The 144,179-nt window shown below is 42.8% G+C and overlaps 1 protein-coding gene across 1 annotated transcript; it reads left to right on the forward strand.

Annotated features, from left to right (window-relative positions):
• Positions 1 to 17,759: 17,759 nt before the first annotated feature.
• LOC117368847 (hyaluronan synthase 1-like) lies at positions 17,760 to 116,904 on the forward strand. The gene is made up of 6 exons (XM_033962590.1): positions 17,760 to 17,817; positions 20,756 to 20,881; positions 79,222 to 79,928; positions 94,434 to 94,659; positions 94,884 to 95,016; positions 116,145 to 116,904. Exons 1-6 carry the CDS (start codon positions 17,760 to 17,762, stop codon positions 116,902 to 116,904), a joined length of 2,010 nt encoding a protein of 669 aa, XP_033818481.1.
• The last annotated feature ends 27,275 nt before the right edge of the window (positions 116,905 to 144,179 follow it).

Below are 144,179 nucleotides of genomic sequence, written 5' to 3' on the forward strand. Positions count from 1 at the left end.
TTATCTGCTTCCTCCTCACATCTATCTACTTTTCCATGTCTTCCCTTCCCATCACATCCATCCACTCACACTATCTCCTCCCTCTCTCTGCCTTTCCCCACCATCCATCGGGGCCATCTCCTCCCTCTTTCCGCTCCCCTATTCCCATCTATCTATAAACAGCAATTCTTCTATCTCTCTTCCCTTTTCTACCCCTCCCATCCCTGTGCACCATATCCTCCCTTTCTCTCCCCTTCCTCTCCATTCCTGTGTACCATCTCCTCCTTCTCTTTCCCTCTCCTATGGTCTGACATCTGTCTTCCCCCTTTCCCCCTCTTATGATCTGGGATCTTTATCCTCTCCTTCTCACAGTCTGGCATCTCTCTCCCCTCCTACCTTTCTCTCCTCCCCCTTGTGGTCTGGCATCTCTCTATCTTTCATTTCCTCTTCCCTTGCCTTAGACCAGAATCCATTCCTCCTCCTTCCTTTCCCTGGTATGACATCTCTCTTTTCTCCCCCCCCCTTCCCCATCCAGTGGTATGAGATCTCTCTACTTCCCTTCCCTCCCCCCCCACCTTCCCGTGATCTGTCTTCTCTATCTGCCCTTTCCTTTCCATTTCTTCCCCTGGAGGTCTGGCATCTTTCCTTCCCCTTTCTCTCCATCCCAGTGGTCCAGCATCTCTCTTACCCTCCCTGTGCTATTCTTCCCCCCGTCGCGGGATACAGTTTTTGCTCACTCTTCCCAGTAGCGCAGCTGTAACTCTTTGAGCCAACAGCACCATGAAGTAAAAATGCTGCCTTCAGCGACCTGGAAGCTTTCTCTATGCTATTGCTTCCTGCCTGTGTGGGGACAGGAAGCAGTAGCAGAGAAAAAGCTTTTGTTCGCTGAAGACAGCGTGGTTACTTTGCTTACGCTACCAGTGGTCCAAAGAGTTAGAGCAGCACCGCTGGGAATGGGAATCATGAGGGGATCTCGCTGGGTTGGGAGGGGAGGGGACTCTGGTTAGGTGCATGAGCCAAGGTCCTTGGGGGCCACCATTGGCTTGTGAGCCTTGCAATGAAGACCACTGCTGTAGGGTTACTAGATGACCGGTTTCCCAGACAAAAATAATAAAATATAAAAGCTGCCCGGACAACTGAATGAGTCCTCAAGAAGAGGACATGTCCGGGGAAACCCTTACATCTGGTAACCCTAGCCTTAAAGACACATGGCACCCTCTGGACACAAACTTTTGTAGACTGGAGGAGTAGCCTTTGGTTAGAGCAATGAGCTTGAACTGGGGAAACCAGGGTCCTGATCCTACTGACATTACCTCAGGTCTAAACTTAAATTATGAGTTTTCAGGAGACAGAAAAATATCTACACTACCTGAATGTAACTTGCCTTGTATGGGGAGGTCCTTATTTAATAATAATAATAATAATAATAACTTTATTTTTGTATACCGCCATACCCCGAAGAATTCTAGGCGGTTCACATCAATTAAATAAAGTTACAAGTGGTTCACATCGATTAAACAGAATAACAGCGGTTCAAGACCAACTTGATCAGAGTTGCCAGGGGGGAGGGGGAGGGGGAGGGGGAGGAGGTGAGGGGGGAGGTTTATATAGTTAGGAAGGGGCATTAAGGATCCTGGTCTTGGAAGAGGTGGGTTTTGAGCATTTTTCTGAAGCTGAGGTAGTTGGGGGCCTTGAGGGCCATTTGGATTAGCCATGGGTTTAGCTTGGCAGCTTGGAAGGCGAAGGTTTTGTCAAGGAATTTTTTAAAGTGGCATAGTTTTAGGGAGGGGTAGGCGAAGAGTTGAATTCTGCGGGTGTTCTTGATGATGTGATTCAGGAGGAAGTGAGGGATGATGTAGCTTGGGGATAAACCAAACACTGTTTTATAGCAAAAGCAGGCAAATTTGAATAGGACTCTGGATTCCAGTGGTAGCCAGTGGAGTTTGTGGTAAAAAGGGGAGACGTGTTCCCATTTTTTCAGACCGAATATGAGGCGGACCGCGGTGTTTTGGATCATTTTGAGTCTCCTGATGGTTTTTTTTGTGGAGCTCAAGTAGATAATATTGCAGTAGTCTAGTAAGCTGAGGATGGAGGATTGTACTAACAGGCGGAATGAGGTGTCGTCAAAGTATTTTTTTATGGTGCGGAGTTTCCAGAGCACCGAGATACTTTTTCTGACTGTGATATCAGTGTGCTTGTCAAGGGATAGATGTTTGTACTGCATATGGCTCATTAAATCTACGGCCTCCAAAATTAGGTTGGTATAATCTAGACAAGAAATGATTAATATGTGTGTCAAGGAATGTGTCCAGATTGTTTTGAATTATAAACCTGACGCCTCAGCCCCACCACTCCACCGCAATGTTAAATTCAAAGAGCGGGAGATTTATTATGGGAGCCTCATCATTGGCTGTCGGGTTTGTATCCTAAATTTATTTATTTTTATATTTTATATATTTTTTTGTAAATTTTTAGTATATTTATCAGTCATTAGACTTAGACTTTAAGAAGTTTTAAGAAAATAAATATTCTCTTTCTGAGTATCGTGATTTTAAAAGTACTTGATACTTATCTCAGCGTTAAACCCAGGGAGTCAGACCCGACATGTTTCACAGCATTTGTGTTTTATCAAGGGTCTCCCTGCAAAATATTAAAAAGAGAAAAGTAGTCACATACAGTTGTGCGCACTGCTCCCCTCCTATCTGTAATTCATTCAATGTCAGTAGTAGTTCAATTTAATAGTGTACTTACCGAGGGCGCCGCCGCCATCCGACTCCACTACTTTCATGAGAAAAGATGGCGCCGGCGTCCTCGGACCGGAATTTAAATCCTCCCTCGCTGTCATATAAAACTCCTCCTCCTCGTCCTGACATTTTGAAGGCACAACATATCACTAATTGTGATTCTGAGGGGGTGATTTACGTCATAGTATGCCCGTGCGAACTTATATACGTTGGACGCACGAGCAGAAAAATAAAAACTAGGTTAACTGAGCACAAATCTCGAATTACGAATAAGATCATGCAAGCTCCTTTGGTGGAGCACTGTTTAAGGTTTAAGCATGCAGTGACAGAGTTGAGATGGCGGGTTATTAAGAAAGTAACAGGGTGGGAAGGGCGGGGGGATCCTGTTAAGCTTAATGAATTTGAACAAAGATACATTTTTTCTTTAGATACAGTTGAACCCCACGGATTAAATATCGGTATAGAGTGGGGGACGGTATAATCTTGTGAGGACCAATTGAATGCAGGGGGAGGAGTTTTATATGACAGCGAGGGAGGATTTAAATTCCGGTCCGAGGACGCCGGCGCCATCTTTTCTCATGAAAGTAGTGGAGTCGGATGGCGGCGGCGCCCTCGGTAAGTACACTATTAAATTGAACTACTACTGACATTGAATGAATTACAGATAGGAGGGGAGCAGTGCGCACAACTGTATGTGACTACTTTTCTCTTTTTAATATTTTGCAGGGAGACCCTTGATAAAACACAAATGCTGTGAAACATGTCGGGTCTGACTCCCTGGGTTTAACGCTGAGATAAGTATCAAGTACTTTTAAAATCACGATACTCAGAAAGAGAATATTTATTTTCTTAAAACTTCTTAAAGTCTAAGTCTAATGACTGATAAATATACTAAAAATTTACAAAAAAATATATAAAATATAAAAATAAATAAATTTAGGATACAAACCCGACAGCCAATGATGAGGCTCCCATAATAAATCTCCCGCTCTTTGAATTTAACATTGCGGTGGAGTGGTGGGGCTGAGGCGTCAGGTTTATAATTCAAAACAATCTGGACACATTCCTTGACACACATGTACTGCATATGGAGCACTCCATGCATTTCCATACTTTCAATGGACGTAAAACTTGAATGTCTCAATTCATCCTCCTTTTTCTAGAACTATATGGTAACCCTATCCAATGTCATTAAATATATGTTTCTCTTTCCCCAGCATTGATAATAGCTGCTAGTCAAGGTCCTTTCTCCTTAATCATGTTCTCTGTTTTTTATTTCTTTCTCCTTGTTCTTTATTATTTTTATTTGTAAAGTGCTTTGTTTTGTCCAACCCTTGGGATGGAAGTATCTGCCTAATTCTTGAGACTCTCATTATAGCCAGCCAGCCTTTTACTTCCAGTAGTCTTAGCTGCTGTTTCCTGATTGGCCCAGCAGGGACCAATCCATGAGCATTTTTGCCTATCTCTTGGCTTGTTCCCTTAGAAATACTTCTTGGAAGAAAGTGACTTTTAAACTTACTGATAAGGCCCGATTATGGCCGTACACACTCTGTCATTTGACAAGCAGATGCATCCGGGGATAATATCTAAGAGAAAACAGACACCTATTATCTCTCAAACATGTCCACTTTATTGAATATTCTGTACCTCATTTTATATCATTTTACATGGGTAAGGGTCGTCAGCATATGACGTAAATGCAAACCATATCACATGATAAATGCAAACCATAACAGATCACATGCAACTTTAAAAGAAATAACAAAATCCTTTACTTATCTAAGACCAAAGTCTAGAGGTGCTTTGGCCAACAGAATCTTATCTAAATTTTCTTACAAATACAGCTAAGAAAACAATTAGATTCACTTTACAACAGAATAAGAAAACACATCTCTCAAATATACAATGGCCTTGTAGTATATCAGCAGGAGAAGGTAAACAATCTGGATTTACAACTTCAAACACAACTTAAGGAAAACTACATAATAGAATAGCCTTATAATATTTCGGCAAGAGAAGGCAAACGATGTCTGGATTAAACATAGTATAAGAACACACATCTTTTCAAACATAGATGTCCTTGCATTATTACAGAGAAGGAAAAACAAACAGGGCCTGGTTTTCTTACAACTCCAAAACACATTCTATGGAAAACTACAAGACGTGTCCCTTCAATCCTCTCTTACGTCATGTAAATGACATCATAAATGTACAGCATGAGCTTGGAGGGAGAGATATTCCAAATATGTCTCTCGAGGAGGGGTTTTAGGAGCTGTAATACGAATAACAGCGCATGAGCAGTCGAAAAATTACATAAGAGACAAGAATGCAGATAATAATAGAGATTATAACAATAAGAAGGTCTTTTACCCAGCCCTGCATCCAACTAAAATACTGGTCCCAAGGATGAGATAAACCAGAGTTACGTTTGAGCTCAGCAGAGAGGTCTGCTAATTTCTGAATGGCCATAGTAACTTTTCCTGTAGGACCTGTATTATCAGGAATAAATGTACAACACGATAAAGTACTGGGAAGAATTTTACAAACACTCCCCTTCTCAGCTAAAATCATATCTAGGGCCATACGATTTTGAAAAGCCATCTGAGAAGTGGGGCCTAAATGATCAGCAATACCTTGCAAGGCATCTCTAGAGTAATTCACAAAGCGTTGCTAATTATAATAAATGTAATTAATCCAATCAACATTCTTATTGATAGTAATAAGGGGAATAAGGGATTCAAACCCAGCCTTAACCTGGTCTCGGGCCTTGAATTCATCTGGGACCCTACTTGGGACCCCTATAGCATCTATATATACATGCGGATCAAAACTACCAAGGAGATCACGTCTATGTCGAGACAGAGGAGAGGAAGAAAGTGAATAGGAAGGGTGCCCTTCAGAAAGGATATGCAGAGGCATAATAACCTTAGCTAAAGCACACTGGCCTATCCACTGGCTGGTTAGCTTAACACGGAGCCTAAAGTCTCCACAGAGCCAGTAAATATCACCTAGGGTGAAAATCTGATGCTGTAACAATGGGGCATACCTATAATCCAAGACAGAACAATAACCTGGGGGAAAGTTGCCCACAAAACTACCCTGTGTCAAATTAGAAACATGACATGTGTAATTACCCTTATAGATAGTAACGGCTATGTCAAGCTTTTTCTGTCCTGGCAGCAAAGGGTATTTAGAACGCCACAGCGCACAAAGGGGATCGGTAAAATTAGAGGAGATATTGGTAAATAACCCAAAAAAGCATGGTTGGATACCAGGAGGGAGGTCCAGAGGTACGGTTCCTAGATGGGGTCTAGCTTGAGCACATATGTAACAATTACTCTTATTATGTTGATCAGCAGTGAATTTCATCCATTCTAACCAAAGGTTACGTTCTGAAAACCCTACCTCAACAGCCATAGTATCTTCAAAAGTGGGATTGGCAATAGCCATCATGTCAGTAAGTTTATTGAATGTAGGGGCCAGTGGGTTAGTTTTTTTGGGGCCCCCACAAAATGGCGGGAGAGGATGAGTGGAGGTAGATAGATCCCGTAAGAAAAACTGATGGGTCGGATAGCTAGACCCACCCTTAAACCATATGCCCATAACGTACATACCTTCATCAATAGGTCTAGGGTTGTCAATAGTAAGAGAAAGCTTAATAATTTGTTCAGGAGCCCTTCTCCTATAACAGTTTCCAATCTTACGAAGGGTCATACGAGTAAGCAGAGATTTACCATTTTGATCCACTTTTTTTAGAGCACTTTCTGGTCTATAAGCCCAGTCAGTGCCAGTATTCCACCCTACCACTCCCCAGGATGCACACTTATCTCCCCAACGTGAGTCAGTAACACATATATATATATATCTTTAGTTTTAGGAATCTCTGAGGACCAATGGCATAGCCTTGGGATATCAATTGATGAGCAGTCCATAATGACACAATACTCAAAGGAGAAGGTGGCAACATGCACACTACTGGAATTATACCAAAAGGTAGTATACTGTCTATCTTTCTGAATTCCAATTGAAGGACAGCCTTTGCGAGGGAGTAGTCCAGCTTGACGTCTTAGTCGCAAAGAGGTGCCGTTTGCAGATGAGTACATTGTTGGAGTGTCATTTACAGATGGGTATGGCAGAAAGTGTCGTGAACCCAGGACACATCATCCCTGTAGACACAGTTAGAAATGATCCATACAGGAAAGAAAACTAGCAGCAGCGCTGCCAGGAGGAGAAAGATAAAGTTGGTGGAATGCTGTGATGAGATCATCATGTTGTTCCTCTGAAGGGGGTGAAATCTGCGCAGAGACGTCTTGCTTCTGGGGTTTTAGGTTAACCCTCTTCAAGCGACTTGCGTGGATCCAAACAGGAGACTCCTCAGTGAGTACAGCGGTCCTGGTCACAGCGATCACAGTAGTGGGAGGGCCAAAGGGGAAATCCGTCTGCTTCCGATCCTTGAAAAGCTTCTGGATGATGACTTCATCACCAGGCTGGAAGGAATGGGTAGGAGTCTGTGGAGAGAAAGGAGAAGTGCAAGACACAGTTCTTTCAACATGCCCTAATGTTTCAATGAGCTTCCGAACATATTCTTCTTGTATCAAAGGAAGATCACTACTCTCAACTATAGAGGGTCTGTCTACCCATGGGGCGGGGAAAGGTCGTCCCATGAGAATCTCAAAGGGAGAGTAGCCAGTGGTGCAGTGAGGCTGCATCCTGATTTCAGCTAAAACAATAGGGAGGAATTTTTTCCAATTCACACACGTGCCAGCTGTGGCTTTCCTGATTTTGTCTTTAATAGTCCTATTCATACGTTCGACAATACCAGAACTCTGTGGGAGATATGGAAGATGAAATTTCCACTCAATACGGAGTGCGGTAGCTAAAGCTTTGCATACTCTGGCAGTGAAAGCAGGACCATTATCTGAATTGATGTGTGTGGGACATCCCCACCTAGGGATGATTTCACGAAGTAAAATGTTCACCACAGTCTGAGCAGTTTCATTTGTAGTGGGAAAAACTTCAGGCCATCGGGAAAACATGTCAACAATAACAAGAGCATAATCCTGGCGGGTCCCAGTGGCATGAGGAATATGAGTAAAATCAATCTGTAAGTGTGAAAAAGGAGAAGTGGGGTAAGTAAGATGCTGGTGTGGTGCTTTATGGGTATGTTGGGATTAGCACGGAGACAAGTTAGACATCGAGCTATATATGTCTGTATAAGGGAGCGAAGATCAAGAATGAAAAAATCACTGGCAAGGAGCTGGAGTGTCGAGCGAGCATTACGATGACCAATGCCATGATATTGAGCAATGAATAAGGGGGAACTAGCGGCTGGTATACAGTAGAGAATGACACGGTGACGGTTTACCCGCGGCCACCGCATTTAAGCCGCGGGTCACCGCCGAAAACGGGGAAGAAAACTAGCAGTCGCTGCGGTGACGGGGACAAGGCCATTCACCGACCGCGGAAACGGTGAACAGGTTTGTCCCCGCGGGCCAATGTACCCCCTTCTAGGAACCGCTATTTACCTGTGTTTCACCGTGCTCCTCATTTGTCAGATCAACCCCTCCCGACAATCGCAGCAGAAGGGTACCCAACCCCTCCTGCCGGTCCTCCCAATGGCCTCCCCTAAGATCGCCGGCAGGAGGGTACCCAACCCCTCCTGCTGGACCCCCCCCCAACGAACCCTCCCACCCCGGAACCCCCTTAGTCTTACTTTCAAAGTTGGACCGGACAGCTCCTCGCTCGTCTGGCCAGCAGGCCTGCCTCCGTCCAAATGAGGCGGGCCCGCCCCTACCCTGCCCAACCCACAGGATCCTAGGGCCTGATTGGTCTAGGCACCTAAAGCCACTCCCGCTATAGGAGGGGCCTTAGGTGCTTGGGCCAATCAGGCCCTAGGATCCTGTGGGTTAGGCAGCGATCACGGCAGGAGGGCACCCAACCCCTCCTGTAGACCCCCCCAACGGCCCTCCCGACAATCGCAGCAGAAGGGTACCCAACCCCTCCTGCCGGTCCTCCCAATGGCCTCCCCTAAGATCGCTGGCAGGAGGGTACCCAACCCCTCCTGCTGGACCCCCCCCCAACGAACCCTCCCACCCCGGAACCCCCTTAGTCTTACTTTCAAAGTTGGACCGGACAGCTCCTCGCTCGTCTGGCCAGCAGGCCTGCCTCCGTCCAAATGAGGCGGGCCCGCCCCTCCCCTCCCCTGCCTAACCCACAGGATCCTAGGGCCTGATTGGCCCAAGCACCTAAGGCCCCTCCTATAGCGGGAGTGGCTTTAGGTGCCTAGACCAATCAGGCCCTAGGATCCTGTGGGTTGGGCAGGGTAGGGGCGGGCCCGTCTCATTTGGACGGAGGCAAGCCTGCTGGCCATACGTGTGAGGAGCCGTCCGGTCCAACTTGGAAAGTAAGACTAAGGGGGTTCCGGGGTGGGAGGGTTCGTTGGGGGGGGGGATCAAGGAAATTATTATTTATTTAATTTTCTAGCCCATCCTCCCCAGGAGCCTAGAACGGGTTACAAGGATAAGTACACAGAAGTTTTCAGGATCAACAACTCACATGTTACAAGAACAATAACGAGCTTACAGGATCAGTATACACGTGTTACAGAAAATTGAGACAGGTTTCAATGACACACATTCTATGGGGAAATTGGAAAGCGTCCACGAAGGTGAGGGGAAGGGAGGGAGATGGTGCGATAAGGGGAAGAGGTTGAGTGGCGCTTTAGGTGTATTGTATGGAGAAAGAGGGATAATGCTGAATGGAAGAGGGGTGAGAGAGGGGATCATGCTGAATGGAAGGAGTGAGAGAGAGATCACGCTCTGTGTCCCTTCATGGGTTCTAATTTTGGCCATTGGGGTTCCTTGGAATAATTGTACCTAAAGGGAGGCCCTACATTCTTTGGGCTAAAGTACTTTCGGAAACCCTTTTGGCCCAAATGAGGTGTATGGGATGGGAGCTTGGGGGTTTGAAGGAGCTCAGTAAGATCTCTAGTAAAGAGGTGGGACTTTGTAAGCATTTAAAGTACATGTCGTGTTTGTTTTTGCATTGCTAGCCCCAGGGGTGGTGGAAGATTAGTGATTGAAAAACTGTATGAAAAATAACTATTTTAAATTTAGTGATCAAAATGTGTCAGTTTTGAGAATTTATATTAATTAATTTTTTCTCTGCGTGTTTTGTTTTTGTATAGTTATTAACTAATATTTAACTAAGTTTTAAAGTTTTAAAGTTTTAAAGAATGTTTCCTTTATACGTAAATAAAGAAAAGTGAATGGGATTGCAGTGGCGGTGACGGAGCGGTGAATGGGGTGGCAGTGGCGGTGACGGGGCGGTGAAGAGGATGGTGAGACGGGGACGGGGCGGTGACGGGGATGGTGAGACGGGGACGGGGCGGTGACGGGGATGGTGAGACGGGGACGGGGCGGTGACGGGGACCAATTTTTTCACCGTGTCATTCTCTAGTATACAGGGTTTCCCCTCTTTGCACCAAAGTCCGTCCGAAGGGCGGCTTTGGGCACCAGCTATTTGCCAGGCATCAAGTTCAGAGGGGGTAACAAAGGATTGAAGCTGGGAAAAAAGAGAAGAAGGGGGAAAAGCAGGAGGAGAAAGAAGAGGAAGGAGAACAGAGGAAGGAGGGTGGTCCAAAGCAGCTTGTTTAGCAATGCGGTCAGCCAAAGCATTACCTCTGGCAACTTCAGTCTGAAGGCCAGTGTGTGCATGACAATGAAGAATAGCAACTTCAGCAGGCAGGAGTAAAGCAGAGAGAAGATCCGAAACAAAGGAAGAATGAGAAATAGGCTTACCATCAGCAGCCACAAAGCCGCGACGCTGCCAGATAACACCATGGTCGTGTATAACACCAAAGGCATATTTAGAGTCGGTATAAATATTAACGCGTTTACCAGAGAAAAGGTGACAGGCGCGAGTAAGAGCAATGAGTTCAGCAGCCTGTGCCGAAGGATAGGGGAGGGAAAAGGCCTCATGGATGATATCAGGGAGTTCAACCACAGCATATCCTGTGTGGAAGGTGTTGTCACTAGGACGTGAGCAAGAACCATCAACAAAAATGGAGGAAGCATCGGGGAGAGGGGTAGAAGACAAATCAGGGCGAGGGGAAGTGTCTTGATATATCAGAGACACAGTAATGATCAGGAGGAAGTGAATCCTGTTCACCCTTAAGACCCAAAAGACCATTTAAAAGTAGAGCGGGGCCGTATGTCGGGGCAGAATATCTGATGGTGAGATTAGGATTAGAAAGGAGGATGACCTCATAACCACTAAGGCTGGGTATGAATATTGCGAAGGAGGGCTTGGACATCGTGAGAAGTATGAAGGGTAGTGGGGTGACCAAGGGTTAGAGGAGTAGCCATCTCTACCACCATAGCACATGCAGCTAGGGCCCTTAAACAGGCGGGCATGCCTTGAACTTGAACAGGGGTAACTTTAGAAAAAAAGGCAACAGGGCGTAACTTACCGCCATGATCCTGAGCCAGGACGCCCACCATAGTCTTACAATTGTCACGAGCAAAGAGATGAAACATTTGGTCATAATCAGGAAGACCCAAGCCGGGGCTAGAAACCAAAGCACATTTCAAATGTCCAAAAGCGTCCAACATTTCTTTAGTCCATCTGATAAGATCAGTCATTTCAGTACCTAGGGTCTGTCTCAAAATCTGGTCATAGAAGGAACAATCAGGGATCCATTGGCGGCAGTAACCAATCATACCAAGAAAAGTAAGCATGTCTTTTTGAGTAGCTGGGCGAGGCAAACCCAGAACAGCAGCAATGCGAGAAGTGCTAATTTTCCTCTGACCATGAGACAGGACAAAACCCAGGTATTCCACTTCAGTTTTACACCATTGTAGTTTCTTTCGTGACACCTTGTGACCACACACAGACAACCATTGTAAAAGGTGCAAACTATCAGCCTGACAGGTCTCCTGAGTTATGGAACACAAAAGAAGGTCATCTACATATTGAATGAGAACAGAACCATGGGGGGCAGTCCATGACTGTAAAGTAGCCCGCAGGACAATGGAGAAAACCACAGGGGAATCAACATAGCCTTGGGGCATTCTACACCAGGTATACTGCTGTTGCTTAAAAGTGAATGCAAAAAGGGGCTGGGTGTCCTCATCAACAGGGACAGAAAAAAAAGCATTCTTCAAATCAATGACTGAAAAAACATGAGCTGCAGGTGGAATGGAGGAGAGTAGAGAAGGGACATCCGGGACAATGGGTGCAATGGGAATCACCAAAGCATTAACAGCCCTAAGGTCTTGAACAAAACGGGGGGTGCCATCAGCTTTGACAACAGGATTGATGGGCGTATTGTAGGAAGAGATGGTGGTTTTAATAATACCAGAGGAAAGAAATGAAGCAATTAGTGAAATCATGACTTTCTCCTTTTCTTGGGAGATCGGGTACTGCTTAATGAAAACAGGAATGAGTGATTTCAAAGAAGCACGATAAGGGGTACATGAAATAGAGCCTACATCAGTGTCAGTAGAAGCCCAGACCGGAGAGTCTGGGGGAAGGGGCAAAAGTGTGTCAGGGCAAGTAGAAAGGTAAAGGGTGGACGGAGGGCGAATGGGAATAACGGAGGAAAAGACATGCAAACCTCCTGTATCATCTGTAGTGAGCTGAATGAGGAGAGGAAAAAAAAGATCTCGACCAAGAAGGCTGACAGGGCAATGGGGAATAATAAGAAAGGAGTGCTGAAAAAGAGTAAAGCCTGTATCAGGATGAGCTACAGACAGGGGTGTAGTACGACAGGATTTAGTCAAAACCCCATTAATTCCCATAGAAGGTTCAGCATTCATGCATGGGCCCCGATAGTAATCCTCACTGATGGTGCTACAAGTGGCACCCGAATCTACAAGAAAAGGCACTGGACTCCCTTGTACAATAAGAGATATCATAGGAGAATCCTTAGCAAAGGCAGAGACCAAAATGAATGCTGGGGTGTAAACCTCCGGGCCCCTTCATTGGGGAGTAGGGGGGCTGTGCCAAGAGATAGGAAAACAAGGAGAAGTGGCAGATGGTCTCACAGTAGAGGGAGGGGTAGGCACCACCGGTGGGGCGGGCTGAACTGGTAATGCGGGGGGTCTGGGATGAGGGCATTCATTAAGCCAGTGACTAAGGTCCCCACAATTAAAACATCCAGTACTTCTGGATGGATTATTACCACCTCGACCGGAGACTGGAGCCCTCCCCCTGCGAAACCCGCGACCCCTTCTTCCACGAGAAGTAGTCAGGCGCGGTCCCCAGGTGGGTAGCTGGCCCTGATGCAGGATTTCCCGAGGTTTAGAGATCTCAAAACAACCTGCTGTCTCTTTTTCCATTAATTTATTTTGAAATTCAGTACGAGAACTAGTGGGCCATTCTGAAATCATTTGTTTGACCAGAATTTGCAAGGGAGAACGGAGGTTAGAAAGGAAAGTCTGAATAAGTAGGGAATCCATATTTGCATGGGAACTGACACCCGCCTCTTGGGTCCAGGTTTCATTAAACCTCTTCCAGAAATCCACAACAGTTTCACCTGATTTCTGTTTGCAGGCTACTGCAATAGGAAGGGAAGATCGAGACTTAAAACACCTATCAAGCTCTGCCTGTAATTCATTCCACATAACAGCATTTCCTGCTTCAGTATTCAGTCTATAAGCAGTAGCTGTGACAGTAGCAGGCTCTAAAACACTAATACTAGGGACGTTAGACCAGTCCCAAGGGGAACTGTGTCCAACAATGCCATCTATAATAAGGCACATATCTTCCTGCGTATAATTTCGACCCTTGCATGCTCGTTTTAAATAGTGAAAAGTCGCACTAGCAGAGACAAGAGGCTTGGGGCAGTGCTTAATAATCTTGTTAATGTCTTCTAACTCAATGGGTTTCTTCAAAAGAGTATCCCCCACTGTGAGAAAGGGCATCTGTTCTTGCATCAGTTCCTGTACTTCTGCAACCCTTTGAGTACCGCTACGAGTGTGGAGGGGTGAAAAAGAGATTATTGGCCCCCGAACAGTGGGGCTGGTCGTGGATACAGTGGGAAATGTAATGTCTTGGGGCAAAGTGTCAGCAACCTGTCCTGATGCAACTGCACCGGACAGTACGGGAGGTGGAGGAGGAGGAGGAGGAATAAGAGTACTACCGATAAGGAGGTCAATATCATCCTTAGATAAAGAGGGATAAAGTTTAAGAGGAGCACCGGGTGAAGGAATTTGTAAATGATAAGGAGGAGGGCTAGCAGCACAGATAGATTGTTCTGCAGCATGTAATTGAGCAGGGGAAAGAATGGACAGCTTGGATGTTTTATCTTTAACAGTAGCTGACCAATAAGGAGCATATGTAAGCCAATTAATGCCTCCCCTTCTCATATATTCTTTGTCCTAGTGCGGATCCCCTAAATAATATGGCCATGCCTCATGATCCCCCAAACACAATCCCTTTATCATATCCATATGAAACGTATCATTTGCCCCATCTCGGGGAAACGGACTCGAACTATGAAGTCCTTCAGTCCAACCAGCCATATTATCTATCCAAGGATCAATAAGATAATATCCAGTGTCACATACACGGGCAACATAAGCCTTACAAGTCTCAGCTTTCTTAGGGGGGGGGGGGGGAACCTTACTACCGTTCTGACCCATTACAAAAACAATATAGCAATGCAGGAATCCCGCTTATCTTACCTTATAAGTGAGATACAGAACAGTAATATACAATATAGTTTTATACTCTATAAAATCTTATCTCTAAGCAATAGAAAAGAAAGCGATAGAAGAGAGAAAGCACATACAAAAAGTGTTAACCCCACAAACGACAGAGTGCGCAGGCGGCTCTATAAGTAATATTGTTCTTCCCAAAAGAACAATAGGAGTTTTTTTATTGTTATAAACTCCGCTATAGACTTCCCAAAAATCTATATTTAACAAATAAAGGGTGGGAACAGGGCACCTAATACCCGTGAGTATTAAAGAACAGAATTCAAAATTCAGAAATACTCACAAAATACCGGTGATATCAACGTCCCTCCCGGAGGAGCCCCCACTGATAAGGCCCGATTATGGCCGTACACACTCTGTCATTTGACAAGCAGCTGCATCCGGGGACAATATCTAAGAGAAAACAGACACCTATTATCTCTCAAACATGTCCACTTTATTGAATATTCTGTACCTCATTTTATATCATTTTACATGGGTAAGGGTCGTCAGCATATGACGTAAATGCAAACCATATCACATGATAAATGCAAACCATAACAGATCACATGCAACTTTAAAAGAAATAACAAAATCCTTTACTTATCTAAGACCAAAGTCTAGAGGTGCTTTGGCCAACAGAATCTTATCTAAATTTTCTTACAAATACAGCTAAGAAAACAATTAGATTCACTTTACAACAGAATAAGAAAACACATCTCTCAAATATACAATGGCCTTGTAGTATATCAGCAGGAGAAGGCAAACAATCTGGATTTACAACTTCAAACACAACATAAGGAAAACTACATAATAGAATAGCCTTATAATATTTCGGCAAGAGAAGGCAAACAATGTCTGGATTAAACATAGCATAAGAACACACATCTTTTCAAACATAGATGTCCTTGCATTATTACAGAGAAGGAAAAACAAACAGGGCCTGGTTTTCTTACAACTCCAAAACACATTCTATGGAAAACTACAAGACATGTCCCTTCACTTACTATGGACAATCTTAGTTCTCGACTGGTATACAAGCCTTTTTTTCTTGGGGGGGGGGGTTGTCTTTAAATTGGACTAATATAGAAGCTCATTATTTTATTCACAATAGTTTAGCTGAGCAGAGCTGCCAAATTACCCACTTTCAGAAGGAGATATGAAGACCAGTCCTGGTTTGCTAACAAACTTATCATGATGCATTATGGGATCCACAGCATGGGGATTTCAATAGGTAAAATCAGGAATGATAAATCTCACATTGCTAGGAGGTATAAGTTCCGAAAACGTCACTCTCCTGGAAGTGAGTAACTTGGGAGTTCTGCTTTAAAGAGGCTCCTGATGAACTTCTTCTTCTAGTAGTTCCTGGCAGACCCACAGGAGGTTCTTACAGGAGGCTCAGGTGGGTTCCCTTTGTCTACATCTGAAAGGAAAAAAACAATATGAGTCACTTCTTTGCTGGATGAAAATAGCCCACTTCTGTGCAATCTGAACAACACTGGAACTGCCATCTGATTTCAAGATCCAACTCCTGGTATTCCTATCCAGAGGTTATACTTCAGTGCCAGGGCCAGCTCAGCCTATGAAACAGGTAAGGCCTTGGCCCAGGGCGCTGGTGATAAAGGGCACCAAAATCTCAGTTCAGTCAACCTTCAAACTTTTAGAGCGATAGATAGCAGATTGGGATTTTGAAACCCATTATCATCGGTGCCCTAAGCCAGTATCTCACTTGGTCCAGTAGTAGTAGGAGATGAGAGAGAGCGAGGGAGATATATTGAATCACATGGGGATGGGGTGGGAAAGGAGGGAGATACCTGATTGTAGGGGTGAGGGGGTACCAATGCAAAAGTTGGCTCAGGGCACCACAGCCCCTTGAGCCAGCCCTGTTAAGTGCAATGAGACTGGGATCAAAGGAGGGATTATTGCTTCCCAAACACTGTAACATTAATATTCCCGGTAGGTGCAAGAATTGATTGACTATCTTTTTGGTGGGACATAGGGGGAAGGGTGATACATTGCCTAATGCTGGTGTTAAGGGGGTAAGGTTACCAGACATCCAGGAAATCCCAGACATTTCTTCCTTTTAGAGGACTGTCTGGACTTTCCAAAACCTGGCAGTTTGTCTGGGTTTTGAAAAGTCTCGATGAGCTCCGTCTGCATCTGGAGGGCCTCTGAGCATGAGCAGATGACCTCACATGATCGAGGCCCTCCAGACACAGCCAGAGCTCGTAGGGGAAGAAGATGAAGTTTTGAGGGGGCAGGGCTGGAGTCAGAACGGGGTAGGACTTGAGGTGGAACTGGGTGGGGCTGGATGCAGAACAAGGCAGGGATGGGAGCAGAACAGGGCGGGGCCATGCGTCCAGGTTTATGAGACTCCAAATATGGTAACCCTATGGGGGGGGGGGAAATGGGTAATGCTCTTAGGAGGGCATATCACTGTTTGTTTGGGACAGACTTGCAGCAGAAATTCATAAAAATAACAAAATAAAACTACAAAGGAGATAGGAAACTAAACAAAATGAATTTTTGTTTTGCCTGTACACCCCTAGTTTGAGCTACATGGCTCCTAAACTTCAGCATTATTCCTGCAGGTACAGAACAGGCTCCCCTTATAAATACCACACAGAAAACTTCAATATGTTTTTGAGATTTAAGAGTTTAAACGGGCCCATCCTCAGTGCATGACTCAGACATAGCATGCAATTTTAGCTATGTGTTTAGAGATTTGGTTTTAGCGGGCGTGATAAGGCCAAAATAGAAACGTGCCCTTCTGACGCATTTTGAGGGGATTATTTTGTAGACATAATATCTGCCTTTTACTTTCCTGCTGATGAGTAAATCAGTTTCCTTTTGTGATTAATGCAGCAGGTGTAGAAGCTGGTTCTTGAAAGACTGTCCACATAATCCTACAAACCTGCAAGTGGAATGTCATTTCCAGAAATAACCCTTTCTCATTCCAAGCACCACTTCACTTCCAAAAGAAACTCAGAGCCCCACTCCTTAGTCTGTCTCATTCTGACATCTGCTAAACTGTGTGTTAACAGTTTATCCCCACAGTATTATGGTAAGGAGAAGAGAGGGTGATGACAAGTGACCTAAATCAAGTCCTGGGTTTTGACTATCCTGCACCAGTGTATGAGGTACTGTATGATTTGTAGTCTTTGCAGTTTGTGAAATTAGCATTGGAAAGGGGTACATGAAACTGTACAGTTTAGGTTTTATTGATTTTCATGAAAAAAGTAGAACACAGGATATACATATGGTAACTAAAACATGTTACAATCAGCCGCACAAACAAATGTTATATACATTTTCAATTTGAAAGAGGGCATGTGACATGCGGGAATGGAGCTTCTCCAGAGTCCCCTACATCAGTGAGAAAATGCAAGGACCAGGTAAAGCATGGTAACAACCCGAACCCAAAGGGGACTCACCTTGCCCAGTTGAGGATAACTCAGTTTGCAGTGAAATCCAGTTCTGGTGTGGCTGAATCACATGTCATGACCAATATGGGCAACCAGCTATGGGCAACTGCCACGTTAGGGAGCTTGTCAATCATGTTATGTTATGTTATTAGAGATTTGTATCCCCACAAAATAGGTTTAGAACATGCCACAATAGCAATATAATAAGTACCAGAGAAGGAAACTCATACAACCTTATTAAAAATATAGGTTTCTAGTTTTTTTACAAAAAGATATATAAAAAGGATTTCTAAAGGTAATGAATTCCAAGCCTTAACTGTTCCATAGCAGACAGATTTTTCATATACAGATTTAAGTTTGATTCCTTTCATTAATAGAAAAGATAAAAAAATAAACAGTCCTGATTACCACTCTTGGTGAAGCAACCCAGCTACTGAAATAAGAAGGGAAAATCTTCTGGTAATTCCCCATGCAGAATTTTAAAGCCCAGACAACATAACTTAAACTTGGTTTGTAGTTTGACTGGGAGCCAGTGAAGGTTCACCAATAAAGGTATAACATAGTTGTATCTAGACTTCATAAATTTTGCTGAAATCCAGAATAAAGAGAATTCCAGTAATCTATTTGGGATAGCATTGTAGCTTGCACAAGTACTCAAAAGTGCTATGGAAGAAAATATGGATGATTCAGTTGCAACCATTTCAATTTATAATATGACTTTTGAGCTAACAAATTAACCTGGTTCTCAAAGCTTGACGAGGAGTCTAGTAAGACTCCTAATGCTTTTGTGACAATTTTAAAAGATGTTCCATCAGATGTCTGCAATACATCTAGAATAGATTCAGTATGCTGACCAAACCGTAACAACTTGATTTTTTTCAACATTAAAGTTGAAGCTGAACCTTCAAAGCCCATGTTTTAATTTTATTAATAGAATCTGTCAATGCTTTTGAGAAAAAATTTTGATCCAAATCAACTGATAACAACAGAAAGATTTCATCTGCGTAAGTATAGAGCCATTCACCAGAATCCCAAAAAATATTACCCAGAGAATGCATATATTTATTTAAAAGATATTTAGCCTGCACTATCCAACTATTCTATGCAAGCTACAAATTTAATCTCATATACCCCCTCCCCCTTTTACTAAACCATGATAGCAATTATTAGCACAGGGAGCCGTGCTGCTCCCGATGCTCATAGGAACTCTATAAGCGTCAGAAGCAGCGTGGAGCAATCAGCGTGTATCCCTGAGCTAATAACCACTCTCATGGTTTAGTAAAAGGGGGGGTTAGTCAAGAACACATCATCAATATAAACATACAGAACCAAAAAAAAAATAAAAATAAACTTAAAGATAGCAATTCTGACTGGATTCTGAAAGAATCTGGACTCCATAAGGTATTAAAAAGTCTCTCAAACATTTCCTAAATTGAGTAACAGAAGTAGTCTGTGTAATCTCAATTGGGAGTGAATTCCATAAAATTGCACCACCTACATAAACAATTAAATAATGAAAACATAAGAACATAAGATTTGTCGCTGCTGGGTCAGACCAGTGGTCCATCGTGTCCAGCAGTCCGCTCACGTGGCGGCCCATAGGTCAAAGACCAGTGCCCTATTTGAGTCTAGCCTTACTTGCATACGTTCTGTTCCTGTAGGAACTTATCCAACCTTGTCTTGAATCCCTGAAGGGTGCTTTCCCTTATAACAGCCTCCGGAAGAGCGTCCCGATAGTTCTGAGAGACAGAATCTCCAACAATAATTTCTCTGATGACTGTAATGTACGTGAAGGGTGATATATCCTTAGACAAGAGGCCAAGCTGACAGATATTTCATTGTTCAGTGGCTCATGAATTTAAGTAAGAACTTTAAATTTCACATACATACAACTGGAAGACAATGGAGTTCTTTCAATGCAGGAGAAATATGCGACCATTTTGGCAATCTATTCAGCATACAAGCAGCATCTTTTTGAGCTATTTGAAGGTCTCTAAACATATATTTGGGAAGACCCAAATATAAGGAATTACAATAATCAAATAAAGGAGGAATAATAGCCTGGACAAATTATATAGCAGATGGGAAACTGCTAAGAATATCCATCCTTGATAACTTTATACTGTCAGTTTTAAAAAATCCCTCAAACCAGTGCAATAAAGAACCAGTTATATCACCACCTGCTCTGGGAGACAGGTGCACATGACCAGGAGGTCTTGCCACTCCTCGTCTTCAGAGGCACCAGAGATGCATCCAAGTCACAGGCTGATGGAGATGAATACAGGAAATCATAGTGGTGATGACTTGGTGTCTCTTGAACCACTATACAACTGCCAATCATCAAATGTCAGCCCTGACCATACTCCATTTCTTCCTTGTGAGCATGCTAAGCCATTTTAGTATATACGGTAATTATAGAGTAGCATTATATGATATGAACAATAGGGTGTGCAGCCAGAAAAGTTTTTGTTGTGTCATTTCCCATGTCATTTCTGAGGACATTAATTTTATTTAGGAATTTTCTTTAATTTTGTCATAATGGGAACCATTTTGTCTACTTCTACTAATACACTCCAGGGGTTTAAAGAAGTTCCCAGGTGAGAACCAAATAAGAACCAGTAGGGAAGAGACCTTCACACCAGCTCAATTTAAAATTGACAAGTTTTATTGCACACAAAAGTATTTCAGGATTCCCCTCTGATGAATCTTAGTTTAAAGAGCTTTTCCTATAATTAAAGTGCATTTCGTAAAATTTAAAACCATTTAAACCAGTTAAAATTGATCAAGATCAGTTAAAGTGCATGTATTAAATATTTTAATTAAAAACACATTAAAATCACTTAAAATTATCTTTAACAGCCAGACTAATGGATAAAGTGGTCACATAACTTATCTCTTTTCTTTTCAGGTTCTACCCAGTGGCCTGTCACTATTAGAGGAACCTTTCAGATAAGTACCCACTTAAGTACTCTTTTCTTTCTGTCAATTGCTGATTTTCATAAATTCGAAGAGCTAGATGAACTAAACAGGATCAGTAAGACTATGTGGGTCCATTCCGATCTGATTTTTGGCTGATTTTAAAAGAGCTATTGATGCGCTAAGATTTTTGCATGCAAATGATTCACGTGGAAGTTTGTCATAATCCCTGTCTCTTCTATCCAATTAATCGCTATGAGAGTGATTCTCACACATGCGCAGAGCTAGCAGGGGAAGCCCAAACAACTGAGAGGCAGGGGAAGCCTCCTGCCACTCAGCTGTTAGAGGAAGAAACCCTTTTTTATTCTTTTTTAAATGGACAGCTGTTGTGGGTGTGTTACATACATGCAATATCTGTCTCATTAAAAAACCCCAAAACAAACACCTCCCCCTTTCGGCTGATGACAGCCCTCCCTGACATCCACCGATGAATCGGCACCGTGGACCGAAAACCTCCTGCAGCAGCAAAAACGACAGGATGGATGGTCACTACCTCCTGCTATGCCAACCCCCTCCTGCACGAGAAAAAATTGGCATGAGGGATGCCCACTACCTCCTTCCAACAGAGGTCCTACGGCATCAGGCGCCCCCCTCCCCCCGAATCTTCCCTCCCCTAGGGTTACCATACATCCAGGAAAACCCAGACATGTCCTCTTTTTAGAGGACTGTCTGGGTGCCAGAGGGACTTTCAAAACCCGGAAGTTTTTGTGCGTTTTGGAAATCCTGAACTTGGAGACCACATCTGGAAGCCTTTGCACATGCGCGGCCATTATCGTGAGGACATCATAAGCATGCGTGCATGCGTGTGAAGTCATTGTGTCGATGTCCGCACATGCGCGAATGCTTCCAAATGTGGCCTTTGAGCTCGGGGAGGTTCGCGTGGGAGCAGGGCTGAGGAGGAATGGGGCGGAACTAGAACAGGGCGGGACTGGGGTGGAACAGAGCAGGGCCAGGTTTCCTCATTGTTCAAAGAGGCCATCTAGCAATCCTACCCTACCCCCTTCCCTCCCCGCCAAAAATGCAGGATGGATGCCTACTCCCTCCTGCCATCGGATGCTCTCTCGAACCTCCTCCCACCCCCAGTATCTTTGACTGAAGAGAGCAAAAGAACATAAGAATTGCCGCTGCTGGGTCAGTCCATTGTGCCCAGCAGTCCGCTCTTGCGGCGGCCCTTAGGTCAAAGACCAGTGCCCTGATTGAGTTTAGCCTTACCTGCATACGTTCCGGTTCAGCAGGAACTTGTCTAACCTTGTCTTGAATCCCTGGAGGGTGTTTTCCCCTATAACAGCCTCCGGAAGAGCATTCCAGTTCACCACCACTCTCTGGGTGAAGAAGAACTTCCTTATGTTTGTACTGAATCTATCCCCTTTTAACTTTAGAGAGTGCCCTCTCGTTCTCTCTACCTTGGAGAGGGTGAACAACCTGTCTATATCTACTAAGTCTATTCCCTTCATTTTCTTGAATGTTTCAATCATGTCTATAATTACATACTAAAATGGCTTAGTATGTTCACAAAGGAGAACAAGGGGTGGGATATGGACAGGGTTGACATTTATACATGCCACTTGATACTCATTGTTATTAAACTGGTCAGGAACAGCTGCTGTCTAAATAGCGCTTAGCTATCAAAGCACTGATATTCAATTAGCCCAGTCATCGGCTAAGTCGCATGAAATAGCAGGTTAGCGCCAATATTCACTGGCTGACTGCCTCAGTTGAGTGACCAGATAGACCCGCATAAATAGCAGGTCAATCTTTGGCTGCTATAACTTAGCTGCCCAGTAGATGAATATTGACTTAGCCGGCTATATTTTTAGTGGCTAAAAATAGACCATGAATTCAATGCCAGTCGCTGAATACAACCTGGCATTGATTTCCGGGTTCCCTCCTGACCACAGGAGTCAGCAGGGAACCAGTTTTCCACCACTCTCTGGGTGAAGAAGAACTTCCTTACGTTCGTACAGAATCTATCCCCTTTCAACTTTAGAGAGTGCACTCTCGTTATCCCTACCTTGGAGAGGGTGAACAACCTGTTCTTATCTACTAAGTCTATTCCCTTCAGTACCTTGAATGTTTCGATCATGTCCCCTCTCAATCTCCTCTGTTCGAGGGAGAAGAGGGCCAGTTTCTCACTGTACGGCAGCTCCTCCAACCCCTTAACCATCTTAGTCGCTCTTCTCTGGGCCCTTTCGAATAGTACCGTGTCCTTCTTCATGTACGACAACCAGGAAGTCATTTTCATTTTGTTTCCTAGGATGTCCATAATGTTGCAGCCTGCAGAACTTGGCACATGAACTATTTGAATTTCCATTCTCTGTCAGGTAGATGTCTGATACTGTGGATGCACTTGTAACCAGGGTTAAAAAAAAGTATGAGTACTGGGGGTGGGGGGTGGAAATGCAGTTTATTCATGTTTGTACTATAGCTGGTAGGTGCAGGGGCTTTAGAATTGTGAGCGATATATTAACACAGGCATACATGGTAACGAGGGAAAACATTCTGGTCACTGCTGTTGCCTGTCATTTTCAGTTGGAAGGGCTTGAAGATGTGAGACAGACGTTTCACCGATGTGTGCCTCAATTTGGCTTGTTTTAGGAAATTAAGATATAATTTAGTTGGGAAAGAGATGGTAAATGGAAAGTTTGGAACTCTAATTAAAGACTAAGCTGCACAGGTTTACTGGGCTCAAGGTATGTTTGTGTTATGTACATCAGATGATGATAAAGGGGAATTGTGAAATAAAAAATATATCAGCTTTGCCAGCATAGGACCATTATAAGGATGTTTACTGACTGTGTGAGTTAAAGTGATAGAACTTCTAAAGAAGAAGCAAGCGCGTTCTGGTGTATAATGGAGCAATTGTCAGATTTGAGTGAGTGTGAATAAGCACACTGAGTTTTTTTTGTGGGGGGGGCTAGCTAGGAGAAAAGAAAAAGTATCTGTTTATTTACAAAGACTAGCTAGAATAAAATCAAAGCAATATCAAGCAGAAGTGGTGTAAAGGAAATAGGGAGACAGGGTTTTGTGTCCTTTCATTTATTTAAAGATAGGGAGGCAGATGCGAATGTTTACCTGGATCCTGAACAACATCACTGAAAGCAAAGGTGCCCAGCATCCAAGAGAGTCTTTGGAAGAGGAAAACCAGCTAAAGTCACTGTTAAAATTCTGTGAGTCATAGTGGCAGTAAATTTTCTAATTTCTATACGATGAGCGATGCTCCAAAAATTTTGCACGCAGATGAGGTCCATGGACATACCATCCAATCAGTCAGTGGAGAAAGCATCTGACACATGTGCAGAATAGCTCACAGAAAGAGACATAAATGTGCGCATGTACCAGGATAAGCTATGTTATAGGCTCTTATATCATAGGCATGCCTTATTGTAGCGCATCATAGATGCATGTCATAACCATCATTCAGGGGCAGAAAACTACCAGCAAACCATGCAAATGTGTTATTTTTACTTACATCATGCTATTGGCAGCCTCAGGCCTTCCAGTATACGATTTTAATGAACTCGCCTGAGAAGTGCTATTAACACAAGTGCTTGAGATGCAACTTTAACATGCGTTCTTTTAACACACACGTGGAGGGGCATAATAAAAAAAAAAGTCTAAGTCCCCTTTTGGCCTAAGGCCCTAAATGCTGAAAGTAGCAGCAGGGAAAATGTCCATTCTCAAAAAATACGTCCAAACTGAGGTTTTTTTGGAGAATGGCCTACCTCTACGTTCAGCAGTTTAATCGCCCAGACCACCACTACATCTAACCTTAGAACACATTATCAACCAAAAAATTGCCCAAGTCCCAAATGCCAAAAACAAGACCTTTTAGGCAAAGGAGGGGCCAGTCCTTCGCCTAAAAGCTGGATTCTGTAACCGGTGTCTGTCAAAAACACCGGTTATAGAATCCCCCTCCCCTGCAACGATCAAGGCAGGAGAGATTGGGCATCTCTCCTGTCGCGATCGCGATTCCCCCCCTAACTGCCGTGAACTGCGGCAGGAGAGATTGGGCATCTCTTCTGCCGTGATTCACGGCAGTTTGGGAGGATCGTAATCGCAGCAGGGGAGATGAGGCATCTCTCCTGCTGCGATCGTTGCGGTGGGGGGCTGATCAGGTTGCTGGGGGTACTGAGATGATTGCAACAGCCATGATCAGCTCAGCGGCCCCTATTCAGAACTTATACCTGTTTTGACTTGATCTAAGTCAAAACATATAAGTTCCGACTGGACAACCTGTCAAAGTTTTTGCTTATACTTGTTGTACGACTAAGTCTAGGTTGGCCCACCTCCTCTAAAAACGTCTCTTTTCTCTCTAAGCGTTTAGAGGCAGGGTAAAGGTCTAAGCTGGTTTTAGATACATCTAAAACCAGCTTTGATTATTGGTGCTTGGACAATCTGGCTTTTTGATCATCCAAGTACTGATTTTAGGCCACTTTCTGAATGGTTTTTTTTTATTATTATTATGAGCCACTTAGCATATAGCAAGATATATGTATATGCTTTTTGGGTGCCCCCAACCCTATAAAAGTATGATGCATTGTATTCTGTACTTTTTGTTTGAACTTCTACCTTTCATGCAATCAGCAGCCCCAGACCTGCTGGTATATGCTTTTAACTCATGCAGTACAATGGTACCAGCACCTCCAGACCTGCTGTTAATTTTGGAGTGTTAAAAGTTGGCGTTTCATTTTGTGCATCACCTAGCAATGTCTGGGCATTGACTGGAGTGCTCATTTTAATATTAATGAGCTTGTAATTCATTTCCATACTGTTCTCAGAGGCTGCTGGAGGATACGGGAGAGGCTGCACAGAGCCATTTTGTGCTTGTATGCTAAACTGGTTAGAACTGGTTTAATGATGAACAAAAGGCACGGTAAGTTGAGATTCTTGAGAGGACCTGATACAGAATTCACAAGGTGACTGAGGTGTGGAACCTGAAAGAAAAAAGAACAAAAATCCCTTTAAAGAATCTAGTATTTTATAAGGTGAATTTATCTAAGTACATTATTTATGTAGTAGCACTTATATTTGTCTGATAATGCTTTTGATGTTCTTGATGACAAGGCTGTTTGATCTTGCTATCCTGTAATTGAAAAGCATATGTTAATTTGTCACTTGCAAGTTTTGAAATTAAACTGATGGTTATTTAACATCAAATATTATATTTTTAATGTTAAATGCCCTGGTTTGGTGTTGAAATTATTTGGGGAACCATTCTCATTTATTTTAACATTTTTTAAAAGTGTAATATCTTGCTGTGCCACCAGGGGGTTTGTTTACACACTGGATTTAGATAAGCTACCACTCCTGCTCAGACTCATCTACCCCTGGTCTTGGACAAACAGCTGCTCTATCTCCCTCTTAATATTTGCCTCCTTGCTGTATTGCAGGTCCTGGCTACTGGATAGCAGATGCTACAGCCACTGACCACAAAGGAAGCAGTAAACCTGGATCCTGGACCCTTTGCCCCCATCTGTCCTCCTGGTCTGTCTTGTGGCTTTTCTCTCTGTCTTCACCTTCCCCTCCATGTGTCCTGGTCTCCTCCATCATTTTTTCTTGCAGGCCTGCCTGCTGCCCTCTGCATTCCCTTGAGTTCTGGCCCCATGACTACTGAGTTGAATCTTTCCACTGGCTAGGCATTCCTGCTGGTTGCTGTTGTAGACAGGCAAACAGAGAAAGCCTCACTTTAGAGTACCAACAGCACAAAAGAAAGGCAAGGGAGATGTCCTTCCAACCAAACGTAAGTCTTTATTATGTCAAGAACACAGTCCCAACAAAGATCCTAGTTTCAGCTGATGGGAAAACAGGAGGCAAACCAATTCCTACTCCAAGGTCTAGCTCACTAAAGAAGCTAGGAGAGCCTGGTGAATTCTCACAACAAATGTCCCCAAAACCAGGATCTTTGTTGGGACTGTGTTCTTGGCATAATAAAGACTTACGTTTAGTTGAAAGAACATCTCTCTTGCTTTTCTTTTGTGCGGTTGCTGTGGTAGGCCATCACATGTCTATAGTGTTCCCTGCCCTCTCCCTCATGTTTCTCCAGCCCATTTGTCTCTACCTCCTCCCTCTATGTTTCCCCTTCATCTGTACTTGTATTGCCATTCAGAGATCTATCTGTGTGCATACTTTGTTACTCATGAGTTTAAATTGTTCATGTCTGTATTGCTTAAGGGAAAGCGGTATCTGTTCACATTACCTTTGACATGTGATATGATGTCACAGTAGTCACAACTATCTGTATTCTTGGAAACAGTTGATATCTTGATGTATCATTTCACTGCTGTTGATAACCTATTTTCTCACAACATGACCTTGCCATGTTTGGATTAATAAACATTCTTAACATGGCCCTTCTGCCAAATGTCCTTCTTTGTTACATGTATCTAAGGTCACATGCATGATTCTGGTAGCTGCATAGCCATGGCCACTATGCTGTTTCAGTCACCTGCTCTGTAGTCTCAGGTCCAGGTCAGTGAAATGACGTGAGTGGAGAAAAATTGTCTGTCAAGAAGTTTGAAACTTCTAGGGCTCCTTTTACAAAGCTACGCTAGCGGTTTTAGCGCGTGCGCTAGACGCTAATGCCAGCATTGAGTTGTCATTAGTTCTAGCTGCGTAGCGTGGGTTTAGCGTGTGCTAAAATTCTGCATGCGCTAAAAACGCTATCGTAGCTTTGTAAAAGGAGCCCCTAGTTTTTATTAATAAAAATAGTAATTTTTATTGTACTTTTATCATTGTTAAGTATATAATATATAATAATAATGCTTCCATATATTGGAGAAATACAAATTAATATAGACATGCTAGAATACTTGTTAACAAAAGAGTAATACAAGAATAGGCATAGAAAAAATGACTTCTTAAAGATAAAATGATATCAAATGAGTCTAAGTGGAGTAACACAGGTTTGTCTAATTAAAGCAATGTGTTTAACAGTGTCCTACATGTTCAAAGAAGAATTTCCTTTCTGACCCTTAAATTGTTTATTTCTCTTAGCCTGGCACTATTCAGTGATTATTTTTTCAAAGTATCATTAATTATTTGATCCTCTTCACATTCCATTCTATGAGCTACTGAATAGCTGTTATTATTTCTGGGAGATTTCAGACCTGCAGATAGCCTACAGTACTATGTAGCACTGTTTCATAACTCAGGGGAGGGTACCCCTCCTTCGCTTGGAACATAGGTCCAGCAAATCCATATCTTCCTACTGTAGTCACAGGATCAGGACAAATATGTTTAAAAAAAAAGAAAATTGTAAACCACAATAACTTTAAACATTACCTTGAAATTAGCTTTTCAACGTTATACATCTACTCTTGCAATTATTGGCAGAGAATGTGGTGACAGCATTTAGCATAAGAGCCAGTAACATCAAGTAGGCTGATAATACATTTGGGCTGCAAACACCCAAGTGAATGGTACAGATTAAGGGGTGAAGAAATTATGTGCACGACAGAAGAGTGGGACTTGGGTAGGATTGAATGTGATGACTATTTTTTCCCCAGCTACAGCAATGAACAATTTATGAGTATGTGGAAGAATATATCCTTTAGAACTGATGGGCAGGGCCGGACTAATCACTAGGCCAACTAGGCACGTGCCTAGGGCCCGAAACTGTGAGGGGGGCCCGGTGAAGGAGGGCGACTCACCTTGCTATTTTTCAATGGCAACGCCCCCTCCCCCTGCAGTAACGGCAACGGCCCCCCCCCCCCCATGCAGTAACGGCAATGTGGCCGGATGTGTTACTGGAAGGTCCCGCGATGAGTGCTTCTGCCGGTCAAGCCCCCTCCGACGTTACTTACTTGCTCCTGTAACATATTCAGCCGTGTTGGTGTTGCCATTACTGTGGGGGGGGGGGCATTGCCGTTGCTGCGGGGGGCCCATTGCTGTTGCTGTTGATGCAGGGGAGAGGCGTTGCCATGAGGGAGAGAGAAAGGAGGATGGAAGGGTGGTGGAGGGAGAGAAAGGGAGCAGGGTGGTATGGAAGGGTTGTGAGAAGGGTGGTGGAGGAAGAGAAAGGGGGCAGGGTGGTATGGAAGGGTTGTGAAAGGAGAGAAAGGAGCTGATGGAATTGGTGTGCAGGGGAAGGGGAGAGATATAAGGGGAAGGATACTGGATGGAATTGGGTTAAAGGTAGAGAAAGGGGGCATTTGCTGATGGAAGTGGGAGAAAGGGAGAGAAGAGAATGAAATGCCCAACCATGGGGATGTGGGAGAGGGAAGGAGAGGAGAGAGATGCCAGACCATTGGAGAAGGGAAGAGAAGATGATGGATGCCACACCAATGGGGGGGAAGAAGAGATGGAAGGGAAAAGCAGACAATTTCTGGAAGAGGCACAGAAGGACAGAAGATGAAAAAAAAAAAAAAAGAAATACAAGGGGAAATAAAGAAGTAAATAAGAAAACAGATAAATGGGGTGGGACAAGGGTGGGGCATGGATGGGCTGGGGCAGGGTAGGGGCAGGGCATGGGTAGGGTAGGGGCAGGGCAGGACCAAGGGGGCCCAGCGTACTTGGGTGCTTAGGTGGCCTTAGGGTCCCTCGAAAAATTAATCCTGCCCTGCTGATGGGTACTGGTGGATGCCTTTCCCCTTCCCCCGATCATTCCCATGTCATCTCATTGGGTGAGGTCCTGGGGGTAGCAGATGCAAAGAAGAGATGGACATCTAGGACATTATGGGGGACCAGAGAAGTTGTAGGTTACTGTGTGAGTGTGTGTATGTGTGTGTGTGTGGGGGGGGGGAAGGGTACTTACATTGAGATGCAAGGTGGTGTCTCGTGCTGGATGTGGGTCAGGTTCTCACGCCACACCTGCCTATAGAAGCACCTGAAGGATTTCAGGTCCCAGTGGATGCCGAAGCACCTGCAAGACACAAGTTTGTAGAGAATGGGTCAGATGATGACCTTCTTGGCTTTACATACCTGATTGTTACTTATGGCATGTTATGCATTGCTCCACACATGGCCACAAAGATTAGGGGATACTAGTTACAGGGATATACTTTTAAAACCAATATAAGAATATAAGAACATAAGAAATGCCTGCACCAGATCAGACCTGGGGTCCATCTAGTCCGGTGATCCACACACTCGGAGGCTCAGCCAGGCGTACCCTGGCGAATACCTTAGTCACTCGTATCTCTCAATGTGTCCTGCAAGAAGATGTGTGTCCAATTTTTCCTTAAATCCTAGAATGGTGGTTTCCTCCACCATCTCTTCCAGGAGAGAGTTCCAGGCGTTCACCACTCGCTGTGTGAAGCAGAACTTTCTGACATTTGTCCTGGCCGTGTCCCCTCTTAGCTTCAGTCCATGACCTCTGGTCTGAATCTGAGTCACATTTGCCAATGTGAATAAGGCTGTTTCTTGCTCACCATCCTTTCCCCCTGCTGGTAAGTGAGCTTGCTCCATTTTGTCAATTCTTTTTAGTATTTTAAAAGTCTCTATCAGATCCCCTCTCAGTCTTCTCTTCTCAATGGTGAATAATCCCAGTTTTCTGAGGCGATCTTTGTAGCTCAAGTTCTCCGTACCTTTTACTAGCTTCGTCGCTTGCCTCTGCACCCTCTCCAGCAGTGTTATATCCTTCTTCAGGTATGGAGACCAGTGTTGGACACAGTATTCCAAGTATGGTCTGACTATTGCTCTATAAAGCGGCATTATGACCTCCCTTGATCTACTCATGATTCCCTTCTTTATCATGCCTAACATCCTGTTAGCTTTCTTTGCCGCCGCTCCACATTGAGCCGACGGCTTCAGGGTCCTGTCTATCAGTACCCCCAGGTCCTTTTCTTGTTCGCTCTTCCCCAGTGTTATACCTAACAGTTTATACTCATGCTCCTTGTTTTTCCTGCCCAGGTGCATCACTTTGCATTTTTCTACATTAAAACTCATCTGCCAATTCTCTGCCCATCTCTCAAGTTGTTTCAAATCTCTCTGGAGTTCATCGCTGTCTTTTTGTGACCTGATTGCCCGGCATAGCTTTGTGTCATCTGCAAACTTGATGATAACACTGGTCGTTTCTTCTTCCAGGTCATTTACGAAGATATTGAATAAATGACCTGGAAGAAGGAAATATTTTCACTCAGTGAATAGTTAAGCTCTGGAATGCATTGAGAGAGGATGTGGTAAGAGTGGTTAATATAGCTGATTTTAAAAAAATGTTTGGACAAGTTTCTGGAGGAAAAGTCCATAGTCTGCTATTGAGATAGACATGAGGGAAGCCAATGCTTGCCCTGGATCGGTAGCATGGAATGTTGCTACTATTTGTTTTTTTGTCAGGTACTTGTGATCTGGATTGGCCACCATGAAGTCGGGACCCAGTAAGGATATTCTTATGTTCTTATGACAACTTTCCTCTCTCCATCATCAAAATCTTCTCTACACCCACAAAGAATTGTCATTCCACATGCAGGGCTATATATAGACATGCAGGACATCAGGAATGTCCTGTTACTACCACAGTGACATTTTGACATCATTGGGGGATGTTTTGTACATTTTGCTCACTTTAGATGTCTTGCGGACCATATCATTGGAACTTTTAGACATCCAGTAAAACAGGTCATAGATGGAGATTTTTCAGATGCTTATCTAGTTGATTTTCGAAATGTCTTGTTCTTCCTAGACATCTTTTCAATTATGTCCTCTCAATTTTGGATGTCCAGCTCAGGATATCCAGGGTCAGACTTAGACATCTTAATGCCCCTCAGAGTGCATGGCTAAAATCAATAGGTCATTGATACGATTCTAGGAGACTGGGGAATAGGAAATGCTAAAAGAATATGATTTTATATATTGCCAAGAAACTGTATAGAAAGCCAGAATTACTGAAAAATCAGGAACTTCTCAGAAATCTTATCTGAAAACAGCAAAAGTGTATATAAGAAACACAAGTGCCTTGCACCAGTGTGCTCTTTGTGGGAAACACCAAGATTATGCCATCAGCAGTACATCCTCAATTGATGATGCATGGAGACAGAGAAATCCTAATTAATTTAGCTATTGTGCATCTTAAAATAACAACTGAGTGGCTGTACTAATGCAATAACTGCAGGGAGGATGAGAGTCCACACATGCCAAAGGCATGAACTTCAGATTTCACAAGATTTCAATAAACACCAGAAGTGAGTTTTAAGTGAGGAACTTCTGTATCCTGAAATAGTAATGAAAAAAATTCCCAGCTTTGCCAAAAACCTGCCCCGAATCTCCCTCCACAGTTCCAGTACACACCCAGCCCTGTTTCATTCCTACTCTTCAGTACCCCTTGTTGTTCCACTCCCATAATCCTGCCAATATGCCTCACTTCTGCCCCACAACACCTGCTATTTCAGTATTGAGATTCCCACACTCAGCTCAACCAATGCACCTCACTCCTACCCTGCAGCCCCCTGCTAGACCAGTTGAGACACACACAATTCTGCCTTTGCTACCCAAATACTGAGACACACCTAGTCCTGTCTATGCACCACATACCTGCCCTACTATTTCAGCTTTTTTGAAGAAATGAAGCATTATTTCCTCACATCATTTCAGTTTGGGTGTGAAGAACTAGCCTATATGACAAAATGTTTCTCATCCTCTGTTTGCTAGGATTCCTTTCACCAGAATATCACGTTAGATTAGGGTAAATGTGATGCTGTTGCTACAAGCCACGCCTTAGTTACTTAAGTGGAACACAATGCAACATATCTCCTGATTCAAGTCAGCTTTTGAACTATTCACCAGACCTCTTGAAGCATAAAGAACATATCTTGATTCATAGCAAAATGCTTCAAAACTTACCAAGGACACAAAGGGCTCCTTTTATGAAGGCGCATTAGCGTGTTTAACGCGTGTGACTTTTCATCACGCGCTAACCCCCGCGCTAGCCGGAAAACTACCGCCTGCTCAAGAGGAGGCGGTAGCGGCTAGCGCGGCCGGCGGTATAGCGTGCGCTATTATGGGCGTTAAACCGCTAACGCACCTTCGTAAAAGGAGCCCAAAGTGTTGCCCTTAGAAGTAATTATGTTGTCATACTTATTCGGTGTTATAACACCGTCATTACAAAATTCATGCTGTTCAAATATTTTAAATCATTTGGAAGTTTAAGTGATGTGGAGGGCCATTTTCGATATGATGGTTCAAACTTCAGGTTCCAGAGAGGAGACTTTTATAGGTTGGAATCTTATTCTAAAATAGAAAGTATTGTATTTCCCAGTATCTTTCTGTTTATAATTTGTAAACTGTTTGAAACAATGGTTAGTTTAATTGATAAGGAAGGTGTAACACTTGCAGGCATGGTAGATGGGATTAGTCTCTGGCTTCTTTGTCCTATTCAAGTAGCCTATCTTCTTGATAAACAATCCAGTCTGGCTGGATGCTTAATGTATGTGAATTCTGTGCAGGAGCATTTAGGGTCTATCTGCATCAACGTTCCAGAGTCAGATTGATATAATGTCCCATAGGCCTTTGCTGACATTGGTTAGGCTGACTGAAAATGCTGACTGCTAGCCATGCTAGGCTGACATAACTGAATGTAACAGGTTGGAAGGTGGTATATAAGAAATTTAAATAAACACATAAAGAATAAGGGGGGGGGGAACCTATAAGAACACACGGCTCTCTGTGGTGCTACTTCCCTTCATTCTCTCTGCTAGTTTTTCTTTTCTGTTAATTACCTATTAGTTATTGTAAACTGCTTAGCTGGTTATTCCCTTTAGCAGTATCTCCAACTTGGCAGGTAGGGCCTCTCCCATGGACCCTGCAGCTACACTTAATGAATACTAAATGCTTCTTATGTCTTAATTACAGTACTTTATGACATGTGCTCTTTGCTGGAATCACCACCCACAGGTTTCCATCAGCGAAGCTCTTGTCATTCCTAAGAAAAGCCTCTTGGTTCACACCATTTGGAAGACAGAAGGACTCAGAGCATGGAAGCCTCCCTGTCTGATGACTGCCTGTCCCTAATATGGGCTCCAAAACCTGCTCTGTCCATGTGCATCCATCCAGCCACCCTCTCCATCCAACCACTAAACACAGTCACTCCAAACCAGAATTAGAGACAGGGGGTATTTTTTTGTTACCCAAAGACTGCATGTAGGGGGCAGTTCTATAACTGGGCACCAGAAATTTGGTGCCTAGATGCAGTGAGCTGAGCACTAATTCTTTAATGCTTTCTGGGTGCTCAGATTCTGGGCATTTGTCAATCGGCATTTATACATTTACATTTAGGCATGCCCATTTACCCCATGTGATTAGCAGGTGTAACCCCTTGTCTGTACACCTAGCCAGCTGTCTCAAATAAGCCCTGGAAGCTGGGTGGAAGGAGTACACATCAAATTTGTTGGTTTAGGACCAGGGACGGCTGGGATGCTATAGTAAGCGTCACCAGACTTTTACTCAATAATTAACTCAAACTTTACGAGTACTGTCCCGTAAATGATTTAGGTACAGTATGCTTTATATTCACTGATCAGGTAGTAACTATTTACAATTCTTTCTTCCTCTCTCCAAACATAGATGAAAATGCAATTAGGTCCGGATTCTGTACCCAGCGCTATGTTGGCGGCTGCCTTATAAGCGGCCGCCAATGGCATGTCAATCACTCAACAGCACCGGTTACAGAATTGTGCCTGATAAAGCCAAGATAGGCAGCTGAAATGTAGGCCCGGAAAACCCAGGCCTACATTTCAGCCTCCTTTCTATGCCACCATGGGATCCTATCAAACCATCAAACGCTACTTCGACCACCAAGCCTTCCGTCTACTCGTTCAATCTCTGGTATTAAGCATATTAGACTACTGCAACATTATTTACCTGGGATCCTATAAAAATACCATCAAACGTCTTAGAACAGTCCAAAATGCGGCCGTCCGCCTCATCTATGATCTCAAAAAATACGACCATGTTAGCCCCTACTACACCAAACTCCATTGGCTTCCAGTTGAGGCAAGGATCATCTTTAAGTTCGCCTGCCTCTGTTTCAAAACTCTTACAGGATCTTCCCCAATCTACTTGTCTGAGCACCTTGAAATAGCAGTCCCCTCTCGCACACGAAACGCCCACCTATTCACCTTTCCCTCCCTAAAAGGCTGCCTCTACAAGAGATTCATTGATAGAACACTAGCATTCCAAGCGGGCAAATGGAACAATTGCCTTACCGCCCTCATCTCCAACTCCCCGCCCTACCACCTGTTCAGGAAGTCACTAAAAACCTACCTCTTCGACAAATTCCGCTAACGCTGCCTTCCCTCCTTCCCTGCACCCTCCTGACCTCGACATGCCTCCATTCCCTCTGACTACGCCCCCCTCCCAAGCCACTATGGCCTCTCTTTCTCAATCTCTGTTTTATCTAATTGCCCTGACTTTTCATTGCCTCCATTTACCACCGCTATAACATGTAACATCGCTATATACGTACTGTCTCTTCCTTAGTATATGCCTTTTTTATTACTGCTATTTATGTAACTTCGCTGTAAATGTAACAACACTGTAATATGTATCATCGCTGTAAATGTACAGTCTCTTCTATTGTTAACCGCATTGAACTTCCATGGTATTGCGGTATACAAGAATAAAGTTATTATTATTATTATTATCCTAAAGCCAGCTCGCAGCAGCCATAAGCTGATCTTGCCAGCAGGGCTCCTCAAAGCTACAGGATGGTTAAACTACTGGCTAGAGCAGGGGTCAGCAACCTTTTTACAGCAAAGAGATAATTTATCCAAAATATTTGACCCAAGTTTTACAAAGAGCCATAAAGTGTAGCTTCTCTCCCCTACAACCCTTGCAGGTATCTGCACCTCTCATCCCTCCCTCCCCTGCCCATACCCCTCCCCTCAACCCATAGCCAAGGTTTTCTCCCCTCTTCAGGCCCCAATCTTTTAATTAATCTCCCTCCCAAATCCATGATCTCCCCCAAGCCTACCGAAGTGCAGGAGTGTGGCCCTCTTGATTCCTCGCGGCTGCCTTCTAAAATGGCTGCCGCAACCTCTTGAGGCAGCTTGCGGTACTACTGGAAATGATGATAGCAGCTGCGAGAGATTGCGGCAGCTATTTTAGAAGGCAAGAGGCCCATGCTCCTGCCACAAAGACCCCCGCTGGACCACCAGATACCTTGGTAGGCCTGGGGGGGAGGTGTCATGGGGTTGGGAGGGAGATTAAAGAGTTGGGGCCTTGAGAGCCACAGCCGCATGCAAGAAGAGTTGCAGATTGCCGACCCCTGGGCTAGGGTGATGAGCAAAGGGTTTTGCTTTGAATATAATGTCAAAAAGGTATTGAATATGGGAAGGAAAAGGGCATGATACATAGACTCAGGCAATGTATTCCAGGTATATAGGGCAGCAAGATGAGAGGAACAAAGTCTGTAATTGGCAATGGAAGAGGAGGGTTCAGATAAAAGTAACTTATCTGAGGAACGGAGTTCTCAAGGAAGCGTATAAGGAGAAATAAAAGATGACAGATATTGAGGGACTGCAGAATGCACACACTTGTACGTTAGTAATAGAAGTTTGAACTGCATGCGAAGGCAGAAAGGGAACCAGTGAAGTGATTTGAGGAGAAGGGGTAATGTGAGTATAGCGAGGTTAGCATAAGATGAGCTATATAGCAGCGTTTTGCACAGATTGCAGGGGGAGAGGTGGTTCAGAGGGAGACTTGTTAGAAATAAATTTCAGTAGTCAAAGTGTGAGGTTATAAGGATGTGGAAAACGGTCCAAGTAGTGTGCTTAGAAAGGGAGGTGAATTTTGGTGAAGTAGAGATAGAAGAGACAGGCTTTAGCATTCTAGAGCTAGGGTAAGCAATTCCGGTCCTCGAGAACCACAGGCAGGTCAAGTTTTCAGGATATCCACCATAAATATGCATGAGATAGATTTGTATCTGAAGAAGGCAGTGCATGCAAATCCATCTCATACATATTCATTATGGACATCCTGAAAACCTGACCTGTCCGTGGCTCTCGAGGACCAGAATTGCTTACCCCTGGTCTAGTGGATGTGTGTAGAAAATGAGAGATTGGAGTCAAAGACGGCTTCAAGGTTATGAGCAGAGGAGACAGGAACTAAATGTGCAGGAGAGGACAGATGTGTGGAATCCAAGCAAGGACAGTGTATCAAGGAGTAGGCAGTGATTAACAGTATTAAAAGCAGCAGACAGGTCAAAAAGGATGAAGATTGAGTAAAAGACCTTGTATCTGGCCAAAAGCAGGTCACTGCAGACTTTGGTAAGGGCAATCTCTGTGGAGTACCAGATTGCAGAGGATCAAGAGCTGGTCAAGATGAAAGGAATTCAAGGCAGCAAAGGAGGACAGCATGCTCAAGTAGCTTCGATAGGAATGGATGAAAGGAGTTAGGGAGATAGTTGAAGAGGCAGGTGAGGTTCATCGAGGATTTCTTGAGAAGTGGCTTAACTACCATGGTTGAAGGTCTCAGGAATAGGTGCAGTGGAAATGGATAGGTTGAGGATATGACAGATAGAAGTAATACATTATGTGAAATGGAGTCTAGTAGAGGGGTGGGAATGGGGTCAGAGGGGCATGTAGTGAGCTTGGCCGCTCCCCCTGACATCAAAACCTGACTATGCTTCTGTCTGAATCTCCCTGGACCTATTCTGCTGGGGTTCTCTCAGTCCCCTCCCAACAAGTAGGCTGAATCCATCCTCTCTTTTCATGGGGGTCCAGCATCACCATTCTTTTCTCCCCTACTTCACTTGCATCAATCCCTCCTGCCAAGCACCTTTTACAACTCCCAGCATACCTTGAGTTGGACAGTGTTAAAACTTAAGCCAAGAAACGATGAACGTGGATTTTTTTTGTTTTTTTTTCATTTCCCATTTCACATTACATTTCAGTCTTACAGGAATCTGTTGCCATCTGCTGGTTATTTGAAGTAATTCATAATCATTCAGAAGGAAAACAGATGAATGCATGCCAGATAGCTTATTCACAAAGGATTTTGGTGTGTTTTGGTAGCATCACACTTTCCACTTTAAATGTAATGGTTATAGTGCCTTATGGGCCTGGGTCCTCCTCTCTATGGCTCATTAGCACATCCACCAGGCTACTTAAGACACCTGTGTGATGCACTACTAACCTTTACTATACCAGATGCTGCTGTTCAACAGAAAGATATGTACTGTTTTATTCATATTTGGAGGGAGGGGTGAGTCCACCAAAACCCAACAAAATACTACTATACTTCCATATAAATGCCACTTGCAGCCATAAGGGCTACTGAAGTGGGAGACAGGTGGGTATAGTGTAATGGTCTCAAACTCAAACCCTTTGCAGCGTTTATAATAAGACATTAACTATTTTTTCTGCGGCCATCACAGTTAAAGTTTAACATCTTTCCTTTCTCAGAACTGACACATTTCAATCACTATATTGAAAATAAAATCATTTCCCCTACCTTTGTTTTCTGATGACTTTATTTTTCTGTGCTTTTAACTATGTTTCCAGGGCCTTCTTGTCCATTGACTGTTTTTCTCTCCGTCTTCACTTTCTGCCTTGCATCCATCTTTGGCATTAACTTAACATTCAATTTTTCTACTTTCTTCTCAAAATCTACGTTTCCATGTCTTCCCTTCCCTTCCTATCTCTCCTTCCCTCCCTATTTCAATGGTCTGCCATCTCTCTCATTCCCTCCCTCCCCTCCAGTGTAACATTTCTCTTTCCCTTCCTCCTTTCTGGCCCCCCTCCCAGTTCAACATTTTTTTTATCTCTTCCTCCTGCATTCTTCTCCTCTGGTCCTTCTTCCCTCAACCAAACAACATCTCTTTCTCTCTCTCTCTCCCTCCATGAGTCCAAGTCCAACTTTTCACTGTGTGCCACTGTTACCCCACATCTACCTAGCTTCTTTTCTTTTGCCTTTTATTTTTTTACTGGTTACTCCTTCCTGGAATCAATCTTGTCACCCTTCTCTCCCCAACAGCGTTTATCTAATTCCCCGCCCCCGCATTTACCTTTAATTCGATGCAAAAGTTGTTACCGAGCATCGATAGTGAATGCAATTCACAGAGCTACCCTGCCACTAGTTCAGGTGTCTTCTCTCCATTGCGGCCGCCCCAGGAAGTTGTCGCTGAGGTTGGGCCACGATAGAGAGAAGACGCCAGGAGAGGCAGCAGGAGAGCTCTGTGGATTGCAAGATTCGCTACCATCACTGGCAAAAATTTTTATAACAAAATAAAGATAGATGGTGGGGGGAGGAGATGGAATTGGGGGAGATGATGAAGGAGGGAGTGGGAGAGATCCCCACACTGCAGATCAAATTCTCAAGCAAAGTTTTGGGCATCATTATTGACTCTACACTTTCCTTTAATGATCATCTCAACTCTCTGGTAAATAAAAAAAGGTTTTTTAGTCTTCACATGTTGAGGAAAGTGAGATCCTGCTTCCGCCAACAACATTTTGCTGTCCTTGTACAATCAATCATTCTTTCCAGACTGGACTATTGTAATTCCATCTATCTAAGTCTAACCAATAAAAATCTTCAAAGACTTCAGCGGATCCAGAACACAGCGGCTAGGTTGATCTTTGCAAAATGCAAATTTGACCATGTTTTCCCACTTCTGTCAAACTTCACTGGCTTCCGGTGATTTCTAGGATTCACTTTAAATGTTGCTGCCTAATATTCAATATCCTGCATGGAATTCTTCCTCCCCTAATTCCCTTATCCTGGAATTCTTCAAGACCTGACACTACCAGATCCGCCACAAACTCAAACTATCTTTCCCTTCGTTAAAAGGCGTCATGTATGCAGGTAAATTAGGGAAATCCCTTTTCTTCAAATTCACTGAGATTTGGAATAACCTCCCTGCTCCACTGCTGAACCTAGGCTCATTTCAATTATTCCGAAAGCATCTGAAAACCTGGCTTTTCTCCAAAACGTAAAGCTATCTATTTAAAATGTAAAGCTAGCTATCCTCTTCATAACCTCTAATTTCTTATGTCCTTCCCTCATTTATTGAATTTACCTGTAAACCGTGCCGAGCTCTATACAAACCTAAGGTTTAGTTTAGTTTAGTTTAGAGAGATGGACTTGGGGGAGATGATGGAGAGAAGGGAGTGGGAGAGATGGACTTGGGGAAGATGGCAAAATGGGGAGAGGGACAGATGAACAGCGCAGAGATAGCAGAGGGACCCAACAGCTGAAGGCAGTCTGCTGACACTTGAATTCATATAAAGCCACAACATTTAGCAATTCAAGGGATTAGGGCAGTATGTCAGAAACTGTGTGCCTCCTGAGATGTCAGGTGTGCTACAGCACTTTGGGAAGGAGGAGAGGCACTGGCACCAGCTGACTGCTTACAGGATGTGCCTCTCGCGGTGAGAGGTACATCATGTAGGCAATAACCTAGTGCTAGTGCTTCTCCTCTCCAGTCCGCTTCCCTGCTGGCACCACCCCATATTTCTAACTAATTTTAAAGCTATGTTATTGATTGTATGTTCCTATTTTTGACATTATAGTGCCTTGGTTAAATAAAATATTTAAAGTTTTTAAACTTATAATGCTGTGTCATTGAAAGTGAATCGAATCAAATCGAAAAATCAATTCAACAGGGCAAATTGAATCGAAATATTTTTTCCTGAATCGGGCAGCACTATGGCTCACCAAAGACTGGAGGCCTGTCTTTCCTACTCTGCTGGTCTTCTATGCTGCCTGCTTTTATTGGTCAGATATTCATTACTTAACCAGTAAGCTGCGAGGGAGGCAAGACCTGCAGCTTAGGGGATCCCAACCTTCCTTCCTGCTTCTTCTTGCAGTCCATTGGTTAGACATTCCTTAACCAGCCAATAGGCTGCTGGGGGAGGCGAAAGCAGTAGCTGAGAAGACCAAGCCTTCCTTCCTGCTTTCCCCAGCAGCAGCTCTGCATCCCAAAGTTTTCAGCTCTGGTGCCAGTGTAGTGCTGCAAAGAATATTGGGGATGTCCTGACACCCACAGCACCCATGAACTGGTGCTTATGTAAGGAACTAAGCATGAGGGCAATAAAGGAAAGATTTACTTCTGAGATAGAGATTAACACGGTGGACAAATTTTCCCCTATCCCCACAGGAACTCATTTCCCCATTCTGTTCCCGCAAGTTCTTTTCCTGTCCCTGCCCCATTTCTGCAAGCTCTATCCTCAACTGTGCACAAGCCTCAAACATTTTAAAATCATAAGTATTTGAGGCTTGTGTGGTTAAGGCAGAGCTTACATGAATGGGGCAAGGACAGTGACAGCAAGAATGAGACAGGGAAATTGAGTTCCTGTGGAGACGGGGACAAAATTATCCTAGTGTCATACTCTATTCTAAGATATCTGCATTGTGTTTTTAAGGTAACCACAACCTTGATGTTTGGCATGACTTATCCTAATATACTTATACTAATATCCTCTTGTATGTATAGATTGCTAATATAATGCCACTGGTGTGCTGGAGAAGTAGTTGATTGTTTCATATGATAAGGCTGCCAAAACCATATAGCAAAGACTTTTCTTGTGCTGTGCCTCTTCTATGGAACAAGCTATCCAAGAAGATCCATGTCATAATTGTCCTTTTGCAAAATGCAGAAAATCTGCATTTTATGTCATGTATGGCTTACCTTTGCTTTAATTCTTTTATGATGCATTATGATTACCTATTCTGTTGGGCAATATTACATTTTTCTGGTAAAGGTTTTATTAGATTTTTAAATCAGTTCACATTTACTGATTTAAAGGTAGGCATTGTGGTACATTATGTCTGAATTGTTTTTTGTGTGCTTGAAATCATGATTTTGTTCTGTTGTTTTGGTTGTGCGTTTTAATTTGATCGTACTTCACTTTCATTACTGATAGTCATATACTATATATCTGTGTGTGTTCTTTATCTGTGTGTGTTTCTGGATGTTTGAATGGATTTTTGCAGGGCTGAGATATAGGAGGGGTAAATGGATGCACATTTCAAATCTGAATGAATATGAAGATGTGTTAAGGCAGACATGTCAAACTCTGGTCCATGGGCCAAATCTGGCCCATGGAGTTCTAAAATTTGGCCCACCAGACAATTACAAATTTGCACTTTAGCTGGCCCGCTGGCAGACATTATACCCAATCAGGTATAAGCATCACATCAGCTGTAGGTTCACACGGCTTCCCGGTCTCACATTAAAGCAGCCTGCAGAGGATCGCTGGTCGGCTCTAGTGATCCTAGCAGGCTGCCATAGCTTCAGCAGCACGTTCCCTCTGCCGTGGTCCCATACGTCAGAGGAGGGATTGGATCACGGCAGAGGGAATGTGCTGCGGAGGCCGATGGCAGCCTGCTAGGATCGTTACAGCTGACCGGTGATCCTCTGCAGGCTGCTTTAATGTGAGACTGGAAAGCTGGGATGGAGGGAGGGAAGGAACAGAGGGCCAAATCTCAGGCCAAAAGAAAAGATGCCAGACTTTTGGGGGAAGGAAGGGAAATGGAAGGGAAGAAGAAAGAAGTAGACACTGGCAAGTGAGTTATCAGAAGACAACCAGAGCCTGGGACCACAACGTGATTTGAATAATGCCCAGACAACAAAAGGTAGAAAAAATAATTTTATTTTCTGTTTTACATTACATTACATTAGTGATTTCTATTCCGCTTGTGCCTTGCGGTTCTAAGCGGATTACAAGTTAGAAGACTGGACATTTCCAGGAGCATTACAGTACATAGAATCAAGGATGTATCATGTTACAATTGTTAGTCTGGTCATTTCCAGGAGAATTACAAAGCAAAGGGTACGTATATAATAGGTTACTGTGATGAATAAAAATAATACAATCGGGATACAGTAGTGAGTTGTACAATGTTGAGGTGTTGCTGTGTTGGTGGTGGTGGTGTTCATGAGAGTATTTTCTAGTGCTATAGTGAGGTTAAGATGATGGGAAGTGTTTTTTGAAGAGATGAGTTTTGATTTCTTTTCGGAATACTTTAATGTCTGTTGATTTGATCAGTAGATTGGAGATGGTAGTGTCAATCTTCACTGCATGTGTCGCCAAAAGGCTGTCGTATAGTTTCTTGCGTCGTGTACCATTGAGAGGGGGGTAAATGAATAGGCTCTGAGTTCTCCTTATTCTGTGTGAGAGGTTACGGTATAGTCAGTTGTTTAGGTAGCTGGGTGCTGTTCCATGTGTTACTTTATATAGTAGACAGTAGAATTTGAACTGGGATCTTCCAAGTTTCCAAGTTTATTAGTTTTTAATATCCCGATCATAAAATGAATATCTGACCGGTTTACAATTAAAAAAAAATTTAATATAGAGTAGAGAGAAATAAAAAGAGTGTAAAAAAGTAGATAGAGTGAACAAATATGACATTTACAGACAAACTAGAAAGTGAGGAAAGATGGGGAGGTGGGAAAAGTTACATAATTATAGAAGAAAAAAGGATATAGAGGAAAAAGGGGATGACACATAAGGGGTGGGGGCATAATAATGAAGAAGGTGGACTGCTCTAAAAAAAAAAAAAAAAAAAGATAGTTTTAAGATTAGGATTTATCGTATGCATCTTGAAAAAGGAAAGTTTTGAGATTGACCTTAAATTTTGGTAGTTGTAGTTCGTCACGAAGATATTGAGGGAGAGAATTCCATAAGGTGGGTGCTGTTATTGCGAAATTAGTTTTTCTAGTGTAATAGGATTCTTTTAAGGATGGTATATAGAAAAGTTTTTGATCAGTAGATCTTAAAGAACGAGGTGAACTTTGGGGTATTAATAATTTATCAAGAAATAAAGGTAAGTGAGAGATTTTAATTTTGAAAGAGAGGAGAATAATTTTATAAGTTATACGGTGAGTAATAGGAAGCCAGTGAGCCTCTTTAAGGAGAGGAGTGACATGTTCGAATTTGCCTTTTTTATTTATTAATTTGATTGCTGTATGTTGTATGAGTTGTAAACGTCGAATTTCTTTTTGAGGTAGACCATTAAGAAGAGAATTACAATAGTCTAAATGTGAAATGACTAAGGAGTGGATTAGAATATTAATTGCGTCTGTGTTTAAAATAGAACTGAGAGAGCGTATGATACGTAATTTGAAGAAGCAGGTTTTAACGACAGAACTTATGTGATCATGATAAGAAAGCGTACTGTCAAAAATGACACCTAATAGTTTTATATGAGTTTTCATAAGTAATGGGATAGATTTAATGTAGATAGTTCCTGGTAGTGATTCAGAAGTTTTAATCGGGAGAAGAAGACCACAAGATTTTTCAATATTGAGTGAAAGTTTATTGGAAAGGAGCCAATCACTTAGAGTATCTAATTTGATATTTAGATCTATAATATCTGAAGGGTTTGATGTATTGATTGGATAGAGCAGCTGTATATCGTCTGCGTAGGCGAAAACTGAAAATCCTATTGATTGGGCTAGAGAGAGAAGAGGGGATAAGAAGATATTAAAAAGTAAAGGAGACAAAATAGAACCTTGGGGTACTCCAAAAGTTTGAGTTACCGAAGAAGAAATTTGATTTTTTGAAGAAACTATAAAGTTTCGGTCGTGAAAGTAGGATATAAACCATTTGAGAGCATGACCTGTGATGTTACAATCTGAAAGTCTAGACAAAAGCAGGGAATGATCTATGGTATCGAAGGCTGCAGATAAATCAAGAGAAATTAATATAACGGATTTTAAGTGATCATGAAAGTATTGTATGGTTGTAGTAAGACCAAGTAGTGATAGTTCAGTAGAATGAGAGGTGCGAAAACCGGTTTGATATGGATGCAGGGCATGAGTTTGATCAAAGAATTCTGACAGTTGGGAATGAATAATTTTTTCAGTAAGTTTAGTAATTAATGGTAAGTTAGCAATAGGACGGTAGTTGTTAGGAAGGGAGGGATCAGTATTATATTGTTTGAGTTTTGGAAAAACTAGAGCTGTTTTCCATGCGATAGGAACAGAGCATTCCGAAAAAGATTTAGAAATCATTTCTCGTAGAAAGGGACCAAAGAAAGAAAAATATTTTTTAAGCAGTGGTGGGGGAATGCTTTCCGTAATATTATTAGGGGAGTTTATAGTTTGAAGAATAGTGTGAAGATGAGTTAATGAAGGGACTTTGAAATTGGAAAGAGTACTAAAAGATAGAGAAGTGAGATTATCATTAGTTGGGGATAAAAACGTAGGTAATGAAGGTCCTAGATGTGTTCTAATAGTTTTGACTTTGGAATCAAAAAAATGGGAGAGTTGATCGGCTGATGGTAAGGTTGATTCGGGAGGGGAGAGTTTTTTTTTTGAATATTTTGATAGAGACTGAGCTATGCGAAAGAGGGTGGATGAATTTCGGGTTGAAGAAATAAGTTTGGAATAATAATCTTTTTTTGTCTGCTGAATAGTTATTTTATAATGAAGGGCTTTTTCTCTGTAAGATAGAAGATGATTGTTATGATGAGTTTTGCGCCATTTGTTTTCGGCAGTGTGAGTTTAGGTATGCATTGGTGATGTGGTCATATTTGCCAAGGGAGTAGATGAGTCTGAGGGCCGTGTTCTGAACGGTCTATAGTTGTTTTATCATGTAGTTTGGGCATGATAGGTAGAGGCTGTTGCAGTAGTCTACAATACTTAGTACAAGGGATTGTACTAATATCTTGTATTGATCTTTGTTGAAGAATTTTCTTATTTTTCTTAGGTTACGCATTGTGAAGCATGCTTTTTGGATGATTTTGTGGATTTGAGTCTGCATTGTGCAGTTTCTGTCTAGTTGTACTCCCAGAATCTTAAGTGTGCTTTGCATTGGGTACTTGATTGTGTTTAATTCCAGTTCTGTGAATGATGGTTTTTTTTCCTTCTCTAGTAGTAGAAATTTAGTTTTATCTGAGTTCAGTTTCAGCTTATGGCTTGACATCCATTTTTCTACCGTTTCCATTATTATTTTCAGGTGGTTTGTGGATAAGGGGTCTTGAATGTTAAAGGGGAGGAGGATAGTTATATCATCCGCTTAGCTGAATGATACTGTGTTTAGGGCGTCTAGGGTTGTGCCAAGGGATGCTATGAAGAGGTTGAATAGTATGGGTGATAGTGGTGATCCTTGTGGTACTCCACATGAGTTTGACCATGGGTCGGATAGATGCTCTTTTGACTTGACTGTATGTTCGAGTTTTAAGGAAGCCTTGGAACCAGTTGTGAACATTACCTGAGATTCCTATTGCGTCTAATATCTGGAGAAGTGTGGGGTGGTCAACTAGGTCGAATGCAGCAGAAAGATCGAGTTGAATGAGAAGCAGCTTGTTTCCTTTGCTGAGGTGTTGTCGGACTATGTCTAGTAGTGATACCAGTAGAGTTTCTGTGCTATGGTTAGTTCTGAATCCAGATTATGATGGATGCAGTATGTGGTGGTCTTCAAGGTAGTTGGAGAGATGTTGTGCGACAAGACCTTCTGTTAGTTTGATGTATAGTGGGATAGAGGCGATTGGTCTATAGTTTGCAGGATTGTCTATAGGACCTTTGGGATCTTTCAGGATAGGGGTAATTATGATTTCGCCTAATTCCGGTGGAAAATGACCTTCCCTTAGTGTAGTTTGAAGCCATAGCGTGAGGCTAGCTTTAAATTTGGTGGAAGCTGTAGCTAGTAAGTATGGGGGACAGTTGTTCAAGTCACATGAGGATTTGCTGTATTTTCTGTAAAGCCTGTCAAGTCTGACCATTGTAACCTGGTCCTCCTTTTATATCTTCACCATATTCTACAGGGTAGACAAAGCAGCACAGGGGGATACCGCTTTAATATAGAAACATAGAAACATAGAAATAGACGGCAGATAAGGGCCCATGGCCCATCTAGTCTGCCCACCTTAATGTCCCTCCCCTACCTTTGCCCTGTGAATAGATCCCATGTGCCGATCCCATTTGGCCTTAAAATCAGGCACGCTGCTGGCCTCAATAACCTGTAGTGGAAGACTATTCCAACGATCAACCACTCTTTCAGTGAAAAAGAATTTCCTGGTGTCACCTCGTAGTTTCCCGCCCCTGATTTTCAACAGATGCCCTCTTGTTGTCGTGGGACCCTTGAAAAAGAAGATATATTCCTCCGCCTCGATGCGGCCCGTAAGATACTTGAACGTCTCGATCATGTCTCCCCTCTCTCTGCGCTCCTCGAGCGAGTATAGCTGTAATTTGTCAAGCCGTTTTTCGTATGGTAGATCCTTGAGTCCCGAGACCATCCGGGTGGCCATTCTTTGCACCGACTCCAGTCTCAGCACATCCTTGCGATAATGCGGCCTCCAGAATTGCACACAGTATTCCAGGTGGGGCCTCACCAAGGATCTATACAATGGCATAATGACTTCCGCCTTACGACTGACGAAACCCCTTCGTATGCAGCCCATGATTTGTCTTGCCTTGGACGAAGCCTGCTCCACTTGATTGGCAGACTTCATGTCCTCACTGACGATTACCCCCAAGTCTCGTTCTGCTACCGTTTTTGCTAGGATCTCACCATGAAGGGTATAAGACTTGCATGGATTCTGGCTGCCCAGGTGCATAACTTTGCATTTTTTGGCATTGAAGTTGAGTTGCCATGTCCTAGACCATCGCTCCAGTAGGAGTAGGTCGTGTATCATGTTGTCGGGCATTGAATCTTCATCTGTTGTGCATTTGCCCACTACATTACTCAGTTTGGCGTCATCGGCGAATAATATTATTTTACCTCGAAGCCCTTCTGCCAAGTCTCTTATAAAGATGTTGAATAGGATTGGGCCCAAGACTGAGCCCTGTGGTACTCCACTAATCACCTCCGTCATTTCAGAGGGGGTGCCGTTCACCACCACCCTTTGGAGCCTACCTCCAAGCCAGCTCCCAACCCATTTCGTCAATGTGTTACCTAATCCTATAGAACTCATCTTGCTCAGTAACCTGCGGTGTGGTACGCTATCGAATGCTTTGCTAAAGTCCAGGTACACGATGTCCAGGGACTCCCCAATATCCAGCTTCCCTGTCACCCAGTCAAAGAAGCTGATCAGGTTGGATTGGCAGGATCTCCCCTTAGTAAATCCATGTTGTCGGGCATCCCGTAGATTCTCCTCATCCAGGATCTTATCTAATTGGTGTTTGATTAGAGTTTCCATTAGTTTGATTAGAGTTTCCATTAGTAATGTCCTCAATACTTGGAGCAAGCTCATCTGCCCAACCCTAGAGTTTGGGGACTGCTTAGGTATGCCCCTATGGTTCAGCATACCATCTCTATTGCACTGGAAAAAGAGATTAGGTTCTTACCTTGATAATATCTTTTCCAATAGAGATCTTTGGGAAGTTTGTTCAGATCCTGTCTGCTGAGATTGCTTCATCTATTGTGGGATTGATTCGTATTTCTTCTATGTTGATTCGTGAATTGTTGAATGTGGATCTGGTTGTGATGATTTTGTGTTTGAAATAGTCCGCTAATTGGGTGGCTGTTTTGTGATTACAATATGTCAGATTTGAAATGTGTATCCTGCCAGAGCTGGTGTTAGACAGCAGGCGTGAGCTAGGACCTAAAAGAGAGAGGAAAAGTCTTTTTTATTTATTTTGTTTACATCACAGAGCCGGTATGGGGTTAGAGAGGTTGTAACCCTATACTTCTACTACGACTAAGGGTATTAAGGTACGCATTTAGCGCATGCTAAATCAGTTAGCGTACCTTAATAAAAGGACCCCTAAGTATTTTAATAAAAAATTTGGCCTGCAACATAGCCTATGTTTTAGATTCCAGCCCCTTATGTGATTGACTTTGACACCCTGTGCTAAGGATTGAGATACAGGAAGGGTATAAGTGGATGTGGGTTTGTATTACAGGACTGAAACAGGAGGTGAGTAGATGGTTACAAGAATGTGGTGCTTAGCGGAAATAAATAAAATAGGATATGAATTGTTCCTTTGAAGTGAATACTTTGCATCTTTGTGGATATGGTATATAGCTGTTTGCTCTGTCAGTGTTGGTGAGCGCCTCTGTGCTTTAAGACCATGGTTTACCACATCCTAAGAGCTTCCTGTCCTACCATTCTGGCAGGGATGTAGTACCAGACTGCTGACTCACGCTGGGGTTTTTAAAGGGTTTTTCTTAAAGGGACCCCTGGTTTCACAGACTTTCCAACAGATATTCATTCATGTGATTTAACAGATAGCAATCAGTATGTCTGTCTGCCTCTCTGCTAAGCATTCCTCATAACTTGCTAATAGGATCATAAAAAGGATCAATTGTTATTATAACTTGGTTTTCTATATTTGCTATGTTTTGTTCTGTCAGCAGCTCAATAGATTTCACTTAACATATCAAGAGTTGGGATGCAGCCACCACTGTGGTAGAGAATTTGGCTACCAGGTTAGATGCTTTATATGTTCCATGTGGCAGATTTCAAAGTGTTGCAAGGAGAATAAATATATATTATTTCCAGTGCAATAAGGACAGCATGCTGAACCATAGGGTTTATTCATCTGAGCTCGCAAGTATATTGCAGAAGATGTCAGTCACAGCTTTTCAACTTCTCCTCCTTTTCCACAGTTTCTACTGCCCCCTTCAATTCTGCAAGCAAGCATAAAGGTGTCTTTCTGATCTGATCTGTTTATTTCTTTATTGTTTTGCGGTGTTTTTCAGTTTTTCGGCTTCTTTGCGGATTTTTTTCTTTGGAGTCAGAGATCCCAGTTCCAAGGGAATGATCTTCCTACTCGGAGAGGAGCAGATGTTTAAATTTGCATCTGGTAGATGTATCCCTCAGGGATCTGTACAGGCTTAGGAGACATTTCAGCGCTTGTGCAGCAGAGAAAAGTTGGAGCCAAGCAAAGCCCTGATCTCATCGGTACTAGCGTTTCTCCAAGAGGGCCTTGACAAAGGATTGGCAGTGGTGTCCCTTAAAGTTCAAGTAGCAAGGCTCTCATGCTTCCAGGGCCGAGAGAAGAGAGCTTCCCTAGCGACCTGTCCAGACATAATCATGGTTCTTGAAAGGTGCCCTGAGACTAAGGCCGCTGATACAAGATTTATTTATTTTTAAAAATTATATTCTGCTCTATCAACATTTCTAGGTGGATTACAACAAACATATATCATTTAAAACATATAAATGCATTAAAAAACAGCAATTAATTAATAAACTTCAAAACACTTTATTTAAAAAAAAACCACAAAACCTAAAAAATAAGCATTGATATTCCTTCCTAAACAAAACTGTTTTCATTATAATCTTGAAACAGTCAACATCCCCATCATGGAATCTTAATATAGTTTTAGAAGGACTCGGCGGGTCCCCGTATGAGCCTGTACAGGAAGCCTCCGTCATGGATCTATTGGTTAAAGCAGTTTTCTTGGTTGCAATTACTTCAGCCAGAAGAGTCTCAGAATTGCAGGCACTTTTGTGCAGAGAGCCATTTCTCAGAATCATGAAAGAGGGAGTGACTTTGCGTATGGTTCCCTTCTTCTTACCAGCATTTCATCCCACAGGATACAAGAAGAAAGACAAAGCCGGGACAAGTACCTTTATGTAAGAATATGGAACAGTTTATTTGTGAAGGAGTTCTGCTGCTGAACTACCGGTAGTTCATCTATGGCCAAGAAATGTGGAGAGCTTGAAAAAAATGCTCATAATTTATCAAGGTGGAAGGGATGAATTGTTGTTCTGTGGATGAGTTCTCTATATAAGAAGATATATGTTACTTGTTAATGTGAATAAATTTAAAAAAACATTTGGAGAGTTCTCTTGCGTTACCTGGAGATGATGAATGAGTTTCATCTCTCGGAACATCTTTTCATGTTAACCAATCAGATAAGACGAGGCAGACTTGCTTTCAAGGCCATCATCTCTAAATAGGTTCCTCTATATACATTGGCTGGAGCAAAAAACCGCATATTTCATTGAAGGCATATTCAACAAGAGGAGTGGCCTCTTGGGCGGAAGCTCGGGTAGTTCTACCTGAGAAGATTTGTAGAACAGCAACCTGGTCCTCCTTTTATATCTTCACCATATTCTACAGGGTAGACATAGCAGCACAGGGGGATACCGCTTTAATGTCCTCAATACTTGGAGCAAGCTCATCTGCCCAATCCTAGAGTTTGGGGACTGCTTAGGTATGCCCCTATGGTTCAGCATACCATCTCTATTGCACTGGAAAAAGAGATTAGGTTCTTACCTTGATAATATCTTTTCCAATAGAGATTGCATGCAGCCTGTACATCAAATGCAGTTGCCTGACCTTGAGATTTTTTAGTATAAACATTTTTACCTAATTATCTAGCATATGGAGCATTACAGAGTTAAGTCACAATTTCAGAACAGATTTGCACACATTTTCCATAAGAACATAAGAAGCGCCATCTCCGGATCAGACCCTTGGTCCATCAAGTCTGGCGATCCACACACATGGAGGCCCCACCAGGTGTACATCTGGTGTAATTTTTAGTCACCCATATCCTTCTGTGCCTCTCGTAGGAGATGTGCATCTAGTTTGCTTTTGAAACCTAGGACGGTCGATTCCGCAACAACCTCCTCTGGGAGAGCATTCCAGGTGTCAACCACTCTCTGCGTTAAGAAGAACTTCCTGATATTTGTCCTGAACTTGTCCCCCCTTAGCTTCATTCTATGTCCTCTTGTCCGTGTCGAATTGGACAATGTAAATAATTTTTTCTGCTCTATTTTGTCGATTCCTTTCAGTATTTTGAAGGTCTCGTTCATATTCCCTCGCAGTCTCCTTTTCTCAAGGGAGAACAATCCCAGTTTCTTAAGTCGATCCTCATATTCCAGTTTCTCCATACCTTTTACTAGCTTCGTTGCTCGTCTCTGCACCCTCTCCAGCAGTTTTATATCCTTCTTTAGGTTGGGGGACCAATGTTGGACGCAGTATTCAAAATGGGGTCTGACCATTGCTCTATAAAGCGGCATTATGACCCTCTCCGATCTACTCATGATTCCATTCTTTATCATGCCCAACATTCTATTTGCTTTCTTTGCCGCCACCACACATTGCGCTGACGGTTTCAGGGTCCTATCTATCAGTACATACAGGTCCTTTTCTTGTTTGCGCTTACCCAGAGTTGCACCTGACATTCTTTACTCGTATTCCTTATTTTTTCTACCTAAATGCATTACTTTGCATTTCTCCACATTAAACTTCATCTGCCATTTCTCTGCCCATTTCTCTAAATGACACAAGTCGCTCTGGAGTTCCTCGCTATCCTTCTGCGGTCTGATTGCCTGGCATAGCTTTGTGTTGTCTGCAAACTTGATGATCTCACTGGATGTTCCTTCTTCTAGACCATTGATGTAAATATTAAATAAGATCGGCCCAAGTACCGAGCCCTGGGGTACACCGCTAGTCACTTTCTCCCATTCGGAGAACTTCCCATTTATGCCTATTCTCTGTTTTCTGTTCTCCATCCATTTGCCTATCCATCTTTGTATATCCCCCCTCTATTCCATGGCTCTGTAGTTTCCTGAGAAGTCTTACGTGTGGAACTTTGTCGAATGCTTTCTGGAAGTCTAAGTATATTATGTCCACAAGTTCTCCACTATCAATTTGTTCATTCACGTTCTCAAAAAATTGAAGTAAATTTGTTAAACATGATTTCTCTTTCCTGAAGCCATTTGACTGGCTTTCATCAGGTCGTGTGTATCCAAGTGCCGGACTATGCTATCTTTAATCAGTGCTTCAACCATCTTTCCAGGGACAGACGTAAGGCTCACAGGTCTGTAGTTGCCCGGTTCTCCTCTCGATCCTTTTTTGAAAATTGGCATGACATTTGCTATCTTCCAGTCATCCGGTATCTGTCCAGTTCTAATTGTTAGGTTGGCAAGTTTTTGCAATAGCTTTTCGATTTCAACCTTCAATTCTTTTAGGACTCTCAGGTGAATTCCATCCGGTCCAGTGGATTTGTCACTTTTAAGTTTGTTGATCTGGTAGTATATCTGGTCCAGGTCCACTTCTACTCTGATGAGGCTGTCTTCTATTACTCCTTTAAACACTTCCACTGCTTCTGGTATCGTTGCGGTGTCCTCCTTCGTAAAGATGGACGCAAAGAAGGAATTTAGTCTGTCTGCAATTTGTTTGTCTTCCTTGATGTACCCTTTTTTCCCCTAGTCATCCAGCAGTCCCACCGCCTCTTTTGCGGGTTTTTTCCCTTTTACGTATCTAAAGAAGGGCTTGAAGTTTTTGGCCTCTTGCACTATTTTCTCCTCATAGTCCTTTTTAGCATCCCTCACTGCCTTGTGACATTTCTTCTGATCATCTTTATGTTTGTTCCAAGCTTCGGTTGTTTTCATGTGTTTTCATTTTTTAAAAGAGTCCTTCTTTTCTTTTATGGCTTCCTTCACCTGTCTGGTAAGCCATGCCGGTTCTCCTTTGCCTTTAGTTCTCCTTTCTTTGGAAATCCGCAGAATGTAGAGATTTTGTGCTTCCGTGATAGTATTTTTCAGTAGGGACCATGTCTGATCTACCGTTTCAATTTGTCCATCTTTTTCTTGAGCTGTTGTTTTACCATGGCTCTCATGCGTTCATATTTACCCTTTTTAAAGTTTAAGGTTGTGGTTAAGTTTTGGTACGTTTTCCTTTCCTGATGTCAAGTTTGAAGTTGATCATGTTTTGATCGCTCATCCCCAGCGGGACTGTGACTTCTACTTCTTTTGTCGGTCCCGTGAGGCCATTTAGGACCAAGTCCAAGGTGACGTTGCCTATTGTCAGCTCTCTTACCATTTGTTCCAGGAAGCAATCCCATAATGCCTCCAGGAACTTGGCCTCCTTGCCGCAGTTGGAGGTTCCCAGGTTCCAGTCTATCCCTGGGAAATTGAAGTCTCCCAAGTTTATTACATTGCCTGTCTTGCATTCTTGTTTGATTTCCTCTGTCATTTCTGAGTCTGTTTCCTCCGTCTGTCCTGGGAGTCGATAGTAAAGGCCAATTTTTGTGTCTGCGCCATTGCTACTAGGATTCTTGATCCAGAAAGACTCCAGCTTCTCTTTCCTATCCATTGTAACCACTTCAACAGATTCTACTCCCTCCTGAACATATAGGGCAATACTTCCACCTTTCTGCCCTACTCGATCTCTTCTGTATAGTTTGTATCCCTGTAGTACTGTGTCCCATTTGTTTTCTTCATTCCACCATATTTCTGTTATGCCAATGATTTCCAGTTCATCGTGTCTTGCTATTGTCTCTAATTCACCCATTTTGTTTCCCAGACTTCTAGCATTCGTGTACATACATTTGAGTTCTCTTTGTGTTACCTTCTTAGTCTTTCTACGCTTAGCTGTCTCTATTGTTTCTTTCATGGTATCCTCTTCTGCTCCTGCGTTATCTCCCTTGTTTGCTGTGTGGTCGTCTCCTCCAGTGTCTTAGTGGCCCTTCCTGCCTTGTCTCCCTTATTTGCTGAGAGGTCGTCCCCTTCTGTGTCTGAGTAGTTGCCTGTGGTTCCTTCTTCGGGGCATCCTGTTGCCCGGGCCATCGACTAGTGATCGACTGTTGGCTTTCTCTTCTTTATTAATACTCTACATAACACTATCATCTGACAGATGTAACCCTCAATTATCAGTAACATATTTGTAACTTTTACATTATTTGTTATTCCTTTCATTGCATAGGCAAGGTGCACAGGTATGCATATGAATTATTACGCTACCATAATTTACAAGCATTTTAGCACACAAGAACGCACAGACATTTACAGCAGGTATAAGTGCTTGCTCTTTAAATGGAAGCATATTTTTGGCCATTTGTGCTACTATTCTATGAAGAAAAGTAGATGCACCAGTGCCTTTCCCAGGCATTTATTATAGAATTTCCACAGAAAGCCTATTGGATGCTGGTGACACTGTTTTATAGTATGCTGTATTCACTCACATTAATAAATCAATGTAGCTTAATTCAAATCCAAGCTAGCTTTCTGGACATTGAAGATTGATTGTTGTTAAGATATTATGTGGTATATAAAAGAAAATATTTTTAAAAAACGTTTTTATGGAATCAATGATGATTAGATGTATAAATCTCAACCAGCAATGAATATGTCGAGCTGGGTTTGGGTGACATTGCTGAGGTTCAGTAAATTCTGAAGAGCATGATTTATATGAATTTGGTGCAAAGAAGATATTAATGTCATCAGATATATTATAATATTCTGTGAAAGCATGTTTAAGTTTGCCAAAGATTTTTGGCGTTTTACTGTTTTATTGTATGACATACCCACTATTTAATAAAATAATTTACAGTATCTCAGTAGGTTGGCAACAAAATGCTAGACTTTTTCTTTTTACTCCAGCTGACTTGAAACTTTGAACCAGTGATATTTTTATTTTTTATTTTTTTATGCTGCTGTGGCACAATTTATGTTACTGTAAACTGTGAACAGTATCTCCGTGTGTTCCACTTAGTGCTATTTTTTGCTCTAATTCTACAGAGCAGGCTTCGGCTATAGTGCTCCAGTGCAACCTGGAAAACTTGAAGTAGATCATAGTAAGGAGTCAGGATCTGCATTCAAATAGACAGAGGCACTCAGCTCCATTCTCATACAGGTTTTGTTTCCAGGATATCCCTAACGAATATGGATGAGAAATATTGTCATATATCAGGGCAGAGCATGCGAATGAGTCTTATGCACATTCATGGGGAGAGTGTGGTGCAGTGGTTAAAGCTCCCTGAGGTTGTAGGTTAAAATCCACGCTGCTCCCTGAGGTTGGAGGTTCAAATCCATGCTGCTCCTTGTGATAAGAACATAAGAATTGCTGCTGCTGGGTCAGACCAGTGGTCCATCATTCCCAGCAGTCCGCTCACACGGCGGCCCTCTGGTCAAAGACCAGCGCCCTGAGACTAGCCCTACCTGCGTACGTTCCGGTTCAGCAGGAACTGGTCTAACTTTGTCTTGAATCCTTGAAGGGTTTTTTCCCCTATGACAGACTCCGGAAGAGCGTTCCAGTTTTCCACCACTCTCTGGGTGAAGAAGAACCTCCTTACGTTCATACGGAATCTATCCCCTTTCAACTTTAGAGAGTGCCCTCTCGTTCTCCCTAACTTGGAGAGGGAGAACAACCTGTCCTTATCTACTAAGCCTATTCCCTTCAGTACCTTGAATGTTTCGATCATGTCCCCTCTCAATCTCCTCTGTTCGAGGGAGAAGAGGCCCAGTTTCTCTAATCTATTGCTGTACGGCAGCTCCTCCAGCCCCTTGACCATCTTAGTGATCTGGGGCAAGTCACTTAATTCTCCATTGCCCCAGGTACATTAGATAGATTGTGAGCCCCCAGGACAGACAGGGAAAAATGCTTGAGTACCTGAATAAATTCATGTAAACTGTTTTGAACTCCCCTGGGAGAACGGTATAGAAAAGTGAATGAATGAATAAATAAATTAAGAGTATCCTGAAAACCAGGCTGGCTACTGTGAGCTCAAACACTGATTTGAACCCCATACCAGTAAGCCTAGACATACATTACACTACAGGTTCTCTGGGGGAATGTGATGGTTCAAGGAGAGTCAGGGCATATCAAGAAATAAGTAGCCTAGCGGGTAGTGCAGCAGCCTGGGGAACTGGGTTTGAGTCCCACTGCAGCTCCTTAGGACTCTGGGTAAATCACTTAACCCTCCACTGTCCCATGTACAAAATAAGTACCTGTATATAATATTTAAACCTCTTTGATTTTTACCACAGAAAGGGGTAAATCAAGTCCCATCCCCTTTATCTGAAAGCATATTTTTTTTCTTTTGAGGATATATATATATAGCACTCTGGATGCCTTACCTGATCCTGGGTGCAGTGGCGATGGGGATGTGTTAAATATCTATTAAAATCTTATTTTACTAAGCTGTGTTTTGTTATGTGGAGAAGCAGAAGATAATTATCCTGTCATCATGCTTTCTGAAGCTTCTCATACTGTTTGTATGGAACAACTGACAGCCATGGGGTTGAAAGAGACTATATGCCACCTGGTCTATGGCTCCTCCTTCCTCCTGCAGTGGGAACCCAGCATAGGAGGAGGAAGACATTCTGGGAGGATCACTGCAGGGACCATGAGAAGCTGAGAGGAAGAGAATGAGGCAAGAGAACAGCAAAGCTGCAGAAGAGCCCCAGGAATGATATCTGCCTAAGGTACTTCACTGTTTTCAGGATCGTTCCTTCACGTAGGATCAGATTCTGCTAGCATAGAGATAAAAAGGAGCCCCTTCTTTATCGTAATAAATAGTGACAGCTGGTTTTATTCTTTCACATGGCCTGGGGACTGCTTTTGAAGTTCTATAGGTGGGATCTGAAGATCCAGGTTCCAATACCACTGTTCCTATCAAATCTTCAGCATGGAGTCGTTCAAAGCTGTGATTTCTAGGGGTCTGGCATCCAGTCCTACTGTGCCACCCAACTTTTGAGTGTGTGACCCTCTGAGCTGAGGTACTCAGAGCTGTGACACCTACAGGTACAGCTTCCAAGCTCACCTCTGCCTCCAGCCTTCACTGTGTGACTTGCTACCCACTGACAATATAGTGCTAAATAAGCCTCTAATTTAGCTCTTTTGTGCTCCGGCTTCGATTATTCTTTTTCTGCTGGAAATGCTATTGCAAAGTATTTTGTTAAATTATGCCGAGCATCTTTGCATCCACTGCAGCCAGGAATGAGAGGGCATGGTATAGTTTTCCTGAGTAGCACCATTGCAGGCCAGCTCAGGAACTGGTGATTCTCTGTAAGAAAGTCAAACATTATATATTGAAAAGCATATAGACAGCATTAACAAAATGAAGGTGTAATCCTAATGATGCATTTAACCCCTCTTATAATGTTGAGAGGTTCTCATTATTACTTCAAGAATGGTCTTGACTAATATACTTTACTGAAATGGCACGAATGATTTTCCCCTTTACTGGTTCTCTTTTCTCTTTCTTTCCAGCCCCTCCCCGTTTCTGTTTTCTCAGTTCCCTTCATTTGAATATTTGAGTGTGACTTTTCAGAAGTTGGATTTGGACTGCTTTCTGTTGAAAAGAGGAGAATGAAGAATGTGGAAGTTTAATCCCACACTCTACATTATCAGTGCTTTGCCAGGCTCTGGGAAAGTGTTATGCATTCTGGGGCTCCGGGCAGAAATTTGGGAGGGGGCTCCAAAGCACATATCTTCTTCAGCTTCAAGCTGAGTTGGGGTCCCCCTGGCCAGGGACCCACAGCAATTGTCCTGTTTGCACCTTCCTAATGCTGGCCCTGGCTGGGCTGCAGTCCCTGCCTTTGGTTTTCTTACACTGTTGCACTATGAGACATGGTTATCTCATTCCCAGAGTCTCTCCGTTACATTTTACAAATGTCTTTCTTACACCATCTTTTTCATTTTGTTTTCTTTAAGCTCTGTATTGCACTTTTCATTTTCTTTCCTTTCCAGTTCTGTATTGTTTATGTTGTCCTAGACTAGAGACCTATCCGTACCAATAGGATTATCATATGGCTCCAGAAAAAGGAGGACGGATTGAGATATCCGGGCTTTACTTCCATTGCTTTCAATGGAAGTAAAACCCAGACGTCTCTATCTGTCCTTCTTACTTCCTTTGCTTTCAGTGGAAGTAAAACTCGGATGTCTCAATCTGTTCTCTTTTTTCTGGAGCCATATGGTAACCCTAAGTACCAAGCCATGTATCCAGCGAGTGTATCTGCCAATTACACATTATATGTTGGCATCAATGCAATTTTTTTTCTAGAAAATAACAAATCCCAATCCTGATTGTGTTTTTAATTGCCCATACCATGCACTACTGCTGACTGCCTGCAGAGGCATTTTCCTGTTAATCGGTGGTGAAAGGTACCAGGATTGGATTAATAATAACTTTAGTTTTATATACCGCAATACCACAAACAATTCCGAGCGGTTTACAGAGGAAGAGACTGTATACAGACAGCGATATTACATAAAACTTTTGAAATTACATTAGCATATTAAGAGTACAGCACTCCCCTGATATTCATGGGGGTTCCATTCCAGGAACCCCCCCCAAATCTTGAAAAACCGTGAATATGTTTTTAAGCAGGGGAGACAGGAGAGGGCAGCCAGAGCGCCAGCGAGTGAAGGAAATCACTCGCGGTATGCTCCGACTGCCTCTTCCTGTACTAAAGTCGGGCCTCACCAATCAGGAGCTGCTTTGGCACGCCTGACTTTATGCAGGAAGAGGTGGTAGGAGCATACCGCGAGTGATTTCCTTCACTTGCCAGTGCTCCTGCTGCTCTCTCCTGCCTCTCTGGCTGCCCTCTCCTGCCCGGTCATTCGCGGTCGGAAAATACCGCGAATGACTGGGACTGCGACTCGTCGACCGCGAATGACCGGGGGAGCACTGTAATCAAGTTTATCTGGAAGTGTTTTGAAAAATACATCAAGGCGGAAATAGAGTCAGAGAAACTTATCAAAGAGATAATTTTTGATTGACAGGCGGGCCACAGGGCCATGGTTCTACCATTATTTTGCTCAACACTGCAGTAGCAGATGGAGAACTTGTAGGCAGGGCTAGAGACTGGGTTTTCTGGTCCTTCCAATCAAAAGATGTTCTGTTGCCCCTGAATAATATCACAGTAGCAGTGCACTCATAGGGGGTAATTTTATAAAAGTTATTAAAGCAAGAAGGCTCCTATTCTGTAAAGATATATAAGACTCTATGGGGCTCATTTAAAAAAAAAAAAAAAAAAGACAGACATCCAAAAGACAGCATAAACCAGCACTTGGACGTCTTACTAGTCAAAATGTCCAAGTGGGCATTCTCAAAACAGACTTTCTAGATGGCTTTCTGGTTGTTTTGTCTCCAATGTGTCTAAATCTTAAGGGGCATGCTAGAGGTGTGTTTTCAGCGGGCTTACAACTTGGACGCTCTGCAGGGATAATTATCAAACCTTAAAAAAAAAAAAACCTCCCAGGTCTGGTTTTAGATGTTTGGAGCTAGACCTGTTTTAAAAGCATCTAAATGCTAAAAAGTTGCCCAAACTGACTAGATGACCATTGGAGGGATTAAGGCATGACCCCTCCCTTACTCCCACAGTGGTCACCAAATTTTGGGGGCCAGATTCTTAAAACCTGTTGGTAAAATCTGGCAAATTGATGTAGTGCCTGTAGTGGGAGCGATTTTTATTTTATGGGCGATTCTCAGGATAATAGCATGCAAATTATATGCACCCTATTTGTGCGGAAAATCGCCAGTAAAGAGCAGGAGGAACTGTGCTTGGCAATTGCTCAGAAGAGGAAAAGCTAAGTACATTTCTTCCCTTCTATCAAAGATGCTTTCTCTGCCCTGATCAACTGAGCCGCAGGTCTCCCCAAGTCCTGCCGGCTCAATTGATTGACTGGCAGGGAAAGCAGCAGAGGCAAACGTTTCTCCCTTCTTGCCGGCACCTCCCTCATCTGCCACTACTCGGCCCCCCTACATCCTGTACAAGATTGGCAGGAGGGATGCCCACACCCTTCTGCCACTGGGGTACCCCAACAGTCTCCTGAAAGCACCCCTTCCCCTGCATGTTTAAAATGAAGGACAGCAGGAGGCATGTCCACTCTCTCCTGCTACTGGGGTCCCTGACCCCCCAGATAACCCCTTCTCCCCTTTAAATTGATGGATGGCAGGAGGGAACTCTGAGTGTTGGGAGCAACGCAGAGCTTCAGCGCAGCTCCCTGCGCTAACCGCTATCGTGGTTTAGTAAAATGGGGAGAAAACTTTGCTTTGGGATTTGAAATCTGCCAGAAACCAATGCTTACCTAAAACTCTGACATTGCCAAACTCTGCATAAACAGCATAATAATCTGTTGGGCACAGCATTGTCTCCTTTCTACATAGCACTTTTACAGTCCTACCAAAGATTCGGTCAGATGGAAGAAATGAATGACCACGAATTGGAAAATAGTGCTCGATTGGTAATCCTGGTGCACATATTGTGCTGTAAGTATTCATATGCACCAATAATGGTGCTATAATGGTTTTGTGATGCACAAGCATCAAAAAACAACCATATCTTTTTTTTATGTAGCTCATTATACTTTGGAGGAAATGCAGTAAAGCACTAGCCATGGGTCAGTAACCTAACTTGCTAGAGCCTGATCTACTGGCTACAGGACTTAAAAGGTTTTGGAATTAACGTCCACCTGGACTTAGCTGATTTTGGAAACAAATCTTATTGTAACTTGGTTACAGGCAAAAGACAAACACACTTTTGATCTCAACAATTGATTACACTGGTAGGTAATAATATCCTTTGTCCATATGAAACTATAGTTCATTTTTACTGAAAATGGGTTTTGGAAATAAGAGCTTCTAAACTACACAAATGACTTCACTCCTGTTTTGTTAATTAGTGCCTGAATTCTGCAAGGGGGGGGGGGTGTGCATGTGGGCATAGCAAGGGCAGGTCATGTGCAGTTTATTTTCACATATGCTATATGGAATACCCTCATGTGTGCAACTGCTGCATTTAGGTGCAAACTTTTACGCCTTCCCATAGAGCAGGCCTAAGTGGTCATGGCTAATGTTAGGCACGCCATTGCCATCTTAAACTAGTAATAGATTTAATAGATATGGCACAGGAATTTGCCGTTATAGAATACTAAGTTAGTGCTCAGCTTTTTGGTGCCTAACGTTTAGCATTTATTATCAAACTACCTTCAATTATGGCAATTCAATAATTTAGGCACCCATATTTATTTGTGTGTTAAATGTTTAAAATAACGGCATACACAGTATGTGGATATATGAACATATCAAAAGTGTAAATGCAACCATTCTGTCAAATGCTATTCTGCACCTTCTTAATTTGTATAACCCATACTTGCAAGGGGATGTACACATGGACATGGTTCCCTCTTGTAGGGTAAGTGCAATTAGTATTTATACGGCCTGGTGGTTAGAGCAGCTGCCCTGAAGTTGTGAGTTCAATTCCCACTACAGTTCCTTGTGGCCCTGGGAAAGTCACTTCACACTTCTTTGCCTCATGAATAAAATAAGTACGTGTCTAAAATATGTAAACTGCTTTGATTGCAGCCCCCCCCCCCCCAGAAAAGTGGTATATTAACTTTTTCTACCTTGATTTTTCTCTGTTTCAGTCAGATTAGGTATTACCACTGCAGTCTGTGTTCACTGGAGTGTTGATTTATGCTTTATTGTATTTGATACAGTATATGGCCTCTTGTAATACATATAACAAAGTGATACACAAAAAATATATACAGTATAAGAAACAGGAAACAAATGCCATCAAAATATGACAGGTGTCAGAAAAAAAAGAGAATATACTTCCCCCTCCTTTTACAAAACTGTGAAAGTAGTTTTTAGTGCAGGCCGATGCTCATAGAGTTCCTATGAGTGTCGGGAGCAGCGCAGAGCATTCAGCACGCCAGCCTGCGCTAAAAACTGCTTTTGCGGTTTTGTAAAAGGGGGAGGGGGGATAAAGAGAAACATATAGGGAAAGACTGATTAAAAGGGGGAGGTAGGGAAGGTGAACATCAGTGAGCAAGGATTTTCTATCTCCGAATATGACCCAACATTATTGTAATAAAGATGACAAAAATGTTCTTGCATTAAAATATTTTATTGCACTTGGTGAAATTAGTTAAGGACTAATTCAAAAGCAGCTAAAATAATTAAAAAGTTTTAAAAAATAAATAAATTTTAACTACACTTCTAAGGGCTCCTTTTACTAAGCTGCACTAGCGGTTTTAGCGCGTGCTAAATTGCCCCGCGTGCTAGACGCTAACACCACCATTAAGCCGGCGTTAGTTTTTACGCATAGCGTGGGGGTTAGTGCACGCTAATTGGCAGCGCATTTTACTAAAAGGAGCCCTAAATTTAACCATTTAAAATTAAATAAATTCTATTTAAAATGTGCACCTTAGGTAAATTCAGTTGAATTTTTACATTAGCATATATTTTCTCTTTTTCTTTTCTAAACCTCTTACAGGAATAATTATAGGATATATGCCTAGTTGAATAGAATCATATGACAATTCAGCCCTGGTTGTTCTACTGTCCACCTCCTTTGGAGGACACTAGTGCTGAAGGTTTGATACATTTTAACCAACATAATGGCAGTATTGTATTTCAAGCTTCAGGGTTACTTTGTGTTCCGAGAAGTTCACAATGGCTTCTTTGGAATCTCTTACCTCATAAAGCCTCCCTGGGGATTCTGTTCCTGGAATATGTTGTCTCTGTTTTAACCCTTAAATCAAATAAGAACAAATGATAGCAACATGTCTGGAGGCTCCCATAGAGAAGCCAGGGTGGGTGAGAGGGGCATAAAAAAGACAGAAATGCAAATGTAGACTGGCCGTGGATGAAAAGTGAGGAAGAATGCTTCTCCAAGTTGAGAGAAATAGACAGGACTGAGGTTCAGAATAGATGAAGATGAAGGTAAGATGAAGACAAGAATTAAGATCAGGATGAGAGCAAATGGGTGTTAGGGAGAGGAGAAAGGGAAGTGAAAACCATAAATATACAGTATCTGTTTGCCCTGGATACTAAATTGCTTAGCTATGGCTCCTTATATATAAAAAGGAAATAGAGTTCTAAAAGACTAATTAAGGACTCATTTAAGCCAAGGGGACTTCCACAAATATATAAAGAAGTGATTATCAGACATTAATCAAAGTGGAGAGTGTGGCGCAGTGATTATAGCTACAGCCTCAGTACCCTGAGGTTGTGGGTTCAAACCCACACTGTTCCTTGTGATCCTGGGCAAGTCACTTAATCCCCCCATTGCCCCAGGTACATTAGATAGATTGTAAGCCCAGTGGGACAAACAGGGAAAAATGCTTAAGTACCTGGATAAATTCATGTAAACCGTTCTGAGCTCCTTTGGGAGACTGCTACAGAAAATTAAATAAATACAATTCTGTGTTTTAAGGAAGTCAACAAATTCCTGCTTACTGGTGATTTGAGTTTCCATGAGCCCAGATAGTGTCAGATCAAAAGCGTGCCGGGACAAAGGTGCGCGCAAACAACTGAGCGCAATGTGGAGTCGCGCACCGAAGAAAATGACTGTTTTAAAGGGCTCCGATGGGGGGTGTCGGGGGGGAACCCCCCACTTTACTTTATACAGATCGCGCCGCTTTGTGGGGGTTTGGGGGGTTGTAACCCCCCACATTTTACTGAAAACTTTACTTTTTCCCTAAAAAACAGGGAAACAGTTAAGTTTCCAGTATAATGAGGGGTGTTACAATCCCCCAAACCCCCCACAACGCCGCTGCAATCTGTATTAAGTAAAGTGGGGGGGTTCCTCAACAAAAACCCCCGTCGGAGCCCCTAAAAACACTCTTTTTCTTTGGCGCGCGCTTCCGTCTTGCGCTCAGTTGTCGGCACGCGCCTTTGTCTTCGGCGGTTTTGTCTATGAACCGCCCAGACAGTAGTGGTTTTAGTGTGGGAGGAGAAAAGGTGATGATGCTGTCCAAGAGGAGATATCTCTTGCTCTTTCTTTTTCACCCTTTCTGAGGTAGACATAAATATAAACATAAAATCAATTTGTAGACTGCATAACCTTGCAGTTCTATGCAGTTTACAAAAGACTAATAAAATGTGACCATTAGGGAATAAAGATGAAATTAATTGCCTGAGAACCTAGAAAACAAGTAGGTTTTCAAGTGTCTCCTAAATTCTAAATAAGAAAATGAAATGGTAAACAGCTGCTTAAAATCTTTGCCCAAATGGCAGTCTGATATAAGAGCATACATTCGTGATATAAGAGAAACTTGCAACCCTTCGCTGATGGATAAACAAATAAAGTATGAGTTTTACGAACACCCAGGCTTAAGGGAATAGGTTCCTATAGGCTGAGGTTACAGAGCTTGGGGAAATTGATCAAGAAGACCTAACTGAAGATCTAGTTTTGCTGGAATTGTTCAGGAACTAAGAGGAAAAAGATGAGTAAAGGGAGTCTCTGCTATAAGGAGTGTGTGTAGCCTAGTGAAGATGCTGGGTTTGGTGTAAAACAATTTAGTTAGTTGGACAAGATAGGCTCAAGGGTCTTTCCTAAGCTGCAAGGAAAGTAAATTGGTTCTTCCAGAAAAGATAAAATCTTTGGATCCAGTGAAGACCACCTAGTTCCAGAATCTGGTCTCTTGATTAGAATTTGGATTTGCCCTCTGAGTTTATTTCACCCCAGTCCTTTGCTTGTAAATTTTTTTTATTTTTAATTACTTATATATCAACTACAAGCTTGACAACTATCAAAGTGGTGTACATTCAGGTTCAGTAGGTATTTTTCTGTCCCTGGAGAGCTCACAATCTGATTTTCTACTTTAGGTAATGGAATGGTAAGTGACTGACCCAGGGTAGGATTTGAACAGGACTTCCCTGTTTTTTAGCCTGACTGTCTAATCATTAGCAGGTCTAAAATGTCAGGGGGGCATGCCGGTGCAACCCCGAAGCCCCTCCTGAATGTCCCCAACACTCCCCGACTGCAATCCCTGGATTCACCGGCAATGCTCCCGCTCCCCTATGCAGCCAAACTCCCGCTGACCCTCCCATCCAAACCCCAACGACCCTACCACCATGAGATGACCGACAAACTTCTCTCCAGCAGCGTCAGCAGCATTCTAAACAAGCTGCATCACAGCCTTCTCCCGCTGGTGATTCCCTCTGCTGCATCACTGATGCCTGTTTACAGTGCTGCCGACGCTGCTGGAGGGAGGTTTGTCGGTCATCTCGCAGTGGGACAGTCGGTGGGGTTCGGATGGGAGGGAGAGATGGAAAGATGGGAGGGTCAGTGGGGGTTCAACTGCACAGTAGGGGGGGCATAAAAAGATACTGCTCAAGATTTCTGCTTCTGTGGTGGGGGAGATGGAAGGAAGGGAGATATAGAAAGAAGCTGATCAAGAGTTCTGCTTCGGGGGAATGAGAGGGATAGAAAGACGCTGCAAAGGGAAGGCACAAGGGGATGGGTGAGAGGGAAGGAAAGATGCTGCGCATGTGGGGGAGTGAAAGGAAAGAGGAAGATTTGGGGTGGAGGAGAGAAAGGGAGAGATGATCATTGTATATGAAAAAAATAAAGAAGAAAAGAAGGTCCCAGGCCTCGTAGTCTAACAGAACAACACAAAAGAGGCACAGAAGATGTCTTAAACCAACCTAAAGTTACATATGTTTTATTGATGTCAACAAATGTCCAATATTTTTTTTAAAAGTCCTTCACATATAGTACAAGTAAAGTCCCAAGTCCCGACAAGGATCCGTGTTTCGGCAACTCTACCACCTTCCTCAGGGGACAACAAAGGACTAAAATGGTAAAATGCATAAACATTAAAATCATACCTAAATAAGCTAACGAAATCAAATAAAACATCAATAGTACAGAATACACACAATATTGATGAATATGACAAGCTGATGTATAAAAAGCAATATGATCATAATGTCAAAATACATGTAAAAATGAACTATATACATATACATACAAATAAAGTAAGAGAATAAGAAACAGAAATGCATCATGTCTCATAAGATGACCTGAATAGGCTTATGTAAAAAATTAAAAATACAAAATTGAAAATACAAATATGCTTTTCTTAAAACAATTATATGAAACACAAGAATAATGATAAATATGCCTTTCGGAATGACAGCTGATGGTAAAACCGTGAAAAGAAAATATGCCAATTATCAGAAAAAACCAAACAAAAAAGTCATATATCAACCCCTCCCCCTCCAAAAAAAAAGACCTAATAGGACTTGATATTAGATAAACCAAACAAAACTACTAAGTGATTTTATAATATTAAATGTTAGACTATATACTGTATGTTTTTTATATATAAAAAAGGGGGAAATTCTAATAAAATAATAAATATGCTCTAAAGCCTTTAAATCATTAAATCTGAAAAATCTAAATTGATCTTGAATGTGGCTTTAACACTATACTCAGTACTGAAATGATGAACTGAAAACTAATGAATTGCCAAATCTTATGAATCCCAAGTGCCTAAATTCATTGCACAGATGAATGCTTCAAATTATCAATGGATGGCTTATGAAAAAATTGTAAGAGGTACAAAACTGAAAAAGAGGACCATTAGAATACATAAGTTTGAATAAAATTTTCTATGCACTGCAAGCTTACCTGCAAGATTGATACTGTTAAAGGTAAACTGATATCCCATATGCTAATTAATAATCCTGAATTAAAGAAAAAAGTAAGATAAATCTTGTTAAATTGTTGTGCAATTTAAAACTGGACCGAAGTGGTGCATGTAAAAATGAAGATATGGGGCTCCTTATACTAAGCTGCGCTAGCGGTTTTAGTGCACGCTAAATTTCCGCACGCACTAGATGCTAATGCCTCCATTGAGCTGGGGGGTTAGCGTGCGCTAATATGCAGCATACGCTAAAAACACGACCGCAGCTTAGTAAAAGGAGCCCATAATGTATTATCTCTTTCAGATATATTTTTTTAAAACCCACTAAAATGCTAAACCATATAAATGAAAATTCTATATGCATAGTTTCATATAACCAGACACATTAGTTAACAACTGAGGTCAAAAACATAGCAATTTTCTGGAGTGCACAGTGTATCAATTATGATATAAACGGGACAGACCATGTGTGCAAAAATGCAAAGTATATTATAAATCTATATCAGAACGTGATGTTTAAAATAATCTTTATCCATGGCTCCTTGCATACAAAAGTTAGTGATGAAAGACAGCGTGTTCAGGCATAAAGTCCGAAAAAAAAAAAAATACAGACCTTATGTAACTTGACTGCATTTATACCAAAGCTGCAGAGGGAAAATCAATAATGATAATTATTACATTACATTACATTTGTGATTTCTATTCCGCCTGTGCCTTGCGGTTCTAAGCGGATTACAGTTAAAAGAGATCAGGACATTACCGAGAGAATTACATTACAACGATTTAAGTAAATTACATGTTGTGGTATAGAAATACAAGTATAAGATATCTGGATTTATCAATAGAATAACTTGACAGGGTTCAAGTAGTTACAAGGTTCAGTGGGGAAAACAATATAGGCAACTGAAGATACCTAACTTTGAAGGAATCAGTTAAGTGGATACCTAAGGGAGATGCTTATTTAGGAGAAGGTTAAATGGATACCTAAGGGAGATGCTTATTTAGGAGTTTGGATATTTTTTGTAAATGAGATTCAAGGGGATGACTAGTGTGTTATTTGCTGGGGAGAGTGCATGTGCGATTGGGGAGGGGAATATTAGGACATGAATGTGAACAGAAGTTGCAAGCTTAAGAAATAAATAACTGCACAGTGGTCTCTTAACGTTCTGGTGTCTGTTCTCTTAAAAAGAGCGCCAAAAGTTCGCGCATGTGCATTGAGGTTGAATTTAAAGGGACCTAGAAATATATGCAGCTCGAGCTGTCTTTCAAAATTAATGATGTGAATGTCATGCTATTTTGTTTTTGAGCAGTAGGGGGAGTGCATACTAAATCTTACTTTCAGCAAAATTAGACTGAGAAGCGCTTTTGAAAGGTGGAAAACTGCTAACTTGATGTCATCTTATATTGTATAAGCACAAAGAAGATTTTTGATGAATAGTAAATAGGAAAAAGGATTTGCAAGGATAAAAAAAATAACCCAATCACAGCTGCTTTTACAATGACATATATGAACTAATGAATAATTTTTTGAATCAATGTGAGGGAACTTATATAATGATTTAAAGATTTATCTTACTTTTTTCTTTAATTCATGATTATTAATTAGCATATGGGATATCAATTTACCTTTAATAGTATCAATCTTGCAGGTAAGCTTGCAGTGCATAGATAATTTTATTCTAACGTATGTATTCTAATGCACTGTTCTTCAATCTTTTTACACCTATGGACCGGTGGAAATAAAATAATTATTATGTGGACTGGCAAACTACTAAGACTGAAATAAATTTTTAAAAACATCTCCGCCCCGTCCCTGCGAGCTCTGTCCCTGCAAACCATCTGATCTCATCGCACAAGCCTCAAATAGTTATGATTTTATATTGGAACATATTTTATTAATGAATTTAAAAAAACAAAAACCAATTGCTATTTTATAAATACAAATAATACAGAGCAAGGATCAACAAAACCCCTGTCTCCCCTCCCCTTCACATATTCCCCTCTACTATCAAGAAAACTGAATAAGCCAAATTATTACAGAATACTACACAGACATCTCTTGCTAACAGAATAGCTCAGTCACACATGACAGGAATAGTGTTAGGGAGTGCAACTAGGGCAATTGCCCCCTGGTCAGAGAGAGCCCTAAGCCAGCTTGCTACAGGGAAAAATAGCAGCACAATTCTTGCTTTCCCAAATAAGGCTTGTAAAACTGATAATATTAGCCTAAACATTTCAGTGTATGACTGCTGGATCCTAGTTGCCAAATGAGCCTGGACTAGAAAATAACATCGCCGATATATACCGACCTATATCAAAGTGCAGTGATAAATAGCTAAAAAAAAAAAAGTTTTCTATTACTCATCATTCTATGGTTGCAGATTTTTGTTTTTGTCAATATATCTTGATCGACCAGCACAAATGGACTTCCTTGTTTAATATTTTATCCTGTTACTAGACCTACAGCCAGACGAAGAAAACTTCCAAGCCCTCACTCAAACACATATGTCTTTCAACTCCCATCACCTTAAATCTGAACCTATGCACCCTCCCCTTTCTCTGTGCTTGGGCATCCGCATGTTAAAAACCATGCTTGTAAACCGGAAGTTTAAGTGCTACACACACACAACCAGCTAATTCAAAGGCTGTAATGAGAGCTGTGTGGCTGATGAATTTTTCTACAAACCGGCAGTGGAAAGCTACAATATAAGAAGAACCTATAGAAATAGAAAGTGGGTTATCTGTGAGCACCTTTGTTCTGCACTCTTACCTGATGGGCGCATCCTCTGGCTCTTGTACCCTCTGGTTCGTAGGCACCGATTATCTCAGATGGGATATCAATGGGGGAGAAAGAACCCTGTGTCCACTCCCAACTCCTCCATCTTAAACACTGCTGCTGTTCATCCTCCACTGGCCGAAGCCTATGGTAAGAATCCTGGCATATGAGACTGTAGGAGCAAGTCAGCTGACGCAGGCTCGACACGAATCCTTTGCGGACAGGCAAGAAATTTTTACGAACCGTGGACCGTTGGTTGAAGAACACTGTTTTAATGGTCCTCTTTTTCAGTTTTGTACCTCTTAGTAGTTTTGTTTGATTTATCTAATATCAAGCCCTATTAGGTCTTTTTTGGGGGGAGGGGTTGACATATGACTTCTATTGTTTGTTTTTTCTGATAATTGGCATCTTTTCTTTTCATGTTTTACCATCAGCTCTCATTCCGAATGGCATATTTATCATTATCCATGTGTTTCATATAATTGTTTTAAGACAAGCATATTTGTATTTTCAATTTTGTATTTTTAATTTTTTACATAAGCCTATTCAGGTCATCTTTTGAGACATGATGCATTTCTATTTCTTATTCCCTTACTTTATTTGTATGTATATGTATACAGTTCATTTTTACATGTATTTTTACATTATGATCTTATTGCTTTTTAAACATCAGCTTGTCATATTCATCAATATTGTGTGTATTCTGTACTATTGATGTTTTATTTGATTTCGTTAGGTTATTTAGCAATGATTTTAATGTTTACGCATTTTATTACCATTTTAGTCCTTTGTTGTCCTCTGAGGAAGGCGGCGGAGTCGCCGAAACACAGATTCTTGTTGGGACTTGGGACTTGTACTATATGTGAAGGACTTAAAAAAAATGTTTTGGGACATTTGTTGACATCAATAAAACATATGTAACTTTAGGTTGGTTTAAGACATCTCCTGTGCCTCTTTTGTGTTGTTCTGTTAGACTATGAGGCCTGGGACCTTCTTTTCTTCTTTATTTTTTTCATATACAATGATCATCTCTACCTTTCTCTCTTCCACCCCAAATCTTCCTCTTTCCTTTCACTCCCCCACATGTGCAGCATCTTTCCTCCCCTCTCACTCATCCACTTGTGCCTTCCCTCTGCAGCATCTTTCTATCCCTCCCATCCCCCCCGAAGCAGAACTCTTGAGCAGCATATTTCTATCTCTCCTTCCCTCCCATTTTCATTTTTTGTTTTATTTTTATTTGTTAATTTGTAAAGTGATTTGTTTCTATTTTTTCAAATTTACATCTGCTATCTTTATATTGGGGGACATGCACCACTATTTCTTCACCCCCTAAACTGTACCTTTGCATTTTTAGCCATTTTGCTGCAGAAGATGCTTCATCCCTCTTTTGATAAATGGATACCATCTCTGCTCAGAAATCTTTGGAAAATCATATGAACGAGTGGTATAACAAGATTAATAAACCATAAACCACACCGCCTGAGATGTCATGTCTGTTCCCCTCAGAAATGAATTAGCAACTACCACTATTCTTTACTTCCTAGTGGATTTTGAGTTTCAGTTCCTCCTGTTTCTGGAATTTTCTCATCTTCTCCACTTCCAGGGCTGCATTCTGCCTCTTCAGTTTGAGGGAAGGTGAAGCCCGGGACAGGGTATCAATTCTGCAGAGTCAAGTGGCCTGTGTTCAGTTGTCCTCTTTCAGCATTGCTTCTGCTGGAGATCCTTGCTACCTCAAGAAACATTTTATTGATGTTTTTCTCAGTATCATGAATGCTTCTCAGCCTTGCCACCTCTTTCCTCAGTTCCTCCCCTTCTTTCATGAGGGATTGGGTCTACAAATATCTTGCACATGAAACCAGTTCCTTACCTTGGATCACACTTTCCATATAGATAGTAGGAACAACAGATTTGGTGACATGTTGTTTTCCAGTCATACTTCAGCTGTAGGATTTTTTTGCACCTGTTGAAAGAAAATAGAAAAATATATTCAGTGCCAGTATCCAGGTATGGCACAGTGTTGAATAACTGGGTATGAATTTAAATGCCACAGTCAGCATTTGAAGTTAACACTGACTGTGATGTTTAAGTATTGGAAAAGAATGATTTTCAGATGCAAATCATAATCTATGCAAGCCAGGGACTGGATTTTTAGACAACATGGCCAATGAGTTCAGTTAACTTTTTCATCAGTTGTCCTGTACGTTAAAAGAAGAAGCTAGCCTCTTGTATGCAAGATCTATCCCCTGTTCTGATTCCCTGTGTGTAGTCCTACTTGCTTCTGCTCTTGTTATTGGAGTATAAAGTGGTTTATCTTTATCTGTGCAAACTTCAGAACTGTGCTTTTTGTATCTGATTTGTGAAATCTAGTTTGTTCCTTTTGTTGGCTTACCTTAAATATTTTTCTTTTTTTTAAATTTCTTTATTCATTTTAAAGCCATAAGTAAGTACAAAATAAAATACAATCATATAATTCTATAAAAACACTTAAATAGAATTACAATATATATGACAAAAAGATTATCACCCCCCCCCATAATTATATCTAATAACTACACTCTAATTGAGAATTGAAAAATACATTGTAATTTCCTAATTGCTCATGCCTAAAAAGTATAGAAAATGTCTGTTATTTCTATAAAACTTTGCTTTTGTGACCAGGATAATTAATTTTTTCAATTTACCTATTTAAAATGTGAAAATGCCAATTTTTCATCTTTTCATTCTTATAAAGTCATAGAAAACAACATATGAATCACAATGTCTCAAGTTGAACATCAAGGACATGCACTTTGAGAGACATTCGACAGCCCATTTTACTGCATTTCTTCACTAGATTCTCAACCAACTCCACATAGTTTTTGGCCTTGTGATTGCCCAGGAAGCCCCAAACCACTGTGACAAACTGTTCCAAGCTGCACTCCAGGATCTTCTTTATCTGTGATCCAACAAGGACACCAGCTTTGACCTTTGCCTCAGACAGATTAGGGAAGATGTTTTGAAGGCCGACGTCTCCTTATCTAGAGCTTTGACAAATCGATTCATTAGGCTCGATTTGATGTACAGTAGTGGCATCAGCACCTTCTGTGGGTTCACCACTAGTTCCCATTTGATACTGTTTCTCCCCAGAAAACTCAGTTTGTTGTGGTCAGTCCCGCCTTTGTTAGTGTGCCTTTGGGTCCCTGCTGTCCCAAAGGCAGAGATAGCAGGGAAACCATGTAAAACCACCTTGGAGACCCATTAGGAATACAGTACTCCCCCGATATTCGCGGGGGTTCTGTTCCAGGAACCCCCGCGAATGTCAAAAAACTGAGAATACGGTTTTTAGGCAGGAGAGGGCAGCTGGAGTGCCGGCGAGTGAAGGAAATCACTTGCTGAATGCTCCAACCGCCTCTTCCTGCACTAAAGTCAGGCCTCACCAATCTGGAGCTGCTTTGACACGCAGCTCCTGATTGGTGAGGCCTGACTTTAATACTGGAAGAGGCGGTTGGAGCATACCGCGAGTAATTTCCTTCACTTGCCGGTGCTCCGGCTGCCCTCTCCTGCCACCCCTTCACGGTCAGAAAATACCATAAATGATCGGGACCGTAAACCATGGACCGCGAATTCGCTGGGGAGCACTGTACCACCATTTTGAAGTCTCCAATGACCTCTCAGCCATACACATCATACTTCAAGGTGTCTAGTAAGGTCTTGATGCTGTTGTAGTCCACTTTGAGGTGCACTGAGTTAACCAGTGGATGAGACGGGTACTTGTTTCCATTTAAGGAGCAGCATGGTTTTGATGCTCCTGGATGACCTATCAATGAAGAGATGACACTCTTTCAGTTTACAGGTGATTCCAATTGCCTGAAATAGACTGATTACATTGTGGATGAAGCAGAGCCAATCTTGATGGGTGAAGAAGGTAGAAAAAGCTTGGTGATGCTTCCTCCGATCTGTGACTTGCACACTTTCATCCAACAAGTTCCACTGCTTGAGCCTAGAAGTCAAAAGCTTGGCATTGGACTTGGTGAGATCAAGATCTCGGATCAGGTTGTTGAGGTCTTTTTGGTTTGGATAGCATGGGTTTTTCTCATCAGCTTGTAAACCGCATGTAAACTGTCTAGAAATCGCAAGATTGTGGCAGTATAGAAGAATAAAGTTATTATTATTATTATTATCAGCTGCACCACTGTTATTGTAAACTGGATCTACAAAGTCTCCCTGACTTTCTGACTTGCTGCTCTCTTTTGAAGACAGCTGCTATCTCTCTGGGGCAATGGGTATGGAAAACTCAGGGAAATGTGGCACCAGGGTGATGGACAAAGGAATGTGCAGATATGTGACTGTAGAACAGGGATCTCAAAGTGCCTCCTTGAGGGCCGCGATCCAGTCAGGTTTTCCCCAGTGAATATGCATTGAAAGCAGTGCATGCACACAGATCTCATGCATATTCATTGGGGAAATCCTGAAAACCTGACTGGATTGTGGCACTCAAGGAGGGACTTTGAGATCCCTGCTGTAGAAGCATGCTTGCCAGTTCAACATTTGAAAGAGTCCACCATACAGAAGTAGCAGTTGCTTGAGTGGTCAGTGGGTTCCTACCATATTCTTGGGATAGCAGACTTCATGGCTCTCTTTTCCCCTCTATACCACCCCATAGAAGAGCAAAATGAAATTGTAGTAATGAAAACAATAAATTTATTTCATTTATGACTAATAAGAAGCATAATTTAAAAAAAAAATATGTCTAAGTCCGTTTTGGGCCTAAGGCGCTAGTCGTCCAAAGTTGGCAGCGTCTAAAATTCATTCTCAAAAAATACATCCAAAACGTTCAGCCGTTTGATCATCCAGACCGCTAAGTTGTCTATCTTTATACCACATTCTCATCCAAAAAATCATCCAAGTCCCAAACGCCTAGAAAAAGACCTTTTGGATGTGGAAGAGACCAACAAAATGATGGACTGGCCACCCAGACATGACAACAGAGTAGTGGGGCAACTTACAGGGCACTGCTGGGAACTTCACAAAAAGGGTGCCACATAAATATCTCACCACAACTCCCTTATAGGTCATGGTGAGCCCACCCCCCAACCTACTATATCCACCTGTCTACCAACCTAATAGCCCTTATGGTTGCAGGTGGCACCTATAAGAAATGTAAGGTCATGCATCTCGGCTGCGGAAATCCATGCAAAACTTACACCTTAAATGGGGAAACACTAGCTAGGACTTCAGAAGAACGGGACTTGGGAGTAATCGTCAGTGCAGATATGAAGGCTGCCAAACAGGTGGAGCAGGCCTCATCCAAGGCAAGGCAGATGTTGGGATGTATCAATAGAGGCTTCATCAGCCGCAAACCTGAAGTCATAATGCCGCTTTACAGAGCCATGGTGAGACCTCACCTGGAATACTGTGTGCAATTTTGGAGACCACACTACCAAAAAGATGTGCTTCGAGCTGAATCTGTCCAGCGAATGGCCACTAGAATGGTCTCCGGACTCAAGAGTCTCTCATACGAAGAAAGACTGGGCAAACTACAGCTATACACTCTTGAGGAGCGTAGAGAAAGGGGAGACATGATTGAGACATTTAAGTACATCACAGGTCGTGTCGAGGCGGAAAGCGATATATTCTTCCCCAGGGGACCCTCGGTCACAAGGGGGCACCCGCTCAAACTCAGAGGAGGGAAATTTAATGGTGACACCAGGAAGTATTTCTTCACAGAAAGGGTTGTAGATCACTGGAACAAACTTCCGGTGCAGGTGGTCAAGGCCACCAGCGTGCTAGACTTTAAGAATAAATGGGACATCCACGTGGGATCCCTATGGGGGTCGAGCTAAGGATCTGGGTCATTAGCACTCAGACTTGATGGGGTGGGTCAGAAGAGTGGGCAGACTTGATGGGCTGTAGCCCTTTTCTGCCGTCATCTTTCTATGTTTCTATGTTTCTATGTTTCTATATGGCAGTACAATAGGATTTGTTTTTTTTTTTGGTGGACTTACATTTTTCACCATGAATGCAGTGGTTAGAGTGGCTTATGGGTCAGGATTCTCCTCTCTATGGTTCACTAGCCCACCCCCCAGACTACTTATGCCACCTCTGTGCAGCTCTACTAGGCTTTCCTATGCCAAGTGCTACTGTTCTGCAGGCAAGTATGTACATTTTTATTCTGGTTTTTATTGCGGTGTGGGGGAGGGGGGTCATTGATCACTGGGGAAGTGTGTGGGTGTGTGTGTGTGTAGGTAGGGGTATGTACTTTGTGTCTGCAGTGGTTACCTGGTCACTTTGGATAACTTCTGGGCACTTGTACCTGGTTTTAGATTGTCTAAGTCACAACGTATAAATTCTGTCTAGGCAGTCTCGTTAAACTTTTGATTATCGCTGCAGGACGACTAAGTTGGCCCACATCCCACCTACCTTCTGCCCTAACCACTCCTTGAAAAACGCCCCTTGAAAACCACTCCTTGAAAAACGCACAGCGACAGTGAAAAGGCCTGAGATGCTTTTAGATATGTCTAAAACCCGTTTCGATTAACAGCACTTGGACGACCTTTCTTTTAGGTCATCCAAGTACCATTTTAGGGGGGTTTTAGACATATTTCCATTTCGATTATGAACCTCAATGTATACGAGATTCTCACAACATATTTCATATAAGATATATTTTCAAATAACATTTAAAAATTTTAAATATAAAAATTTAACATTCTAAGAAATTATATAGCAGAAAATTCCATCATCTTAGTGAGAATCAAAATTGTCTTACCCTCCAGAGGTTTTTTTTGTCAGTGTTCAAATGTAAAGTGAGGTGTCCAAGATTTATCTTAATCCAAAGGCATGCTGAAATATGTATGGTCTATCCAGTCTCCCAACAAGATAAACTCATAGCATAAGGTATGATGTGATACTTCATATACATACCTGATCTTGATTTGTCCTTGCTGTTTTCAGGGCACTGCCATAGAAGTTTGCTTGGCTCTAGCCTTGTTCTCTAACTACTGAAGCTGTTATTGAAGTCCTAATACATCCCTTCCAAATCTCTCCAGCCACAATTGTGGCAGAGACCATAGAAGTCTGACTGGCACCGGCCTTGTTCTCCAATTACTAAAGCTGAATCTGTCCATCCATGATCAGGACATAGACCACAGAAGTCTGCCTAGCACTGTCTTTGCTTCTCAATTACTGGGGTTACCATCTAATCACTGCTAAACTTGTCTGGTTCCATGCCTTCCACATAGGATTCCCTAGTGCTTATCACGTGCATTTTTGAATTCCGTTACCATTTTGAATCTCACTAAAATTGACATTCATTATTTTTATTTCAACCAATAGCAAAATACTTCTATTTAATTCAATTGAACTAACTGAGGAATAGTCCTTTATAGCAATATTTGGCAGATGGGGTAAATGTGAATTGGAGTGAGCAGGGAAGGAACTAGTATTTACAAAGTGTTAGGACTTCAAAGAGTGTAGAAAGCTTGCCTACTCCTTAGAAGTGGAGGTAAAACAAAGCCCGAGCAAGCATGCAAACAAACTCACTAGGTCAAGAAATATAATCTCCTTCTAGTAAGCTACAGAATGTGAAGTACAAAATTATCCAAGCTCTCATATATGTATAAGTGTTGAAAACCACTGTATCACCATTGTTCCCATATTGGACTATGTAGATAAGATGTGGCTTCTTATGTGGAAAATAATTTTCATTTAAATTGTGAACTTTGCACAATAACTGCATTCTCAGCACAGTTCATGTTTTGGCTACTGAGTGCCTGATTCATTGTTAAATCATCAAAAACTGGAAAGTTGCAGAAGAAAAAAATCTTTTATTCTTTTCATGGCCTGCATCCTGACAATTCCAAGGGGGGATTTAAATGAGAAAGTATAGTACAAAGACTTCCCAAAAGAGTAACTCCTAATCCAGCATTGGCTGGATAGGTTCCTCTGTCAATAGTCTAAGCCACAGTTCTTCAACCGCCGGTCCGCAGAAAATTCCTGCCGGTCCGCGCAGGGCCGGCAAGATGGACGCCGTTAAATTTCCTGCCTCGGAAATCTTCTGTTCCTCCCAGCCTCGGGCGATCAAGACAGGCTGCCGACGTTGGGCATTCCCTCTGTGAGTCTCGCCTATGCGGAAATAGGAAGTTGGAACAAAATAGGCGGGACTCAGAGAGGGAAGGTCCCGACGTCGGCAGCCTGTCTTGATCGCTGCCCTTGCCGAGTCGCTGAAGAGGGCTGCAGGGAAGCTACAAGTAGAAGGGAGATGGTCAGCGTGTGGATTGGGGCCATCAGCAGCGTCTGTACTGAGAGTCTGCCCACGTGCATGATGCGGTGGGTAGGGGCCTCCAGCTCATCTTGGGCGGCAGGGCCTGTGGTGCAAAGCTGTTTTTGCCGGCTTGGGGGGGGGGCGGGTCACGAATGTGCAGGGCACAGCAGGAGTAAGATCCTGGGGAGCCTTCAACAGTGGCCGTCTCCTCTCCTAGCAGCTCTGTACTTACCAGGGCAGTGATTCACTTCGGCAACTTCCCCTTTTCTCAGAGGCGCAACGGACCCAAGGCTGCCTAAGGAAATCACTGCTGCAGGCAAGTACTGAGAGCTGCTGGAAGGAGAGGAAACCACTGTTGGAGGCTGGGAAGCTGCTGGATAAAGGGAGAGCTGCTACTGCACCTGGAGGGAGGTAGAAGGAGAGATGCTGCTGGGAGGGGAAGAGGGATAGCGATGGGAAGAGAGCTGCTGTTGGATAGGGGGAGGAGGGAAGGGAGAAGGAAAAAAGGAAGGAAACAGCTGGCAGGGAGATTAGAGGAGGGAAAGGGGAGAGACAGGAATGAGAAAGTACAGAGAGATTGATGCTGGAAAGGGGGTCAGCAGAGAAATGAGAGAGGGATAATGATGCTAGATCTGGTATAGGAGAGATAAAAATGAAGAAAGCAGTGAAGCTGAAATGAATGATGTAAAAAGGAGAGAGGAGGCACAGGCTGGATGGAAAGGGGAGAGGGGCATAGAAAGAAGTCATATACATATGGAAGGGGGAGAGGCCAGACAGTGGATGGAACGGGCAGACGCTTGAAGGAAAAGAGTGGAAAGAAGATGAAAGCAGAGACCACAAAAGGTAGAAAAAAATCATTTTATTTCTATTTTGTCATTACAATATATCAAATTTGAAATATATATCCTGCTAGAGACATAACTGGGGACTGCAAAGCCTAACAGTATTCCTGTCATGTGTGACTACAGTATTCTGTTAGCATGATATTTCTGTGTAGCATTCTGTAATAATTTGGCTTGTTCAGTTTTCTTGATAGTAGAGGGGATATATGTGAAGGGGAGGGGAGACAAGGGTTTTATTGGTCCTTGCTCTGAATAAAATGACAATTGTATAGAATATTGATTCTTTTTATACTTTAATAAAATACGTTCAATATAAAATCATAATTGAGGCTTGTGCAGATGAGATCAGATGGTTTGTGGGGACTGAGCTTGCGGAGACGGGGCAGAAATGTGGTTTTTTATTTCGGTCTTAGTAGTTTGCCGGTCCACAAAATAATTATTTTATTTCTGCCGGTCCACGGGTGTAAAAAGGTTGAAGAACACTGGTCTAAGCAGAGGAGCGTCTCACAAGCAATTTTGTACTGTAGCTATACAACATCATAGACCAAACTCAACTTTGACATTTTAAAATAATTTACTCTTCTCCTTTTAGATATGGAGTACACCAAACTACACAAAACCCCATCATCTTTGGTACGACGCATCGTTACCATTGTCTTTGCTGTGACCGTCTTTAGCTGTGTCCTGGCAGCCTACATCATTGAGTTCCAGATCACTCATGATCCCTTTAAGCTCACCTCCTTTGGTCTCTATGGTGCAATCTTGGTTTTCCACCTGCTTATGCAGAGCTTCTTTGCCTACTTGGAGCACCGCCAGATGAGAAGGGACAACCTACAGTGCAGTTACCAAAAGACAGTAGCCCTGACCATCTCAGCCTTCCAGGAGGACCCCACATACCTCAGACAGTGCTTGGTCTCAGCCAAGGATACCAATTATCCATCAGATAAGCTGAAGGTTGTCATGATAATTGATGGTAACGGCCAGGAAGACTTGTACATGATGGACATGTTCCTAGAGGTCTTTAGCGAGGAGAAAGAAGTGGGGACCTACATTTGGCAGGAGAACTATCACTCTTGGTGGACAGAAACCAGGAAAGAAAAGAAAGGAAGTCTCCATGAGATAAACCAGAAGAACAGCCGAGGGAGTCTCCACCACTCCTTGTCAGATGTTGGAAGGAAGAGGGTAGAAGAACTCATCAAAACCAAGCGTTGTGTCTGCATCATGCAGAAGTGGGGTGGAAAGAGAGAGGTGATGTACACTGCATTCAAGGCTCTTGCAGATTCAGTGGATTATATTCAGGTATGATCTGCTTTGCTACCCTTCGGGGATGAAAGGCTTAAAATGAGACTGCTGGGTTATGTTTATTGATGATTGCTCTGTGACTTCCACTTTATATCTGCTCAGTTTGCTGCTTGAAATTTTTTATTTATTTATTTTACATTCTCTTTTGCAGCAAGGTAGCAATAGACTACAAAGTTCAGAAAGTGTTCTACTCTGAAATGATAGCCAGCAGACATTTTTCTAGAATGCTCAGAGCTTGACTGTCTGTTGATTTGAACCTGAACTTTTTAGTCTATGTATTAAAGCAGCAAAGTTGTCTGATAGTTAATTCCCATCCAGAGAAGGGTGAATCTGGACATGGCATGAACTGTCATGGCAGCCCTATACAGAGGAGGCTACTGTATTATTTTTTTCAGGGGTAAATATTCAGCTGTGAGCATTTTTTTTGGCTGCTGATGACATTATGCCTGGATATTCAATACTGGTCATGTCTGAGTATCGGTATTGAATATATGGTTATGTGCGGCTGGCAATCACATGTATGGTTAAGCGCGATATTCAGTACTGGACCTCCCACAAAATAGCAATCTACAGCTTTAGTGGTTAGTGTTGATATTCAGGGCACTAAGGGCCTGATTCTATTTACAGCACCCTACTTGTGGATGACTAGCGATACCTAATTAAAATCTGTGCATAACTAAATTGGTTTTTAATTGGTTAAATTGTATGGTAATTGGCCAAGCCATTAAAAAACAATTTTTTAAATTATTAAGATTGCACATGGATATCTGTGCAGCGCCTAGTGACACCTAAGTCAAGGCACCCTCTGATGCCTAATGACACCTACCTTGAAAGTAGGTGTGGATAGGGGTGTATGGTAAATTTAGGCATTGCTAGGAATGTGAGCTAGGCACCAGTAAATTAGGCCAGTAATGGCCTAATATACCAGCATCTACCTCAATGATGCCTAGTGACGCCTAAGTTCGCCTACGTGCTGCTAGACATGATTCTATAAAGGACACCTAATGGTTAATTGACAACCACGTAGACCAGCGCCTACAAGTTAGGTGCCATTTATAAAATCAGGCCTTAAGGCCCGGATTCTCTATATGGCACCAATATCAACGGCCGCCTATCATGTGTCAATCGCACGACAGTGCTATTTAGGGAATTGTGCCTCCAAGAAACATAGGGGCTGGAAATGTAGGCCATGTTTTTCCAGACTTACATTTCTGGCGCCTATCTTTGTTGTGAATTGTACCTACTTAGGCATTAGTCACAGCCACAGTGACATTAGGCGGCCTAAAGCACCTAAAGAGATGTGATTCTGGAGCCGAATTTGTAGGCGCCTTGAAACTCAGTTAAAAACATAATTTCAATGCCTTTTTTTTTTTTTTTACTGAACTTTGGCACCTATTGGTGCCTTAAAAAATCAGCACTGGTTAGAGAATCCAGGCCTAACTGTTTAAGTGCTGCTGGAGATCAGTAGGTAGCTCCACACAAACAATTTAACCAACTAGGAGCCTCTCCTGCCCTTAAAACTCGCTTTCAATATTGACCCCTTGGTGTTTATCATTATTGGTGCATTTGTAAGACAGAAGCAGTGGTCTTGAAGTGCTACCTATGAAAGTAGTACAATCTCCATTATTGAAGGATTTTTGAAGCAGTATAGACATACATATTTCTGGAATGGTTTAGCGATGTGAGGGAGTTACATGATTTCCTGAGGTTTCTTCCATCTGTATCGTTCTATAATTCTCTAAGAAACTGCTACAGTCTACTATTACCATTTCTAGGCATTAAAACCTTATTTTACAAATAATCAAGTTGGCAGAGTAAGAATTCTGCTTCCATTTAACTTGGGTAACCTGCTCTTTTGTAGCCATAGTTATATTCCCCAATTCCCTTCAACTGCATCCTCAAAGACTTGATTGTGTTATAAACGCACTAAAATACACCTTTCCTAATTTGAAAAAAAAAAAAAAAAAGGATTTTAAAGCCTTCATATTAATGGAGCTAGTGTATCACTAAACACTATTGAGGTCAATAGTCAGTCCTCCCCCTCCCCTCCCCTCCCCGTTTTTATCAAGCATCACTAGAGGTTTTTAGCGCGAGTCAGCGAGGTAAGTGCTTCAATGCTCCTAGTCTTCTATCCAGCGATATTAAGCGGTTATCTCTTGTTGAATATCACTTTCTGTGAATTGGCTGATGACCGGCTATATTGCATGATATAGCTGGACACCACCAATATTCAGCAACTCACCAGCTAGCTTTGGTGACCAGATAGAGCTGCCTAAAAGGGTGGCCTATATTTGGCAGTTAAGGCTTAGCCAGCCTATGTCTCAACCAGCCAAAGACAGATCAGAAATTGAATGCCAGTCACTGAATACAGCACTGGCATTGAACTTACGGTATTGCTGCAGACTATTGGCGAGTGCCAGCAATCCCCTGCGATATGAATATTGGGGGGTATCACTTCTGCAGAAGATCACTTATATAATCATAGATCTGAAATGGCCATAATTTTTTTATTTTGAAAATTTTTAATTAATTTGAAACTGGTATATGTTCTGGCATAGGCTAAATTGCAGTTCTTCTCTGCTTCAGGGGGAACAGTGTTTCTGAACAAACTGGGTTTTTCTGGTCATCCATCCTTAGAACTCATATGGGGTAAGTCTATAAATAGGCACCTCAGTTTAGACAATCCAGTGCCATGCACATAACGCTAGTTCTATGTATAAGGGCATCTTGGTAACCACAAAGGAGACAGTCACCTCTGCACAAATAGCAGAAAAGTCCAAAAGAAGAGAGCAGAGCCTGCCTGGTCATCAAAACCCACTTTATTAGCAACCAATGATAAAAATCCATGCACATGGTAGTCTTGTCAATCATATAAGTGCATGGCAAATCATGGACTCGACATGGACCATGTTTTGACTAAATTGCCTGCATCAGGAGTCCCAAATAAGTTAATGACAAACCAAAAGTGAAAGCCAAATCCGTATGGATCCGGGGTAAAATGAACAGTGTCATTTAGCGTTCCTTTCCCTCAGCCTTGGAGCTCTTCTTTGGAAGGAACGCTAAATGACACCATTCATTTTACCCTTGATCCATACAGATTTGGCTTTCACTTTTGGGGCCTAATTCCTAGGCGCCACTCAGTGCGGTTGTCAATCAGCTGCTAGGAACCATTTATAGCATTGTACCTCTCAGTACCTAACTTAAGCATTGTTAGGTGTCCTATTGTTAGACACCAGTATATTAAGCCAGGATTTTCCTGGCCTAAATTACTGATGCCTAACAGAAATGCCTATTGATGCTTAAGTCTCCGCCCCTAATCATTCCCACTTCTGAGGTAGGCATCATTAGGCGCCAGTAGGTTCCTTGACTTAGGCATTGGTAGGCGTTGTGCTGAAATCTGTGCATAACTTCAATTAAAGTTAAATTAATGTTTTTTAATCAACTTTTAATGTCATTTTCAATTAAAATGCCAATTAAAGTCAGTCAACAAATTTGGAGTTGTGCATGGAATTCAGCTAAGTACCACTAGGTGCCATTAATAGAGCTTTTCCCCTAGTGCACATAAGCTCATAATTGTGAATTAATGGTGTAATTTATAGAACTGTTGTGAAAGAGAATTTATACACTATGGGCCAGATATTCAGACCATGGGAGGTAGCCCAGCTATCTCTCACAGTTGGTGGGAACCCTGGAAACTCAATGCTGGGCTGTATCCGGTGGCTGGCATTGAATTCTGGGGTTTATTTTGCTGCTAGAAACATAGCCGGTTAAGCTGATATTCATCGGACTGAATGTAAATCACATACTTTTAAATAAGATTCATATAACCACATACAGCATAAATTTGGTCATAGCAGCCTCTGTTTTTAAATCACTACATACAGCCCATCGCTATGCAAATCAAGGCCTCATTTAGACTGTAGCTCAGAAATCCAACACTGCTTCTTTTAATTCAGGTCAGCTCCCCTCCGATCACCTTCTTTGCACAAAATTACAGAGCATATACATAAGCATGTATTAATGAGACAAAGCCAACATGGATTTAGTAAAGGGAAATATTGCCTCACCAATCAACTACATTTCTTTGAAGGGGTAAGCCAGTGTGATTATGTGATCGGGTTGAGTAGTCATTACCTGTCACACATCTGTCCCCAAGCCATTACTCAGGTTTTGCTTCATTACCAGGCACTTCTGTTAAAACAAGAACATGGTAACCAAAACACACACATCATTCATACACTTCTAAAACGCATGACAGGTACCTCCAGGCACACTCTTCCTGATCATCTCCAGGTCTTTCCTAGACTCCATAGTTCTTCAGGTCCTCTCTTGACCCTTCATTAGCCCTCCGGGTCTTCAGGCAGTTCTCCACTGATCACTCATCAGACCTTTGGCCAGTGCTCACATGGCTTACTACTGGTTACTTGCCAGATCCCCTCACCCTTGGACCTTGGACTCTTTGGGCTGCTTGTGGAGCCACCACAGGTCCCCTAGTCCCCGGCCTCTTGGGTCCCCATGGGTACTAGACACTTCACCAATTCCTCCGCCGGTCATTAAGCTTGAGCCCCTTCCTAGACTCCAGACTCTACCAGGCCATCTGGCTACCCCTTCTTCCAGGCCCTTCCTAGCCAGTTTCTCTGTGTGAGGGCTCTTCCTGCAGATTCCTTCCAGTCCCTCAGTTGCTCACACACCTGGTCACTCACACAACTCCACCAGGCTCTCTGCCGGTCATCAAGCTTGAGCCCCTCCTTTGACTCCAAGCTCTATCGGGCAGGCTGGTCTACAAGGCTTACCAGGAGTTAGGCTGAAGCCAGCATTCCTCCCCTTGATGGTCACCTGACTCCCAAAGGAGCATTTGCTTTTCTTAGCTCTTAGCTTGGGAACTGTCCTTTTTAGCATCTTCACTCAGGGTGAGTGGACAGTTCCCAGGGGCCTTTGCATGATATTATGCAAATTAGCTCCTTCTTTCTGCTGCTTGGACTCCCTCTGATGACCAGTGACAGGAACTTCACCCTGTCACAATTAGTAAATATTGTGTATCTAGGTTTTCAAAAATCATTTGACAAAGTACCTCATGAAAAACTCTTGAGAGAATTTTTTTAAAAAGTAATGAGATAGGAGGAAATTACAAAGGGACCTGAACAAACTAGGGGAGTAGGCAACGAGATGGCAGACAAAGTTCAATGTAAAGTATTGCATGTAGGTAATGGTAATGGTAGACAAAACAATGAAGCCAATGGCACAGTGCGCACGGCCACTTAGAGAGCGAATAGAATGCTAGGTATAATTAAGAGGGGTATTACAACCAGAACGAAAGAAGTTATCCTGAACGAAAGAAGTTATCCTGCCGTTGTATCGGGTGATGGTGCGTCCGCATCTAGAGTACTGCGTCCAATATTGGTCGCCGTACCTTAAGAAGGATATGGCGATACTCGAGAGGGTTCAGAGGAGAGCGACACTTGTGATAAAAGGTATGGAAAACCTTTCATACGCTGAGAGATTGGAGAAACTGGGGCTCTTTTCCCTAGAGAAGAGGAGAATTAGAGGGGACATGATAGATACTTACAAGATCATGAAGGGCATAGAGAAAGTGGAGAGGGTCAGATTCTTCAAACTTTCGAAAACTACATGAACGAGAGGGCATTCGGAAAAGTTGAAAGGGGACAGATTCAAAACCAATGCTAGGAAGTTTTTCTTCACCCAACAGGTGGTAGACACCTGGAATGCGCTTCCATAGGGTGTGATAGGACAGATTACGGTATTGGGGTTTAAGAAGGGATTGGACAATTTTCTGAAGGAAAAGGGGATAGAGGGGTATAGATAGAGGATTACTACACAGGTCCTGGACCTGTTGGGCCGCCGCGTGAGCGGACTGCTGGGCATGATGGACCTCTGGTCTGACCCAGCAGAGGCACTTCTTATGTTCTTATGTCCTATTATGGATTAAGAACTGGTTAAAGATAGAAAACAAGTAGGGTTAAATGGTTAATATTTTCAGTGAAGAAGGATAGATAGAGGGGTTCACCAGGGGCTTGTGTTGGGATTGGTATTTTTTTAACTTATTTATCAGTGATCTAGAGATGGGAAAAACTAGTGAGATAATTAGATTTGCTGATGAGACAAAGTTGTTCAAAATTGTTAAATCATAAGAGGACTGTGAAAGATTGCAAGAGGACCTTGAGACTAAGAAACTGGACATCAGAATGGCAGATGACGTTTAATGTCAGCAAGTGTAAAGTAATGCACGTGTAAAAGAGGAACCCAAACTATATCTATGTGATGCAGGGCTCCACGTTAGGAGTCACTGTCCAGAAAAAGGATCTGGGTGTTACTGATATGTTGAAACCCTCTGCTCATTGTGCAGTGGCGGCTAAGAAAGTAAATACGAGACGTAGAATGTTAAGAATTATTAGAAAAGGCATGGAAAATAAAGATGAGAATGTTATAATGCCTTGTTATTGCTCCTGTCTGCAATTCTAGTCACCACATCTCAAAAGCGATATAGTGGAATTAGAAAAGTTACAGAGAAGGGCGATGAAAATGATAGAGGATGGGATGACTTCCATATGAGGAAAGGCTTAAGTGACTAGAGCTCTTCATCCTGGCGAAGAGATGGCTCAGGGGAGATAAGAAAGAAGTTTATAAAATACTGGTGGACTGGAACAGACAGATATGAATCACTTGTTTACTCTTTCCAAAAATACTAGGACTGGGGGGGGGGCATACAATGAAGCTACTAAATAACAGATTTAAAATATACCAGAGAAAATATTTCTTTACAACGTGTAAATAAACTCTGGAATTCATTGCCAGAGAATGCTGTGAAAGCTGTTAGCTTAGCAGGGTTTAAAAAACGGTTGGTTAATTTCCTAAAAGAAAAGTCCATAAGCCATTATTAAGATGGACTTAGGAAATTCCACTGCTTATTCCTAGTATAAGCAGCATAAAAATCTGTTTTGTTCTTTGGAATCTTGTCAGGTATTTGTGACCAGGGTTGGCCACTGTTGGAAATGGGATTCTGGGCTTGATGGATCTTCAGTCTGTCCTAGTACGGCAACTCTTATGTTGTACATAATAAACCACTTTAGATCTTTCAATTGATGTGATTTTTCCAGGCAGTGTGGAACAAAGGGCTGTCAAATTGCTAATATATAAACCATTGTGATGTTCCATTAATCTGACCTTTATCATTCTGCTGGTCTTATCCACATATCTTAGTCCTGGAACAATATTTTATTTCACATTATTCATTTCCATCAAAATTTAATAAATCATATACCGTGTCTAAAAATATTTTTTAAAACTATTTTTTAAAGATAATTCTGTAAAGTGCTCAGAAAATGGCTACTGTGTAGGTCATGCGTGCTAATTTTTCAACAAATTGTGAGGAAGTACCCATTTTCGATCATCGCACTTATCTAGAACATGTCCATCCTCAAATCTTGATTCCTGATAATTAACAAGAGAAGATTAAGTGCACTTATCTGTTTCAGTTATTAACTCTCACTTCACTTCAATAAATGAATGTCACTGCAGTGTCCTCCTGAAGCGCTTCCTTTATCTTCAAAAGTTCATTCATCAAACCTTCACCTCTGTGCTACCATACAAAAACCCTTTTGAAGATAAAAGAAGTGTTTCAGGAAGACATTGCAGTGACTTATTTATTTATTGAAGAGAAGCAGGAGTTAATAACTGAAACAGATAAGTGCATTTATTCTTCTCTTTTTAATTATCTGGAATTAAGATTTGAGAATGGACATGTTCTAGATAAGTGTGATGATTGAAAATGGGTGCTTCCTCACAATTTGTTGAAAAATGAGCACAAATGAGCTACACCAGAGGTTCTCAAAATGCAGTACACATACCCCAGAGGGTATATGCACCATTGTCAGGGTACATGGCACAGTGCTATAAGTCTCCCACCCTCCTTCTGCCACTGTCTTCTCTTCCCAGCCATCCTGGACTTGCATTAACAGCTCACTGTGCTTTCAACTTTCCCACACAGCTGCCACTAGCATTACTTTATCGATTCCATCTGGCAGCCTCAGGGCCTTTGCTAGGCCGACAGCCTGAGGAAAGAGGAAATTGCATCATCGGAGGTGGGTCAGCCTAGCAAAGATCCTGAGGCCCCAACCCTTTAAACTCCCTCCCAACCCCATGATCCCCCCCCCCGGCTTATTGAGGTACCTGGTGGTCCTTTGGGGGTCTTTGTGGCAGGAGCGCAGTCTTCTCTCTCCTTCCTCCTCATGGCAGCCTTCTAAAATTGCTGATGTGACCTCTCACAGCTGCTCACGACATTTTCTGGAGTACTGCGAGCTGCTGCAAGAAGTCATGGCAGCCATTTTAGAAGGCAGCCACGAGGAGACAGGAGCAAGAGGACTGTGCTCCTGCCACAAAGACTCCTGCTGGACCATCAGGTACCTTGGTAGGGCCGGAAGGGGGGGGGGGCTTTGAGAGGGAGATTAAAGATCAGGGCCTGGAGAGGGGAGATAACTTTGGCTTTGGGTTGGAGGGAGGGATGAGAGGTGCAGAGACCTGTGAGGGGTTGGAAGTGAGAGAAGCTACACCTTGTGGCTCTTTGTAAATCTTGGAAGAGAAATGTGCTGCTGAACTTGAAGGAGAGGGGGAGGGGAGAGAAGAGATAGGTGCTGCACACTGCCTGCTTCAAACCCAGAGGGAGGGAGGGAAGGAAAAATGTTGTAGAAAGAAAGAGTAGTGAGAGAGGGAGAAATGGACATGGAGTGGAGGGGAGGGTGAGATGATGCATGAGGAGAAAGCATATTAGTTGTGAGTGGAGTTGGGGAAGGGAAAGAAGAAAAATTGTTGGGGGTGGGAAGGAGGGATGTCACACTCGAGGGAAGAGGCAAGGAGAGAGAAAAAGGGTGAAGGAGGCATAAAGTGCTGGAGAGAGAAAGGGAGAAATGTTGGATGGGGAGGGCAGAAAGGAGGGAAAGAGAGATGTCACACTCAGGGGAAGGTGTAGAGGGCAGAGATTGAACAGTTGGACTCATGGAGGGAGAGCGAGATATTGGTTAGAGGAGGGAATGTGGTCCGGAGGAGAGGAAGCATGCAGGAGGCAGAGAGAAAGAAATATTGGACTGGTAGAGGGAAAGAAGGGAGAAATGTTGGACTGGGAGAGGGGCCAGAAAGGAGGATGGGATGGGAGATGTTGAACTGCAGGGTGCAGAAAGGAGAAATGGAGGGAGAAATGTTACACTGGGGGAGGAGGGGGAGAAAAGGGAGGGAAGGGAGGGAATGAGAGAGAGAGAGAGATGACAGACCAGTGAATGGAAGGGTAGGAGGTAAAAGAGAGATTCCACACTGCAGGAAGGAGAGAGATGCTAGACTGTGGGAAGAAAAGGAGAGAGATACCAGACTGTGGGAAAAGGGGAAAGGAAGCAGGGAGGGAAGAAGAGAGATGTCAGACCATGGAAATGGGGAGGGAAGGAGGGAGAGATGCCAGACCATGGGAGAGGAGAGAGCTAGGAAGGGAAGGCAAGACATGGAAAAGTAGATTTTGAGAAGAAAACAGAAAAATGGAAAAAAGTTGAATGTTAAAAGTTCATGCCAAAGATGGATGCAGGGTAGAAAGTAAAGAATGAGAGAAAAACAATCAATGAATATGAAGGCCCTCAATGAATATGAAGGCCCTGGAAACACATTTAAGAACACAGTCAGAAGAAAGTGTAACCAGAGACTGGGAAAGGATGATTAGAAAAATCACCAGACAGCAAAGGTTGGGGGAAATGATTTTATTTTCAATTTAGAGGTCGAAATGTGTCAGTTTTGAGAATTTAAATCTGCTGTCTATATTTTGCACTACATTTGTCTATTTTTCTGTAGCTGTTACTGAGGTGACATTGCATATTTTAAAGTCATCTACCTTGCATATGGGAAGGGGGGAGGGTAGAAATGCTGCACAGGCAAGGGGGGAGAAATGCTACAAAGGCAAGGGGGGAGAAATGCTGCAAAGGCAAGGGGAGACATGCTGCTGCTGCTGCTGTACATGGAAGGGGGAGGGTAGAAATGCTGCAAAGGCAAGGGGGAGACATGCTGCTGCTGCTTCACAGGGAAGGGGGGGAGAAATGCTGCACAGGCAAAGAGGAGAGAAATGCTACTGTTGCACAGGGAAGGGGGAAAGAAATGCTGCACAGGGCAGTGAAGAGAAATGTTGCTGCTGCACAGGCAAGGGGGGGAGAGAAATGCTGCTGCTGTACAGGGAAGGGAGGAGAGAGAAATGCTGCTGCTGTAGCACCCAGTTGGGGAGAGAGAGGGAAGGAGGGAGAAGGAAGACAAGGGAGAGGAACCAGAGATGCCAAGTCTATGGGAGAGAGGGAAAGGAAAAAAAGAAAGGAGATGCCAGACTATGGAAGAGGAGGAAGAGATGTCATGGCATGAGGGAAGGGAAGGAGATAGAGATACCACACCATGGTGTGGAGTGGGAAGGAAGGAAGGAAAGGAGAAGAGAAAGAGAGAGATGCCAAAGCATAGGGGAGGGTTGGAGACAGAAAAATGGAGAGGGGGTGAAGCTGAAATGAATCATGTACAAAGGAGAGAAGGGACACAGGATATACCGTTTATTGAAGGGACATAGAAAGAGGGACGATGCCTTATGGAAGAGAGAGAGGGTGGACAGTAGATGGAAAGGGCAGAGAGAGTGTGGGCAGTAGATGGAAGGGGTAGAGAGAGAGGGAAGAAGCTGGGTGGAAGGGGCAAAGAGAGGGCAGATGTTGCATGGAAGGGAGAAAGGACAAATGCTGTACAGAAAGAAGAGAGCAAAGAGAAGATGATTAAAGCAGAAACGACAAAAGTTAGAAAGATTTTTTTGTTGCTTTACTTAGAATCAAATAGTATTGTAACTGTATTGATAAAAGTTTATAAATAGGAAATGGAAATAAGGCAATTTTGGGGACTAAACCCCTTTCCTCAGGACAGGATACCATAACAGCAGTATACTGTACTGTTCTGAAGAAGGATTTGGTCTCTGAAAGCTAATTGAAAAATGGATTAGTCCAATAAAATGGTATTTTCTTATTTCTCATTATTTGTTTTATTTGTTAATTTGTAAAGTGGTGACTGTTATGTATCAATTTTTTCAAATTTACATCTACTGTCTTTATATTTTGCACAGTATTTGCACATGTGTCACTGTTTTTGTGGTGTTGTGGTGTTGCATTGTATGCAGAGTCTGGTTTCTTGGCGGTTCAGTTTGTCTACATATTTCTATTTTTAGTTTGTGATTATTCCATATTGGGCGAGGGTGTATCTCTGTTCTGTGTGTATGAAAAGAACATAGTTTTCAGTTGGCATTGACTGCAGGATCAATTGACTGTGCGGGATCTGGCTTGTTTAGTTTTACAATGTATGTGTTGGTGTTCTAGTGCTCACTGCAGTGTTTAAGATGCTGCCTTTTCCTAGGTACACTCTTGTGCGATATGTGGATTGTTACTAAAAATCATATTTTTGAAATAGATGGGGGGGGTCAAAAAATGATGGGCCCCAGGTGTCACATATGCTAGGTACGCCACTGCCTGTCTACCATCCTGCAAGCTCAATTCATGCCCTCTAGTTTTACCATTTTATCTTCTCTAGAAAAGATTTGTTTCTATATTAATATCTTTCAAATATTTAAACATCTGGGGTGTCGGTCCTCTCCTCTAGAGTATGCATATTCAGGTCTTCCTGTCTCTTTTCATACAACTTTTGGCACAAGCCCTATAAAATTTTCATTGCTTTCCTCTGGACTACTTTAAGTCTTTTTAGATCTTTAGATACAGCTTCCAAAACTAAACACAGTACCCCAAGTGGGGCCTCACCTATGACCTGTAAAGGGGTATCAACACCTCCTTTCTTCTGCTGGTTATGCTTCTCTTTATGCAGCCCAGCATCCTTCTGGCTACAGTCACTTCCTTGTCACACTGTTTTCGTTGCCTTCAGATCCTCAGATACTATCAACCCCCAAGGTCCCTCTCCCCATCCATGCATATCAGCCTCTCACCTCCTAGCATATATGGCTCTGTCAGATTTCTACTCCCCAAGTGCATCACTCTGTACTTCTTTGCATTGAATTTTAGTTGCCAAACATTAGACCATTCTTCTAACTTTTGCAGATCCTTTTTCATGTTTTCCATTCCCTCCAGGTTGTCCACTTTGTTACAAATCTTGGTATCATTCACAAAAATGCAAACCTTACCTTCTAACCCATCACTCACAAATATATTGAGCAGAATTGGTTCCCAACACTGATCCTTGTGGCACTCTACTACTCATCTTTCTTTCCTCCAAGCAAATTCTATTACCTACATCCTCTGGAGTCTGTCCATCAACTGGTTTCTAATCCAGTTCACCACTTTGGGTCCCAAATTCAGCCTGTAAAGTTTATTCAAGAGCCTCCTGTGAGGAACCATGTCAAAAGCTTTGCTGAAATCTAAGTAAATTACATCTAGCGCACATCCTCAATCCAGTTCTCTGATCACCCAGTCAAAGAATTCAATCAGATTCGAATTCAATCAATTGTTGGGCATAATTTACCTTCAATAAAATCATGTTTCCTCAGATCTTGTAATCCATTGGATTCTAGGAAGCTCACTATCTTTTCCTTCAGCATAACTTCCATTATATTTCCAATAACTGAAGTGAGGCTTACTGACTGACCTGTAGTTTCCCGCTTTATCTCTGTGACCACTTTTGTGAAAAGGGACCACATCCGTTCTTCTAAAGTCCCACAGAACTTCTCCCGTCTCCAAGGAATTATTGAACCTCTCTGAACTCTCTCCTTAATATCCTGGGATGGATCCCGTACCATCCCATAGCTTTATCCACCTTGAATTTTTCAAGTTGTTTTATAAATTGTGCACATAAGTGCTATGTACACCCATGACTCGCCTATGCCTCTGTCGGGTCCATGCCCCTTTGCAATTGAGTTTTTGTGCATGCAATTTATAGAATACAATAACTGATCAAAATGCCAGTTAGCAGCTAATTTCTATTAGGTTATGCAAATAACTGACTCTAGTTTATAACTTGTGCACACAACTTTGCATGCTAAGCATAAAACTCGGTGCACAAGGTTCTAGAATTATGGAGTACCCATCTAATATTCATCATTATTTAACCAACCAGGAACAGCTTCTGGCCAGTTAAATAGCATTTAGCTGGCTAACTGCTAATACTCAGGAAGTGAAAGCCAGCTATCTCCGCTGAATATTCTCAGTTAGCAGCTAAACATTATATTGTGCAACTTAGCTAACCGTGAATATTTAAGTGCAGGCTGACTAAGCTGATTGGCCACGTAAATAGTAGGCTTTGACCTCTATTAACATAACTGGCCAGCACTGAATATCTACTTAGCCGGTTAAGTTAATAGTGGCCAAAAAGCCCCAGATATTCAATGCTGGTCACTAAAAACAGCCCAGCCTTGAATATCCAGGTTCACTGCCAACTGTGTGATTTAGCCGGACTGCCTCCTGCAGTCTGAATATCACCCCCCCCCCAAGTGTCCGCATACATGCACGAACCTGTTGAATACCCAGCATTTATTCCCATTTTTGCTGCGTAATTCTAGGTGGCTCCTTTTAGAATCACTCCCTAATAGTCTCTTCATAGGAAGAACATTGCCAACATGCTCAGTGACCACACAGCATAAAGTTTTTGAGATGCATATAAATTTTCTTTGCATTCCAAGAGACTTAAAACGTAGTTACTTATTCAGGAAGGAAGTGAGAAGACTGACTCCCCTGACACAGGGAACTGAATATGTGTACTAGTTTCATTGGCATTTATAAATGTCTAAAAAGTTATGAATATTTGGACCTTATGATTATATAAGTGATCATTTATGGCAGTAATAGTGTTTTGTCCTGCACCAGTTCCATTATTATGAGGTCCTTAAAAATTTTTTTTTTTTTTAAATTTTAGAAGAATGGCTGTAATTGAATTACCAGTATTTTCACTTCTGCTTGGATTGTGTTTTGTTTATGGCACACCCTTTACAGCATTTGACACTTCGGGGTCAATATTCAGATGGCAGTGATGAGTTATTTTTTAAATGCTGATCATTGCTGGCTAAATTAAACTGGATATTCAGTGCTGGACCATATCCAGGCACCAGTAGTGAATATTTGGGTTAATGGAAGCACCTGGAAGTTCTGTGGGTATGATCGATATTTATTGTCATACTGCCATAGCTAACTGGGCAAAGTTAGAAATGCCTTTTGTTCCCAGTTAGCAATGCAGGCACTGGCACTGAACGTCATTGGAGCCCACATAACTCCACCCCTGGGCTGCTCTAGGATGAATCATAACCAAAATTGGCAAGAGCCATGGAGGTCATAGGGCATATTCAGCAGCACTGTCTGATTAAATGCTGCTGACTATCCCCTTCTAACCTGCTCAGCCACAGTTTAACTGGGCAAGAGCTTCTCCTACATGGTTAAATTTTTATTTTTTTTAAATGTTGGGACCTTCAAAACTAGGCATCACCACTCTTGATTTGATTGCTAGGTTTGTGACTCGGACACGAAACTAGATCGCTTGGCCACTGTTGAACTGGTAAAGGTCCTGGAGTCCAACGAGAGATATGGGGCAGTGGGAGGAGACGTGAGGATCCTGAACCTCTCTGACTCCTTCATTAGCTTCATGAGCAGCCTAAGATACTGGATGGCCTTCAATGTGGAGAGAGCCTGCCAGTCCTACTTCAACTGCGTCTCCTGCATCAGCGGGCCACTGGGTGAGTTGGTGGATCATCAAGATAGGGGAGGCTAACAGAAAAGATTGAATTTAGGGCAGTATAGAGGTAAGAAATTGATCTGGTCTATATCTAAGGCCACATTGAACTTCAGTTGACAATGAGATGGCTAGTTTAAACCTACCACAGATCAGTAGCAGACAAAAGCCTTTGATGGCCAATTAGTATCCATCTCAATCCACCCATGGCTACATTTTGCACCACAGGCTTGTACCGCAATGACCTTCTGCAGGAGTTCTTGGAACCCTGGTACCTCCAGACCTTCCTAGGTACCCATTGCACCTTTGGAGATGATAGACACCTGACCAACAGAATGCTGAGCATTGGATATGCCACAAAGTAAGTCAAGGATCCCTTCCTCCTCCCCTGCAGAAATAGAAATACGAGGGGTGTGCTGCCTGAATATTTTCATGTAATCTCATTTCCTGTGTCATTTCTAAGTATATTCTTTTTTTTTTTTTTCCTTTCATTTCGTCATCATGGGAGTAATGTTGTTAAGAACGTGTATACTTTTGAAAAGATTGCACATTCTTTTGGAAGCAGTGTGCATTCTTCCAATAGAATGCATACTTATTTGAAAGAAGATTGGGGGCGGGGATTTCTGCTTGTTTTTATTTGCTGTGAAACAACACGGGAAATATTAATGTGGCTAAAGATCCTTCTTTTCATCCTAATCCCTGAATCACCAAAAAAAAAGGCTTCCCATGGTGTCTGCCTAAACCAGGGGTAGGGAACTCCGGTCCTTGAGAGCCGTATTCCAGTCGGGTTTTCAGGATTTCCCCAATGAATATGCATTGAAAGCAGTGCATGCAAATAGATCTCATGCATATTCATTGGGGAAATCCTGAAAACCCGACTGGAATACGGTTCTTGAGGACCGGAGTTCCTTACCTCTGGCCTAAACCCTCCTTCAGAGTGAAAAATCAAAGGAACTAACCAGTCCCATTGATCACCCCAGCCTACTCACCTTCCACTGCTTTGGTTCTAGCCCAAATACTTCCCAATTTTAATATGATACCATGCGATCTCATATACATGTGTCCTTTGTTCCAAACCATGTAAGTTCAGGCAGAATCGTTTTTAAAATTAAACCTGGAGACAGTGGTGCTCTTTGCCCCCATAGCTAATTTGCATTCAAGTCTGTTGATTGACAGCAGAGCTCTTCTTCTGAAGCTGGAGAATTACAAAGCGTCGATCAGGATGAACAATATCTGGTTGATATTCAAAATGATTTAACTGGCCAGAATCGGCCACTAACCAGTTAAATTGCTTGTTCAGAACTATTTGCTAATTTTCAGTGATACTTAACCCGTTACTATCAATGAAAATTAGTAGTTAGCGTCTAAACTAAAAGTGCCTATTTTGAGCGTTCAGGGGGCAGAGTTAGCACTTGGCTGATATATGCCAATATGCAGCATAAATGGGACCACATAAAAGTCCTTTCCTTATATAGCAACCCATAACTGGTTATGTTTTGACTAAGCTATTGAATGGTTTTGTACTATCTGCAAATTTGATCACCTCACTTGTTCCAATTTCCAGATCATTTATGAATATGTTAAAAATCACCAGTTTCAGTATAGATTCTTGCAGCACTCCACTGTATGGAATTGACCATTCAACTGCCCTCTCTGTTTTCCAATCTATAAAAAGGACATTGTTTCGTATCCCATGGCTGTTTAATTTTCTTAGGAGTATTTCATGAGGAACATTATCCAAAGTTAATCTACTTTTAATGAAGCCAGTTTGATCTCTGTGTATCAACTGAGGGAGATATTTTGTCAAAAGCTTTCTGAATATCTGAACACGCTGCATTATTACCTCACCTTCATGCACGAATTTATTCATGTCTCACCTCCATCTACATATTTATTCATGCCTTCAAATAAAAAGTAGCAATTCGGTGGGGGCAAGACTTCCCTTGGCTGAATCCATGTTGACTCTCTCATTAATCTATTAATAGCTATTTATTTTAAAGACCAGTTATAATGAGGTCCAGTTCAAAAGGTGTATAACTCAACAGTGTCCTCATCCAATAGCAAATTCATATAAACTTAAGAAGTTTGATAGACACTTTCCTCTAATATATCTCTACAGTTCATAGTCATTAATTCATCATTTCATTTCGTTTTCAACTTTTCAACTCCTCTTATTTTTCATTACGGGAATAGACCTCAGTGGCTACATCTGCACAAGATCAAGTCTGTTTAACTGCCTAAACCCTATGAAAAAGCTAAGTTAAAACACTAATTCTTGCATAAAATAATTTATAGTATAAAATTAAGAATATTTAAGATAAGGAGGAGTAGGGATATGACCAATGAGGAGGCCAGCTACGTTTTGGAAACTACTTAACAGACTTGATCTTGTGCAGATGTAGCCACTGAGGTTTATTAATGTAATGAAAAATAAGAGGAGTTGAAAAGTTGAAAACGAAATGAAATGATGAATTAATGACTATGAACTGTAGAGATATATTAGAGAAAAGTGTCCATCAAACTTCTTAAGTGTATATGAATTTGCTATTGAATGAGGACACTGTTGAGATATAGACTCTCTCATTAAGCCATGTGCATCTATGTGTTCAGTAATAGTTTCTACCGTTTCACTTGACATTGATGTCAGGCTAACTGGTCTGTAGTTTCCCAAATCACTCCTAGATTCCTTTCTAAAAACTGGTATTACATTGGCCATCTTTCTATATTCAGATACTATGAATGACTTTAATGATAATTTACAGATTTTTAATTATTTTGTATGCTAATTGTAAACTGCCTAGACTTTTTAGGCGGTATATAAATTTTTAAATAAATAATACTGTCGTAGGTTTGTAATTTCATTTTTTTTGTTTCATTCCCCTGGGGTGTACAGTATTTGATCTAGTACAGGTAATTTGCTGCTTTGTAACTTGTCAGTTCAACTTATTATATCTTCCAGGTTAATTGTGATTTGTTTCAGTTCCTCCATATTGTCACCCTTAAATACCATTTTTGGCACAGGTAGCAACCTCCAAACAAATACACTGAAGATGACCAAAAGTGCTATGATGCTTTATTATTCAAACTCAAACGACTCAACCCAAACATGTTTCAGCTCTATGGTCTGCATCAGGAGTCTATGAACAAGAAACGTAAATATCATATTATATTTAAAAAATCATAACACAAAATAAAAATAAGTACATAAACAGTAAGGGGCAAATAATCGAAAGAGAAAAATATCCAAAAACCGGCCTAAGTCAGCACTTGGACAAACATTGTTAAAATACGTCCAAGTGCCGATAATAAAAACGGGTTTTGGACGTATTTCTAAACGAGCTAGGCCTTCATAGTGCCGCTGAACGACCATAGCTAAATGGGGTGTTTCAGGAGGAGTGTCAAGGGCGGGAGTTGGGCGGGGCATGGGCCGGCTTAGACTTAGTTGTACTGCATGTATAACCGAAAGTTATACAGCACAGGATCGACGGAACTTGGACGTTGTGACTTAGACCATTTAAAACATGGTCTAAGTCACAAAAACCCACCTAAAGTAACCAGATAAGCACTGCAAATACATAATACAGACCCCCACACACTAGCCCAGTGATCACCGAGCCCCCACCCCATAAAAATATTAATCACAACTTGAAAATTGTGCCTCCAGAACATCAGCACCTGACAGCCTGGCATAGGAAAGCCTAGTCGTTCTGCACAGAGGCGTCTTAAGCCATCTTGGGGGTGGACTAGGGGCCCATGGAGAGGAGGACCCATGCTCCTGTAATCACTACATTGATATTGAAACATGTGCACTCCCCTATACAACCCCAAAACCTTTTTGTACTGGCATATAAGTGACTCCTGCAGCCATAAGGGCTATTGGGGTGGTAGATAAGTGGGTCTAGCGGATTCTGGAGGTGGTTTGGGGGGGCTCACCATGACCTATAAGGGAGCTGTAGTGAGATGAAGACATGGCACCCTTTTTGTGAAGTTCACAGCAGTGCACTTTAAGGTACCCCACTATTTAGGTGCCATATCTGGGTGTTCAGTCGATCACTTTGCAGACCCCTCCCACGTCCAACAGGGCTTGTTCTAAGCATTTTTGACTTGGACGAAAAGTTGGATGAAAATGTGGTATAAAAATGGACAATTTATCGACTTGTACGATCAGATTGGCAGGACATATAGTTAGACAATTTTTGAAACGAAAAAAATTTGGACATATTTTTCGAAAATATGTCCTAAGCTGTTTTTTACTTTGGATGACATGCGACTTAGATGAAAACGGACTTAGGCGTTCCTTTCGATTATGCCCCTCTAAGTATATTATACATAAAAAGGCCATAAAATTTTTAACAAAATAGAATAAAATAAGTTAAAATAAAATAAGATTAAATCTAATCAAAACAATTGTGTTAACAAAAATCAACTGTTCTCTATATCAAAACTAGAATGTTTCAGTAATGTTCCAGAGAATAGAATATACATAAGGCACTGAGAAAAGATTTAGGGCTCCTTTTGCTAAGGTGCGCTAGCATTTTTAGCTTATGCTGTATTGCCCCATGTGCTAACCACATGCTACACACTAAAAACTAACGCCAGATCAATACTGGCGTTAGCGTCTAGCGTGCGTGGCAATGCAGCTTGCGCTTACCGCTAGTGCAGCTTAGTAAAAGGAGCCCTTACTGTATATACTTGAATATTAACAGAGATTTTTGTGGCCAAAAAAATGGCCCAAAAATTAGGTTTTCGGTTTAAATTTGAGTCCTCTGATTTGCACCCACCCTCCAACCCTGCCTGGACTGTTGCAGACCTCCCATGAGACTTCTTGAAGACCTGGTGGTCCAGTGGTGAGCTGGGATAGGAGCAATCCTTCCCGTGCCCTGTTCTGGCCGACTACCACCCCGCCTCCCTGACCCCTGCAGACCTTACCTTTAAAGCCTTGGTGGTCAAGTGGTGAAGCGGGGCAGGAGTGATCTTCCTACGCTCTTGCCCTGTGAGAGCCACAATGAAAAATGCCTGCTGTGAGTTCCTGCAGTCTCATGAGACTGCAACGGAAACTCGCAGCAGGCATTTTTGATTGCGGCTCTCCCCGTTTTACCGTTTCAGCTATTTTTACTTCCATTTGCATCTTTGCTTTCCTAACTACATGACCAGTCTCTCTTAGCTTTTCCAGATATTTTTGCTTGTCTTCGTCTTTCTGTGATCTTTTGTAGTTTATGAAAGCTAACTACTTATTCCTTACCTTCTCAGCTACTACTTTTGAGAACCAAAGCGGCCTTCTTTTCCTCTTACTTGCCTCACAAAAAGGTTTGTTGCTCTTACAATTACTCCTTTCAGTTTTGCCCACTGCATTTCCACTCCTTCCAGATGTTCTCATCCAGACAATTCCTTGATGTAATCCCCATCTGAGCAAAGTTTGTTTTTTTTAAAGTCTAGAATCTTTGCTTTTGAATAAGAGCCTTCTCTATACCCATCTTAATATTAAGCCATACCATGCAGTGATCACCGATGCCAGATGATCACCCACTGTAACATCAGAAACACTTTCCCTCTTGTAAGCACTAAGTCCAGTATGGCCCCTTTCCGTGTGGGTTCCATTACCAATTGCTGGAGCAGTTCTCCTTGTAGAGAATCCGGCATGTTAAAATCACCTATTAGCAAAACTTCCCCCTTTTAAGGTAACCTTCATGTAATAATAATTCTTTTCATAGACTGGTTATACTTTTTAATCTGAATTCTTATTTTACTTTTCACGATGCCTTTATGTAACAGCTATTTTGTTAACTGAGTTGAGCTCCTTCTAGGTGATGACCCAATATACAAATCCAAGTTTTAGATTAGATTAGATATTCTGAATGCCTACTATTAAATCTCTGTCCACTTCTTCCATCTGTGAAGGAGGCCTGTATATCACACCAATGTAAATATATTCACCATTCCCTCTTTCCAAATTGATCCACAGTGCCTCTTCCTTGCCCTGTAGATCCTGAAATTGTGTGGCTTAAATATGATCTTTAACAAATAACGCTTCTCCTCTTCCTTTTCTTCCTACCCTGTCTTTCCTGAACAGATTATAGCCCGGTATAACTACATCCCAGTCATGGTTCTCCGTGTACCACATCTCCATGATTGCCACTATATCCAACTCATCTTCTTCCATCACAGCTTCTAGATCCAGAATCTTCGAGCATAATAATAAAATGCTAAGCGTGCATGCGCACTCTTGCTGCGTGTTCCCTGAGATCTGATCTGTCGGGATGTGGCCACAAGAATGCGCATGCGCGCCAGACAAGCCTCCCTGCTCTCCACCTCATGCCACTGCAGTGGGTCCTCTCACGAGACGTGGCTGCCGGGAGGAGGGCATTGAGGCAAGGCGGCTGTTGGCAATTTGCTTTTCGTCGTTTCCTGTTGGAGCTCTCACATGATTGCTTGCCTACGACCAATCCCGGCAACTCACCCGTCACTAGCATTTTCGGATTCGCCAGTGTTGACAGACAGAAGATGGCGGCGGAGCAGGAGCCTCCTCCGCTGGGGATGGGGCAGCCGGACTTCGAGGAGCTTAAGACCTTTTTAAAGCTGCAGCTGCTGTCACTAGGGAGTCGTGCGCGGGGTCTGGCCGGCGCATATTCCCGGCGGTCACAGCTGTCTGGCTCCATTTGGGGCTTCGCAGGATCCGTATGTATAACACATACAAACTCCAGCCTGTGCTTCCCCCCCCTTCTCCCCCGCAGAACAACTTCTGAAGGAAAACACAGTGCGACTCATTAAGTTCAGTAGTTTTTACCTGGTGGACTTGGCTGATGCAGCATAAACACCAACCTCACCTTCTCCTCAAATTGACAGGGCTCATTCACTACCCAAATACCTCCCTTCACACTCATCTAGTAGGCTTCCGACCCAGACACCTCCCACTACACATTTATTACTCGCCAATGTCTTAGCAAACTCACTAATCGTTCCTTACTGCCTCTCCCACTAATCAATATCCCCACTAACCCAATTCCATTCTTCTCTCCATCTGATTCACACTCTTCCAATCCCTCCAACCACACTTATTTTCCAACCACTACTCCTCATCAGATTCTCTCTCTCAGTCTGACCTAGATTCTCTACTGCCTTGACTCCATGTGGCACACACACACTTCAAAACTGTTTCCCATCCTCCACTGCTGTGACATTCACTCAATTGCTCTTTTCTTCCACTGCTCTGACAGACACCAAAACTATCTCCCTCCTCCCATCCAATTCATTTGTTTCCCAACTTCTCCCTCAGTGACCACTTTCAAAACTCTACCCTCACCCATAAACATCCTGTTTTTTTACTGTATCTCCACAACTGCCCTGCTCCCATTCCACCCCCAATCTGGCACACTTACTCCCCTGACTGCCACCTTTCCTAGGATTCAGCACACTCAATTCCAAGCCACTTCACTCCTCCTCACTGATCTGACACAACTGCACAGGGAAATGGAGGGGGAGGGAATGCTGATATGGCTACTGCACAGGGAAGTGGAGGGGGGGGGGTAAAGAAATGCTGCTGCATAGGGGGCAGGGAGAGAGACCGTTAGAAAGAAAGACAGATAGTGGGAGGAGGAAGACAGAAAGAAAAGAAGAAAGAGACAGGGGCAGGGAGAGAGACAGAAAGACAGTGGGAGAGAGAGACAGAAAGAAAGACAGACATATTCTAGCAAAGGGAGAAGGGCTGCTGCTGGATAAGGGGAGCAGTGAAGGGGTGGTGGTGGACACAGGGGAGGTAAAAGGAAGGGAGAATGGACAGGGGGATCAGGCAAGGGATGGTGGTGGACAGCCAAGGAAAAAGAAAGACAGAAATACAGAAAGCGGCTAAGGAGAGAAAGAGAGAGAAAGAAATAAAGACAGACACACACACATATATTCTAGCACCCGTTAATGTAATGGGCTATAAGACTAGTTAGTATATATTGCTTTCCAGACATTGCCCCCTTTTACCATCCATGTAGAGGTATTCAGTGATTTACTTACCTGAGGGCTTATACTCATCTGGGGGCTTTGATCACCCAACCCTATCAATACAAGTTTAAAGCCCTCTTCAGTAGATTAGCCAGCCTGTTGCCAAAGACGCTTCTTCCCTTCTTTGATAGATGTACACCATTCCTACTCAACAGCCCTTGGAAAATCATCCCATGGTCCAGGTAGCCAAAATGCTCTCGACGACACCATCCACCTAGCCACACATTCACCTCCAGGATGCGAGCTTCTCTGTCCTGGTCTTTACCCTCGACAGGGAGGATGGACAAGAATACCACCTGCGCACCCATATGCTTCACCTTCTCTCCCAGAGCCACAAAGTCACTTTTGATACGTTCGCAGGGGTACCTGGCAGTATCATTAGTGCCAATGTGGATGAGCAGCACTGGATAATAGTCATCAGGCTTAATGAGTCTCAGCAAGGTCTCTGTAACATCTTGGATTTTGGTACCAGGAAGACAGCATACCTCTCATGACATCATGTCTGGTCTGCAGATGGATGCTTCTGTACCCCTCAGAAGGGAATTGCCAACTACCACTACCTTACGCCTCCTAGTGGTCATGGATCCAGTAATTTTTAGGATTTCAAGCTTTGGTTCTTCCTATCCTTGGGATGCTCCCATCTCCTCCACTTCCAGGACAACATACCGGTTCTTCAATTCAAGGGCAAGGGGAGTCATAGTGCCAATCTTGCAGTGTTCTGTAATCTGGGTCCAGCTGTCTTCCCTCAGCACAGCCTTCTTCCCCACTGCTGGAAATCTTTGACGTCTATTGAACCATTTCATTGATGTACTTCTCATTCTCATGGATGCTTCTCAGTCTTGCCACCAACTCTCTCAGTTCCTTTACTTCCTTCATAAGAGAGTCAAGCTGAAGACAGCTTGCATATGGAACCACTCCCACTGCCTGGGTAACATTTTCTGTCTGCACAGAGACAGAAGTTGTAACCTGAGCATCAGCTTTGGTGATTGATATTTCCCAGCCATACTATGGAAGAATAAAGAAAGGGCAGAAAAAACTACTAAAGTAATGCCCTGTTCCTTTTTTGGCTGTAGTGCCTATAAATCAAAATCTCTGCCTTGGAGTGGGTGAGAGGGAATTAAAATAACACCAGAGCCTTGCCTCAACAGCTATTTGTTCCCTATTCTGATATTATACCCTGAAATGCAACCTAAAGCATTAATCTAAGGCTAAAACACTGTTTTGTATTAAACCCTAACAGAGGGCTAGATTCACTAAGCAAACTGATCGTGTCCTGATCAGTTTGCGACCCTGACCCAATTCACTAACCTCATGGCCGATCTGATTCCGATCCGTGCATGCAAATGAGGGTAAACAGCATGCAAAGTAGGAAGGGATGCGATTCACTAAACTTTTCTAGGAACATCCAAAAAGAAATGACTGGTGGGAACCAGTTGTTCACGACCTTTCCTGCACTCTGCCGACCTCTCCTGCTTTTTCAGCCCGACTTCTTCTGCCCGACTTCTCCTGCCCTTTTTCAGCCCCGACTTCTCCTGGCCTTTTTCAGCCCTTCTCCAGCCCGACTTCTCCTGCCCTTTTTCAGACCTTTTTCATCCCGACTTCTCCTGCTGATTTTCATCCCGACTTCTCCTGCCCTTTTTCAGCTGGATTTCTCCTGCTTTTTTCAGCCCCGACTCTCTTCTCACCGCCCTGCTCTCTGCCCCGACTCACCACTCTGCACCCTTATTTAAACCCACGGGTTTACAGCGGGTTAAACCCACGGGCTCGTGAAATAGTAAAAAAAAACCAGAAAAAAAAGCAGCTCACAGATGGTCTGCGCATGCTTCAGGATCGCTCACTAGCGATCCGTGTGGTCGGTGGGGGGCATTCCTCCAATCACCCCCATTTATGGCCTTTAGTGAATTCAGCGGCCTGCCTACAATCGCCCACAGATCGGACACGGAAAGGAAGGTTAGTGAATCTAGGCTAGAGACTCTAAAGGCTACACTATTGCCTAACTGATTTTGCTAAGCTTAAAAAGAAAACTACAATGATATAACCTACTGAAACTTAAGTTTACCTTTCCCAGACAGTAGTTCCCAGGTTGCTGTGAAAACTATCTTTAATGCTGAGCCTCTACAACCTCTGTTAGAACCAGGCTTACTGAGGGTTAGGCACAAGGCCAGCATTCCTCCCCTCCACCTGTGGAGTGATCTCTTAAGAAAGTCCTCAGAGTTGAATGGTTGAATGTGTGTGCTTGAGTGACTACTGGAATGGGATCTCACATAAACTGTCTCATCGATACATCATCAAAAGTGCGCCGGACTTTGGCGTGCCAACAATCCCGCGTGACATGCGCGCAGGACATATGTGCGCCACCGCTTCCGCAGCTTTTAAGGCTTACCGTTAGCACTGTGAGGAGGTGAGGGGGGCAAATCCCCCACTACATTTACAAGTCCTCACGCTCCCATGGGGGGGGTTGGGGAACCCCCAAGTACACTGAAAATTCCAATTTTCCTTTCCATTTTCAGTGTTTGGAAGTTTTCAGTGTAGAGAGAGGTACCCTAACCCCCCCCCCCCCACAACGGGAGTACGAGGACATGTAAATGTAGTGGGGAGGTTCCGTCCACCGCCTCACAGTGCTAACAAAAAGGCTTAAAAGCGGTGGCGCACATGTCCTGCGCCAAATGTCGCCGTGGGATTGTCGGCATGCCAAAGTCCAGTGCAATTTTGACAGGTCACCATCTCATCCATTGGGCCATAAGCTGGAGTGGTCTTAGGCTATATTGATGTTGGGACATACTTTGGAATTGCAGGAACAGGCCCTTTCTGCGGACTAGTGCACATTAGTCTCTGTAGTGCTCTTACTAGCTAAACATGTAATTCTGAAACACTGGATGGCTGATACTGCTTCAGTCCTAGGCCCTTGGCTGAACCACATGAGAGAGATGGCACAATGGGAGCTGCATGGCAGGAGGAGTGCTTCGTGCAGTTGCAAAACTCTAGGATTTATGGACCTTATTCTTATCGTTATGAATCTGTTTACTGTACTGTCTAAGAATTTTTAATATGTTTGGCTCTTTAACATACGAGTTATAACGCTATCTCCCTCCCAAATAATTCACTCTCTCTCTCCCCTCTAAATATGTCTGTGTTTTTCTCAGCTCCTCTAAGTCTGATGCTTTAGCCTCAAGGGATCGGATTCATTCTCTGAAAACTGATTTTACACATTTGAACTTTCGACAACTGGGACATAATCATACATGTAACACTCAATGCACAAAATTCATATAGCGCCCATCTAATTGCTGGACTGCTATTTGTATTATAGTATTGGTGAGTTGTTTAGTCATTTAAACTCAGTAAGGAAGTAGAAATACTAAACTAATTTAAAGAGCCTAAGATTATTTGGTATATTTTATGCCTTTGTTAATATTTGCTTCATACCAAGCTTCAAATAAATCACTTACTGATGAAAATAGTCTCTAGTGACAAATTTCCTTCTTGGGACAACTGGCTATAAATTAAGAGATGTACCTGGGTAGTAGATTGGTGGGAAAGAAGACTAAACTAAACCAAAATAATATAGACCTGATAAGTATCTACCACTGATATTCAGCCAGTGGCGTTCAGCATTTTTTAAAATGCTAAGCATCACCAGCTGAATGAGCCTCCAATATTCAGTGGTATGTCATGTCTGGGCACCGGCACTGAATACTGGGAGCTACTTGTGGGTGGTCAGGCTGCTGGAGTTTATGGCAAAATATCAGGCTGTGACCTATGTAACTTTATTTTTGAAATCTTCCTGATCTTCCTAGGGCCTCTCTAATCCCCCTTCCAACCCCCTCTGCAATGTCCTAAGTCCAGTTCCTCCCCCTCCCCCCCTGAACAAACCCCTGCCCTCCCTTTTTCCCCTGATATCCATGTAGGCCCTGGTGGTCCAGTGGGGGTCTTTGAGGGCAGAAGTGCAGCTCCTCACTCCTGCCCCCTTGTGGCTGCCTTTCAAAATGACAGCCATGACCTTTCACTTCAGCCAGTTTGAAAGGCAGCTGTGAGGAAGCTGCACTCCTGCTCCCAAAGCTCCCTGTTGGACCACCAGATAAGCAGGTAGGGGAGGAACGGATGAGACTTAGGACATTGTGTGGGGGAGGAGAGGTTAGAGAGGTCCGAAGGGGTAAAAAAAAAAAAAAAAAAAGTTGTACAGGTGCAGGCCCGATATTCAATGCTGACCTGCATAGCTAAACAGCTTAATTTAGGAGAGCTTTTGAGCTAAATATATTGGCACCTATATAATCCCGGGTTCTTTCCCAGTGCCACCCCCAGCACTGCCCCTGACCTGCCCACTTTTTAGCTGGACGATATGTGGGAATATTAAGTGGCACGCTCCAGTTAAGTGCTGCTGAATATCCCCTTTGGTAGCAGGAAGTGATTTAAGTGGGCAGCAATTTGTACTACTTTTACCTACCGTATTTTCGCGGATATAACGCGCGCGTTATACGCGTTTTTACCTACCGCGCATACCCCTCGCGCGTTATATGCCTGAGCGCGGTATACTAAAGTTTTTAAACATAGTTCCCACCCCGCCCGACGCCCGATTCACCCCCCCAGCAGGACCGCTCGCACCCCCACCCCGAACGACCGCTCGCACGCGCTCCCACCCGCACCCGCATCCACGATCGGAGCAAGAGGGAGCCCAAGCCCTCTTGCCCGGCCGACTCCCCGACGTCCGATACATCCCCCCCGGCAGGACCACTCGCACCCCCACCCCGAAGGACCGCCGACTTCCCGACAATATCGGGCCAGAAGGGAGCCCAAACCCTCCTGGCCACGGCGACCCCCTAACCCCACCCCGCACTACATTACGGGCAGGAGGGATCCCAGGCCCTCCTGCCCTCGACGCAAACCCCCCTCCCCCCCAACGACCTATTCTGATTGGCCCACGCGCCTTAGGCCCCCACCAGTAAGCGGAGCTTTAGGACAGATGGGCCAATCCGGCCTCATTCCTTCGTTGGCTGCCTGCCGGACAGGCGGGTTTGGCTCCCGTCTGTCCGGCCAACTACCAAAGGTACGGGGAAGGGGGGTGGGGGGTCGTGGGGGTCGGCCAGGGGGGTCGCGGGTCGGCTGGGGGGGCGGTCGGAGGGTCTTGGGGGGGGCGGGCGTTGGGGGGGGGGGGGGTTTGCGTCGAGGGCAGGAGGGCCTGGGATCCCTCCTGCCCGTAATGTAGTGCGGGGTGGGGTTAGGGGGGTCGCCGTGGCCAGGAGGGTTTGGGCTCCCTTCTGGCCCAACTACACAAAGGTACGGGGAAGGCGGGTGGGGGTGTCGTGGGGGTCGGCCAGGGGGGTCGCGGGTCGGCTGGGGGACGGGCGGAGGTTCTTGGGGGGGGGGGGGCGGGCGTGGGGGGGGGGGGGTTTGCGTCGAGGGCAGGAGGGCCTGGGATCCCTCCTGCCCGTAATGTAGTGCGGGGTGGGGTTAGGGGGTCGCCGTGGCCAGGAGGGTTTGGGCTCCCTCCTGGCCCGATATTGTTGGGGAGTCGGCGGTCCTTCGGGGTGGGGGTGCGAGTGGTCCTGCCGGGGGGGGGGATGTATCGGACGTGGGGGGGGCATCAGGCTTTCAGGATGGGGACAGACCTTCAAGGGGGGACAGGACTTCAAGGGGGGACAGTGCACGGAAAGTCAGGGGGGGGTGAACGGAGAGTCGGGACAGCGCACGGAAAGTCAGGGCAGTGCACGGAAGTCAGGGGGGGTGAACGGAGAGTCGGGACAGCGCACGGAAAGTCAGGGCAGTGCACGGAAGTCAGGGGGGGTGAACGGAGAGTCGGGACAGCGCACGGAAAGTCAGGGCAGTGCACGGAAGTCAGGGGGGGTGAACGGAGAGTCAGGACAGCGCACGGAAAGTCAGGGCGGGCGAAAGGAGCGTCGGGCATCATGCGCGGTATACCCGTGAGCGCGGTATACAAAAGTTTTTGTACATATCATCGTGATTTCTGCGCGCTATACCCGTGTGCGCGTTTTACACGGGTGCGCGTTAAATCCGCGAAAATACGGTAGTTACCTCTGATACTTGCAGTCAAAAGTAAAAAGTAAAAGTAGAAGAGAGACCTAAATGCTCTAGGGCGGGATGGTGGAGGCAGTCCAACCTGGGTGCAGGGAGTTGGGGGGTGCTGGAGTAGTAGCAGGGCTATGGTCCACATGTGCGGCTGTAGACTCTACTAGCCGTCACCTCCTCTAATGTCAGCTTCCTGTTCCGGGGCAGGGGACCGTTGGAGCCGACAGCCAAGTACATAAGGACCGCAGACCCGTGACTGCTCCATGCACCACCTGGAGGATGGGGGGTGCTCTGACCGGAGGAGGGAGTGCTTCACTCCAGGTAGCCAGCAAGCCAGGTATACCACTTCCAGCAAGCCAGGGATACCAAATGAAACAGCAAAACTGGAACAGGATTTTGCAATTGCAAACCCCGTCATGCAGTGCATCATGTTATCTTAAATTTTACTGTTCAAGGAATAGAGCCTATGAGAACAATAGAGTTCCCTTTATTTGTTTAATTGGTTACTATTGTCCAGCCAATGATGAGTTTGGTCACTTTAAAGTGGACATAAGAACATAAGCATTACCTCTGCCGGGTCAGACCAGGGGTCCATCGTGCCCAGCAGTCCGCTCCCACGGCAGCCCCCAGGTTCATGAACTGTAAGTCCTTACTTAAATACTTTATTCCCTATTCATTAGTACCTGTATAGTTATCCTCTATCTGTAACCTCTATCTGTACCCTTCAATCCCCTTCTCCTTCAGGAAGTCATCCAATCCCTTTTTGAAGCCCAATATTGTACTCTGCCCTATCACCTCCACTGGGAGCGCATTCCAGGTGTCCACCACCCTCTGAGTGAAGAAGAACTTCCTAGTATTCATTTTGAATCTGTATCCCTACAATTTTTCTGAATGCCCTCTTCTTTTTGTTGGCCCTGTTAGTCTGAAGAATCTGTCCTTCTCTATGCCTTTCATGATTTTATAAGTCTCTATCATGTCCCCTCTAAGTCTCTGCTTCTCTAGGGTAAAGAGCCCCAGCTTCTCCAACCTTTCAGCATATGAAAGGTTTTCCATGCCCTTAATCATCCTTGTCGCTCTTCTCTGGACCCTCTCGAGTATCGCCATATCCTTCTTAAGGTAGGGCGACCAGTATTGGACGCAGTACTCCAGATGTGGGTGCACCATCGCTCGATACAGTGGTAGAATAACCTCCTTCATTCTGGTAGTGATGCTCTTTTTGATTATGCCCAACATTCTGTTCGCTTTCTTTGAGGCCGCTGCACATTGTGCCGCCGGCTTCATTGTTTTGTCCACCAAAACCCCTAGGTCTTTTTCTAGGCAGGCTTCCCCCAGTACCCTCCCTTCCATCGTATAGCTGTACATTGGGTTCCCCTTCCCCACATGCAAGACTTTATATTTCTCTACATTGAAGCTTATCTGCCATCTTTTTGCCCACTCACTCAGTTTGTTCAGGTCTCCTTATAATTCTTTGCATTCCTCAACAGTTCTGACTCTACTGGAGAGTTTGTGTCGTCCATGAATTTTATAACTTCGCACTTTGTCCCTATTTCCAGGTCATTTATGAATATATTGAACAGCAGCAGTCCCAACACTGACCCCTGTGGGACCCCACTTGTGACCCCTTCCGAGTCCGAGTAGTGCCCTTTTACTCCTACCCTCTGTTTCCTGTTCGCCAGCCAATTTCTGGAGATGAAGCTGAAGCTGTTTGCAGTTCTTGGTGAACAGATATACTGTATGTCTCTACCACAACGGACTGCTGGTCATCACATGGAAAATTTGAGTTGACTGTCCACTGGATTTATAGAGTCTTTAGAGAGGAAGTATGCTTGTCTATCCTTAATACTGAAGGGTTCCCACACATTTGACATTCTTGCATCAGTTCTTGATGATATTCAGAGTTTGCCATCAGATGAAAAATTGTTAGAACAACATTTTGAAAGCCTTCTCTGTAATTAGACAGCATGACAGTGATAAAGATGAAGGTGCAAGTGATGAATTAGCACTACTTCTAATGCAGATGATAGCAACAAAAATGATGAGGATAAAACATTCTTTGCAATAAGTACCTGCAGATCTACTCAAAAGGCATCAGCAATACTGCACCCTGGCCTGATTTGAAGGAACTTTATATCAGACTGAATAATTCATTTCCTGCTAGTGCAGTTGTTGAGCACGCTGGATTAATGACTCACAAGCACTAGTACGTGTGACAGTCATTTTCAAAATTTAGTTTTATTAAAAGCAAAGTGGATTGAATTATCTCTATAATAAAACCCTAAGCTGCGCATGTGCACTTCCACTTGCGTGTTCCGTATGTCCGTGGCCTGAAGAAGTGTGCATGCCCAACTACAACTGCCCCACACTCGCAGCCCTGTGGGGCAATGGCAGCAACCGAGTGGTGGAGAGCAGCCCTGCTCCGCCCGTTGACCCTCCACAAACCTCCCGGCTCCAGCGGCGTAGGCAGCACTTTAAACACGCTGCTTCACGCCCTTCTACTGCCAATTTCCTCTGCCACGTCTCTGATGACATCATCGGAGACAGACGTGGGAGAGGAAATCGGCAGTAGAAGGCCACGAAGCAGCATGTTTAAAGTGCTGCCTACGCGGCTGGAGCCCGGAGGTTTGTCGGTGGTGGGAGGGTCAGGAGCAGGCCAGATCAGCAGAACAACGGCAGTAAAAGAAGGGGGAGGGGCTGAACAGAGCAGGTAAGAGAAGAGCAGATCGCGGTAAGAGAAGGGAAAGGGGGTGGGGGAAAATGCTGCTAATGCTATACAGGGACTTGGAGGGGAAGGGAAATACCGCTGCTGCTTCTGCACAGGAAAGGGGGGAGGGGGTAGGAGGGAAGTGGGATGGAAATGCTGCATAGGGAAGTGGGATGGAAATGCTGCTGCACAGGGAAATGGGGAAAAATGACAGACAGACAGCGGGAGGGAGGGAGACAGAAAGAAAGAAAGACACAGGGGCAGGGAGAGGGACAGAAAGACAGACAGAGAAAGGGGGCCAGGGAGAGAGAGAGAGTCAGCGGGAGGGAGACAGACAGACATATATTCTAGCACCCGTTAATGTTACGGGCTTAATGACTACATAATAAAAACCTAAGCGGCGCATGCACACTCCTACCTGCGTGTTCCGTATGTCCGTGGCCGGAAGGAGTGCGCTTGCGCGCCTACAACTGCCCCACACTCGCGAAGGGAGAAGATACAGAAACAAAGAAAGACTGACAGACAGTCAGCGCGAGAGACAGTAAGACAGGGGGCCAGGGAAGAGACAGAGACACACAGGGGGACAGAGACAGAAAAAAAGGAGGGCAGGGAGAGAGATAAAAAACATAAAGTAAGAAAGAAAGAAACGCCTCAGCGATCCATTGTGCTAAAATTCTACACATGTATTCTAGCACCCGTTAATGTAACGGGCTTAAATACTAGTAGAGCAATAAAGTTGTTGGGCTAAAAATGTTAACAATAGTTGCATTTATTATAGTTGCAGCAATTTAGCTTTTTACCCAAAAATATTATATTAAGAGGAGGAAGTGATGTCACAGAGTTAATGGCAGCTTAAACTAGGAGCTCCGGAAACTGAAGAACCATGGGGTGGACGGAGACGTGAATAGATGGATCAGAAACTGGTTAGCGGGTAGGAAACAGAGGGTAGGGGTGAAGGGACACTACTCAGACTGGAGGAAGGTCACGAGTGGTGTTCCGCAGGGCTCAGTGCTCGGGCCGCTGCTATTTAATATATTCATAAATGATCTAGAAACAGGAACGAAGAGTGAGATAATAAAATTTGCGGATGACACCAAACTATTTAGTGGAGCTCGGACAAAGGAGGACTGCGAAAAATTGCAAAGGGACTTGGACAAATTAGGAGAATGGGCAGAGAGATGGCAGATGAAGTTCAATGTTGAGAAGTATTGCATGTGGGAATCAGAAACCTGAGGCACAGCTATACGATGGGAGGGATGTTATTGAATGAGAGTACCCAAGAAAGGGACTTGGGGGTAATGGTGGACATGACAATGAAGCCGATGGCACAGTGCGCAGTGGCCACTAAGAGAGCGAATAGAATGCTAGATATAATCAAGAAGGGTATTACAACAAGAACGAAAGAAGTTATCCTGCCGCTGTACCGGGCAATGGTGCGTCCGTATCTTGAGTACTGCGTCCAGTATTGGTCACCATACCTTAAGAAGGATATGGCGTTACTCGAGAGAGTTCAGAGGAGAGCGACATGACTGATTAAGGGGATGGAAAGCCTTTATACGCTGAGAGATTGGAGAAACTGGGTCTCTTTTCCCTGGAGAAGAGAAGACTTAGAGGGGATATGATAGAGACTTACAAGATCATGAAGGGCATAGAGAGAGTAGAGAGGGACAGATTCTTCAAACTTTCAGAAAATAAAAAAAGAGGGCATTCGGAAAAGTTGAAAGGGGACAGATTCAAAACGAATGCTAGGAAGTTCTTCTTTACCCAACGTGTGGTGGACACCTGGAATGCGCTTCCAGAGGACGTTATAGGGCAGCGAACGGTACTGGGGTTTAAGAAAGGATTGGACAATTTCCTGCTGGAAAAGGGGATAGAAGGGTATAGATAAAAGATTAATGCACAGGTCCTGGACCTGGTGGGCCGCCATGTGAGCAGACTGCTGGGCACGATGGACCTCAGGTCTGACCCAGCGGAGGCATTTCTTATGTTCTTATATGTTCTTATGTTCTCCATCCCTTGCTAGCGCAATACTCCAATTACTGGATATATTAGGCAACTGAAACATACCACTCACTAGAAATCAATTACTTGAAGGAGCCCTTGATGGTTACAAAGAAGAGATTAGATGGAGAACAGGGTGCTCAGTGTGGTGGTAAGAAAGCTCTGGGCCGCATGCCACATGGTAGAGGACCAAGCGAAGATACAAGCAGAAGGAAGACATCAGATGGGGCAGACTTGAGCAATGATCAGGCAGTAATGGAGGGATCTGTGGCACTCACTAAAGCTGATATGTAGGGCTGGCTCAAGGAAGTAAATGCTGAAATCAAGGCAGTGGCGCTACAAGAATGAGAGGAGATAAAGTCTGTCCTAAAGGTTCCAGAGTGGATGCAGTTGAAACACGAATGAACATATGGTAAGAAATGGCTGGAATGAAGCGTACCCTGGAAGATGTGCAAGCAGATTTCGAGGGCCTGTTGGATAAGAACATAAGAAGTTGCCTCCACCGGGTCAGACCAGAGGTCCATCACGCCCAGCGGTCCGCAACCGCGGCAGCCCATCAGGTCCATGACCTGTCAAGTGGTTCCTGCCTCATCCTAAAAAACCTATCACTACTTCTATCCGTATCCCTCAATCCCCTTATCCTTCAGGAATTTAGCAAGTGGAGAATTTGGAAAGTCACACCTGTAGAAATAATCTTCAGGTGTGGGGACTTCCGAATACGGGCCCCTATCTAGATGCACAGGAGGTTATGATAAGACTATTGCGATGGCTTCTACAAGCTGAAAATTTTGAGCCTAGTATCAAATAGGCACATAGGGCCTTGGGGCCTAGAATTGCGGAACAACCAAAGGACATAATAGTGTGCCTGTGAAGCTTTGCACTGAAAGAACGTGTACTTCGAAGGGCCCGAGAGATGACAACAGTGACCTGGGAATGCCACTGGATCGAAATATATCAAGATCTGGCCGCAAGTATGCTGCAGAAGAGATGTATCTTTAGGGAGGTGACCAGAGCTTTGACCTGGGCACAGCTGAGATACAGATGGACCTTCCCATTTGGCTTGCTGGTTACAATCAGTGGTGTTCACAAGAAAGTCATCACCTTATGAGAAGCCTAAATGTTACTGCAAAAAGAGGGCATTGAACTTTCAGAGGCTAAGGGGGACAATGTAGTTGCCCAAAATACACGTCAGTGGTTGACCAGTTTTCACTGGCAGAAGGTGAAGAAGGGTGCTAGATCCTTAACTCACTGGAAGCTGGTATGCAGCTTCCATATTTTATGTTGATGTTCGCACATGTGCAAATGTCCTCCAGCTGCAGCCCTGAGCCTCTTATTAGCGCCAGTGGGTGGGTGTGGGTGTGGGGGGAGGGGAGGCTGCAGAAGGAGAGGTGAGGAGAAGGAGCAGAGGTGATGGCTGACTGACTACAGGATGTGCCTCTTGCCGTGAGATGCACATCCTGTAAGCAGTCAGCCAGCGCCTCTCCTCCTCGCAGGCATCTCAGGGCACACCTGGCATCCTCCGGGGCATACTAGTGTGCCACGGCACACAGTTTGCAATACACTGGTATAGAAGGATGGGTGCATTGAAGAATGAACAAGTTGTTTGTTTATGGCTTGTGTAAATGTTGCATTGTGTAATAAAATTATCAATTTAAAACAATGGCAATAACTTTTTTTACTTTCACTTAAGAAAATGTTTTAATGTGTTCTTCATTATACTTTTACTTAAGTTTTAAAATGTACATTTATTTTTACTTAAATGCTTTAACCAAGTATTTTGAACAACACTGGAAGATATGTTTGTGTGTGTGTCTGGGGGGAGGGGAATGATGGGCCACTGAAAAATTTATGAGACATGGTTTGAGGCTACTTGGTGGTTGTTCTAATTACTGGTATATATATTTTAAAAATGGGTCTGCTTTGGAATTCATGGAATTTTGGAAACTTTGAAGGTTGGTTATGGAACCTGCTCACATTTGCTATTTTGCCTTGTTTTATTATTGGGTTTGGTTTATTTTTTTATATCCCGCCCTTATCCAGGGCAGGTTACAAACTACATACAAAAATATAAAATTACATCTAAAAATACAAAACAGACAAAATACCAAACAATAAAACATCGGTGACCAGCACCTTCCTATTTCTTTTGTGTTGCATATTGATGTAATTTATTTATGTATACTGTATACTTATGCACATTGCCTTAGTTGTTGTTTCAGGAAGCAGTAATTAAATAATTTTAAATAAATTAAATGGCTGAATGGATAGTTTCTGATGTAGAGGGTGAAAGGGGTTACTTTATGAAGGGGAGGAAGGGAACTGGAAATGTTTTTTGGGCTAGCAAGGGCCTTCAATCGTGACTTGGGAAGAAGGAGAGACTATTAGGCTGGCACCATGAGAGGTGGCTTGCAATGTGGAAATTGATGATGGCCAGGTGAAGGGTAGAGAGCGGGGGGTCTTTGGACCAGAAGCGTCTTTAATGCAGATTTGGGAGGAGGTGTACTAAAGCCAGTAACACCAATGTTCCACTAGCAATGATAATTTCATATGTGTGAAATCTGGTTCTAATTCAAGATGTATTACATTTGATTTTACTGTAGTTGTACTGTAGTTTACTATTATGTGTGTTCAGTATTGCTTTGCATTGGCTTCCTTCCTTATTATTGTCATCAGCAGATCAAACCTAATACTTGAAGTTCACTTAAAGATGATCTCATGGTTGATGTTTCACATAATCAAGATCTCTTTGTTCTTAATGTTCTTGCTTATTCCAGATACACTGCCAAGTCCATGTGTTACTCAGAAACACCAGCTCAGTATTTACGGTGGTTGAATCAACAGACCCGTTGGACAAAGTCCTTCTTTAGAGAGTGGCTCTACAATGCTCTGTGGTGGCATAAGCATCACCTTTGGATGACCTATGAGTCTGTTGTGGCTGGAGTTTTCCCCTTCTTTGTGACTGTAACTGTGGTTAAGATCTTCTATACTGGTGGCCTCTGGCATATCCTCTGGGTTTTGCTGTGTATCCAGATCATGGGGTTGGCCAAGGCTCTTTATGCATCATGGTTCCGTGGTAACCTCATCATGGTCTTCATGTCCTTCTACTCTGTACTTTACATGACAGGGCTGCTTCCAACAAAATACTTTGCCATTCTCACTATGAACAAGACCAGCTGGGGAACATCTGGGCGGAAAAAGATAGTAGGTAACTATATTGCACTGGTTCCATTGTCAATATGGTGGATGACCCTCCTAGGAGGACTGACCTACACTATCTCCAAGGATCTTGCAAAAGACTGGGATACCCTACAACAGCAGAAATTTTATCTGCTTTATGGATCCTTGGCCTACATACTTTACTGGGTCTTCATGGTTTTACTCTACTGGGTCTGGATCAGGAAATTATGCCGCAATAAATCGAAGACCTATCAAGTATCCAATGGTAATGCTAACATAGAGTCCCAGGAGCTCTATGAAACAGTGGGAAAGAGAAGCATCTATGGATTATACATTCCTAACTCAACATTTGTGTAATACTCTTCCTCTGTCATCTAAATGGCAGCTTCAAAATTGGCAAGTATTAGCTTGTCAAAAGTGACAGGTCTGAGAGCCAAAGTATTCATCCCATATGAATAATTCACTGAAAATCACCTGTCTGTAATAAACTTTATGGGCCTGACATTCAGCCCATGGTAATCAATGATTTTAAGGCACTGACCACTATGGGCTAAATTTGACCCAAATCCTACTTTGCCTAATCTGGGCATGACCCTGAATATTTAGGCCTTGCTTGGCAGCAGGAAATTATTTGAGTGCCGGTTGATATCTATTGTTGGATCTCAGACAACTACTGTATCTGAGCAATTTAAGACCACTATTTGTGTGGTCCTACTTGTGCAGATAGTTATCTGGGCACCAGCACTGAACATCAGTGGAATAACTACCAGGATTGCCCCAACTCTGCTCCTGGAGAGTGCTGTGGCAGTCATAGCAGATATTTCATGACACTCTTCAATTAACAGCTGCTGAATATCTGCTTAAGGGCTGATCAGTGTGACTTAACCAGGCAGGAGTTAAATTGTTTTCAATACAGACCCCTATTATAAACATGACCGATATATTTTGAGGAGATAGTGAAAGAATATGCCATAATGCTGTGTCCAAAGGATTCGGAATGGTTTACAAAACAATTAAATTGACCTAAGTAATGGCCAAAAGTCTAATCAGGTACTTTGAATTTCCATCTCTGTCCCAACGGGCTTACAATCTAACTATAGTACCTATGAAAGAAATAATTACTTAATTTACCTATATAAATATAGGTATATATACCATAATTCTCAGGGCCAACAACAAAAGAGATGCAGTGAACAAAGTACAGTAGAAAAAAGCACAATGGGCCCCAAGAATTGGAGTGAAAGAACCAAACTTAATAGAAGACCCAGTGCAGGCTGTGTTTCAGCAATGTGTCTGTGTCAGGGGTCAGTTTGGTGAGTGTTCACACAAGTGGAATGGATTATTCTAACATATTTACAATGTCATATCCAGAAATGTTTAGTGTGGACATATGAAAATGGAATACAGTACTCCCCTGAAAATCATCGGGGTTCTGTCCAAGAAACCCCTGTGAATTTTTTAAAAACCATGAATGCGGTTTTTTGCCTGTCAAAAGGCAGGGGAGGCAGGAGAGGGCAGCTGGAGAGGCAGGAGAGGGCAGCTGGAGCGCCGGCGGGTAAAGAAAATCACTCACGGTCTGCTTCGACTGCCTCTTCCTATAGTAAAGTTGGGCTACACCAATCAGGAGCTGCTTTGACACACAACTCCTGATTGGTGTAGCCCGACTTTACTACAGGAAGAGGCAGTCGGAGCAGACTGCGAATGAGCGAGTCCATGAACTGCGAATTCGCGGGGGAACACTGTAAGTGAAATTATTTGATACTTTTATCTTTATTGGAAGCCTCTATACCAATTAATGACTAGGGAGTTAATTCAGAGTGGTTTTCAGAAACATCTATAATGGATTTTAAAATTCAGATTCAGATACTGCAGGCTTGCATTGCTAATTTGTGATGAGAGATGACCCCTGAAGCAGGCATATTGTTGAAACATGGGCTGTGTGAAGACTTCTAATAAATTTGGTTCCTTCAATTCTTGGAGCCCATTGTGCTTTTTTCAGTTGTATAATTATCAGATCCTTCACTTCTTTCTACGTGTCCAATTGTGTTTTCCAAAGACTGTTTGCCACATTTTGACCAGTGGGGTGAAAGATTTCTGTTAACTGTGACAGACATTTTAGTTAAAACACACATAGTACCAAATTCTTGTAAAGTAATTTGTCTTGTAGGATTTTTACCACATTTGCATCCTTAGTAATAATGGGATCATCGGTTTGCAGTCATCAGAATCAAGGCCATCCCAGTTAGCTGAACTTTCTCCAGGTTTAGAGGAAATCCAATGAAAGATGGAAACTTGGAAACATGGAAACTTGGAAGATGATACCTTTTCTAAAAATGAAATGCTACATGTATTTGCTCTTAAAAAGCTTCTTGAAGTTTTACAGAGCTTCCCCACACAGAGAGCTAATTGTTCTTTACGTCTATTGTGACTATATTTTGTTCCTGATATATAAAGTTTTGTCAGAAATGTAGATTTCTGTTTAACAAAGCTGGAGACATATTGTACATCCTCGTTGGCTTCTCATTCCTGACTGTAATGCAACAAGTTACTATCTAATAAAAGCAGCAGTTACCACATGGCCTGTTTCTGATCTCTGTTGCTTTCCTTTTTGATCTTATTCCTGGGTTTTCTATTTATTTCATGTACAGTATTTTTACATTTGTCTGAGGTAGGGGGAGGAGGGGAATAATCAGCATACACCTTTTATTATAGTTGTAGAAGTCTGGTACAAGAAAAGTTGATATCCTAAGCATATGAAAATATGGCAGCCCCTCCTCTCAGGACCTCCACCACTGCCGTTGTTATCACATACCACCAGTTTCTTCCAGAGCAGTAGGGTGTTCTCAATACTGCTATTTTCTGTGACTGGGAGCATGGAGATTATCCTTCCTTCCTTCCTTTTGCTTGAGATTGATGAGACAGCACACCCTCACATGGGATCCCACCTCCTCCCGCTCTCATGTAGTTTTTGTTTTAAACAGGAATGAGAGAAAGCAGGACCTCCAAGGGGATGATAGAAGTGATGCTTCTATTGTTATAATGGATAGAAATGGAATCTACAGTATAGACTCCTTATTATAGAGAAGATATAGATAGCAGTAGATGCTTGGAGGGACAAGGAGAGATAGAGGCACAAGGAGAGGTAGTGGTCCCAAGTTCATGCTCCCCTCCCTCCATCGCTCTTTCCCTCTCACTCACCTTTGTGAAGAGAGGTGCAGCTGGGAGGTGGGAGCCAGCCAGAACAAGTAAACACCTGTGGGAAGGAGACACGAACTTAGGACATAGAATAGAAAGACACAGAATGGAAAGAAGGAAGGAGGAAGGGAGGGGGCATGAACTTGGGACACAGTATGGAGGGAGGGGAGCATGAACATGGGACATAGGATGGAAGAATGGAGGAAGTGAGGGAAAGATTTGCTGAGATGGAGGGAATAGAAATGGAGAATTGTTGGGCATGGGTGTCTGAGTGAAAGGGAAAGAGAGATGGTGCAATGGGGAAATGAAGAAAGAGGAAAATTGGGCATAGGAAAGGAGAGAGAATTATTGGCATGGTAGTGGGAGAGGAGTGAGGTACAGATGCATAGGAAAGAGGGAGGGATGAAAAGGAGAAATGTCAGATGTGGTGGTGGAGAGGGAACAGTGGGATGGATGGAAAGGGATGCAAGAAGGGCCTCAAGGAAGTGGAGAAGGTGGGAAGAATACTAGGATCAGACTTTGGGAGGGAAAAAAAGTTGCTCAGAGGGAAGGCTTCTGGGCTAGCCATGGGCAGCGTGGTGGGAGGGAGGGAGGAATGTTGGAAATGGTGGTGGAGGCAATGGAGGGAGAGATGTGGCATGGTGTTGGAGAGAGGTGATACAAGGAGAAATGTTAGGAATGGGGCTGATGGTCAAGGGTGAAAGATACTGCACATGGTAATAATAATAGAAATAAAGTGCATAACATAAAATGTAATAATTACATTTACATTATATATGTAATAATTAAATTATATATTATGCACTTGAATCCCTCTCCCACCAAACCCCACTCTGCCCCCTCCCCCTCCTCAGTCTGTGGAAAAATTGTCTTGCATGAAACCAGTCCTTAGTGCATAAAGGTTGGGGACCGCTGCTCTAGTCTAGGGTATATGCAGATCTTGTAATCACTTCTCATACATATTTATGCATAGACACCTTCCTCTGAATTGCTTAGTGAGTTGTAGCCTCCAAAACTGAACACAATACTCCAAGTATAACAATTAACACCTTCTTTCTTTTTCTGGTTATTCCAGCTTACCTTTTCACATTGTTTTGCCAGGTCCTCAGTCACTATCACTCCAAAGTCTCTTTCCTGGTCTATGCATATCAGCCTTTTTCTTTCTATTACACCCTGCACCCAATATGTATCACTCTGCAGTTGTTTACATTAGCTCATGCTTCAAATTTTTTTAAAATCACATTTTCTGTTGTCCAATCCCTCTGAAGTGTCAACTATTAAAGATCCTTCTGTTACTGGCAAAAAAGGTAATTGTTCCCTTCTAATCCTGCAGAAATAAATGTTGCTTATGAAGATGTTGGATACTGTAGAATTATTCCCCAGACTGAGTGAATGCCATTTACCACTACCCTCTGTTATCTGTCAGTCAACCAATTTTTTTTTATCCTGTTATTACCTTGGAACCCATCCCCAAGCTGGTCAGTTTGTTTTTAAGCCTTCCAAAAGCAACTGTATCAAAGGTTTTGCTGAAATCCAAGGGTGCCAAATGTAGAATATTTATGCATGTTCATATTAGCTGTTGGCCTCCCTGAAAGAAAACCAACTAGGCAAGCCAAACATTGGCTGAGTGGCAATCCTTTCACCAAGAAGCACTGAGGCCAGAAAATCTTCCCCAAAACAAAACACTTCATTGACTCTAAAAAATGGAAGTGTTGTTCTGAGCCAATGAAAATTTATCTTCAAGGGCAAATGAGAAATTCCAGTTTGAGCCTCTGATTTACTGCAGAATGAAAACAGAGTTCAAAGTTTAGACTGTGTTTCTTTTTTTTTTTTTTTTTGCAAAAGAAGTACAGAGGAAAGTGGTCTTGTTACAGATACAAACTAGAGTGGATATGAATAATTCTAATAGAGCTGACAAAATAAAGAGCCACCTAAGAAAGCCAAAAGAGAGATCAGGCATTTGGAAGCCAAGGTTCAGTGGCAAAAAAATCTGCTGAGATATGCATTTGAGGTGCAGAAATCCAAGGGAATGGTACACAATAGAGGAGAGAAACTGATGGGCACCAGATAAGAAAAGATCTTGGACTGATGAAATCAGATGAACTTATGGTTACAAAACTATGACCAGGCACTATCCGGAACCAAAGAGATGCTCAGATACATAGAGAGAAATATAGGGGCTCATTTTCAAAGCACAAGACACACACAGAAACCTTTGGTACTTTGTGTATCTAATCTAAGTGCTTTGAAAATGAGCCCCATAACCTCTAAACAAAAGGAGACAATAGCACTTATGCTCAGATTGTTGACTAGACTTCATCTGGAGTATTGTATCCCATTCTGCAAGGAGTATTTCCAAAAGGTTACAAGTAAACAGAGGCAGCACAACAAAGAACTTCCATAATGATCAAGAACTTGCACTAAAAGCCAGATGAGGCGTAGAGAACATTTATCAGAACCATGTAGCAAGCTAACTCAGGAGTAGTATAATGGGTACTCCTCATGTCAAAATGATTGACAGCTGTCAAAGATAAGGATCGATCACAGAGCTTGAAAAGTTTCCCTTCTAGAGTGACTTTATCTAGATACCTAGGAGCTGATAGTCAAAGGCACTTATCCAGTTATCAGGAGCTGCTAGCCAAGTGCTGGCGAGAGGGCTATTCAACTGAACTAAACCAGATAATGCTTATGTTTATGAAAAACTTTATATCCCACAATATACAAATGCTTATTGCAGCTTACAAAATAATATACGGTACATTAAAATCAGCATAAAACAGAAAAGGAATGCCAAAAAATTATAGTAAAGACCTAACTATTTAGACAAAAGAAGAGACAAAAAAGTTGTTATTGTTATTGTGGTCTCCTGAGAAAAACCTCAGCTAATTATGATAAATTTTAAAATTTTATGTGAAATGTTAAATCCATTTGAAAAAAAAAATGAGCTTTGAATTTGGGAAAAGAGAGTTCATTGTGATAAATTGGGGTAAGTTATTTCATAAGAAATGCGACAAAAAGAAAACTACTGTGTTACGGGTTGATTCATAATGGGCTTCCTTGGGTGATGGTAAAACAAGCCTCTGTGCATCCAGTGAGCACAATGCACATAATGGAGTACATAGAATTGCCGGATATGAGGGAGTGGCCAAATGCAGGACCTTGAATGTCAAAGGACTTTGACTTTTGATCTTTACTGGAACGGCAACCAGTGTAGCTTTATCAAGAGAGCATGATCATAAGACTTTGCTTTGCACAGTAACCTGGTGGCTGAATTCAGTAACACCTGTAGTCTGTGCAACAGTACTGCATTATTGCTGCTGCAAATTAATGGAGGAACTAGAGTAAATAAACCACAAAATAGACACAAAATTAACCTCCAGTAATGAATGCTAGGTGAAATACCATAAATTGTGGTTCTAGTTGAGGTCAAGTTTCAAGTTTGTTAAAATTTGATATACCGCTTATAAAATTATCTAAGTGGTGTACATGATTATAAAATGAAAATTGTATAATAAAAGGTAATCACAATAGACGAAATAAAATGATACATATATGGGGGGATAGGAGAAATAAATGCAATATTCAATAGGAAATAGAGACATCAAAGGAAAGCACATAAGGGAGAGGATTAAAATCCCGTCAAAAGGCAGAATCATGAAGTCATATTAGCAATCAAAAGCATCATTAAACAGGAATGTTTTTAAGCTTGATTTAAATTTTGTCGGATTGGAGTTTTCCCAAAGATAAGAGGGCAAACTGTTCCATAAAGTGGAGGCAATGACATAAAAAATGGATTTCCTGCTCATATCATATATTATGGGCTCCTTTTACAAAGGTGCGCTAGCGTTTTTAGCGCACACACAAGGTTAGCGCACACTAGCCGAAAAATGACCACCTGCTTAAAAGGAAGCGGTAGCAGCTAGCACGCACAGCATTTTAGCGTGCGCTAAGCGCACGCTAAAACCACTAGCGCACCTTTGGAAAAGGAGCCCTATATGTCAAACTGATGGGATCTCCAATAAGTTTTGATTGCTTGAGTGCAGAGATCATACAGGTTTGTACGGGATAAGATATCTATGAATAAATCCCGGTGATTGTGTCATTCTGGTTTTACAGGTTTGGAGTAGAATTTTGTAAGTGATTCTATGTGATATGGGGAGCCAGTGCGCTTTGATTTAAAAGAGGCGTTACATGATTGAATTTTGTGGCTTTGAATAAGAGTTTGACGGTAGTGTTCGGAATTATTTGTAATCTCTTGAGTTCTTTTTGGGTAATTCCTTGATATAGGACATTACAATAATCCAATTGAGATATGACCAGAGAATGTATGAGGATATTTAGAGAAGAAGTTTCAAGAAGATTAGGGTTGGAATGGATCATTCAAAGCCTATGAAAGCATTTTTGAACTATTGTACAGGAGGAAAAAAGCCTTAGAAGCTACAAGGGAAATTCCCCTTTTGTAGTTATGAAGAAAAGAGCTTTTCTAGCTTGCTCCTCTTCAAACTGCTATCATAGGGGGGGGGGGGAAACCCCTCCTCGTAATGACCACTTATTTGTCACAAAACTATAATAATGAAAAAAGTTCTTATCTGTGCTGTTCATTGCAGACAATCGTGCTGTTTTTGCCGAAAACCATTCCATGTGTGCTCCATAAACTGACAAAATTCACTCTGTATTCTCAGTTGGATTAACTCGTATACACGCCGATGGTGGCTATACTGTATATCAATTAAAAGAGCTCTGATGCAGTGACTTTGTAGTCGTGAAACGATGGCCACCGTCAGTGTGTATAGGAGTTGATCCGACCAAGAGTACAGAGTGAATTTTGTCCATTTATGGAGCACACATGGAATGGTTTTTGGCAAGAAAATGACTCCGTTAGTAAGTGAAGGTACAGTAAAGGTCTGTTTTACCACATGTTAATAACTAATCCCCTAAATGGCATGTGTCTTCAGACAAGGACATTAGCAGTTCTATACTATTAATATTGCATTCAACATACATTTGACACTTCCCCTGCTTATGTTAAGGACATTTTTAAAAGGAAACACCCTGTGCAGTTTCCCTTAAGTAATTTGCTAAATTTGGACTCTGTAAAAAGTGTCTATGTACTTTTCCACCAGACGGCTTACCAAATATTGCCATTTTCAGGACCTAAATACATGTATGCCCTAAACAGAATCAAATTGGAGCTGAAGTCAGGCACCACCCAAAGAAATTCTCTTTGTGATTTAAGATTGCTGGTTCCCAGATCATGAAAAGATCTGGAGCCAGAATTTTATGTATCAGAGGGCTGTGAAGCAATTTGTTCCTTATTTCATGATGTAAGTTTTTATTATTGCTGGGTTTGCTGATTGCTGACTGCTTCCATAGTGTTGCACTGGCAAAGGGTAGACTCAGGAAGGAAGAGGCAGTCTCGCCCTACCATGAATTATGTAAGAGCTAAAATTAAAAACGGTCTTTATTAAAAAAAAACAAAAAAAAAACAGGCCAACCCATTGATTCAGTAGGCTGGTGATAAACAGTGGCAACTGGGAGAGCTGGGTTTAATTTCTAGGCCTGGATTTTGCTTCCTGTGGAGCCCCTTTCATATCCCCTGAAGGAAAGGAGTCTCAGGCCAGGGTCAACAATGACTCCTGCAGTCAGACTTTTAGGGAAAAATTCTGTAAAGGACAACTAAAGTTAGGCGTCCATAATGCAGATGTCTAGCAACTTAGGCATCCAAATAAATTGGATAATTAAGTCCAATTAGTGACTTTAACAAGCAATAATTAAAAGTTAAATGTCCAAAGGCTGTGTGCGATTCACAAAATAGACGTCCAGAATTTTGTAGACACCCATCGGATAAAGCAGAGATAGGCGTGGGACTGGTTTAATATGGATGTCCACTTACAGAATTGCATGGTGCTCAGCGTCCTAACATATCTATATTTTCATCTAAAATGTAGGTGTTGCAAAACCAGGTCTACTTTTGGGTGTTAGTTGGGCACGAGTTAGGTGGACGCGAATTAGGTGTCACTTAGGCATGCTGGTGGCATCCACATATAGGTGAATAGGGCTTCTATTTTGAGGGGTAAAGAGGACTCCTCTTTGATAATAATTGAAAAAGATGTTTAATAATGTATTACTCAAACAAAGCACATGATAAAATGCATTGCATACTAAACTTCATTCCCATAGTTTAAGAAAATAAGAAGAGAATCCCTACTCACAATGGCTGTGGCTCAGAGCAAGTAGACATGTCTAATGCACAATCTTGACTTCATTGTGACATCATCAATATGCACCTAGAGGGCAGAATGCCACTAAAAAATAATAGGAACCCCTATCTAAAAGGAAACTCCAGTGGCTCAGTGGTTAAAGGCACAAGCCATGGATTCAAATCCCCCCTCCCCCCAGTACCTTAATACCTTCTTTTTGGTCTCATACGAGAGTATGGGTTGTGGACTTTGCCATTTACATTTACACTCTGCCCTTTCCAGGGTCCAGAGGGAAACTTATTTTTACCCTGAGATGGCTATGATCTCCTAAGGTATCATCTCACATGGCAGGAACCCCCATCTAAAAAGAAACACCTGTGGCTCAATGGTTAAAGGGACTGCTGTCATCTTCCATTGATCATGGGTTCAAATCCCTAGTATGGTCAGGTACTCCAGCACATATTCCTATTTTTTAGTGACAATCTGCCATTTAGGTGCATATTGATGATGTCTAAGATTGTTCATCAAACATATCCACTTGTTCTGAGCCACAGCCATTGTGAGTAGGGTTTAGTATGCAATATATTTTACCATGTACTTTGCTTGAGTAATAGTAGAAAATCTCATGCCCTAATTGCGTTCCCCTCAGCAAAGGGCTGTAAAAGTAAGAAACATCATATGCATTGTCTTTCCTACTAAGCAGCTTACTTTGACAAAGATTTCCATCCATTATTAATTAAATCCATGTCTTATGAACATTTTAGAAAACTGCTGAAAACTTTTCTTTTTTCTAAATTTCTGATCAATTAGATTTCTGTATGTTATATTATTCCTGTATTTTTTCATAGCATAATCTTTTGTTAACCGCATTGAACTCATGGCTATGCGGTCTAGAAATCTGCTATTGTGTTATGTTGTTAAGTAATGCGTTATTAAACTTCATTTTCCAATATTATCAAAGAGGAGTCCTCTTTCAACAAAAATATATTTCATGTGCTTTGATTGAGGAACAAAGAGGCCAAAAGAGGAACTGAACAAATGTTGAAGGTACATGTTTGATATTTATCCTAGAGAAATGACTGCTTATGAATCAAGAGGATATAAGCTTGGCTTTTGGATTAACATTTGGTTTAATATCTGAGTGTGTGTGGCGCAGTGGTTAGAGCTACAGCTTCAGTACCCTGAGGTTGTGGGTTTAAACCTTTCACTGCTCTTTGTGACCTTGAGCAAGTCACTTAATCCCCTCATTGCACCAGGTATACTAGCTAAGAGTTTGAACCGATCAGGACAGAAGGGAAATATGATAAAGAAGCCAAATGTAAAAACCACTCAGGATATAAGTGGTAAATATAATATAATAGGGGTGATTCTGTAACATCGAGCTTCCTTCTGCCTGCCATTTTAATGCAAAAACCCAGCATAAAATTGCTGTTCTAATGATGTCATAATAACATTCTAGACATTGTGAAGACTTCTATATGATTCTATAAAGCACACCTAACTACATAGACGCACTTAAATTCGCTGAGCGCAATTCCCTATTGTGCATCTATGCTTAATAGAATTGCAATGTGCATTGTGCTGCTGGACATCTAAACGACGCCTTTTAGACGTCCTTACAGAATTTGCCCTTTAGAGTCTATATTGGTTGATGTGGGAATGGGGGAAGGTGCAAAGGAAGCTATGCTTTGTGGACTCTGGTCCGGTCGGGAGGTCCGGGGGTCCATGGCTTACAAGAGGGATGAACAATATGGCAGACCTATTGGTAATTTGGGGACATTAAAAGTCGGCACTAGATTTAGTGCATGCCTAAACGATGTTAGGGCATCGATCGGAGTGCTCATTTTAATATTAATTACCTCATTTTAATATAATAAGGTCATTTGAATAGCAGAGTCAGAGACTGCAATGAATGCATGGAAACGCCCACGGTGAGCCATTGCATGCATCAGTCGGTAAATTAGGTTGATGCTGAACCAGTTCAAACTGGTTTAGCGATGATCATTAGACGCATGGTGAGTTTAGTGCACCTGGATCTCTGGGTCTGGGACAGACCTGTAGCTGTAATGACTGGGATGGGGAGAGTAGGATATAAAACTGAGAGGGGGAAAACCCCTTCAAGTGGTTCTAACAGAAGAATGGTGGTGCTTTTGCCCAAAAGAGACCAGTTCTGATATACCTAGAAGCCCAAAGAAGCAGATGGAAACTGCTGAGCCAAATAACATTATTATACAGCCAAACACGAAACCACCAAAGCAGTGGCAAAGCTGGGATTAGATCTGAGTCACAAAGTCATACAGAGAGGGGGAGAATTAAGTTCCAGCGCTCATGTCCCAGTTGTGGCTTGCACATCTGTTCTCTGACCACCAGCCCACAGGTCCCCTCCCTGCACATTTGTACTGTCTTGAAGGGGGCTACTCACGTCACAGAAACCCCAAGAGAGGCAAATACCAGAGCCAGTTTTGCTTTCTCTGCTGCTAGGCTTCACCACAGGAAAGGTCCCTGCAGTCTGTGGCAACAAAGCCAAGGGACACAGTGTTTTTATAAACTAGTTGAGACAGTGACTAAAACAACTCACCCACAGAGGTTTGGCCAGCAGCAGACTGCTGCCCTACAATGCATAAAAAAACAAAGGAAAGCAGAGACAGCAGAGCAGAGCTGCTGATAATGATAAGTTCTCACTTGCCCTAAGACATCTCTCAGTTTCCAGCTGTGGCATTATTGTATTAATACTTCTGGTTAATTGTTCCCAGACTGCAGACACCTGCCACAGAACTGCTGTGCTTCTCTTGCCAGAAACTCCTCCAGATTCAACTGTGACAGTGCAAAGAGAGAGAAACAACCACAGCCTCATACCATATAGTATCTCACAATTTTCTACAAGAAATCAATGCGGCTTACAGTAAAAGTTCCCTTGGACAGCATAGTTACAATATTTTTCCAGACATGAAGAATAATTAGCATTGAAGGACAGATCAGGTAATTAGACTATAGACATGAGGTGGGAGTTACAAGGAAAAGAGATTTGTCTTTAGCATTTTGCAGAAGTGATAGTAAGTAGAGGGCTGTCTCAAGTATGTTGGCAGGCTGTTCCAAATACAGGGTCCTTAGAATTCAAAGGTAGAATTTAAGATCTTCCGGCGAATCTGCTGTGAAGATAGGAATGGTATCTTAAAACATTGTGTTGCTCTGGAGCTTGAGAAGGAGTGTGACGAAGATGGCGGATTGGGAGTAGCTGTGGAGATGCCGTCGTGCTCATCGTGTGGATTTCCTAGAGTTATGGTAAAAAGAAAGTCTAAACTTCGGGTGTTCCCCGTTGAGGCAGCAGCACCATTGGGTCCGATGGATGTCTTTGTAGAACGCGGCTCACGAACGTTACAACCGGAGGGTGCCACGGCTGGAGAGACTGCACAGGCTGAGGTGCGGGATCTCTCCTTTGAGGCTGTCATTCTGTCCCAGGATGAGCGAAGACCGCCTTGCTGTCCCGCTGCGACGGAGGAGTCGATTGTTGACTCACCGGCTCGAGATGCCCTCTTGCTGTCCTCTCTGTTTGGGAGGACTAACCCCGGAGGGGGGGAGGAGGAGCTTCCAAGATCACAGCAAGCGGTGAGGAGTTCACAGCAAGCCCGAGGAGACTCTTCAAGTTCACTGATGGCTACAGGTATTTCAGTAGCCCAAGAAACTCTTTTGATAAATGAAGTGGTATCTGGTTCAATGGGCATTGCAGGGATTCCTGGAACTGAGATTGTTCCCTTGCAAAGGCCCAAGGTGATTACGATGGAATCCATATGGGAGGCCATATCTAGTATGCAAACTTTACTGGGGAGTCAAATTCAGCAATTATCTTTGAGCTGCAATACTGTTATATCGGAAAATTTGGAACTAAAGGATAAAGTTACAAGCCTGGAAAATAAAATGAGTGACATTGAACCTAAAATAAAAACTTTGGAAGTACAAGCCCAGACTTGGATTAAGGACAGTGCTAGTTTGCACTTTAAACAAGAAATGTTGGAAAATTCTGTTAGAAGATGTAATCTTCGGATTATTAATTTTCCTAAAGTACAAACAATAACTGCCCTAGCTAAGTTTAAAAAATATTTGTTAGAAATTTTGAAGGTACCAGAAACTTCGTACCCACCTCTCACAAAAATATACGAGAGTTAAATCTCAAAATCCAAATCAACAGAATTTATCTGTTGATAGTTTGGATTTAACACATTTTCTAGAGAGGTCGGATATGGAAAATCAGGTCCCTGCTACCTTAATAGTACAGTTTGCAATTGACTCAGACAGGGATTGGCTGCTTAAAATGTTTTTTAAGCATAGAGATGTTCCATTCATGACAAATATAATTAGGATATACCCTGATGTATTTCGCTCGACCCAGAAAAGAAGAAAACAATTCTTAATATTGAGACCACAGGCTGTTCAGCTAGGGGCGACCTTTGTCCTAAGATATCCCTGTAAATGCGTTTTGACATATGGGGGGAATAGATATGTATTTTATGATCCACAGCATTTATCTAAATTTATTTCTGATAGTCTTCATGAGCTGCCTTGTTCTCTTGTTAAGCTCAACATATTGGTTCAAGAGCACTCAAAATGCCTATCTTTTTGCCTTATACTAATTGCCTTGATGACTTATTTCAGTCTTTTTCATTAGCCTCGTCTCCAAAATTGTGGACTAATAATGCGATGTATATTTTGATATTCCTTAGCTGTTTGGAATTTTGATTTAATTTCAATTTACACTGCATGTTTTCTTTTATTGACTTGTAATTATTGTCAATTATTAAAATTATAAATAAAGAATTAAAAAAAAAAAAAAAGAAGGAGTGTGACACTTTAATATTGGATACTAATCCAATGTAATTTTCTCCATAGATGGCTTTGTAAACCATGCAAGTCAACTTGAACCGTATTCTCTTTTTCACTGGCAGCCAGTGGAGTTTTTCCACTAGCGAATTGACCTCTTCAAATTGACTTGATTGAAAAATTAGTCTAGCAGCTGTATTTTGCAGTAATTGCAATCTCCTAAGTTCTTTCTCTGTAATGCCACAAGAAGTTGCAGTAGTCCAGTATGGTAATAGGACTTCCTGCGCAATAATCCTAAAACTGGTTTGGGTTAGAACAGGTCTTATTGTTCTTAGTTGCCTCTAACTAAGGAAGTGATTTGATCATTAAAGTTTAGGTTGGAATCTAGCATAGCGCTTAGCACTTTAGAGGATTTTTCTATTAGCATGTTTCTCCAAAAATAAGACAGTGTCTTAAATTAATTTTGGAGACAAAAACAGATAGAAACATCACACAGACTAACATGATGACACAGTGAGACAGACAAACAGAGACAGACAGCCGTACATATTGAAAGACATGCCCACACATAGGGCTCCTTTTACTAAGCTGCGATAGCGGTTTTAGCCTATGCTGAATTGCCGCGCGCGCTAGACCTTAACGCCAGCATTGAGCTGGCATTAGTTCTAGCCGCGTAGCGCGGGTTTAGTGCGCGCTAAAATCCTGCGTGCGCTAAAAGCGCTATCGCAGCTTAGTAAAAGGAGCCCTTAGACTTCATAAAGTCACAGAGTCAGAGAGAAACAGCAAGCCACATAGAGATAGCTAAAGAGCTGCACAGCTTAACACAACTACAGATCAAGACAACCCCACACAGATAATGACATAAAGACTGAGAAAAGGATTGATGGAAGTGGAGACAGGAAGAAAATTAATGTGCCTCTCTATGTTTTTCTGTACGTTTCTTGGCATGTCAGTTTTCATTTGTGTATCTGTATAAGGATGCAGTGGAAATTCTGAAGTCCAGTTCATATAGTGTATTTCAAGACACAAATGCTTGTAATTTGTCTTATTACCTTTAAAATTATAAGTTATCATAAGCAGAGAACCACAGCAAAGAGTACTGGGACATTTCCCAACCCCAGAGAGACCAAACCAGAAAAGAAGATGCAGGGGAGGACAGAATTAACATTGTAGATATAATTTATTACCAAGAACAGGACTTGGACAAAAGCTAAAATAATAATAATAATAATGATACATCTATCAAAGCAGTTAAGGGCAACTTTCACTTTTGTTTAGCTATTAAATCAGGGTCCATAAACATTTTGAATCACTATGGGCTCCTTTTACTAAGGTGCGCTAGCGTTTTTAGCGCGCGCTAACCACACGCTAAATGAAAAATACACAAGCTCTAAGGAGGCGTTAGCGTTTAGTGCATGCGGCATTGTAGCACACGCTAAGCATGTGCTAAAACCGCTAGCGCACCTTAGTAAAAGGAGCCTTAAGAGGGACAAATGGGTTGAAGTTCCTACTAGAGAGGCATTTAATTAAAGGGGCAATAATGGACCATGTCTGTTCTTTTCAGTGGTTTCAAAACCTGGAGAGGGGAGGGATTTCCAGGCCTTGGGGGAGTGGAGGGTATGAATGTGTGGTGAATTCTATCCTTATGCCCTTTAAACACACTTCTTTTTCTTCTCCTCTCCTTCCCTTCATTCCATTCTTGCCTTCGCTCTATACCTTGCCTTCCTTCTGGCAGACTTATAAAAAACAGTGCTGCCGAGCAGCGCATGCTAAAGGCCGAGCCACCCATAGCAATAGAATGAAGGGCTTGACAGCTCACTGGTAACAAGTACAAGCCAAGGCTTGGCTGCAATTCTCTAACTTGGAGGCTATTGAAAAGAGGTAATAATATTCCTAGCCTTATCCATCTCATCTTATTCCTGGAGCCATTTGCCATCTTCCTGGCTGAAGGAAGCAAGAGGACTTGAGCAGTAAAAAATTCAGGATGGGAAAGAAAGGGATCCAAGTGTCCAAGTTAATTAAGATTTGATATACCGCTTACAAAAAATTGTCTAAGTGGTGTACAGAGTTACAATATCAAAAGTTTAAAATTTTTTTGAGGGATAGAACAAAGACATAAGACATAACATGACATACTGGAACAAATGGAGAAGAGGGCTGAACTACAATCGAAATAGGACAGAAAGACAGAGATTGATGACTAGTTCTGCCCGATTCAGAGAAAAATATTTCGATTCGATTCACCCTGTTGAATTGATTTTTCGATTCGATTCACTTTCAATGGCACAGCTTTTTAAGTTTAAACATTTTATTTAACCAAGGCAATTTCATGTCAAAAATAGGAACATCAAACTATAACATAGCTGTAAAATTAGTTAGAAACATAGATTCACAGCTGCCCCAAAGTTTCCTCAGCCCCCCTACTAATTCTCAGCTTCCCCAGCCCCAAAGCAAATCATCCTCAAAGTTTTACCAGCCCCTCTGCCCGATTCTCAGTTTCCCCAGCCCCCCTGCCCAATTCATATACTTCCACTGTGGAAGTGGAATCGTGGGGAGGAGAGGAGAAAAGCGCGAAGGAGAAAGGAGAGAGCCAGCCAAAAATACAAATATCTCCTTTGCTGCCATTGGTGCCAATCTGCATGAGGTCCTTTCATTTCTTCTGATGTAACTTCTGGTTTCACAAAACAGTAAGTTACATTTGATGGGAATGACTCGGGCGGGCGGTGGCAAGCCTGAACGGGTTTCAGGGCCAAATCGGTGAGTCCAGTTTTTCTTAACAATGAACCGATTCGAATCGATTCACCTGATTCGAATCGGTAATCAGGCAGCACTATGGATGACATATTAGGAAGGGGAGACTTTGCTCTTCCTTTGTTGGAATTAGGAGGTGTAGGGAAGTCAAAGGTCATACGCATCCTTGAATAAGAAAGTTTTTAAATTTGTTTTAAATTTTTCAAGATGTGTCTCTTCTCGTAAATGTAATGGAGGCGAGTTCCAAAGGATAGGGGCAGTAACTGAGATTATCCATTTCCGAGTATGTCTTAGAGAAGGGACGTTTAAGAGAAATTGATTACTGGAGTGCAGTGTTCTTAAAGAGCAGTAGGGGATGAGTAGTCTGTCGATGAATCCTAGGGTGTGTGAGATTTTTGTTTTGAATGTAAGCAGTAGGATTTTATAGGTGATTCTGTGGGATATTGGTAACCATTGTAATTTTATTAAAAGGGGTGTAACATAATCGAACTTTATAGCTTTGTATTTAAGTTTGACTGCAGTATTTTCGATGATTTCTAGTCTTCTAAGTTCTTTTTGAGTGATTCTGTAGTATAATGAATTACAACAGTCCAGTTGTGATATAATTAATGAATGCAGAAGTATAATAAATGTTGAAGGCTCTAATAAATTAGAGATTGATCTTATCATTCTTAATTTATAAAAGCTTTTTTGGACTACCGAACTGATCTGCGGGTGAAAGGTCAATTTGTCATCAATTATGACACCAAGAATTTTGACGGAGTTGATTAGCTGGATTGGAGTGGAATTGAGGCATATAGGGGACATTGGATGTTCATTGTTGTTTCTGGAGAAGAACATTCTGGTAGATTTAGAAGAGTTTAGGAAAAGCATTGCTGCATTGCTGAGAGGAAGTTGGGCTGTCAGTGCCAGCTGAAATCCCTAAGCTGAAGGAGGAAGAGAAAGATGGAAGAAAACTCACGTGCAAAATAAAAATTGTGTTCCATGGGTCAAATCTGATCTAGGGACAGGAAAAATGGAGGGTTAGCAAAATGTATTCCAAAGGCTACATCCAGCCCAGGCGCTGTGGTTTGGGATTCCAGTATTAAACACTCAAAGGCTCAAGAAGAAGAGCTTGGCAGGTAGAGAGAATGAGAGGGCACTCTCTAAAGTTCAAAGGGGATAGATTCCGTACAAACGTAAGGAAATTCTTCTTCACCCAGAGAATGATAGAAAACTGGAACGCTCTTCTGGAGGTTGTTATAGGGAAAACACCCTCCAGGGATTCAAGACAAAGTTAGACAAGTTCCTGCTGAACCAGAACATACACAGGTAAGACTAGACTCAGGGCACTGGTCTTTGGCCTAAGGGCCATCACGTGAGCGGACTGCTGGGCACAATGGACCACTGGTCTGACCCAGCAGCGGCAATTCTTAAGTTCTTATTACTTTTCCAGTATTCTGTAGGAGACTGAATCTACCCTATAACTTTTTTGGTCTTCTTAAATCCCATCAGATTATTCTTGGCAGGTGTGGAATCCGCTGCCCTCAACCTGAAGAAGGGTACACACAGACCCCTAGATTCTTTATATAGGGAAAATATTTCTCGTACCTGATGAAAAAAATTGTACACCGCTCTGAACTTCTCCAAGATTGGGCAGTATATCAAATGCCAATAAACATAAGGTGCTAAGATTTTGATGCCAAAAGTTGAGTGCAAATCCAAGATATGCACACATCTTAATTAGTTAATGAATTATTAACTAGCAATTAATTGATGTTAGCAATCAAATATTGCAATTAATTGGCAATAATTGGGATTTGCATATGCATCTTGTAATACTGTAACCTCACACACCTAAATTCCCTAGCATGCAACTCAAAAGGGGGCATGGCAAAGGAAGGGAAAGGAGCGTTCTGAAAAGTTGTGCACAAGGTTATAAAATAGCCCTATTTCCATGTACAAATGCCAGGATTGGGCACCAGCATTTACACCAAGTTTCAGCTGGTGTACATACCAGTTCTCCATTTTTGGCATGAGAATCAGCTCTAAGCACTATTCTATAAATGACGCTCATCTTGAACTGGTATTAATAGAATAGTGCTCTAATTTTTTCCAGTGCTGATTTTTCTGATTTATAGAATGCTCCCCAGAATGAAGATACTCACAAATAAAATACTAGTAAATAAAGCCCCAGCATTTTTAGAAAGATTTCTGATACCATACATTCCTGTAAAATCTCTAAGATTAGAAGATAAATCTCTGTTAGTAATTCCCTCATTAAAAATCATTTACTCAAGGAGGGATATGATCTCTTCTGTTACAGCTCCTCATATTTGGAACTTGCTTCCTTTCAACATAAGAGAAGAAAAATTACTTAATAAGTTTAAAGGCCTACTAAAAAGTTGGCTGTTTAAGGACGCCTTTAACTGACCCATTCAAAATCATATGACCTCATTCTGGAACTTATCTGGACAAGGAACACTGTTAAGTAGAAATTAAGTGGGTAACATTCCTTAACCTTTTGTCTCCTTTCCCACCCTCTTTCTTTTATTTTGGAATTGTATTTAATCCAATTTTTTTTAGCCCCCTCCCCCTCAATTGCATTTTTTATCATAACTGTTTTTTATGTCCTGGTTGTTCGAGCTTTTATTTTTTTCTATTTATAATCTTTGTAAATCGCAGTGGATTTGGATATTGCGATCATATCAAATATTTTAAATAAACTTGAAACTTGAATAAACTATCTTGTTTCCAACAGTGGCCAAGTCAGGTCCTAAGCACTGTTACTTCTAAACTGAGCAGGAGCCCTTCATCTATAGTCCTGCCAGTGGAGGGTGCTGTTTCGCTTTCACATTTCAATAGTGTAAAATAGGTCAGCTCTGCAGGACTCTAGGGAAACCTATCTGGCCTCGTGATGGAAGACACAATATTGAAGCACTGCCCCCTATGGGCAGCAATACAGTTTAGAGGAAGTAGTGGTCCTAAGCACCTGGCAAGATTGCAAAAGAGTAAAGCAGATTTTATGCTGCTTAGCTCAGAAATAAGCGGTGGATTTTCCCATGTCCATATTCATGATGGCTTTTGGGCTTTACTTTTAGGAACTTATTCAAACCTTTTTTTAAAAAAAACCCTGCTAAGCTAACAGCTTTTACCATATTTTCTGGCAACAAATTCCAGAGTTTAATTATACTTTAGGGAAGAAATATTTTCTCTGATTTGTTTTAAATGTACTACTGAGTAGCTTCATTGTAGAATCCCTGGTTCTTATATTTTTGTAGACTATACAAGTGAATCACATCAACCCATTCCACTCCACTCAGGGGGAGCACAAAAAATGGATTAGGAGAAGGAGTCTTTCTTAAGATGTGATTCTGATGAGTTCTCAACCTTTTCATTAAAATCTAAATAAAAGTCTGAGCCTTAAGCTTAGAACAGTCCCTTCCTAGTCTTTCTGCAGAGATTGAGAACCTGTTTGAAATGAGAGGGAAAGGAGGGTTAATATTGTCATCACACCCTGTGGCACAAGCTGAATTTCTTATGACTGTGTGGAGAGAAGAAAAAATTACATTACATTACATTAGGGATTTCTATTCCGCCATTACCTTGCGGTTCAAGGCGGATTACAAAAGGTTAATTTAAAAACAGAGTTACAATGATTAGCTAGAGAGGTAAGTTGTAGGTCTTATGAACATTTAGCGGGTTGTTGAGGGTGGGGTGGTTTGTAAGAGAGTTAATAGGTGGTCATATTGGAGATTCTTTTGTTATTATTAGTGCAGTAATGGGTAGATCAAATGTCAGTTTTAAAGTTACTAAGAGGTCGTGTTGTTATTGCTGCTTCAGGAATTTCTTGAAAAGTGTGGTTTTTATTTCTTTTCTGAACGTCCTATAGTCTGGGGTGGTCATCAGAAGGTTGGAGATCTGGTTGTCCAGCCTTGCGGCTTGAGTGGCTAGGAGGCCGTCGTGTAGTTTTGTTCTTTTTACTTCTTTGATTGGGGGGGGGTATGAATGGGGAGTGCGTTTTTCTGTGTCTGGTAGTGGGTGCTTGGATGAGGCGATTGTTCAGGTATGATGGGCTGTCTCCGTGTAGGGTTTTAAATAATATGCAGTAGAATTTGAATTGGATTCTTTCTTGGATTGGGAGCCAATGTGAGTTGATGAAGGCTTCAGTGATGTGGTCATGTTTTTTCAATGAGTAGATGAGTCTCAAAGCTGTATTTTGGATTGTTTGGAGTTGTCTTATCGTAGTTGCAGGGCATGGAAGGAAGAGTATGTTACAGTAGTCCAATATACCTAGTATTAGGGATTGTACTATAAGTTGGAATTGTGTTCTTTCAAAGAATTTTCGGACTTGTCTCAGATTTCTCATGACTGCGAATGATTTTTGAATTGTTTTATTTATTTGCGGTTGCATAGTGCAGGCAGCATCTGTCTATGGTCATGCCAAGTAGTTTTATGGTGGTTTGGATGGGATATTTGATTGCGTTTATATCTAGGTTGGTTGTGGTTTGGATCTTGTCATTTTCTAGGAGGATGAATTTGGTTTTGTCTTGGTTGAGTTTAAGTTTGTGATTTTTCATCCAGGTTGTGACTGTTTCAAGTGTTTGGTGAAGTTTGTCTGTCATGGTAGGTTTAGAATGATCGTATGGGATGAGGATGGTGATGTCATCCGCATAACTATAGGTGGTTATGCCCAGATTGTCCAGATGCGTTCCTAGAGAGGCAGTGTAGAGATTGAAGAGGGTAGGGGATAGTGGAGATCCTTGTGGCACGCCGCAGGGGTTTGTCCAGGATTCTGATTTTTCTTTGTTTGATTTTACACTGTAGGTTCTGAGTTTTAGGAATCCTTCAAACCAGGAGTATACTTTATCTGAGATGCCTATTGCATCTAAGATCTGTAGAAGGATGTTGTGGTCTACTAAGTCCTACTGCTTAGAAAAACAATGTTGTACAGCATCTTTCAGAAGCAGATGTGCCTTGATTAGATTGCAAACTCTATGAAGGAGGACTGTATTTAATGTGTATCTGTACCGTGCCATGTATATCTAGTAGGTGTGTGCAGCACAATCACTTTTGTATTGTATCAGGGAATATTTTTGAGGTTTTTTTCTTTACGGTTATAGGTGTGTGCTGTTTTGGAAAGAGCACACACTCTTTTGAAAGAGTATACATTGTTCGTGAAAAGAAGAGTGTATTCTATTCATGAAGGAATGGATTGTATATACAGTATAGTGCAGAAATGATCCAGACTAAGTACCATTTTAAAAAAGCTGCACAAATTAGACACATATAGGTAGGGTGACCATACGTCTCGTTTTCAACGGGACAATCCCGTTGTCAGACCGACCATCCCGTTGTCCTGACCCACCGCTTCGGGACACCAAAATGTCCCGTTTTCAGGGACAGCATCCCGAAGCTGTGCGCGGGGACACTAGGATGGGCGATCACTTTCCCTCCCTGCCGCGCTGATTCAAACCCTGGTCCACCGCTGCTGCTTCTTGCCTTCTTCCCGACGTCAATTTTGACGTCGGAGAGGAACTTCCAGGCCAGCCAATCGCTGCCTGGCTGGCCCAGAACTTCCTCTCCGACGTCAAAATTGATGTCAGAAAGAAGGCAAGAAGCAGTGGCAGCAGTCCAGGGTTTGAATCGGCATGGCAGAGAGGCAGGCTGGCAGGCAGTAGCAGTACACGGACGGACGGATGGTCGGGCGGAGGGGGGGGGTTGAATCCGCAGGGGGGAGGGGGTTGAATCAGGCACTGGAGGGAGGGAAGGAAGGAGGAAGGCAGGCAGGCTGGCTTCGGGGGAGGGGTGGGACAAAGTCAAGGCAAGACTTAGGAAGGAGGCATTGGGGGCACTATGGACATGGGAAGGAGGCTCTGGGGGCACTTAGGACACAGGACAGAGGCACTGGGGGCACTATGGATATAGGAAAGAGGCACTGGGGGCACTAAGGACATAGGAAGGGGCACTAAAGACATAGGAAGAAGGCACTGGGGGCACTAAGGACATAGGAAGGGGCACTAAGGACATTGGAAGGAGGCACTGGGGGCATTAAGGACATAGGAAGGAAGGAGGGAGGGAATAGAAAGGGACAATTGTTGGGCCCGAGTGCAGAAAGAAAGAAATGAAAGAAAGGATGCACACTCAGAAGGAAACGCAACCAGAGACTCATGAAATCACCAGACAGCAAAGGTAGGAAAAATGATTTTATTTTCAACTTAGTGATCAAAAAGTGTCAGCTTTGAGAATTTATATCTGCTGTCTATATTTGCATTATATTTGTCTATTTTTCTATAGTTACTGAGGTGACATTGCATATTTTAAAGTCATTTGCCTTGACATCTTTGAAACCTCCCAAATATAAATGATAATTAACATTTTTTCTGTGTATAGTGTGCTTTGTAGTTTTTTTTTTAATTTTAAGGTTACCATTATGAATTAATAAGATATTATGTGTACATGAAAAATGAATGGAAGAAATTTGGGGCGGGGTTGGGGGAGGGGCTAGGGTTGGGTGGGGCTAGGATAGGATTGGGGCGGGGCTAGGGCAGGATTGGGGGTGGGACTGACAATTAATAGATGTCCCCTTTTAATGAAAAATATAAATGGTCACATTATATATAGGCCTAATTCTGTAAAACCGTGCCTAACTTTTAAAAACATCTCTGACCCTCCTGTGCCCCTTCCATGGCCAAGCCCTCTTTTTAAAACACAAGATTAGTTGTAGTTTCCAATTAGTGCAATTAAGTGCTTGTTAACACTAATTGCACCAATTAACCAATAATTGTTCCAATTAAGCAATTAAGTTGCACATGAATCTCTGATCCATGCACAAATTCTAGCGCTGATCTTTCAGTGTTATGTAGGGCCAGATTAAAGGATAGATCAAGTAGGTATGTGCCTCAGGCCCAAAGAGTTCAAGGGGGCCCAGTGAACTGCTTGCTCCGATGCTGTCAGTGTACCTGCCTCCAGATATCCAAGTATGGCCTCCCCTACCTTCTTCATTATTTAGTGCAGCTGAACTTGCAGTCTTCAAAAGGCTGTGGTCAGCGGTTCCTACACACTGTCCGTGGCTGACCTGGAGGCCTTTCTTCTGGCGCGGGTATTTTGCATCAGAGGGAAGTCTTCTGGATCAGCCACAAGCTGTGTAGGAACTGCTGCCCATGGCCTTTTGAAGATTCTGAATTTGGCTGCACTGAATAATTAAGGAGGAGATGCTACCTGGATGTTTGGAGCCAGGCCCGGTGGTACATTCTCACGGGAGGGGAACATGAGGGAGCAAGGCCATGGTGGGACAGGGGCAGGGAGAGGGCAGAGCCAGGGGTCCAGTGTACTTGAGTGCCTAGGGTCCACTGAAGAATTAATCCTACCCTGGTGCCATGTATAGATTTCAGTGAAAAGAATATGCATTTCTACGTGATAATGTGTGCATGCTGTGATTTGTCCCTGTGTGCACTATCAGGAAACAAAGACACTCTTCATGAATGGCAAAAACTACATGGAGGTATGCAAACTTCCATGTAGTTTTTCAGAAGAAAGCACGCTCTTTCCAAAACAACACACTTAACAACATTACTCCTGTGACAACATTAAGAAAAAAACATTTCCAGGAAGGAGCAAATGAATCACAAAACAATTAGGTTTAGACAGAAAGCCCGTGTTTCCTTTACAAACAGTGGTGCCAACAAGCTGGGAATACCAGTAATCTTGAGTGTCAGACTCTTGAAATTCCCTTAACTGGTCCCTATTTCTGCTTCCTTGCTGCCTCCAGCCCCAGATGAAAATGTTGCAGGTTTGCTGTCCATAGATTCAGTTTGCTATATATAAGGGGGTGCTGAAAAATTCTCAACCCAACCAACTTCCTAAATTCTGAGTGTTATTTTGCCACTGTGGCTGAAAAGAGTGTCATTTTATTTTACAAAGTGCCAACTTGCAGAGCCTGAATAGGTCTGGTCTTACTATTGGAAGCTAAGCAGGGTCAGGCCTGGCTAGTACCTGGATGGGGGGACCACTCTGGAATACCAGGTGTTGTAGGCTGAGGGGCTCCATATTAGACAACAGCAACATAGTGGAGCCACATTCTGAGTGGGAAAAGCAATGGCAAACCACTCCTGTACTCTGCTATGAAATATCACAGGGTGGGTTTCTCCCTGTGCAAAGTGGCATGACTAAGGTGACCATACGTCCCGTTATTGGACCGACCATCTCGTTGTCCCGAGCCATTGCTTCGGGACGCCGAAATGTCCTTTTTTCAGGGACAGCGTTCCGAAGCTGTGCGCGGGGACAAGGGGACGGTCGGTCCAGCGCCAAACCCCTGCAGTGTTCTATGCGCACGGCTAATCCTGCTGCTGCCGCCGATGCTCCTTCCTGGGCTGACTTCAGCATGCAAACTGAACCCACGCTCTGGGCTCTAACGTGTGCGTGCCGGCTTCCCTTCTCTTCCCTCCGAAACCGGAAGTTACATCCTGGGGGGGAGGAGAAGAGAAGGGAAGCCGGCACGCAAATGTTAGAGCCTTGGAGCAGGAGTTCACTACGGGCAGCGACGGAGGGAAGCTAAGGCAGACACAGAGGAAAGCTTACAACTTGCTTCGGGCCTACTTTCTGTTTTCACGAAGGCAGGACCCGGCAATGAGGAAGGCCCAAAGCAAGTTGTAAGCTTCCCTCCATCGCTGACCTATGGAAGATAGGTCAGCAATGGAGGGAAGCTTGTGACTCTGCCAATGGGAGGGATGGGAAGAGAAATGATGCTGCTGCACCCAAGGGGGGGAGGGGGGAATAGAAAACATGCTGCTGCTGCACCCAAGGGGGGAGGGGGGAATAGAAAAGCTGCTGCTGCTGCACCCAAGGGGGGAGGGGAAGATAAAAGCTGCTGCTGCATCCAAGGGGGGAAGGGGGGAATAGAAAAGCTGCTGCTGCTGCACCCAAGGGGGGGAGGGGGGAAGAGAAAAGCTGCTGCTGCTGCACCCAAGGGGGGGGAGAGGAGAAGAGAAAAGCTGCAACTGCGCCCAATTGGGGAGGGGATAGGGGAAGAGAAGTGCTGCTGCTGCACCCAACTGGGAAGAGAGAGGGTAAAAGGAAGACCAGGGAAGGGAGAGGAGAGGAAAGAGATGCCAAGATCATGGGAAAGAGGGAAAGGAAAGGAGCTACCAGACCATGGAGGGGGGAGATATGTCAGGGTATATGGGGGGAGGGGGAGGAGACAGATGCCAGACCAGGAGGAAGGAAGGAGAGAAAGGAAGAAGAGATGCCAGATAATGGAGTGGGAGGGGGAAATGGAAGGAGAGGAGAGAGATCGGAAGGAGATAGAGATGCCAGACCATGGGGTGGAGTGGGAAGGAAGGAAGGAAAGGAGAAGAGAGAGATGCCAGAGCATAGGGGAGGGGGTGGAGACAAAGACTGGAAAGCAGTGATGGGGACATAGGAAGGAGGAACCGAGGACACTAAGGATATATGAAGGGGTACTAAGGACATAGGAAGGAGGCACTGGGGGCACTAAGGACACAGGAAGGGGCACTAAGGACATAGGAAGGAAGGAGGGAGGGAATAGAAAGGGACGATTGTTGGGTTTGAGTGCAGAAAGAAAGAAATGAAAGAAAGGATGCACAGTCAGAAGGAAATGCAACAAGAGACTCATGAAATCACCAGACAGCAAAGGTAGGAAAAATGATTTTATTTTCAATTTAGTTATCAAAATGTGTCAGTTTTGAGAATTTATATCTGCTGTCTATATTTTGCACTATATTTATCTATTTTTCTATAGTTACTGAGGTGACATTGCATATTTTAAAGTCATTTGCCTTGACATCTTTGAAACCCCCCAAATAGAAATGATAATTAACATTTTCTCTGCTTTGTAGTTTTTTTAATTTTAAGGTTACCATTATGAATTAATATGAAGATATTATGTGTACATGAAAAATGAATGGAAGAAATTGGGGGTGGGATTGGGGGCGGGGCTAGGGTGGGATGGGGCGGTACTGAGAATTAATAGATGTCCCCTTTTGATGAAAAAAATAAATGGTCACCTTAGGCATGACCCATCCAATTTGCAGAATTGTAATGCTATGTCTTGACATTGTTTCAGATCATTGACTGAACCAGGTCAGCAAAAAGTATGGAATTCCAGGCCATCATAAAGTTCATAGAAACATAGAAATTGATGGCAGATAAGGGCCACAGCCCATCCAGTCTGCCCATCCTAATGACCCTCCCCTGCCTTTACTTTGCGAATAGATCCCACGTGTCGATCCCATTTGGCCTTAAAATCAGGCACGCTGCTGATCTCAATCACCTGAAACATAGAAACATAGAAACATAGAAAGATGACGGCAGAAAAGGGCTATAGCCCATCAAGTCTGCCTACTCTACTGACCCACCCCGATAAGTCTAGATGCTAGTGATTCGTGCTATGTAGGGATCCCACGTACATGTCCCATTTACTTTTAAAGTCAAGCACGCCGGTGGCCTCGACCACCTGCACCGGAAGCTTATTCCAGTGATCTACCACCCTTTCCGTGAAAAAATACTTCTTGGTGTCACTATTAAACTTTCCTCCTCTGAGTTTAAGCGGATGCCCTCTTGTGGTCGAGGGTCCCCTGGGCAAGAGGAAGACATCTTCCACCTCGACCCGTCCTGTGATGTATTTAAATGTCTCAATCATGTCCCCTCTCTCCCTGCGTTCCTCTAGAGTGT

This window comes from Geotrypetes seraphini, chromosome 11, assembly GCF_902459505.1.
Source record: "Geotrypetes seraphini chromosome 11, aGeoSer1.1, whole genome shotgun sequence".
Lineage (NCBI taxonomy): Eukaryota > Metazoa > Chordata > Amphibia > Gymnophiona > Dermophiidae > Geotrypetes > Geotrypetes seraphini.

What these genes read in the sequence shown, in the direction of transcription:
- LOC117368847 (XM_033962590.1), top strand. Translation starts at nt 17,760, where the DNA reads ATGCGGGAATGGAGCTTCTCCAGAGTCCCCTACATCAGTGAGAAAATG. An exon ending in ATTCAGTGGATTATATTCAG is followed by an intron (nt 79,929 to 94,433) that starts GTATGATCTGCT and finishes TTTGATTGCTAG; the next exon opens with GTTTGTGACTCGGACACGAA. An exon ending in AGCATTGGATATGCCACAAA is followed by an intron (nt 95,017 to 116,144) that starts GTAAGTCAAGGA and finishes TGCTTATTCCAG; the next exon opens with ATACACTGCCAAGTCCATGT.